Source organism: Oncorhynchus tshawytscha, linkage group LG16, assembly GCF_018296145.1.
Source record: "Oncorhynchus tshawytscha isolate Ot180627B linkage group LG16, Otsh_v2.0, whole genome shotgun sequence".
Lineage (NCBI taxonomy): Eukaryota > Metazoa > Chordata > Actinopteri > Salmoniformes > Salmonidae > Oncorhynchus > Oncorhynchus tshawytscha.
The window spans coordinates 58,037,860-58,160,377 of NC_056444.1; the positions used below are offsets into that span (position 1 = coordinate 58,037,860).

Sequence of the window (122,518 nt, forward strand, 5' to 3'; positions counted from 1 at the left end):
CTTAAAACTTGCTACCCTCTCCACTACTGTTCCATCGATGTGGATGGGGGGGTGTTCCCTCTGCTGTTTCCTGAAGTCCACAATCATCTCCTTAGTTTTGTTGACGTTGAGTGTGAGGTTATTTTCCTGACACCACACTCCGAGGGCCCTCACCTCCTCCCTGTAGGCCGTCTCGTCATTGTTGGTAATCAAGCCTACCACTGTTGTGTCGTCCGCAAACTTGATGATTGAGTTGGAGGCGTGCATGGCCACGCAGTCGTGGGTGAACAGGGAGTACAGGAGAGGGCTCAGAACGCACCCTTGTGGGGCCCCAGTGTTGAGGATCAGCGGGGAGGAGATGTTGTTGCCTACCCTCACCACCTGGGGGCGGCCCGTCAGGAAGTCCAGTCAGTTACGGACAGTTACAGTTTTACAGACTATCTGAATCTCATTGGCCGGCTCTGCGTTGATGGGCTCTGAGTTAATTAAGCAATAAGGCCTGAGGGGTTGTGGTATATGGTAGAAATACCACGGCTAAGGGCTGTCCTTAGCGCGACGCAATGCAGAGTGCCTAATACAGCTCTTTGCCGTGGTATATTGGCCATATACCACAAAACCCGAGGTTCCTTATTGCTATTATAAACTGGTTACCAACATAATAAGAACAGTAAAAAATAAATGTTTGTCATACCCATGGTATACGGTCTGATATACCATGGCTGTCAGCACATCAGCATTCAGGGCTCAAACCAGCCAGTTTCTATTTTAGATTGTATTATTATTTCAAGAATCTGACTAAATTTTGACTAGTATTTTTATCATTAGTTTACATTGTTCTGCTAAAAGAGCAAAGTAAAGTGTACTGCCAAAGATGGTATGGTTGCTGTAACATTGACCTTGACCAAAAAATACTTTAACAGCTGCTGTTTATGGTTGCTGGCTGAACAGCAACAGCATACAGTACTGTGCAGCCAGCCTGTCCTTAACTCACCCCTCTTGCCACTCCCCTCCTTTCCCCTCAGCGCCCTCAACCATTGGTTGCCCTCCTGTGAATCACATACTAGCAGCCAAACAACTGCCAGGGGTAATACTGGCCCAGGTCCTGCATGGCTAAACCTAAATCAGACCTGAACTTGATCCAATGTCGTCCCTCGTCTTTCCCTTATCACAAACTTTGACGGTTTGCATTTTCTCACTCTCTCTTGGTCACACTATTTCAGCCTTTCGCATGGCCTCTCTGTATCTCACTCTCTCTAGGGATGTTTTAATCTTCACTGTGAAAGCAACTCTTCTTTAAGATCCCTCCTTCTTGTATAAACTGACCCAAAGTTGACCTGCCTGCATTCCAATGGCTCCCTCTTTCTGTCACTGTGGAGTTTTCTGTGAAGGTGGAAAGGAGAAGATTATTAAAGAGAGTTTTCAGGAGCCTCAAATATAGGGTCTGTGAAATATGTTTTACAGTGCAACCCTAATCCTGGTCCAGTCTGCCAGTAGCATCACATGCTTTCTCAGATTGTTTACTTGCACTAGTTTAGTCTCTCTCGGTCTAAACTCTCACCCGCCTCCTCCCTGCCTCTATCCCTCCCCTTCTCTCACCCGCCTTTCCTGGTCAGTGTGATTGTTTGTTGGCGATAAGATCCAAGGGTGAGACACAGTGACAGTGCGCCAGAGCAAAGTGAAGAGGGGCTGCTCTTATTTGTCCGTCTTTTTTTCCTAAAGGTCCACTCTCAGGACAACTGTGAGTAGCTGAAGGCTTCCGAACTTCTGGGGTCTAACAGGACTGGCTATTTGGGTCAGGTAGGGGCGGGTGGGGCGGTCATTTAGACCCTTTACTTGGGTCAGGAGCGGCATGCAGAGTTAAGTGAACTCTAACACAGATTCTGCAGACAGACTTCTAGAATACAAAAAAGTTTTCAAATGTGCGACAGGCATGATCATTGGTAACATACCAACTCAGGCTGTTGTGGGAGGGAAAGTGAAAGGGATTGTGTTAATAGCATGCAGTGCTGTATTTGGTAACAAATCATTGTCATCTCTCTCAATGCCTTTTGAGATGATGCATTAGGGCATTGGGGCATATGTGTCAACTCAAGACTCCACAAGTTAAATTTGTAAACATCTCCACAACAGAAGACAGACACAACTCCATATTTGGACATCAATTCACACTGTACTCCTTGATAATAGGTCTGCACAAGATAGTTTCTTTGTGCATTTTATAGAGAACAACACTCAAAAGTTATGTCAAACTCTTTTGCATAAAGGTCTCATGAAGTGGGTAATGTAATGGATGTGTCTGTTTGACAGTCCACCAAACTGTGTGTGGAGGTCATTAAGGACGTGGCGACATGGTTGCTGATGTTGAACAACTGCCAGTTTCCACCATTTTTATTGGCTTCAGTACGTGTGTGCGTGTGTGTGTGTGTGTGTGTGTGTGTGTGTGTGTGTGTGTGTGTGTGTGTGTGTGTGTGTGTGTGTGTGTGTGTGTGTGTGTAAGAGAGAGGGAGGGAGGGAGAGAGAGAGAGTGAGCAACAGTCACCTTGCCATTCATGCTAATAGAGCTTATCTGAATCTGAGAGAGATAGAGAGACCATATTAGACTCTGCAAAACAAACAAATTAGCTTAGGGGTATACTATGATGAAAGCCAGGTCTACACAGGGTGTTCTAAAGCTAGCCAGTTTCAGTTAGCTTCACATTCCAGCTCAGGCTTAATCCGCTCGTCCGCTTGCCGCAAAAGATGCCCACATATTAAGTTTGGTTTGCTCCTGGCAGAACTCAGCTAGGTGAAAGTCAAGCATACTCAAAGAACTTCGCTTGAAAAACACTCTTGAGACGCTGTAGCAACAACATAGCCAGAATTAATCTAAATCTGAAATTAATTGTAACGTTTTTTTGCCTAGGAGGTCTTAGTCACGCAATTTTACATCTAACTTATTGTTTGTTGCAGTATTACTCAAGTGAGAAAAAGTGCATGAAAACTAGTTGTCTTGTTAAATGACAAGAAACACTTAATTGAAGAATCCCATCCATAGTTCCCACTCCTAATAGAAGTAGTACTGTTGACCAATCACTGACGAAGGGGCCTAGACTTCAGCTACCGAATTTCGACTTGCCTCAAGAAAAACTGTTTTGACTGGGAAGCCTGCGAAAGGCTTAACTCTAACAGTCTTGTAACTGCATGTACATGTCACACATGGCTAGTCAAATGCCAAACTCTTCATTGAGACAATGCTGAAACATCAATCCACGGGCGTGTCAGAGCCACATTTTAATTTGTGTTGAAATCAAAATGAAAGAAAAGTTATCTTGCAAATTCAGCAAGCTATGGTGTGAAATAGGCGTTCATAAGCGCTGTCTTTCTTTTATTACATATCGTTAATGCCTTCTTTGTACTTTGATGTGCTCTTAGGGCTCGGACCCTTTTTCAATTTCTTGATACCATTTGAAAGGAAACACTTTGAAGTTTGTGGAAATGTGAAATTAATGTAGGAGAATATAACACATTAGATCTGGTAAAAGACAATACAAACCAAAAAACATCAGTTAAAAAATTGTTTTCGTTCCATAGTCTCAAATACAAGAGAAAGGCCATACATTGAGATTGGATTCAAGTTGTAATTTAGATGTTGTCCACAAGATTGCAGCAGTGTGTGTGCAAAGTGTGCAGACTGATCCAGTAAAGAATTACATCACTACACAATATTTGTGTCAAGCCTGCCAGGAGTTTGCCCAAATGTGCCGACTTGGTCAATTTATAAATTTTCAAGTTCATAACTATAGAGAATATACAAAAATGCTATGGTAATAAAAAAAATTAAGTTTACACACTCTCAGGAATGTCATCTATGATGGATCATTAGCTGCCCTACAGAAAATACACTAACCTTCACACATCTAGATGGCCGGGTGGGGTGGGTGTGGAGCCAGAGACAGCAGTGGGGTGAAACTGAAGAACCCAGTTCCTAAAAATTGATTTGATCAAACAAAACTATGCTACATTTTATTTCTGGGACCCTCATGATGACAAATCAGAGCAAGATTACTGAATGTAAGTACATCATTTACCTTCAGAGGTGAATGTATCAAACCAGTTGCCTTGATAAAAGTGTTTTGTTGGTGTATACTATCCTCAAACAATGGCATGTTTTTTTTTGCTGTAATAGTTGCTGTAAATTGGACACTGTTAGATTAACAATAATTTAAGCTTTCTGCCCATATAAGACATGTCTATGTCCCGGAAAGTTGGCTGTTGTTTACAACGTCATTCTAGTCAAATTATTGCATATTGAGCAACAAACATCACGGTTTAGGGACACCGATTCCGTAGAGGTTAATACACAATAACATTTTTTCCCCCTCTTATGATAAAATCATTTTATTACAAATGTTTTACTGTGCATGAAGTTTAAAATGCATTCTGTCATTACTAAATGTGCAATGTGATAGGTATATATACAGATGAAGAAATTGTTTACAGATTATTTCACTTATAATTTACTGTATCTTTATTCCAGTGGGTCAGAAGTTGACTGTGCCTTCAAACAGCTTGGAAAATTCCAGAAAATTATGTCATGGCTTTAGAAGCTTCTGATAGGCTAATTGACATAATTTGAGTGAATTGGAGGTGTACCTGTGGATGTATTTCAAGGCCTACCTTCAATTCAGTGCCTCTTTGATGCTCTCATTGGTGCAGCTGTATAACTTTTTGAGGATCTGAGGACTCACACCAAATCTTGCTCTGCTTTTGCAAATAGCCTTTGAAGTTCCTATTTCATCAGTAACCATTTTTTTAACGTCATGGTGCAGAGTGGAAGTTTTGGGTTATTGTTAAAATACCTAGTCACCATGAGAGGGAGTCTCCAGAGTTACTGGTCAGTTAAGAGGAGATATATTTTGACGGGGGATAAATCTTGTTCTGTCTCTGTTCCTCACCTGTCTTTCAGATGCTTCACCTGACAACAGGACGTGTGGGGTGCTTGCTTTCCAAGCAAGCGGTGGTGGCACTGACAAGCAGTGGTGCAAGGATGTCAAGCCATGGCCACCACGGTACTATTCTTTGATCAGCTCATTTATTGCATTTACACATTTTCCCATGGTGCAGAGCAAAAAATACACCATTTTATAATGCTATTCTACACATTTTGTCATGAGGCTAAGAGAAAATGTTACCATTTTAAAGGACATTTCCTGCAATTCTACACTTTTTGTCATGGACCAGATGTTTTTTTTCATTGGCGTTTAATAGCTCATATCAACATTTGTCCACATTTTGTCATGAATTTTGCAGCTTTAAAGGTTATTTCCTGCAATTCTACACATTTTGCTATCATATGCTATCTGGAGGCCCTCAGACCTCCAGTGGGGCCAGAACTCCCCCAAAAAAAGGAATATGGGGGCCCCGTGGCACGTGCCTTGCGTGGCTGTTTCGTAATCCGTCCCTGCTTTACCACCCAGTTTTGTCTTCTTCTCTGAGGTCCATTATCTCACGTCAGATAGCATGATGGCCGTCTGCACTTATCTGATTTGGTTGAGGGACAAGCGCCACGTAGGAGTGACACCATCTGACGTAAGACAATGCTCTGAGGTCTATAAACCTCTAAACTAGAGGTCCACTGATTAATCGGAATGGCCGATTAATTAGGGCCGATTTCAAGTTTTCATAACAATCGGAAATCTGTATTTTTGGACACCGATTTTTTTTTTTTTTACACCTTTATTTAATCTTTATTTAACTAGGCAAGTCAGTTAAGAACAACATTCTTGTTTTCAATGACGGCCTAGGAACGGTAGGTTAACTGCCTTGTTCAGGGGCAGAACGACAGATTTTTACCTTGTCAGCTCAGGGGATTCAATCTTGCAACCTTACAGTTAACTAGTACAACACTCTAACCCCCTGATTACATTGCACTCCACGAGGAGACTGCCTGTTACGCGAATGCAGTAAGCCAAGGTAAGTTGTAGCTAGCACATTAAACTTATCTTATAGAAAACAATCAATCAATCATAATCACTAGGTAACTACACATGGTTGATGATATTACTAGTTTATCTAGCATGTCCTGCGTTGCATATAATCGTTGTGGTGCTTATCGTTGCTCCAATGTGTACCTAACCATAAACATCAATGCCTTTCTTAAAATCAATACACAGAAGTATATATTTTTTAAACCTGCATATTTAGCTAAAAGAAATCCAGGTTAGCAGGCAGTATTAACCAGGTGAAATTGTGTCACTTCTCTTGCGTTCATTGCACGCAGAGTCAGTGTATATGCAACAGTTTGGGCTGCCTAATTTGCCAGAATTTTACGTAATTATGACATAACATTGAAGGTTGTGCAATGTAACAGGAATATTTAGACTTGTGGATGCCACCCATTAGAAAAAATACGTAACGGTTCCGTATTTCACTGAAAGAATAAACGTCTTGTTTTCGAGATGATAGTTTCCGGATTCGACCATATTAATGATCTAAGGCTCGTATTTCTGTGTGTTATCATGTTATAACTAAGTCTATTATTTGATAGAACAGTCTGACTGAGCTATGGTAGGCAGCAGCAGGCTCGTAAGCATTCATTCAAACAGCACTTTCTTGTGTTTGCCTGCAGCTGTTTATGACTTCAAGCCTATCAACTCCCAAGATTAGGCTGGCGTAACCAATGTGAAATGGCTAGCTAGTTAGCGGGGTACGCGCTAATAGTGTTTCAAACGTCACTCGCTCTGAGACTTGGAGTGGTTGTTTCCCTTGCTCTACATGGGTAACGCTGCATCGAGGGTGGCTGTTGTCGTTGTGTTCCTGGTTCGAGCCCAGGGAGGAGAGAGGAGAGGGACGAAAAGCTATACTGTTACACTGGCAATACTAAAGTGCCTATAAGAACATCCAATAGTCAAAAGTTAATGAAATACAAATGGTATGGAGAGAAATAGTACTATAATTCCTATAATAACTACAACCTAAAACTTCTTACCTGGGAATATTGAAGACTCATGTTAAAAGGAACCACCAGCTTTCATATGTTCTCATGTTCTCATGTTCTGAGCAAGGAACTTAAACGTTAGCTTTCTTACATGGCACATATTGCACTTTTACTTTCTTCTCCAACACTTTGTTTTTGCATTATTTAAACCAAATTGAACGTTTCATTATTTATTTGAGGCTAAATTGATTTGATTGATTTATTATATTAAGGTAAAATAAGTGTTCATTCAGTATTGTTGTAATTGTCATTATTACAAATCAATTTGTAAAAACATCAGCCGATTAATCGGTAACGGGTTTTTTGTTGGTCCCCCAATAATCGGTATCGGCGTTGAAAAATCATAACCGGTCGACCTCTACTCTAAACCCCACCTTACCACCACTCCCTTTACCTCAACCTCCCCTTCACTTGACTTATCTCGTGTCCTATATCTCATGTACTGTAGAGGTGTCCGACTCAGTGGACATGTCACAGCCAATGTACTGGGATCGTCTGGACACCCCTCTGCCAGACAGACCATGGAAGGATGTCCTCGATTCTACAGATAAGAGCCTGAAACAGAAGGAGAAGGGTCCCTGGACTGCGCTGTCCAAGGACGAGAAAATCGCCTGTAAGCTACTCCCTCTCTCATTCCTTCTCATGTCACAGCCTTCTATTCTTAATATTTCTCCTTCTGTATCCCAGTGTACAGGCTGAAGTTCAACCACACCTATCCTGAGATGAAGAGGCCGTCCCATGAGTGGAAGACTGTGATTGGTGGGATGTTCATCTTCTTTGGCATCACTGGTCTGGTGGTCTTTTGGCAGGGCCACTATGGTAAGATTTCTCATGGTTGATTGCTAAAATTGATTGACTTCCTAAAGCCATTATCACATGGATGGGCGATTGTTCAGTCCTTAAACTTGCTGTTCTTTTTCTCTTGTGTGTCCCACAGTGTACCCACCCCAACCTCATACCTTTGGTGAGGAGTGGCAGGCTAAGCAGATCCAGAGGATGCTGGATATGCGGATCAACCCAATCGAGGGCTTCTCTGCCCAGTGGGACTACAAGAACAAACAATGGAAGTAAAGGAAGGGAATAGACCACTGCCTGAAGGAGGAATGGTTCGCCTTGACACCTTGAGCCTCTGTTCAGCCACCATAACAGCAATCCAGCCATCTGAATCCATTCTCTTACTATTTAATAAATAACTAAAAACTGGTTGTTTCCTTCTCTCTCCATCTGAGAAAACAGTATAATATTATGGGCTGCTTGTCCTCAACCTAATTTCTGCTTTAGTGTTCCTGTGGTAGTGTCTAGTTAGGCCTTAAGTGAGTATTGTGAGATGTGCCATTGCCTTGGTGGTCCTGACACATTCAACACTAACAAAGGAATTTCTACTCCAAAATGGTCCACCGTATTCAATGTATAAAACACAACAAAAAGATTAAATCAATCCTTGTACCTTTGTTTTCACTCCCTAAAATCAGTCCCAAAATTGCAGAGAATATTAGCATTTTCTGTAGAAAACTATTAAAAAGTCTAGGAGTGAAGATGGATGGCAAACAAGTTAAAGATCATGTATGGCCGGACGCTCTGAGCAGCTTTACTACAGGCAAGGGACACTATTAAATTAACATTTATGTGAATGTTCTCCTACAGGAACAAGTCATTAATTTTTTTGAGTTTCTCAATGAATGTCTTCTGGCCTTTCCCCTTATCCCTTCCAAAGCACCAAAATAAAATGTCAGTGTCCTCTCCATGTTCCAAATTGGTCGCTGCATGTAATCTAAGACATTACATTGGAATCGTAAGACATAGAAACAGACTATACACCATGGAGTTCCTTGTTTTTTCTCTAAAATCAAATCACATATTATTGGTCACATAAGAGGATTAGCAGATGTTATTGCAGGTGTAGCAAAATGATTGTGTTTCTTGCTCCAACAGTGCAGTAATAGCTAACAATTTCACAACACATCTAAAGTAAAGGAATTAAGAATACATAAATACTTGGACGAGCAATGTCGGAGCGGCATAGACTAAAATGAAGTAGAATAGAATACAGTATATACACATATGAGTTGAATAATGCAAAATATGTAAACATGTAACACAAAAAAAACCTATTACTTACAAAAACACAATGCAAAGACGAAATTTAAGACCGTTTGAAGAGACTTTACACCAAATATCGTAACATTTTAAAGTAAATGTTACTCAGCAATGATACCATTTTAATTATTATTTAACCGACTTTAACCCAGTTGCAGCCGATAGTATTTTTCAGTTCCAACACGTTTCTGGCGTCCTTCTACCGTTACACAGGTGTTTGCTGTGCGCTAGCTCTCGAAAACCCAGTTAGCTTTGCCCATGGCTGGCTGTGTGAACTCCAATTCCGACACTGTGTTAGAAAAGACAACAATCATCGGTGCAGTTTTGTAATTTACTAAAACAAATCATAGAACAAGAAAATTGCGTTTGAAAAAGGTCAAGTTTTCGCTGTGAGCCAATGGGGTAACCTAGGTAACCACAGGTTGTTTCCCCCACAGGTGAACAGGGTTGCGACATTCTATCTAATACCGACAAGGTCTATAGTACACTGCTCAAAAAAATAAAGGGAACACTAAAATAACACATCCTTGATCTGAATGAATGAAATATTATTATTAAATACTTTTTTCTTTACATAGTTGAATGTGCTGACAACAAAATCACACAAAACAACTATCAATGGAAATCAAATGTTTCAACCCATGAAGGTCTGGATTTGGAGTCACTCAAAATTAAAGTGGAAAACCACACTACAGGCTGATCCAACTTTGATGTAATGTCCTTAAAACAAGTCAAAATGAGGCTCAGTAGGGTGTGTGGCCTCCACGTGCCTGTATGACCTCCCTACAATGCCTGGGCATGCTCCTGATGAGGTGGTGGATGGTCTCCTGAGGGATCTCCTCCCAGACCTGGACTAAGGCATCCGTCAACTCCTGGACAGTCTGTTGTGCAGACTGGATGGATGGATGGGTGGATGGAGCGAGACATGATGTCCCAGATGTGCTCAATTGGATTCAGGTCTGGGGAACGGGCGGGCCAGTCTATAGCATCAATGCCTTCCTCTTGCAGGAACTGCTGAGACACTCCAGCCACATGAGGTCTAGCATTGTCTTGCATTAGGAGGAACCCAGGGCCAACCGCACCAGCATATGGTCTCACAAGGGGTCTGAGGATCTCATCTCGGTACCTAATGGCAGTCAGGCTACCTCTGGTGAGCACATGGAGGGAAGTGTGGCCCCCCAAAGAAATGCCACCCAACACCATGACTGACCCACCGCCAAACCAGTCATGCTGGAGGATGTTGCAGGCAGCAGAACGTTCTCCACGGCGTCTCCAGACTCTGTCACGTCTGTCACATGTGCTCAGTGTGAACCTGCTTTCATCTGTGAAGAGCACAGGGCACCAGTGGCGAATTTGCCAATCTTGGTGTTCTCTGGCAAATGCCAAACGTCCTGCACAGTGTTGGGCTGTAAGCACAACCCCCACCTGTGGACGTCGGGCCCTCATACCACCCTCATGGAGTCTGTTTCTGACCGCTTGAGCAGACACATGCACATTTGTGGCCTGCTGGAGGTCATTTTGCAGGGCTCTGGCAGTGCTCCTCCTGCCCCTCCTTGCACAAAGGCAGAGGTAGCGGTCCTGCTGCTGGGTTGTTGCCCTCCTACGGCCTCCTCCATGTCTCCTGATGTACTGGCCTGTCTCCTGGTAGCGCCTCCATGCTCTGGACACTACGCTGACAGACAGAGCAGCAATGTTTTGGTCATGCATTTTTTATTTATTGGAAAGTAGGACGGGCTTCTAACCAATTGTGCTATTTTATCGACGACATAGATAGTGTAACGACCCTGGGTTTATAAGCGCGGAAATCGACTGCTGTTTGAGCATGCTTTTGCGGCACAGTCGATAGCGCGCCGGACCTCGGGCTCGAAAGTCGAGGTTTCGAGACCTGCTCCCTGCTGTTTCTTTACAATAATATACAGTTGGCTGGTTTTTCCGTGCATCGGCAAGACAGAACAGCTGCCTCCAGTAAGACAAGGGGTGGCAGACTGTGTCTATTTGTCCATTACAGCTGATGCGTGAAATCAAATACTAAGGAAGTCTCAAGGTTTTGCTCACCTGAGGTAGAGTATCTCATGATAAGCTGTAGACTACAATATTTACCAAGAGAATTTTAATCTATATGCTGGCACTAAGACCACACTCAACGAGCTGTATGAAGCCAAAAGCAAACAAAAAAATGCTAGTGACTAGGAACTTTAATGCAGGGAAACTTAAATCCGTTTTATCTCATTTTTACCAGTGTGTTACATGTGCAAAATAGAGAAAAAAAAACTTTAGACCACCTTTACTCCACACGCAGAGACACATACAAAGCTCTCCCTTGCCCTCCATTTGGCAAATCTGACCATAATTATATCTCCCTGATTCCTGCTTACAAGCAAAATCTAAAGCAGGAAGTACCAGTGACTTGCTGAATACGTAAGTGGTCAGATGACACAGATGCTAAGCTACAGGACTGCTTTGCTACCACAGACTGGAATAAGTTCTGGGACTCATCTGATGGCACTGAGGAGTATACCACATCAGTCACCGGCTTCATCAATAAGTCCATCGATGACAAAGTCCCCACAGTGACCATACGTACATACCCCAACCAGAAGCCATGGATCACAGGCAACATCCGCACGGAGCAAAAGGGTACAGCTGCCGCTTTCAAGGAGCAGGACTCTAACCCAGACGCTTATAAGAAATCCCGCTATGCCCTTAGACAAACCATCAAACAGGCAAAGCGTAAATACAGGTCTAAGATTGAATCCTACTACACCGGCGGATGTGGCAGGGCTTGCAAACTATTAAGGACTACAAAGGGAAGCCCAGCCACGAGCTGCCAGTGACACAAGCCTACCAGACGAACTAAATTACTTCCATGCGCGCTTCGATGCAAGCAACACTGAAGCATGCATGAGAGCACCAGCTGTTCCGGATGACTGTGTGATCATGCTCACCATAGCCGATAAACTGGTCAACATTCACAAGGCCGCATGGCCGGATGGATTACCAGGACGTGTACACCGAGCATGCGCTGACCAACTGGCAAGTGTCTGTAATACCTACATGTTTCAAGCAGAACACCATAGTCATTGTGCACAAAAACACCAAGGTAACCTGCCTAAATGACTACAGACCGGTAGCACTCACGTCTGTAGCCATGAAGTGCTTTGAAAGGCTGGTCTTGGCTCACATCAACACCATCATCCCAGAAACCCTAGACCCACTCCAATTTGCATACCTCCCCAACAGATCCACAGATGACACAATCTCTACTGCACTCAACACTGCCCTTTCCCACCTGGACAAAAGGAACACCTACATGAGAATGCTGTTCATTGACTACAGCTCAGTGTTCAACAACATAGTGTCCTCAAAACTCATCACAACGCTAAGGACCCTGGAACTAAACACCTCCCTCTGCAACTGGATCCTGGACTTTCTGACGGGCCACCCCCAGGTGGTAAGAGTAGGCAACAACACATCTGCCACGCTAATCCTCAACACAGGGGTCCCCTCTGGGGTGCGTGCTCAGTCCCCTCCTCCTGTGTTGGAGTCGTGGCCAAACACGACTCCAACACCATCATTAAGTTTGCTGACAACACAACGGTAGTAGACAATCACCGACATCGATAAGCCTATAGGGAGGAGGTCAGAGGCCTGGAAGTGTAGTGCCAGGACAACAACCTCTCCCTCAATGTGATCAAGACAAAGGAGATGATCGTGGACTACAGAAAAAGGAGGGATTAGCACGCCCCCATTCTCATCGACAGGGCTGTAGTGGAGCAGGTTGAGAGCTTAAAGTTCCTTGGTGTCCATATCACCAACAAACTATCATGGTCCAAACACACCAAGAGAGTCGTGAAGAGGGCACGACAACACCTTTTCCCCCTTAGGAGACTGAAAATATTTGTCATGTGTCCTCAGATCTTCAAAAAGTTCTACAGCTGCACCATCGAAAGCATCCTGGTTGCATCACCGCCTGGTATGGCCTCTGTGATGCAGAGGCCATACTGCTCGGCCTCTGAACGCAAGGCGCTACAGAGGGTAGTGTGTACGGCATAGTAAATCACTGGGGCCAAGCTTCCCGCCATCCAGGACCTCTATACCAATGACCCCCCTTTTTTTTTACGCTGCTGCTACTTGATGTTTATTATCTAGGCAAAGTCACTTTACCCCTACCTACATGTACATATTACCTCAACTAACCTCTATCCCTGCACATGTACCCCCTTTATCCCTGTACAGGTACCCCCTTTATATAGCCTCGGCATTGTTATCTTATTGTTGCTCTTTTATTTTTTACTTTTGTTTATTTATGTGACAAATAACATTTTATTTTATTTTACTGTGCGGGACCTTTAATCCACTCAAACATCAGTAATACAAAACACAAACAAAAAACGCTCAGTCCTTCAAAATATACTCAGAGCCCTACTCAGATCTGGTGACATGAGAGGACGGAACTGCTGCTCCAGTCAGCAAGCCATACGTCCTTCATTCCCAAGAAGCGTTCAGCTGCAGATACAATGATTATTGATCTTTCCACTCCTGCAGTGCGGGTTATCGACATAGCAATAAATGCCAAACGATCTACTTTCTTCACGACAAGGGTATCTGGATCCTGTATCTTGTGAACGGCACCCATATCACTGGACTGTGGTGTCTCCAGGACAACCAAACCACTAGAACATCTCTTATCCTAGCCATCTCTGCCTCCTTCACCCTTACAGAACATTCAGAGAAGTCATGTGCATGCTTCCCACCACAATTGCGACATCCAACGTCATCAAATCAAATCAAATCAAATCAAATTTATTTATATAGCCCTTCGTACATCAGCTGATATCTCAAAGTGCTGTACAGAAACCCAGCCTAAAACCCCAAACAGCAAGCAATGCAGGTGTAGAAGCACGGTGGCTAGGAAAAACTCCCTAGAAAGGCAAAAACCTAGGAAGAAACCTAGAGAGGAACCAGGCTATGTGGGGTGGCCAGTCCTCTTCTGGCTGTGCCGGGTGGAGATTATAACAGAACATGGCCAAGATGTTCAAATGTTCATAAATGACCAGCATGGTCGAATAATAATAAGGCAGAACAGTTGAAACTGGAGCAGCAGCACAGTCAGGTGGAAGTTGAAACTGGAGCAGCAGCATGGCCAGGTGGACTGGGGACAGCAAGGAGTCATCATGTCAGGTAGTCCTGGGGCATGGTCCTAGGGCTCAGGTCAGTTGAAACTGGAACAGCAGCATGGCCAGGTGGACTGGGGACAGCAAGGAGTCATCATGTCAGGTAGTCCTGGAGTCATCATCTTCCGCAGGAAAAATAATCAGTCAAGCCATGCTCTCTGCAAACACTTGACACAATGTCATGCCCAAATGGTTTGCAGTTGGAACACTGCAGTAACCTGGGGACAAATGCCCTCACATGGTAAGTCACATATCCCATCTTGACATGTGTAGGGAGCGTCTCCACATCAAAAACTGTAACACAGACATGCTCTTTATCTTCCTTTCATTTAACATATGCGTCAATCGTCAAGCCCCAACTACTTCAGACATTTTCATTCTTCTCAGCCCCAACTTCCACAAATACTCCAGAAATAACACCCTTGATTGGTGCCCTGCTCTGAAAATCGAAAGCAGTCACGTCTTTCTCCTTGATTCTGTGAGGCGCAATACACGCTCCGTTTGTTTTACCAAAGAAATCTACAAAATTCAACTCCTGGTCCCCCTCACAGATTCCACAGAACCCATCACTTTCTTCACCATCTTGGCAACATCAAAGCAGATCTCCCAGGTACATCTTCCCATCCTCAAACTGCACTCCTACTACAAAACTGTTAAGTAGTTGTGACATGAGGAGTGTGCTAACTAGACAGCGTTTAAACTGTGATTTTAGCTCTCTTTATCCATGCTTTAGCAACTGTAGTCCATCCAGTATTTTCAGCACCCTCATTGTCATCTTTGCTAGCGCCATCAAATTCAAAGTCAGTATCCACTTCTGCCGTTCTCTCTCACACTGACAGATCCCAACATCTACCGTTGGAGTCATGAAACCCACAATAATATCTGCTAAATAGGTGTATGTGACCAATAACATTTTATTTTAATTGATTTGAGAAGGGTTAGCCTTGCACAGGTGAGAGTGATTAGTCAATCAGTGCATACTCTATAAACAGGTGTCAGAAGAATTTCTAAATCACTTTCTGAAGGTGAGCGTGTGGGCTGTAACTCAGTAGCCAGTTAGCCCATGGATTTGACTTGTTCTGTGATTGCAAGTTAGTCTTTGAAGTCCCTAAAGAAACTGGGCCATTTCATCTCAACCTTTGTTTTTACGGCATTGCGCAGAGAGGGAAGGTCCAGGTTATTGTTAAAGTACCTGGTCACTTTTGTACTGATCAGTTATGTGGACACATATTTTATTGAAGGATAAATATTGTTCGGTCTCTTCCTCACTTGTCTTTCAGATGCTTCACCTGACAAAAGGATGTGTGGGGTGCTTGCTTTCCAGGCGAGCAGTTTTGGCACTGACCAACAGTGGTGCAAGGATGTCAAGCCATGACCACCACGGTAATCATTGACGTTGAACTGCATGTATAATTGTCTGCTGGAAAGATTTATGTAATATATTTTTTCAAATGTATTCCGTCACTACACAGCCCAGTTCAGGTCTCTCCAAACCTGTTCCTGGAGAGCTACCCTGGTGTACGTTTTCACTCCAACCCCAGTTGTAACAAACCTGATTCAGTTTATCAATCTGCTAATTATTAGAATCAGGTGTGCTCGATTAGGGTTGGTGAGCCCTGGTTTTGTGTAGACCCTTTTATTCAAGCTAGGCACATTTTGAAATGGCATGGCTTGCTGTGCCATTGCATTTACAATCAGCAGATGGTGGTGTTGACTTTCAAGTAGTGAATGGTGCTACTAGCACAAATACCTGAGGTCTTCACCGCAAACTCTCCCGCACGTACTTTATATCAACGATGTGTCCTATCTCCTGTACTGTAGAGGTCTCCAACAACTTGGACATGTCCCAGCCAATGTACTCGGATCGTCTGGACACCCCTCTGCCAGACAGACCATGGAAGGATGTCCTCGACTCTACGGATAAGAGCCTGAAACAGAATGAGAAGGGTCCCTGGACTGCGCTGTCCAAGGAGGAGAAAATCACCTGTAAGCCCCTCATTCCTTCTCATGTCAGAGCCTTTAATCCTGCTATTCTTAATATTTATCCTTCTGTATCCCAGTGTACAGGCTGAAGTTCAACCACACCTATCCTGAGATGAAGAGGCCGTCCCATGAGTGGAAAACTGTGATTGGTGGGATGTTCATCTTATTTGGCATCACTGGTCTCTTGGTCTTTTGGCAGTGCCACTATGGTAAGACTTAATTATAGGGTAACATTTGGCGCATGCTCTCCAGATGCCTCATTCCTTCAACCTTATGCCAAGTCTAAACTATTTTATGCTACTGCATTTCTCATGGTTGACTGCTAAAATTGATTGACTTCCTAAAGCCATTATCACATGGATGGGCGATTGTTCAGTCCTTAAACTTGCTGTTCTTTTTCTCTTGTGTGTACCCACCCCAACCTCATACCTTTGGTGAGGAGTGGCAGGCTAAGCAGATCCAGAGGATGCTGGATATGCGGATCAACCCAATCGAGGGCTTCTCTGCCCAGTGGGACTACAAGAACAAACAATGGAAGTAAAGGAAGGGAATAGACCACTGCCTGAAGGAGGAATGGTTCGCCTTGACACCTTGAGCCTCTGTTCAGCCGCCATAATGGCAATCCATCCATTCTCTTACGGTTTAAGTAATAAATGACTAAACTGGTTTCCTTCGCTCTCCATCTGAGAAAACAGTATATTATGGGCTGCTTGTCCTCAACCTAATTTCTGCTTTAGTGTTCCAGTGGTCGTCTGTCTGGTTTGGCCGTAAGTGAACGTGTCAGGACCAACAACAAAAAAACAGCCTACATTTGTTTTATCCCCTTGCTGAAATGCTCTAGGAATTTCTACACAAATGGTTAACTGTTCACTGTGTACACACTGAATCCTTGTGCCTTTGTTTTCCTTTCCTAATATCAGTTAACATTGTAAAGAATGTTAGTTTTGTAGAAATAAAAATTCAGTGTTCTCCATGTTCCAGATGGGTTTTTATTAGTTTCATGTAATCTACACATTACATTGGAATTGTGACAGACCATTCAACATGTTCACTCCTTTAAGCCATAGGTATCAAATTCATTTGAGGGCTGAGTCTGTGGGTTTTTACACTTCCCTTGTCCTTGATTGAGGACTTAAGATCACTAATTAATGAACTCTGCACACCTGGAGCATAATTGAAAGGAAAATCCTACAGACACTTGACCCGCCATGGAATGAGCTTGACACCCCTGCTTTAAGCTATCAAATGGGGAAATAACTATTTCAGCAGTTAAAACACAAATACAAGGGAAACATTTAAACAGACAGCCCCAATTCAGAACATGTGATTGGGAAAAAATATAAATTAGGCTGCTTGTGTAAACGCAGCCATATACAAAATTGGAATTTCAGGCCATTGGAAGGGACACTATACTTTCCCCTAAATATCTTAAATAACATTTCAAAGTCACTTTTCTTAAATATGTTACTAAGCTATGATACTATTCTAAATCATTGTTTTAAATAACTAGTATACATAGTGTCAATGCGGTTTAGATTCCTTGTACCTCCTGCAAACATTTGCCATAGTCCATTCCACACGCATGCACACAATCTCACATAAGTGGAGGGAACTTCACATAACAAAAAGGTAACATTGGAGCCTGCAAGCCGCTTTTTGTGGGGCACACTAGAAAAATATACTGTATTGGAATGTATCAGATCTGTGATGAAATGGTGTGTTCATGATCAGTTGGGGAACATTTCTAAAAGTAGCATTTAGTCATAGGTAAAGTGAAAACCTTGACCCCAATGTGTTGATGAGCATCAAGACCCTAAGCAGGATGGCATACCTGAACGCAGACTCACCTAAATACACTGTCAGAGGCTTTGTCACTGATATGGAGGTTAATGGCAGGCAGAAATGTTTCCTAATGAAACCAGTTATTCATTGCCTATCTACTTTTAAATCTGTTATGTCACCAATATTTTGCAGGAAATGCATAGAAAACATGGGCTGAATAAACTGAGCTTTGACAAAATACAGCATAGGAAAAACAGTTGCGCCTTCAGTCCAAACATAGCTCTACTACACTTTTCAAATGAAATGTGGGAAAAACACTGCAAGTGTGAGAGCATCAATCCAGCTTTGAAACAGGAAACAGCTGCAAACAGGAGCCTCTGGCTGGTGTGAGTCTGGACTGTGTTTACAACTGTACCTGCTACACAAGAGGACCCCCTCTGTCCCTCGGGCTCCATTCCCTGAAGCAGAGATCGGTTAGAATGTGAGTATAGATGGGTTGCACCCATCTCGCCTCACCTGTCAGCTCAGGAGCGTGACACCATAAAATCGGCAGACGACAAAACACCCTCCTGACAGTGTTTAAATTAAAGATGTTTGGAAACTAAGGAATGGTTTTCCCCTGTCTCTGTCGACTAGGTTTGACAGGAGATGTGCTCTGAACATCAGGTGGGCCTGTGTTGAGTGACGCACGCCCTCAGCTGCGGTGACAGGGAGAACAGAAATGAATGTGCCACATTGTGTGGAAACGAAGGCACGGAGACAGAGGTGGCAGGTTGAATGGGTCCCGCCCTGAAGCTTGCCTGCCAACAGTTTCTCATGTCTCAAGAGCTATATGCACGTTAGAAGTCTAACGGATCTGTTAACCCACTAAATAGCTTTTCTGCTTCATTCATCGATCTTATTAGCGAAACAAATCATTAGGCTGTGTTGCAAGTCGTAAATACTGAACAATCTTTTCCTCCATTATAATAAGAAAACAGCCTTTGTACCAACAGCTACTAGAATAAATACTCCTCTTCATCACTGGCTCTTGGTTTGTTGTGCACCTTGTGTTTTCTGTCTAGACAGGGCGGTGTGTGTGTCAGGTACGCAGTTACCACCATCAGGACAGGAAATTATCACGTGGGTTTTAATGGTTTAAAAAAAAAAAATACACAAACCAATGAACACACATGGAAAGCTATCACCTCATTCATTACAGGCCAATGCGCCTGACATGGCGCACTAGTCAAGATCGAAATCTGTCTCAATCACTTGTTACACTTACAACTTGGAGATGAAAAAAAAAAAAACATTTACAATTAACAGATTGAGCTAGTGAGTGTGATATTGGCTGTCTTTTGGCTAGGTTGTTTGGAGTGCACTGCATCTACAAAGCAGCCATGTCAAAACTACACTGAGGTGGACAGATGATTTTCAGTGCCATTTCCCCCCCCTTCTTTTACAGGTGGCAAGTTTTTTTTGGGGTTAGAGACCATCATCAACAAGACTAACCTCAGAGATGGGGCTAGTAAATCCCCATCAGCACAGACTTGCCTATAGATGGAGCACGTCATGCAAAATGAAAGTAAATTTGTAAAACCAAATGAATACAGCAATTGGAGAAGATACAGGAAAGAGTAAAAAGGAAACTGAGGAACATTTGGTCCAAGACAGTTCTATCCGCCTCCATTTTCTTGTGTTTTAGGGTGTTGCAAGGAGGTGTTTGATGAGGGTAACATTAGTGACCATCACTCTCTTTAATCTCAACAGTCAACGAGACCTCAGTGCATTGTGGGATGTAAGGTTAAACCGTAAACATGTCCTTTCTTGGCAAATAAAGGAGAAATACAAAAGTAAAAAAGTTCCTTCATTTCCCCCCCTACAAGATGGCGTCTGTGCTTGTCGATCTCACAGGCGTTTCTGAGCAATGAGTGACCCTACGATGACTCCTGTAACCAGTGTCATCCCCGCCAGCAACCACTTCTTAAAGCTCTCCTGAGACTTCCTGCTCTCAGCTGCAGCGTCCTTCCCAAAGATCTCTGCAAACCGGTCCTGGAGACAAGAGAGAGGGCGTTACCACAAGAGTTTTAGATTTAGATCCCCCAACAGCCAATGGCTTTAGCTAGTCTGACACAAAAAAAGACAAAAGTACTTTAAAATTTCCATTTAAAAAACAGACTTACATTACTACATATACCTTAACTAGGTCAGATATAACAGGGTAGCAGTGTTGTGCTTTGTTTGAGTAATTTGAGATGGGTTCCATGTGATCATAGCTCAATACAATACTGTGCGTGGCCTTGAATTCATTCTGGATTTGGGGACAGTGAAGAGTCGCCGAGTGGCAAGTCTGGTGGGGTAAGTACACACACAAAAATAAATAAAAAGGAAGTATGTGGACAACCCTTCAAATTAGTGGATTCTGTATACAATTGAGCATACAGCCATGTACTTTCCATAGACAAACATTGGCAGTAGAATGGCCTTACAGAATAGCTGTGACTTTCAATGTGGCACTGTCATAGGATGCCACCTTTCCAACTAGTCAGTTCGTCAAATTTAGTTCAAAGTTTGTGGTAGATCATTAGTAAAAATAGAACAGTGAAGGGCCAAGACCGCTGCCTTGCGGATTACCACACTTTATATTTTACATGAGAGAAGCTTCCATTAGTCACTGGACTTTATTCTGCTAACTGTTCCAAATGTCCAAACTGAATTTGGTAAAAGGGCTTTTATGTACTCTGCGCCATAGTCTTGGAACACCTTACAAAATACTTTTAAACTGGAAGAACTTGTCCCGATTGGTGTTTTTAAATCACTGATGAAGGATTTTGAGGCTGATTCCCTGACCTGTCAATGTTTTTAATTTGCTGTTTTATACTCTTGTGAATTCAATGGTTTTTACTAGATTTTACTTGTAGTTTTTCATGTTGTCTGTCTAAGTTTTTTGTAATGACTTGGTACTGCCTATCTTGGCCAGGGCGCTCTTGAAAAATAGATTTTAATCTCAATGAGCCCTTACTGGTTAAATAAAAAAATAAACTTCTTGGTGACCGGGGGCAGTATTTCCACGTCCGGATGAAATGCATGCCCAAATTCAACTGCCTGCTACTCATCCCCAGAAGATAAGACATGCATATTAATAATAGATTTGGATAGAAAACTCTGAAGTTTCTAAAAAACTGTTTGAATCATGTCTGAGTATAACAGAACTTATTTAGCAGGCAAAACCCTGAGGACAAACCATTCAGATTTTTTTGTTTGTTGAGGTCACTTCAATGGGGTTTGATTGGGAATCCAGATTTAAAGAGACCTTCTTGCAGTTCCTATCGCTTCCACTGAATGTCAAGTCTTTAGAAATTGGTTGAGGTTATTCCTTTGTGTAATGAAGTACGGCCATCTTGAACGAGGGTCACTTGAAGTGTACTGTTAGATAGAGGCGCGTGACCAGAAAGCATGCTTCAGTTTGTTTTCTTCCTGTTTTGAACACAGATCATCCAGTCTTCAATTTTATCGATTATTTACATTAAAATACCTAAAGTTGTATTACAAAAGTAGTTTGAAATGTTTCGGCAAGGTTTACAGGTAACTTTTGAGATATTTTGTAGTCATGTTGAGCAAGTTGGAACTGGTGTTTTTCTGGATCAAACGCGCCAAATAAATTGACATTTTGGATATATGAGTGCCAACAAAAGAAGCTTGTCAAAGGCATGAATTATATTTTTATTTCTGCGTTTTGTGTCGCGCTTGTATGGTTGAAATATGGTTTCTCTGTTTACTGAGGTGCTTTCCTCAGATAATAGCATAGTTTGCTTTTGACGAAAAGCCTTTTTGAAATCTGACATGTTGGCTGGATTCACAACAAGTGTAGCTTTAATTTGCTATCTTGCAGGTGTGATTTAATGAAGTTTAAATTTTATAGTAATAAATAGTAATTTGAATTTGTCTCTCTGCATTTTCCCTGGGTTCTGGCCAGGTGGGACGCTAGATATCCCAGAGAGGTTAAAGAAGACACTGTTCTATTGGACAGAAAGCACTCAACCTATTATATTGCAGAGAATGTAAAGCCATAACACATCCGTTTTTCCAATAACAGATTATTTTCAATAAGATCAAAGGCTGCACTGAAGCATTGGATCTGGTCAAATGATCGATTTGAGTGACAGCTAGCAAGATGCGCAATGATGTGGTGCCCATATGTATCATAGTATGCAATTTTCAGGGACCACTGGCTCCTGAGTGCCATTTCCAGAACTACTACAAAAGTACTGGAGAGTCGCTTTAATAGGTGCATGTCAATAACTGGAAGAAACCTTGTTAATGCATCAAGCGCAGCATCTGAAAGCTCATTAAACACATCAGACCAAATCCTTTAAACATCTTCAACATTGGAGTCACTACAAAACCTCTTGTATGATCTCTTATACACTATTTTGAGACACAGCCTTTGGAACTTTGGCTTTTCTAAATATAGCAACTATACTATGGGTCTGAATACAGCACTAGAAAAAGTTCTGCAGCATTAGTAAAAATGTGATCAATACATGTAGATGATATAGTTCCTGTAGTCTTTGTAAATACACTGGTAGGTTGATTAATAACCTGAACCAGATTACAAGCACTGGCAATCAGTGAGAAGCTTCCTCTTGAGCGGACAGCTTGATGAAAACCAGTCTATATTCAGGTCATGTTAACATATACACTATCAAGCATTACACACATTATCCAGATATTGACTGTTAGCACTTTTTATTTTATTTATTCATTCGTTATTTTACCAGATAAGTTGACTGAGAACACGTTCTCATTTGCAGCAATGACCTGGGGAATAGCTACAGGGAAGAGGGGGATTAATGAGCCAATTGTAAACTGGGGATTATTAAGTGACCGTGATGGTTTGAGGGCCAGATTGGGAATTTAGCCAGGACTCCGGGGTTAACACTCCTACTCTTACGATAAGTGCCATGGGATCTTTAATGACCTCAGAGAGTCAGGACACCGGTTTAACGTCCCAGCCGAAAGACGGCACCCTACACAGGGCAGTGTCAACCACTGCCCTGGGGCATTGGGATATTCCTTCAGAAAAGGAAGAGTAGGAAAGAGTGCCTCCTACTGGCCCTCCAACACCACTTCCAGCAGCATCTGGTCTCCCATCCAAGAACTGACCAGGACCAACCCTGCTTAGCTTCAGAAGCAAGCCAGCGTGGTATGCACTTGGTAGCCTATAGCAAAATAAGAGGCTTTATATGAGGAAAGTGAACTTGCAACCACAACACTAACAGCATTAGACATGAGAGCCTCCCTTAAAATCAACAGAATTAGGTGAAATTACACCCTTTACAATATAATGCAGTAATCTTAAAATCAGAGCCAAATCAGATTAGAAAGTAATCAGAATTAGTTGGCAAAGCTTAATGTGTGCTGAGACAATTTACAACCACACACAAAATCAATCCCCACCCCTCACACCCACAAGTGTCCCTACACCTCCAAGCTACAATAGTAAGGTACTAGCAAGAAGCAATGGGCTGATGAGCGGGTGAAAAAAAGTGTTGACATTTTCATCAATCATCGCTTCGATACGACAGACGAAAATATAAAATGTCACTGGCACTTCCACCATCACAAAACCTCCCCATGCCATTCATTTGAACTGCAGTAACCCCCAAGTGAATAACTTTCCTTGTTGACAATTTCACCACCATCATGTCATCCTTAGCCCACCCCTTCCAGTAATTCATTCGAGAACAACCCAGAACATTGACATAACATTCTGCAGTTCTGGCTACAGCCACAAGAGGGAACAAGCGCACATTGGCTGATTCATCCGCTTGTGTCTGGCACGGATGTAATGGCTGGCTGGGGTGGGTGCTTTAGTGCAGTGAATAGTGGACGGTCTTGACTGGGCAGTAAAATAAACAAAATCATTCTGAAACAAAACGGATTACTATAAATCAAATAGTTGACATAACTGAACATGCATATGGGGACTCAGAAGAGCCCAATCAGACACAGCCTCAAATAAGGCAATTATTGGAGACATTCCAAACATGCTGATTTGATTAAAGATGTGTGGTGTGCGTCTGACACCCTGCTTCCTTCCGCTCTAACAGGGTGATACATCACTCCTCCTCCCTGCTGACTTCAACAATAAAGAAGAAAACTTAACAATGGAATATGGGAAGAGGGAAGCACAGAAACAGCAGGAAAGAGCCAAGACGGCCATGTTTGTGTGTATACATGTGTAGTGGCAGGTAGCCTAGTGATTAAGAATGTTGGGCCAGTAAGCGAAAGGTTGCTGGTTCGAAACCAGAGTCGACAAGGTGAAAACACTGTTGATGTGCCCTTGAGCATGGCACTTAAACCTAATGGCTCCTGTAAGTTGCTCTAGAAAAAAAGTCTACTGTAATGAATGCACGCATGTGTGCGAGTCTGGTAAAGGGCTTCTGAAGAACCGAGAGATTGATTTCTTAGGAGGCCGTTTCTGAGAAAAAGGAGTGGGTGCGGTGACATGTCTTGGGCAGATAACAGCGCAATAGAGATGGAGAATCATTTATCAGGCACAGAGAGTTAACGAAACGCTAAAAATGACCAGTCTTGAGGACCTTCAGCTAGCACTGCCAGACAGAAAATACTGCAGGGCTACAGATACAAACACTCTCTCATGAATACTGTCAATTACACCCAAAGTGTTCACATTCATCACTGCACACTTGACTAATTGATTCCGGTGGAAACACTTGTCAAAAAAACAACCAGGGCCAACCTAAGTTACTGTAGGCGTGTGCGAGTAGATTCTAAAAAGGAATATCAACATGTAACTAGCACAGGAACCAGCAGCACTTCACAAGAGGTGAAGCCATGGAGAGTATCGCTCCCTGTGAGAACTCCTTGAAGAGGTATGGGAGAAATGTTGTGGGTGTAGAGAATAAAGATTGCGGTTTGTGATTACGATTAGGCATGTTAGAGTACAGAGACAATTAGTGACAGGTGGAATCGAACGTAATTTTTTTCATGAAACATACTAGATTTCACTTCACCTCTCCCGAATAGCTACTTGTCCCTTTCTCCCTATTTTTCTACCATACCATCTATGCATCTTTGTTTGTCTTGCACAATGGAGCAATAGTACCACACTGCTCCCTGCGATCCATCATCACGGCAGCAACATACTCAACCCTGTAGTCATCAGTGCTTATCGATCTCTGAAGCGCATTGTACCTGCCCAGGCATGCCTGTAACACACACACACACACACACACAATTGAATCTATATAGGCCTACTGTATAAACACACTTTCCTAGTGAACTGGGTTTTGAAAAGGCCTACATGTTAAATTACAGGCAGTAAATCACACTGACACATTGTAATATTTATGTGTACGTGTTTGACTGGTTCAGTCTCAGTCACTACTGCAAGGTAGCTAAGCCTAAACTTGCTTGCTCTCTCCATAAAGACTTTTCCACCTATTCCCCAGAGATGTGAGGTGCTAAGCAGCAGCCATTCTAAAATGTGTTTTCCAACTTCAGGTTCTCTGTGTTTTTCAACCATTAGCTGAAGAAAGAAAAAGGGGGGGGGGGGAAGAGGGAAAGAGTGAGAAGGGTTTGTGGGACAGAGGAAAAATAAAGTTTCATTTGAATGTTGCCATGGTTACCAGAGAGCAGCTGATCGGTGTGCTCAGATCTGATAGATTGCCCAAGACTAGATTCCTGAGACAGAACATTAAGGCAATCAACACCGGCCCCTGAGTTTGTAATCGGTTACTTCACTGTTGCACCACCATTATGACCTGTAACCATGTCTCCATGGTGAAACACTGTCCACTAGATTAGTCAGAACACTTAAATTGTTTTCATGAAATTGGTTACTTTAGAGACTTGAAGCAATATTTGGAGTCTAAACCAAAGTGTTTCTCTCCATAATAGAGCCCTTAATTCCCCAGAGAAAGGCTGAATTGGCCAGAGCCTCTCAAACAACTCAGCAGCAGCTGATCTGGTCAGGTCTCTTTCAATAGAAGTGTCAGTCTGGCAAGCAGAAGGGATAACCGGCAGCAGGACATGGTTGCTAAAGAATTAAAACAATGCAAAAGGGGAGCGTTCCATTCAAATGCAGAAAGTAACCCAGAATGTTCAACTACTTCTGTGAACTCCAGAATACTGGCATGGCCCTGGGAGGCATCCAAATAGAAAAAGACAGAATAGGCTTTAAACCAGCCCAACGAAAGACAATGGAGGGTTGCAAAACCTATTGGTCACACTGGCCGGATGTCCTGTCAAATGCTGCATTCTTCAGTGATTGGGCTGGAGATCTGAACTGAATCCAATACTTGAGTTATGAGTACATCACCTCATAAGAAGGACATGTTTTGAATTTCCTCTGACCTTTGCCGAGTCATAACGAACGAAGTCTCTCTGTGACCCAGTTGTGTGACCGTAGACAGGGTGCTGGTTACAATCAAGAGCGGAGGGGGGATTTTAACATAAGAGGATGACAGAGTAAAGAAGAAGCCGTCACTAGACTGGCTAAGTCTAGTCCAAAGCGATTCCTGCTCAACTCTTCCTGCTTATTGCAACACACAGGACATGTTGTGCTTCTGGTGCAAAAGTACAATTCCATATCACATCAGAGTTGTTTTTTGAGTAACCGTGGCGTTTTAGGACATTTGAGGTCATCTTGCTGCTGGCCAAATATGGTAAACTGAATATGCTCATATTGACCACAGTTTGACCCTTTATCTGCCATCATGTGATGCTGCATTGATGCATACAGAGAGTGTGAGAGTCGGGCTTTGTGCCAAACCATGGGGCACTGCAGTGTGTGGGGGGGGGTTAATAAACCAGGCAAATCCCCGGGGGTAGGTTCTGTTCTGCCTTTAACTTTGCCTGCTCAAGGAGAACACCATCTAGCTATAAAGACTGTTGTCTGATTAAACACAAGAGTCCACACTAAGCAACTCTGCCATTCATGCCCCTTTAATTAAAACACCCACGCAAGGGTGAAGTTAGAGACAACAATACTTTAGCTAGGATGTGGTCTGGTAAGGAGGTATATAGGGATCAAGGAACTTGATGGTGACATCCCAGGTGGCTGTTACAGTTACTGCAGGTTCTACACATGACAGATCTGGCATTGAGGGTCTGACCCCTTTGTCTTCTTCTAATGGGTTTCTGTATCCGTGTCCCTGCTGATCCATCCGGAGGTGAATCCATGAATTAAAGAGGAGATTAATGAGTCAGGACATTCAGGCTCAGACACCAATCTGTTCCCCTCCTCACTGGGTCTCACCAGCAGCGCAGCTCCCATTCTGTCACCACTGCACTCTGTACAGTCTAGGAAAAAAGGGACCACAGCCGCCACAGAGAAATTTGTCACCAGCAGTGCCACAAACTTGAAACCCCCCCCAAAAAACTCACCCTCACTAACACCCCTTACAAAAAGCAGCAAAGACCTACCATCTGTCAGAGAGAAAAAGAGGGGGAGAAAAGAGAACATGAGTCTATGCCAGAGGAAGAGATTAATGAGATAGTGAGGGGAGCAAGAAGGGCAGGAGCGAAAAGAAAAGAAATAATTCTACAATATGGCTTTGTTGTTATTACCTTGTTATTCAACTGGTTGGCAATGATCATGAGGATAATAGTCAGCTTTATCATCATTACAGTGCTATCAGATTCTGTCATATTTGTTGGGCACCATTATCACCATCTGTCAGTTTCATACATCACAGCTACTACACTAATCCCATAATCTGATATCAGTTATGAGAAGAGCGAGAGAAGAACATGCTAAAGAGAGGGGTTAGATGTAGCCTATACAGTCAAATAAAGCAGCAAATAATTGAAACAGCAAAAGACAGATACTCAGAGGGACAGAGAGAGGCAGATATTCAGAGAAGCAGAGAAAATGAGGGAAGGAGAGAGAATGAGGGAGGGGGGGAGAATTGCTCATGACCTGATTTTCCACACTAAGCCTGCTCAGAACTGGAACAGAGAGCAGCAGCCAAGCAGGCCCAATGTTTCCACCAAGAGTGCACCAAAAAACAGACTACAACTGCTCTAGTTCTATACAACTAACACACAGAAGACATTCATGGTGTCGCTGAGTCATTCTGACCCCATCTCAGGTAGCTAACTAACGCTGCTCAAAAAGTCCTGGTTGTGTGTCTCCAGGGCCCAGCAGTAGCAACAGTAATGCATCTGCTGCTATAGCCCTATTAGCATGACGGTTGTACAGTAGGTTACATGATGCCCCAGACTCCGACTGCCAAATGCAGAAGACCTAGCCACCACCACCCTGCTGCACACTGAGACTGAGCCAGATCAGCACAGCTGGATGTCTGGAGCGCCATGCAGAATCAGATGCATGCAGCCATATTTAGAGCACAGTGATGGCTCATTGCTCAGTGTGGTGATGCTAAGCTTGATGGCGAGCTGCGTTGAAGTACACCAAGTGAGCCAGTAGTGTTGCAGGTCAGTCTTCCACATCGCTGGCTGATAGAAGCTATACATTGCCACCAGAAAGTATTTCTACCCCATGACTTATTCCACATTTTGTTGTGGTACAGCCAGGATTCAAAATTGATTTCTACAATACCCATGATGAAAGATAAATCATGTTTTTAGAAAGTTCGGCAAATGTATTGAAAATGAAATACAGAAATCTTATTTACATAAGTATACACACCCGGAGTCAATACTTTGTAGAAGCACCTTTGGCAGCGATTACAGCTGTGAGTCTTTCTGGGTAAGTCTGTAACAGCTTTCCACACCTGGATTGTGCAACATTTGCTCATTTTTTTCAAAATTCTTCAAGCTATTTCAATTTGGTTGTTGATCATTAATAGACAACCACTTTCAAGTCTTGCCATAGACTTTCAAAAAGATTGAAGTAAAAACTCAGCCACCCAAGAAGATTCAATGTTGTCTTGTTAAGCAACCCCAGTGTAGATTTGGCCTTGTTTTAAGTTATTGTCCTGCTGTCACATGAATTAATCTCCCATTGTCTTATGGAAAGCATACTGAACCAGGTTTAGGATTTTGCCTGTGCTTAGCTCTATTCAGTTTATTTATCCTGAAAAACTCTCCAGACCAGCACGATTACAAACAAGCATACCCATAACATGATGCAGCCACCACTATGCTCCTAAGCGCCAATCGAAGCAACATAATAAAACAAATGACCATCAAAATCCATCAGTTTTAGCTAGAAATCTTTTTTTTTTTGCATGGGCTGCATCTCAAATCCACCGAGGTGGCCGAGCTACAGAGGTGTGTCAGACCATGATAATCCTGAAAAAAAAAAAAAAAGTAGCGTCCAAACGTTCGGGGCTACAAACTAATGACCACTATGGAAAGATGAGACGCTCACAAACACGATGGTGTGTTCCACCAAAAGTGTCACAGGTCGCATCGGAAGTTGGTATCGCTGATGTGCCAACTGTCTGTAGCATTCGAACTGTTTTAACTACAAACTAATATGACCCCACAATAGAAAGGGGAGATTTTCACAAATACAGTGTTCTCCTTTTTGCTCTAAATGGAGGTGTGGAGGTAGTTGCGCCCCCCCCCCAAAAAATGTAATGCATTTTAAATTCAGGCTGGAACAACAAAATGTGGAAAAAGTCAAGGGGTGTGCATACTTTCTAAAAGGCACTGTAAAGTGAGGGGAGTTGCCGCTAAATGGACGGCACAATTAGGCAAGACCTCATTACGCAGACTAACCAACACATACGAAGTCAGACCAGAGATCCACTGTTGTCAACAACAATCTACACGGAATGTATTCAGACCCTTTGACATTTTCCACATTATTACGTTACAGCCTTGTTCTAAAATATTATTTTTCTCATCAATCTACACACAATACCCCATAATGACAAAGTAAAAACAGGTTTTAAAAAATATTTGCAAATTAGTTCAAAATAAAAAACAGAAATACCTTATTTACATAACTATTCAGACCCTTTGCTATTAGACTCGAAATTGAGCTCAGGTGCATCCTGTTTCCATTGATCATCCTTGAGGTTGACAACTTGGAGTCCACCTGCAGTAAATTCAATTGATTGGACATGACTTGCAAAAGGCACATACCTGTCTATATAAAAAGGTCCCACAGTTGACAGTGCATGTCAGAGTAAAAACCAAGCCTTGAGGTCAAAAGGAATTGTCCCTAGAGCTCAGAGACACAAATCTGGGGAAGGGTACCAAAAACATTTCTGCAACATTGAAGGTCCTCAAGAACAGTGGCCTCAAATCATTCTTAAAACGGAGTAAGTTTGGAACCACCAAGACTTTTCCTAGAGCTGGCTGCCCGGCCAAACTGAGCAATCGGGGGAGAAGGACCATGGTCAGGGAGGTGACCTAGAACCCGATGGTCACTCTGACAGAGCTCCAGAGTTCCTCTGTGGAGATGGTAGAACCATCCAGAAGGACAACCATCTTTGCAGCACTCCAATCAGGCCTTTATGGTAGTGGCCAGACCGAAGCCACTCCTCAGTAAAAAAAAAAAGGCACATGATATTGGAATTTGCCAAAAGGTACCTAATGACTCTCAGACCATGAGAAACAAGATTCTCTGGTCTGATGACACCCAGATTTACCGCTTTGGCCTGAATGCCAAGTGTCATGTCTGGAGGAAACCTGGCACCATCCCTACAGTGAAGCATGGTGGTGACAGCATCATGTTATGGGGATGTTTTTCAGTGACAGGTACTGGGAGACTAGTCAGGGTCAAGGGAAAGATATACAGAGCAAAGTACAGAGAAATCATTGATCAAAACCTGCTCCAGAGTGCTCAGGACCTCAGACTGGGGTGAAGATTCACCTTCCAACAGGACAACAACTCTATGCACACAGCCAAGACAACACAGGAGTGGCTTCAGGACAAGTCTCAGAATGACTGAGTTGGCCAGCCAGAGTCTGGACTTGACACCGATCGAAAATCTCTGGAAAGCTGAAAACAGCTGTGCAGCGACGCTCCCCATCCAACGTGACAGCTTGAGAGGCTCTACAGAGAAGAATGGAAAAAAACTCCCCAAATATGGGTGTGCCAAGCTTGTAGCGTCATACCCAAGAAGACTCAAAGCTCTAACCGCTGCCAAAAGGTGCTTCAATAAAGTACTGAGTAAAAGGTCTTGAGTACTTATGTAAATGTGATCAGTTATTGCACACTTATAAAAACCTGCCTTTGCTTTGTCATTATTTGGGTATTGTGTGTAGATTGATGAGGGGAAAAAAAACCAATTTAATACATTTTTAGAATAAGGCTGTAACGTAACAAAATGTGAATGAAAACAAGGGGTCTGAATACTTTCCCAATGCACTGGATCCCTAGACACTGACTAGTTTCTTGTCCCCTGGCTGCATCCTGCAATCCCATCCAGTCTGTAGCATACAGGTGATGGTGGCTGGATCCCCGTCCAACCCCGGAGGAGTGCCCAACCTTCCTTGAAGGTGAGTTGAGTTGAGTTGAGCGGAGCCCCCCCCATCCGCTCCCCTACAATCCCGGTGCAATGGATTGGCCCAGTCTCTCCTCCTCCCCTCAGCATCAAACCTACTGCCTTAGACTGATGGTTCTGTGACAAGGTTGAGGGAGACGGAATCACACCATCTGTTTACTGCTATTTTCACTCAGTCACTGACACACCATCACTCACACTGAACATCAACACAAAATACATGGATGGAAGACTGAACACACAAGGAAACAATTTATACTCAACATAAAACACACAGGCTTGGGAAAAATAAGTGTGTACACAGATAATGGGGGTCGTTTGAGCACACAATACTGTTACCATTGAACAACTGCAAACAAGGCTGTGGGTATTCTGTGCACTGTGGTTAGAGAAAGAGACAAAGTCCAGATCATCCACAATCTATTGATGACAATGACTGCCACTATGCGTTTACATAAGTGCATAGTGACAGTCATTATGACTGCACGTCACGTATTACCTGTGTGTGTGTGGGGGTGGGGGGCTTTATCAGAGGCTTCATCTATCAAGGGAGAGGTGGGGGAGGATACAATCAGTCGTGATTGGTGATCAAGTCAAACGGATCGAAAGAAATGGATGATCAGTAAACAAACAGAAGAACATGATGGTGAGCGGGACATAAGAACACATGACGCTGGCGTGTTGTTGCCTGTCCTCCCTGAAACGTCTGCTAGTGTGTGGTGGTTGGGAAAGGAAGACAAGGGAGGGTTGATAGGTCCCGGGGGTACGATCTCCTTGTCCTTTCGGTCAGTCAGACACTGTGGCAGGGAATAGGCGTGTTGTCTGTATCTGGGTATCCTATGTGCATTGGTAATGCGCACGTGTGTTTTATTTAAAATGCCACTGGAGCAAATATGTGCTGCCTATAAAATGCCCACAGAAGGACAATGGCAAGAGCTCAGCTGTTCCAGAGTATATAAATAGGATATGAATAAAGTCTGATGTAAGAGTAAAATATGGCTTGTATGATGTCATGTGTTAGGTAAAGGCTATGGTTGAGGTAAAGCACTGTCACAGGAGATTCATGAAGACCTCCGAGACAAAGGATAAACGCAGGAAATGGAATAGTTTCTCTATTTGCGTCCTCCCCCTCTTCCCAGTCCCAACTATCATTCTCAGAGCTGCCCTCTCCCACTGACATTCCAAATGAGTTATCCATTACTACATTACAAGTCTGTCAGAGCAAGGTCCGAGCATAGCCCCCCTCCAAACAATATATTATTGTTATTGAATCCTTGGGGCAGAGAAATTTGCAGTTGTATAGATAATCTTGTGCTATTTTACACATTTTGCCATGAGTCAGATACATTTTAGAGCTAATCTACGCATTGTCATAATACATTTCCTGTAATAAAATAAAAAAAAGAATGTGTTCATTTGCTATATGGGGGCCTGTCTTTCAGGTGTAACCCTGCAGGGGGGTGTGCTACGCTAGTGTGGCCAGAACAAAAGCATTTACCGAGCACATCCAGATACTATTCACCCATAATTGGTTATAACCCAAACCCCCTCTGGCATTCGCCCTCCCAACAACCTGCACTTCCCTCCCTCCATTGCCTGCCTACCCCACCACCTCTCCATCCCTCCTGTACAGGCAATATAGCAGTAGGCTACATTACATACACGTGTTTAGCAGATGTTATTGCAGGTGTAGCAAAATGCTTGTGTTTCTAGCTCCAACAGTGCAGTAATATCTAACAATACACACAATCTCAAGTAAAGGAAAGGAATGAAGACTATATAAATATTTGGATGAGCTATGTCAGAGCAGCATAGACTAAGACAGTCAAATAGAATGCAGTATATGAGATGATTAATGCAAAATATGTAACATTATTAAAGTGACTATTGTTCCGTTATTAAAGTGACCAGTGATTTCAAGTCTATGTATATAGGGGAGCAGCCTCTAAGGTGCAGGATTGAGTAACCGGGTGGAAGCCGGCTAGTGATGGCTAGTAAACAGTCCGATGGCCTTGATAGAAGCCGTTTTTCAATCGCTCGGTCCCAGCTTTTGATGTTCTCTTGCTAGAACAAAAGACATACCTGCTGCGTTCCGCCGAGCTTGCTGTTCTACTTGTTGAATCACCCTCCTCGTCAGGGCCGACAACTTGACTGAGCTAATCAGAGCGCACAAACCTCCACGTGAGGGAGCCGACAGGAGTGACAAGTAAGAAAGAGGGCATTTTCCCACCTGCTTTTCATCAGAATTGTTCAAACTAAAACTGAATACCACCCAACCCTACTAGCTAACGCTCGCTAAACAGTTTGCGTCGCCATTTGCGAGTCAGAATATCGCTAGCTGTTCCATTGACTCTCAGCAGCGAAACAGGCAGCGGTTTCATTCAAAATCAAATCATGTTACTAGCTACACTACACAAAAAGTTGACTGCCGACACTCTGGGCAGAGGTGCGAAGTACAGTATCCTTGGTGTGTTTAAGCCTTAACACGCTTCCCTTTCACTCAATGAGGATTCCACCTCACTCCCTGTCCTTATTTCTCAATCTACTGACTCCTTCCATTCACTTTCAAATCCTCTTTCTTTCCTCTTAGTTCCCTTATTATACACAGAATTTTAAATGGGAGTCAGCAGGGACATTTGTGGTAACCGACCTTCTCAAATAGTATTGGAGTACCCCTGGACTAGCTGCTCTCTCTTATGACACAATCAGGTAATAGCTTCTCTATACATCCTACAGCTGCCAACGGCTGTGTGTGTGTGTGTGTGTGTGTGCGCGTCTCTTTGTTCCTGAGGACAGGAACAAAGAGAATGTGTAGGTGGTTCAACAGGTTAGTGTGACAAGAGAAAAACCACATAAGAGAGTTCGATAGAAATAAGTAAATGAGCGGGCATTTGTTATCGGGAAATATAGGGTAATTTTTTCCCCTCCCCCCAGTAGTGCGGGGATGTCCCAGGTGCTACTCACAGAGACGTGTGTGTGTGCGATTGTTCTCTTCATGACATAGAAACCACAGACAAATTCAAATCTCTTAGCTACTTTAGACTTGTGTGCATTTTGTGACCAGTATGGAATGATGAATTGCGACTGTTCCTGTATAAGCGAGATAACATAAAGATAAACAGTATGTTAATGTATGTGCATAGGAGTATGGGTCTGAGGAATGCACGTTGTGATCACTTTGTTTTGCCTTCAAGCCATACAATACTAACTGAAGTTCGGATGCGTGTGTGTCTACCAAACGACACACTTTGAGGAAATTACATCTGACTGAGGTGCTATTCCAACATCACAAGGAGAAGTGAAACCAAACTACTTGACTGAACACACTATTCCATTCAATATTCTGGCCATTCATGTCTTCAGCTCAGGGCAACATTCAACACCTGATGACAGTAAGAACAATGTTCAGATTAATTAAGGTGATTGGGGGAAAAGAGCTCAGGTATAGGAAGGGACATGTGCTTGGGTGTTTTATCAGCATTAAATTGCACAAACATTAATACAGTCTGGACTTTGTTTAAATAGAGACCTTGAAAGTGATGAGTTACTATTCACTTTAAAAGCTTCTTGTGGTTTGAGGTATTTATTCTGGTGCTTCTAGGTGTGATGGCAGAATATGACAGATGCAGAGCTGTGTGTCAGTTATCTGCCTGTTTTAAAATAATTTAAAATCAATTTCAGCTCTGCAAGCAACAGAAGACACCATCCAATCTGATGGCCCCTACCCACACAATGTACCCAATCAAATGCCAGTTTTCATCGTTTGAGACTGTTTCAACATCCCCTTCCCATTCCACACTCAATCATATGTCAGCCCACACAAAGAGAAAGAGCTGACCTTAACAGTGTCCTCCTTCCATCCCATAACACACCCACCCACCAGGAACATGACAACCCCTCTCTCAGCTGACCCAAGAGAAATCACTGCTTTCATCTGCAGGCAGCTGGCTCAGAACAGAGGAGAAAGTGAAAAACAACCAGGGGAAAACAAAGGGCGATCTGTAAAGCCTAGCCTAAGCCTATACTTCATCCCACCCATGAAGACTACGATCTCAGCCATACGAGCTCACTTCGATTCAGCTGCAAACTCAATGAAGCTGATCAATGGCAAACATCTAACCCCCCCAATCTTCTCTCTGGTTCTTTCTCCTTGGGTTATCCTTGCTGACAAAGCAGCCTCTCATATCAGAGGTCAGGCACCAGATACACACAGCTCACACAAACTGACATGATGCAACACACAGAGACAACGGGTGCTAATGTGCACAATCTGATCCTGTTATCAATGACCTCTGAAACTGATGCTTCAAAAACCCAGAGCTAAAATTAACCCCTGCCCTTTCCACAAAACACATCTTTCAGTCATGACTCACCCATCCTCCTTGGCTCTGGATCCAGGGCTGAATGTGGTTGTCCAGGTATACAGTCATCCAGTCTGCAATCCGTCCCACTAGTGGGCTCATCTCCTTCTCCACACACTCTACACAGAGGGCCCCTCCGAAGGCAAACAGGCCCACCACACGTCCCCAGTTCACACCGTCACGGAAAACCTCATCCATCACGTTCTCGAAGCTCTGGTAGGCTGTGGCCGGCGTGATGTGTAGCTGGGAGGACAGGTCACTGAACGCTCTGGCATAACGCAGCTCAAACTCGTTGGCAGAGTCCCGCAATGCCTCTTTCACTGCGTCCAGGCCCATTGTCCGCTGAGGGGACAAGGGGGGAGACTGTCGCGGTGGAGTCCCAGGACTCGTCCCGTTCACTGTGCCATTGGGGTGTGTCGTGACTGCCGCCCCCCCTTCCACCTGTCCCCCCTCATCCCCCTCAGTCCGACTGGGAGCTTCTGTGAGCCCAATGTGGTTGAAGGGGTAGTCTCTCTGTGATAGTTTATAGGTAATATAGTATACCACCAGTTCTCTGTTGTTGTAAGTCATAATTCGTTTCCTTGGGTTTCTTCTTTGCCCCCGGGTCTTGGTTTTACTTGCTAATGACACGCCCCTTCAGATCAGGCCTCTTTTTTCAAATCAGTGTCATTCTTTGTATTCAGAAAATGGATATCTTGAAGACAAAAAAAAACAAGGCTGGTGTAATGGCTCAGACCCTGTGGTAAGAGAACAATGGAGATCTTAATGAACATAATTCATCACAATAAGCATAGGTGGGTTGGGGAGGAGGGGAGCTGTAATGGGCAAATTTAGACCTCGACAGGTGGGGTCAAAGTGCATCACTTTAATTGGGGATGAAACAGATGGCAATGTTTGTCATTAACTGCCTGCCCCCACAGACAACCCCCCTTTTCCCCATGGCTTTGGAACAGTCGTGACAGGGCATGGTGCTCTGACTTCCAACAGACTTTATTTTAAACAGCATTTATTTACCTTTATTTTACCAGGTAGGTTAATACACATTCTTATTTGCAAGAATAGCCAGTAATATATATTAGTATGAACACATAACAGTTAACCTAATGTTACTTAGTAACCTGTAGTCAGATAAGTATTAGCAGTGATTAACTTATTTTCACAAGTAAACCCCAAACTAAGAACAAAAACATTTTTGTTGACAGGGTTGGAGAATAACCGATTACATGAAATCAGGTCCATATAACCTAATTAAAACAAACTAAACAGCTACATTACCAGCAAAACTACTGTATTCAGATAAAAGATACTTCAGAAAAACTAGATTACGTCTTGAATGACTTTAAAATTCAGAAAAGATGTGCGAGAATTCTCTCTCAATTACATTAAATTCAGTACTGAAAAAAGGTGCACATTCAAGTTTGTTCCACCTGAGTGAATCTGACCACAAGTCAGAGACCACTATGATGGCTCCATTGAACACATTTGGTGTCTATTTTTGTTTTCTTCTAAATGCCTCTTATGGGTAAAGCAGGGATTTTTCTGCCAATGAACACCTAAGTGTAATTTTCAAGCTGGAAAGTGCGAACTTGTAATGACTACAACCTGATACAAAGTATGTAGAAAAAATAAATGGACCTATATATATATAAATATATATATTTTTTTAATAATATAATCTTTGAGAACTAACAATCACCCAAATAAAAAGCTGGACAGTCAGGGAGAATTGGAAATTCCCAAAACAATGATTTTGTTATTATTATTATTATTGTTTTTGCATTAGCCAAGCCAAAATGAATAGAATTGCAGAAAATTAGTTTTAAATTTAAAATCTCTCAGCTCCATGGCAAAATTTGTAGAATTTCAGGAAATGGTCTTAAATACTAAGAAATGTCTCTACACGCCAAAATGGGGGACTCTAAAATCAAGCCAGAATGGGCTGCCACATTCACCAACTAAACCCATTTATCCATAAAAATGCCTGGAAAGTAATGCAAAAGTAACTGAAAGCAATCCGATTATTTGACCGAGTTCGGGTAATCTCAAAATTACATTACTGATCATTTTGAGTCAGGTAACTAGTGACTAGAACAGATTACATGTATATTGTAACCTAACCAAGCCTGTTTGTAGATACCCTATTTCTTCATAAAACATTTGTGATTTCGTCATTACTTTCCGCATTCGTGTCAGTAAGACCACTGTTGGTCCTGAACCCTAACCGTTAACCATAAAACCTTAACCATTTTAAAATGTCATTTTCAATAGAGTAGTGACACCAGAAGGATCCCGGATAGCAAGGACCCCTGTTTATAACCCTTCACAAAACAACACGTGGGAGAAACGAGGTGCATCTATCTTCCTCATACACACCTTACCTTTTCTAATTGTAATAATAGTGACATTTTGGACTATCTAGTACGGCTGGAGCGTTAAGTGACTATTTTATAAGTTGGAACTCCAAGCAAAGATTCCTAATCGAAAATAAGAACACTAGAAATGACTAGTTAGTGGGTTACTTTGTTGCATTGACTACTATTGAGCGTAATAACTTTACATAAGCCACCGCTAACCAGCACGTGTTGCTAAATTCTCCGAATTCCATGGAGCGTTTTAATTTAACTTTTATCAAATGACAGCCCGTCCATATAATTGAGGGCAAATAATACTGAAAAATTGACTGACAAAGTAACCTTCCAACTTTATCAAAACATAACTACAGTAATTCGTTTGTATTGAGGTTTCAAAGTGTCAATTTATTTTCGTCTGATTTAGGAAGTGTTGATAAAAAGCCAGCTAACAGTACATAACAGAACGAGCTAATGTTATCATCACGTAGCTAGTCAGACGGTCTACAACGGACATTGTTATCTTACCTACCTACACCAAAAGTGGAATGTCTTCAACGGCAACACTTCACTGAGCTGCTTTTAAAAAAAAAATCCTATTGTACCAGTCCTGCTGTCAAAATCCGAGAAGGGAAATGAACTATTTCGATGTGGTATGAGTATCTATCTGTCTGTCGTGAATCCCCTGCTCTCGTGTGTGCGCCCAGATTTCTCAATCCAACATGTAACTAAGGCTGCGTTTAAACAGGCAGCCCGATTCTGATCTTTTGTTTTCACTAATTGGTTTTTTGAACAATCTAATCTGTGAAAAATATATTTTGTGAAAATATCTGATGTGATTGGTCGAACAAACAATTAGTGGTTTAAAGATCATAATTGTGTAAACGCAGCCGATCCCCATTTTCCACCAATCAACACTTATGTCGGAGACCTTTAACCACTGCACACACCCACACGAATATGGCTTGTTGGGTAACATCGGCTATGGTTTTTACAATTTTAACATAAAAGGTAGTTGGCTACATTTGCAATATGCCGAGGCAACCTCATAATTTTAAATGTCCCAGCTATAATTCGTCGCTAGTCATCTTGTATGACTATTTTGGGCTTGTGACTTGCACCTGAAATGTCTATTTTTGCTACTGAAACGGGTCTAAATTCACAATTTCTTTACATAAGACCTAAGGGAATGTAGCTAGCTAGTTTAGCTAAGCTTGTAACATAAATGTCATATTTCCTCTGACTAGCTAGCTAACGTCTTTCCCATTTAATTTGATGGCTAGCTCGTAGTGCAGTGGTTCTTTAGCTGACGTAAACATTTTCTCATACAATTAGCTAGGAGGTAACGTTAGCTACTAAAAGCCGCACATTCAACCTGATTAGCTAACCAATACGAAACGCTTACTGTAGAAACTTGAATTGTTGGCACAAAGTCCAAAACGAAATCCAAACATCAGCAAATAGGATCATATCCGACATTTCTGCTGGAGCAAGAGGAGCACTCGCAGACTGACTGGCTAGCTAACCAGCAGATCCGTCCCGCTTGCTTACAACTGCACTAGGGTCTGACAGGCTTCCCATGTAGATTAAGAGCCAATTTATGCTTGATCCAAAAATGCGGTTGGAGGCGCTGTATGGATGGTGTGAAGCACTTGCAGAGCCTCCTGAGGCATGCAGAGGCAAAATTGAGCACCATACTGTATCACCCAAATTCTGTAACAATGTGGAGGGTTCCAGTATAGCTCTGCAATGTCATGATTGATTGATGGTAGATGGGGGCAGGAGGTTCTGTATAAACACAAACTCACTTCCTTAACTTCTTTCACAACATCTCTTCTGTGAAGCGCAAGAAGTATGAATGCCCTGACTTGTGCAGATGCTATATCACCGTAAATGCTGCATGGCCAAGGCAGACATCACCGAACTGGCATGAGATATGGCTTGGAAAACGTACCTCAATCCAGGGATGAAAAATGCGTTGTACTCCAAATTATCCCAACTGTCACCCCGAGAAGATTGTACTAGATTAAGACCGTTTTGTCATTCAGAGGAAGACTGTCTGACTCTAGTGCTGCTGTAAGCAAGCAAATCGGATCTGCTGTTCTGGCAAGCTTGCTATCAATTTTTTGTTAACTAACATTACTGTAAAAAGTATTGGGCTAGGTTAGCTGGCTAAAGCTGACATTACTAGATAGCTGTTCCGGCCACAGTCATGAAATTATGCCTACTTCATCCAACTCCACGAAAAGCTGCCTGTGTGGAATAAACTAGCCAGCTGGCGAGCTATAGAGATGTAGGGAGTTTAGGAAGTTAACGTCAGCTAGCTAATGTTAACAGTTAGCTAGCACCCTACCAAAAGAGGGTCAATCCTCTTCGACCTAACATTTTCATAATCAAAAGACAACTCACCGATTCCTAACATACTGGGGGTTTACATGATGAAAATGAATGCACATCTCTTAATTAAAAAACGTTTGAGTCTTTACATAAGTACATAAACATACAGATTTAGCTATACCATAGATTTAGTTAATTTTTCTGTGGCTACACCCCAAACAAAGGATGTTACACATTTCCATGGTAACCTTTGTTACACCCAAATTGCATTCGACACATTCGGACGTTTGGGGGGTTTACAGCGCCACACTGGTGGTCATCTTTAGAAACGCATTGTCAGAAAGCCAGAAAAATCGCTACACTAACCTACAACAGTTGAGATTATTTCACACTTTCCATCCACTGAAACAAGCAACCCAAGTCAAAAGTGCTGCTATAGATCTGAATTCAAGGTTTATTGAATACTTCACCAAATGCTTGGAAGATTACATCACAATATGTATAGCACTTATATGTATAATTATTTTACAGTTTGTATTTCTCCCATATACTGTATATTTATATATAGATCCCCATTCTTTAGGGAAAAGTAGAATTTCATAGTTGGAAGGGGGAGGAATGCTTCTTAAAAATATTTAAATGCACTTCAAATAATTACATACATCCTTGCTTAAAAAAAAATGTAGACAGTATTAAACTACAAATGGTAAAGTGGATAGCTATACACCGACATGTTTAGGAGTAACGTTTGGTTTTGCTTCATTCTTTCTCCTGTCTGGTGTATTTTCACTGACAGGCTGATAAAGTACTGGAAAGTTAATACATGAGAGGGCTCTGTTCACACAGACTCAATAGGTGTAAAACAGAACAGGGAAAATAGAAAAATAGAACAGTTTAATGGGATAATAAAATCTCATCCTTGCTATATATCATGGGCTTTGCCTTGAAGACCTTTACAGGACAACATATTCATTCTAGAAAATAGCAATTAATTAAATTTTGCACTCAGAACATTGGAACCCTCCAAGACTCAGTTTGGGGAGAAAACATAGGACATTTGAAAAAGAACAAGCCCCTCAACAAGCCCCTCAAGTATACTGGCATGTAATAATCACTATAAAATTATTAAAAAATAACAAATGAGTAAAATAGGGAATGTTAAAACAGGCCATAGTGATTCACACAATGTGATTAATGGGGAATGGTGGCAGGGGAACAACCCAACAAGTGCAGCCATAGGGCTTATCCATTAGGACTCACTCTGGAACCCGTGGAGCCCCGAACACAGCAAGCCATTCCCATCAATGCCCATCTCAGAGTGGGACACTCAATACAGGTTGTACTACAATACAAATAACACAGGAGGCCAAAAACCAACCACCAATAACATCAAATGAAGAAGACATTTTACATAACAAAAAGGGACAGTAATAGGGATGAGCCTTGGTATCAGGCCTATCAGTTACAATATTTTTGGATCAGATCAACAAGCGCATCACAATGGGAGATACTGAGGATACTTTACTGTATTATCATTTGCTTATCGACACAGGTTTCCAATGAGCCTCTCTGCCAGTGGACTTTTCAGCATATTCAGTAATTATTCTTTATTTGCTTTAGCATTTAAATATGCATGTTTGTTCAGTCTTATAAACAGAAAGTAATCAAATCAACAAATGGGACAAACAAAATCAGGTACAGGATATATATATATATATACACACACACAGTGCCTTCAGAAAGTATTCAGACCCCTTGACTTTTTCAACATTTTGTTACATTACAGCCTTATTTTATAATGGATTTTTTTTTTTTTTAAAGTTCCATATCAATCTACACACAATACCCCATAATGACAAAGTGAAAACAGGTTAAGGCATTTTTGCATTTATAAAAAAACAAAAACAAAATTGAGCTCAGGTGCATCCTGTTTACATTGATCATCCTTGAGAAGTTTCTACAACTTGGAGTCCACCTGTGGTAAATTCAATTGATTGGACATGATTCAGAAAGGCACACACCTGTCTATATAAAGTCCCAAAGTTGACAGTGCATGTCAGCAAAAACCAAGCCATGAGGTCGAAGGAATTGTCCTTAGAGCTCCGAGACAGGATTGTGTCGAGGCAGATCTGGGGAAGGGTACAAAAACATTTCTGCAGCATTGAAGGTCCCCAAGAACACAGTGGCCTCCATCATTCTTAAATTAAAGAAGTTTGGAACCACCAAGACTCTTCCTAGAGCTGGCCGGCCTGAGCAATCTGGGGAGAAGGGGCTTCGTCAGGGAGGTGACCAAGAACCCGATGGTCACTCTGACAGAGCTCCAGAGTTCTTCTGTGGAGATGGGAGAACCTTCCAGAAGGATAACCATCTCTGTAGCAGTCCACCAATCAGGCCTTTATGGTAGAGTGGCCAGACGGAAGCCATTTCTCAGTAAAAGGCACATGACAGCCCGTTTGGAGTTTGCCAAAAGGCACCTAAAGACTCTCACACCATGAGAAACAAGATTATCTGGTCTGATGAAACCCAGATTTAACTCTTTGGCCTGAATGACAATTGTCACATCTGGAGGAAACCTGGCACCATCACTAAGCATGGTGGTGGCAGCATATTGCTGTGGAGATGTTTTTCAGAGGCAGGGCCTGGGAGACTAGTCAGGCTCGAGGGAAAGATGAACAGAGCAAAGTCCAGAGAGATCCTTGATGAAAACCTGCTCTGGAGTGCTCAGGACCTCAGACTTGGGCAAATTTTCACCTTCCAACCGGACAACAACCCTTAGCACACAGCCAAGACAACGCAGGCGTGGCTTCGGGACAAGTTTCTGAATGTCCTTGAGTGGCCTAGCCACAGCCCGGACTTGAACCCAAGCCGACATCTCTGGAGAGAACTGAAAAATAGCTGTGCAGCAACACTCCTCATCCAACCTGACTGAGTTTGAGAGGATCTGCAGAGAAAAATGGGAGAAACTCCCCAAATACAGGTATGCCACGCTTGTAGCATCATACCCAAGACTCAACAAAGTACTGAGTAAAGGGTCTGAATACTTATGTAAATGTGATTGTTTAAAAAAATATTTTTAATACATTTGCAAAAATTTCTAAAAACCTTTTTGCTATGTCATTATGGGGTATTATTGTGTGTCAATGGATGAGGGGGAAAAACGATGTAATCCATTTTAGAATAACGATGTAACATAAAATGTGGAAAAAGTCAAGGGGTCTGAATACTATCTGAATGCACTGTGTGTGTGTGTGTATATATATATATAAAATAGCATCAATAAATAATTGTAGTTCATTTTCCATTACATTTGACATTTCACATCAGAGTGTTGAGAAACAGTTAGTAGAGAGCTCTGTCCCGTCACAGTGCTTTTCTCCCAGCAGGGGCTCTAGAACTTCTAGGGGGTCAGTAGGGCACCGGAACTTATCACCAACACTCCAAGCCTTTCCTTTGCAGGAGATAAACAGGAACTGATGACTTTCAAAGCATCTGCCCCTGAGGGTAACAATCTTTGCTTCGATCTCTTGCATCACTACACACTCGCCTACTTCTGACAGGGGAGCTCCCATACACCTCAGAGTCCCACCAGTCTCCCCGTTCCATCTCCAGACCCTCCTAGGGTGCCGGGGGCTGTGGCTGGCCCATCTCAGGAGCAGCGATGTGGAAGACGGAGCCGATGCGGAGGAAGAAACGGCGTAGGACGGCGCGGAGCTCTGGGATCAGGTCAAACTGCATCATCTCACACAGGTGCGGGTAGTAACAGGAGGCATGAGGCTTGAACTGAAGAGGGGGGAAAATAAAATTTAGCGTCAAACAGATATGCTAATTAAGCTTTGAGTGGAGTGTGATGTCAGAGTGAATTGTTTGAAATATGGCCAAAGTTGAATGTCAACATTGTTTGTTTAAATACGACCAGGTAAAACACCTGTAGGTGGGATTTGCAAAGGGGAAACATTTGTTAATCAAAGTCAGACTGACCCCTAAAGCTGCATTCTTCCTGTTCGTATCCGATTGATATGCGCACAGAAACTTGTTGGTACCTAAGCTAGTGTCCTTCCTTTTGTTACTCAAATTTACATTTTAGTAATTTAGCAGTCACTCTTATCCAGAGCACTTACAGGAGCAATTAGGGTTAAGTGCCTTGCTCAAAGGCACAGAGATTTTTCACCTAGTCGTCTTGGGGATTCGAACCAGCAACCTTTCGGTTACTGGTCCAACGCTCTTAACTGCAAGGCTACTTGCTGTCCCAAATCAACTTGAATATAATTCAAGAAGTAAGAACAATGCTAAGGTTAACTGAGTGGACACCCTATACAGGAAATCTGCACTGAACCCGAGAGTCTAATTCAGAGATCCTTAATGTAGCCGAGGTACCCCAAGGCCCCGGGGGCAGTCCCTGGTCTGCCTGCACACATCTGATGTCCTCTTTTACATACCCAGGTCATTACACAGACAAACTGTCAAATAATCTGTCTACTTCCTCTATGGAAGTCAAATTCATTGCCTAAGGGGAAAGGAGGCCAATGAAGGGCTGTCCTACAGCTCAATAATCAAACCATTTCCACTATTAGGTTACTCCATTTGGACATCAGGGGAAATGGACAGTCTTCTTTTCATCGCTTTTACTGACTTGGGGTAGATAGTTGAAATGGTGCTTGCAGACAGTCCCTCACAAACAGTCTTCATAGGGTAATATTAACATTTTAAAAAACAGATCAATCTTGTGGGGCAAATATTTCAGTCCATGTGTATGTAGTGTGTGTAACTTGTGAATAAATGTGTGTGTGCCTTGATGTCGGTCAGTCGAAGAGTCCTGGTGAGCAGCAGGAGGAGCAGGCTTGTCCAGGCCTCTCTGTGGCTCTCAGAGGTTAGGCTGATAAAGTAGGCCAGGGCCTCGCTGCACACGCTGAGGACAGGACACACAGGACCAACATTACCACATATCTCACTGCCAGAGGGGGAACACCCCCACAAACCATTGATGAAGAACCTATTACAGATGGGCCAATCAGGAAGACTAAGGATGACATGATGTAATCAAATTTACATTCAAGCTAGTCTTGTTGTTCAAGTAGCACAAGTAACTTTTACGTATTTAACAATAATAATACATGGTCTTTATATAGCACTTCTCAAGGACCCAAAGTCGCTTTACAGTTGTAAAGAGCTTTCACAACATGATCCCTCCCCCTGTCTTTCCCTCTCCAGGACACTCACAGCAGCAGTCGTGTCTGGATGTCAGGCCAGGAGTCCTGGAGCTGCCGGTCACAGTACATACGGAACAGAATACGCAGGCTACAGGCCAGGCTACTGGTCTCCTGCTTTAGCAGATTGGGCTTCGACTTCCCCTTAAATCCTGAGACACAGACAGCCAGACAGACATATGAACGTAGATGGACATACCACAGAGATGTCAAGAGAATCCTGTATCTCACATGACAGATCTGAACACACCAGACACACAGACAGTTGAACGCACCTGCTCTCCAGAGTGCAGTCCTCTGCTCGTTGTTAGAGTTGAAATCTCTGGCGAAGGTGTGTGACTCCAGCAGGCAGTCCAGCAGCTTGAAAAGGTGCTGGGAGGAGAGGTGTCTGTACATGCCTTGCTCCACCTGCCCAGGGTCCCCTTCCTCTGCAGCCTCCTCCAGAGTATCCCTCTGGGAGAGACATAGCACAGAGTCTAGGTCAATCCTTCAACAACATACAGTACACCCAAAACACCCTACTAAGTTGATGCATAAATGCCCTGATTAAACGTGAATAAGGGTCAAGACTTCAGTTTCGAGCCATTGTAGTTTAGCTCCATTATGACAAACCTGTGCAGCAGCCATATTTTCGGCATCTTCCTTCTTGCTGGTTGCCGGGTAGAAGACAATGTTGTCAATGGTCTGGATCAGCTCCAGCTGCACCACACACTTGATGAGCAGTCCAGCAAACAGCTTCTGGTCTGACACTCCTGCCACAGACACAGAGCACAGCGGCATCAGGAAGACAGATAGGAACCCACGAGAGACTGAGGTCAATGTGGAAAAGTGGAACACGACAAGGAGGATGAGGTACGTATAAAGATAGAAATGTGAATTGAGGTGAGAGGGTCAAAAGGTTTCTGTAATTCGTTGCATACTGGCATGGGGTTTACCCTTCCAGGTCTCATCGCTGGCAGTGGACATTTGGCTCTGACCTCCTCTCTCTGACAGGGCTCTGTCATAGCTGCTCTGGGATTGGGTGTCAAAATCTACATCCTGTAGTATGTTTGTGAGAGAAAACAACTCATGACACGAACAAACGGCAAGATATTTATTTTCAAAAGTCAAATCACTGCCATATACTCATGTATGTCTATAGTCAGGCTCAAAAGCTTTAATTTGACTGTCTGAAGCTTCATAAATATTGTTTGCCCACCATATGTTTCCCATCACCAGCCTCCTCTTCCTGACCAGCTGGTCGCCATGTCAACAGGCTGTAGAGAGGAGAAAAAAGAATGTGCACATCATCAGTCATGTGGTCTATTGGAGGAAGGGTTTCCTGTGTCCATGACTTACCATGGCCTGCTGAAAGTTCTGCTCATGACTACATCTGACATCAGACTTGTTCTTGCAATGCAACGCAAATGCAAGATCAGCATTTCTTACTATAACAGTGCGTTTTCTGTTTATGTGTGCAAATAAATATTTAAAAACACATTGAGAATTACTGTTGGATGCCTGTTTATGGTGATGGGTTGCAAAAGTGAAAACAGGCCGGCAGCAGAACTCACGCGTGTGGGCTGGTGGTCTGGAAGATGTCCAGCATACATGAGCAGGTGACGTTCCACACCTCTGGGCTAAACTTCTCCCCATTCAGGATGACCAGGTTCTCTAGGCAGTTAGTCCCTGACCGGGCCAACTGCTCATTATCTGGGGTAGTGGAGAGAAAATAGTGGTGTCATTCACCATTATGTCACCAAACTTCAAACTGGTAAATGTTTCAAAGAATATTACAGTGAATACAGCTTGAATTGAATTAGTTAAGTGTGTGTCTGAGTCAGCTGCTGTTTCTCCCCTCTCTCTGGTGTGTATGTGTGTGTGAGTCAGCTGCTCTCTTTCCCCCCCTCTCTCTGGTGTGGCTGTATGAGTCAGCTGCTCTCTTTCCCCCTCTCTGGTGTGTATGTGTGTGTGAGTCAGCTGCTCTCTTTCCCCCTCTCTCTGGTGTGACTGTATGAGTCAGCTGCTCTCTTTCCCCCTCTCTCTGGTGTGTATGTGTGTGTGAGTCAGCTGCTCTCTTTCCCCCCTCTCTCTGGTGTGACTGTATGAGTCAGCTGCTCTCTTTCCCCCTCTCTCTGGTGTGACTGTATGAGTCAGCTGCTCTCTTTCCCCCTCTCTCTGGTGTGACTGTATGAGTCAGCTGCTCTCTTTCCCCCTCTCTCTGGTGTGACTGTATGAGTCAGCTGCTCTCTTTCCCCCTCTCTCTGGTGTGACTGTATGAGTCAGCTGCTCTCTTTCCCCCTCTCTCTGGTGTGACTGTATGAGTCAGCTGCTCTCTTTCCCCCTCTCTCTGGTGTGACTGTATGAGTCAGCTGCTCTCTTTCCCCCTCTGTCTGGTGTGACTGTATGAGTCAGCTGCTGTTTCTCCCCTCTCTCTGGTGTGACTATGAGTCAGCTGCTCTCTTTCCCCCTCTCTCTGGTGTGACTGTATGAGTCAGCTGCTCTCTTTCCCCCTCTCTCTGGTGTGACTGTATGAGTCAGCTGCTCTCTTTCCCCCTCTCTCTGGTGTGACTGTATGAGTCAGCTGCTCTCTTTCCCCCTCTCTCTGGTGTGACTGTATGAGTCAGCTGCTCTCTTTCCCCCTCTCTCTGGTGTGACTGTATGAGTCAGCTGCTCTCTTTCCCCCTCTGTCTGGTGTGACTGTATGAGTCAGCTGCTGTTTCTCCCCTCTCTCTGGTGTGTGTGTCTGTGTGAGTCAGCTGCTCTCTTTTCCCCCCTCTCTCTGGTGTGTGTGTCTGTGTGAGTCAGCAGCTCTCTTCCCCCCTCTCTGGTGTGTGTGTCTGTGTGAGTCAGCTGCTCCCCCCTCTCTGTGGGGAGTATAGGACCCACCTTGTCTGACACACCACTGCAGCTGAGTGAAGATGTCAGCCAGCAGGACCTCACTGAGAGGCTCATAGAACTGGGTGAAGACATCACAGATGGCGTACAGGGCGTGGTTACAGGTCGTGGTCATCCACTCGTGCTTCTACGATAAATCACAAGACACAAAATACACACAGACGAGCAACACAACAAATCACGAGGTTGAGTGAGTGACTGGTGCAAAAGCCAGTGTTAATTACAGAAATGCCTACTCAAGACAGTCATACAGTGGAACCAATGACAATCCCTACAGCCTCTCACCTCCGTCTGTTGCTCAGGGAGCTTCATATTGTCAAAGATGCGGAAGACGATGCGGAAAAGGTCGTGCCACCAGTGCTTTTCAAAGGTGTGTCCATAGCTCTTCATAATCTCAAACATCACAGTCAGACCCCTGTGACAGAAAGACACACACGTCAAGCGTACATGAATGCCTATTGGGCTCAAAGCATTACATTTGTGGTGCCTCTCCACATGTAGGGTGAGCTACGGGTCAGATTCCTTACCTCGTCCTGATGTCCAGCTTGCAGCGGTTGATGATGCAGGACAGCTCAAAGAGGATGGGGAACCAGCCTCTCACCCACACCCGGTCCCCTGGGGCCACGTTCATGTCATCACTGGTGTACTCCCGCAGAGCCTGGGGACAGACAGGGAAGACCCATTAGAGGAACATTATCATGATGGACTGGCACCATTATGTACTTAACCATGATGCAAATAAAGAATCCACTCCAAAATGCTGTTCGGTTGCAGGCTTGATTAGAAAGCACTTTAGTACTTTGTGATCTAGGTTTGGAATGTGCTTTGGAATTCTGTGGGATGCCTACCTGCGGCCGTTCAGCCACATATTTAGCACAGTGGCGTATGAGCCGGATGGCCTCCATACTGGTGTCAGGGAAGGCAGCGTTGCACACAAACTCAGACAGACACTTCACTGCATCCTGGAAGGAGTCTATGGCTGCTGCAAAGTGCTGCTGAAACGTGATCACTGGAGAAGAGAAAGGAGAATTATTACACAGCAGTCCATTTCTCTACCGGGCTGGCCATGCCCTTTGAGACAAAACGATGGTTGAGCCCCAGTCCTAACGTGTCGGTACTCACTGACTATGTGGCCAGTAGTCTGGAAGGCCAGCTCCACAATGTTCTCGTCGTGATCCGAGGCGGCCTGGTGGAACACAGAGAAGATGTTCTTCCAGCCGGAGCGGATGTTAGCTGCCTGGGAGTTGACCATCTGGGCCACACAGCGGATCACCATGTCCCTGATAGTGGGAGATCTGTGGAGGAAAGAAAGAGTGGGACAAAGAGTCAAGCATTTGTGGCGAGTGTGCAGGCTGGATTTGGTTCTGTGCTGGCAGGGTTTTTCCACATCATATCCCCTAGATTGTTCCACCTCTGCCTCTCCTCCTCCTACTATCTCCCTTCCCCCGGTCCAGTCTCTCTTTACCTGTTCTTCTTCACGATGTGTTCAAATGGCCGGAGGAAGTCCTTCTGGAAGCGGAAGTTAGCCAGCTCTCCTTTCTCCAGGAACTTCATGGACAGCTGCCTCAGAGAGTCCACTGCAAAGATGGCCACGTCCTCGTTGGGGTTGCAGCCCACCTGGTGGAGGAGCAGAGGCATAGATCCACAGTCGGTACATAGCAGGGCACAATACTTTTTGTTTTTGCCACCCTTTTGACATGGCTTTGAAAGTAAAAACGTACTTGTCACATCAGTGTGAGCTGAACATTCATTGCATGGTCACCTCACTCAAGTTCCAAAACGTCCTATTTTTTGGGGTGTCGAAAACCAGTATAGTGCATTCTCCTCATGATTCCTGTAATGAAAGTGTCTGCCCTGCCCCTAGGCCCGTTTCCCTGGGGCCTGCTGCTGTGATGAGCGAGCCACTCTCTCTCCCTCTCCCCCAATGTGGGCTCCAGGATAGAGAAAAAAGGCTTCTGATTGTAGAACTTTTCAAAATTCAACTGCGGGAAAACGCATAGCTTTGGAGGTAACTACTGTTGTTCTCAACTTTCTGTGGATATCATTTGTATTCGTCATCTCTTGAATAGAGTTCAACAGCAACTATTTTACAACCAAGATATTTGATTTGGCTTTAAGATACGAAGTGCGCGTGGGCCAATGCGAGTGCATAAGGTAGCAAGCTACAACTGCAAAGTCTTTTTAGGACATTCATTGGACTTAGACTAATACATGACTATTAGCAGTAGGTATTATATTTAGTGTTCCTGATCTATATAATGTGCTTTGAGTTTTCAGTTCCTCATGTGGTGAATTAGCATATGATATTAGTGCACATAAAGATGAATCTCTATTGATCAACAAAATTCTGGAAATTCTGGAGGCCTATTTTAACAGTAAAATAAAACAATAGCCTATTGTCAACCCACAATTCATGACAGTCACTGGATTAGGTTGCACATCAAAATATCTTGAATCATTCATTCCTGCTTGGACATGTTAGATGAAACAACTTATTTTTTGAATAGCCTACCATCTCAGTAGTCTATTACACAGTCTAAAGCACTGTGAATTACATTATAAGGTGATTTACAAAAATGTATGTTGTGTAACGCCACAGAAAAAAATAAATGGTGTGACCAGACCAAATCATTGGCTGGTGCCACCAACTGAAAAAGATAGTAGCACCATTACAGCCAGTGGAAAATGTTAGTCTGGAGCCCTTGATAGACTAAGTCTCTGCATAATCAGGTTAGATTAATAGATTTAGACGACTGCTGGACTAACAATTCTTAATGGACAATCTCAATTGAAAGTGTTTCTTAGTCCAGGAATATGCTTAATCTGGTTCCAGGACACCTTCCTTACTGAAGATAGGAGCTCACCTTGTTGAAGTGGTCTCCGATGACCTGCCAGATGCGTGACCACTGCAGGCGGATGCGGTTCATGTTGTAGTAGGAGATCTCTACTATCTTCTGCAGACTGAACATCCTCGGCTGGTGAGCAGAGGCCAGTTCATCCATGGAGACAGCACACAACCACCGCACAAAGTCCACTAGGAAAAGGACACAGGACAACATCAGAAACACACACACACGGCGAAACACACACACACACGGCAAAACACACAGATCCACTTACCAACTGCATTTCCATCCAGCCTTGTGGAACCAGTGAAGATCCTGCAAACAAATACAGGTCAGATTTACAAGACATGTACTTCCAGAAAGCACCATCCAGATAGTCACATGGACATAAATGATTAAGAACAGATGTCTGCAGCCATGGATGTACGTTGAACGTGTATCTCTCACCTGTCTACAGCAACCACCACGCTCTGAGAGCTGGTCTCTCCCACAGACTCCTGGATATGAGCCATCTGCCTCCTGTCTGGACCTCCCACCAGGGTCCCTGCAACAGGAAACCCATTTCAGACACACCATTTAACATATTATGCCATTTAGCCAACACTTGAATCCAAAGTGATTTACAGTCAAGCGTGCATATATTTTACACACGGGTGGTCCTGGGAATCGAACCCACTATACTGTCATTGCAAGCTCCATGCTCAAACCAACTAAGCTACAGGAGATAGGGTGTCCAATCAAAAATGCATCTTTGACCAATGGGTAAAATGATATGTTGGGTAGATAATCCTCTAAGAAAACCAATGGTCCAAACCTCACATCTCCATCATAATCCATTCAAAAGTTATTGGAGTTTTTAACCCTTGTATGATGGACAGAATTAGGGTGACTAAATCAATGGAGGCCAGAGAATATAAATTGGCCAAAAATCAGTAAAATTGCATCGCGCCAGCTAGGATGGATTCTGTGCAAGAATTAAGGCCACTGGCTGACTGGCTGGCTCCCTTTCGTCATCTTTATTCTCGAATCCGCAGGATATAAAACAATATAGAGGTAAGAAGGATATCGATTTTGAGACACGAAATATAGCATTTTCATGTTTTAGTAGATACGCTTTATTTTAATTTGAAATTCCAATTCTTTAAAAAGTTCTCCTTTAATGATATGTTAGAGAAAGACCCCACTGAACGATTTAGAACATGAATATTCATACTTGTCTTGGTAAAATGTATTTCTATAACGTAAGGAAGTAAAATTTCACCCACTCTGGGCAGAGTTGGTAGACACCCTTTAGAGGACCACATCTTCACACACACACCATTTACACACTAACTGTCCCTGATTTTCAAAGCCCTGTGTGACCTACCCAGTCCCAGGGGCATGAACTCCTCTCCCCCGATTGGGAAACCCTTGATGCCAGCCTGACTGTCCCGGACCACTCCAGAGATGTAGCGTGTCTTCACCCCTGTGCCAATCAGCTGGGCCAACTCCAGCTGGCTGATACACCGCAGGATCTGCACAGAGAAACACAGGCCAAGGATTAGAGGTCAGCCTCCATGTTCTGTTCATGACGTCTCTACCAAGTCAAGTGCTATGCTCTCTTTCCACTGGATTTGTTTGCATAGAGACAGACAGATAGATGGGGTGGATTTCTGACTCACAGAAGAGGAGATGAGAGGCAGGGTTGGGAAAGCCAAGTTGGCTTCATGGGAGAAGCCCTGACCTACCTCGTGCCAAGAGTTGCCCAGGTAGTTTCCGTCTGTGTGGGCCACAGTGATAAGGGTCTTGATGGTGTCGATGTTCTTCTGCTTCATCTCAGTGATGCTGGAGCTGGCTGTGAGCAGGGTGAACCGAGCCAAGGCTTGGACATACGCATCCCTCTCCAACTGCACAGCGCCGTGAAGACAGACAGACGAGACATTCAAAGAAACAGACAAAACAGGCTAGGAGTTTCAATTTCATGTTGAGCATAGAACCATGTTTGATGTTTGGGGGAAGGGGGGGGGGTTAACAAAATTAATCATAGTCCGTAGATAGTAAAGGTGTTAGGATGATACATTGAATTATTTTGCTGTGGCCTCTGACCAGCATACTGAAGATACAGGTGATCCTGATAGCACAGCGGATCCCCTCCAGACACAGAGAGGCCACCTCCTGGTCATCACAGTCCTGCAGCCCCACGCTGAAGGCTGCCAGGAGAGGGGTCCACGCCAACTGCAACACACACGCAGAGCATTGGTCATACAGCCACCTTCTTGTACACATTCACAAGCATTACCCATCCCAGCCACTGCAGATGGTGGTGCAGTGGTCCTAATGAGGTGATACTATAATCGTATATGCCATTTCATCCACTCTTTTATCCAAAGAAACTTGCAGTCATGCGTGAGAAACTTGCAGTCATGCGCGCATACATTTTACTTATGGGTGGTCCCGGGAATTGAACCCACTATCCGGGTGCTGCAAGCACCATGCTCTACCAACTGAGCTAAAGAGGACATGGTCATTGCGAGGGTGGCTCTGCAGTACCTTAAACATGGGCCGGACGTGTTCCAGGTGGGTGGCGCTGAAGAAGGGAGCCTGGGCGTGGCTCACAGCCTCCATCAGGGCCTTGGCTGTCTTGGCCATCTGTTCCATCTCCACGTTATACAGCAGACGACGCTGCTTCTCAGTGGCTACACCTGATAAGAAAGAGAGTGCCTAGATTATCACATGACCAACACACTCTTCACGGTAACTTGTAGGCTTTACAAGTTCCCACTAAGCTGGGTGGTGTAGGGGTTCAGTTGATGCATAATACATACAGTTTTAGATCATCTGTCACAGAGCCATATATTTAGAGCGTTAGGACATTGATGTTTCTGAATCCTGATGCATTTACATGGCACTACCACATTCTACGGCAGACATGTAGGCTCACCACTCAAATTAATAATACTTAACTTGTAAAGGGCATTTCCCACGCTCAATGATAATAACATTGGGAATATTTAAGCAATGCTTCATCAGTGAACGCCTAAGAGTAAGAACAATATTGCCAATTCTAAAAGTTGTCCCTACTCTAAATACATCTGTCTCTGGCTTGTTATACCCCTGTTATCTCGACTTACTGTGCTTGCTAGTCTTGGGTGTGATCGTGTGCTCCTTCCTGTCCTTCATGGCGATCTTCTTGCCAGCGATCTCATCGTATATGGAGGACAGGTACTCCTCAGGCAGGTCCTTACTGTCGTTGATACCACGGTTCATTTTGATGTACTGCTCCTTGGTCATTTTGTTCTTCACCTGTACAGGTCAAATAACGGTGGGGAACAACAGTGATTACAAATAACTGGACGTGGGTGTATGGATAGATCAACAGGCTAAATAAACCGATTGGTTGGTGTTCTGACCTGTGGACTGTGCAGGTCGGTGGTGAGCATGATGATGGAGTAGGCCAAGACGTAGGCCGTGTCTGCACTGGCAAACTCAGTCTGTCTACAGGGGCAAGAGGTTAAGGCCAGTTGAGGTAACAAGGTGGTGCATCAGTAAACCACTGGGCATTACATAATGAATATTCAAAGTGGCTACACGTCCATGCAGTATCTATAATTGAGGATGTTCTCGACGACATGTTTCCAGAGCGTGTATGCAAACTCAACTCCTCCCCCTGCTGGTAGCAAACAGTCACTGACATGTCTCCCTTACCCCTGGTTACACTCCAGATATCGGGCAGCGAACTTCTCCATGAGCCTGTCAATTTTCTGGGCCTCTCCGGGGAGCCGGAAGCCCTCCAGGAAAGCCCTCAGAGCAGACACAAAGTCCCGGCCACAGAAGTCCAGCTGGTCCACGTAGCTGTACATCACCTCCTTGTTGAAACGCACGTTCTCCCCCAGGTACTCCCCCACCTGGGTCTAGAGAGAAGAGAAAGGAGAAATGGTGAAAAGCTGTGCCAGAGATAGGAAGCTCTAACAAACCCTTTTAGCTATGTATTTTATATAAATATAACCATGTAAGGTAGAACCAATTCTAATTTACAATGACAACCTGGCATTTACAATGAAGATGTGGCATCTACAATGACAACCTGGCATCTACAATGAAGATCTGGCATCAACAGTGACAACCTGGCATCTACAATGAAGATCTGGCATCTACAATGAAGATCTGGCATCTACAATGAAGATCTGGCATCTACAATGAAGATCTGGCATCTACAATGAAGATCTGGCATCTACAATGAAGATCTGGCATCTACAATGAAGATCTGGCATCTACAATGAAGATCTGGCATCTACAATGAAGATCTGGCATCTACAATGAAGATCTGGCATCTACAACGAAGATCTGGCATCTACAACGAAGACCTGGCATCTACAACGAAGACCTGGCATCTACAACGAAGACCTGGCATCTACAACGAAGACCTGGCATCTACAACGAAGACCTGGCATCTACAACGAAGACCTGGCATCTACAACGAAGACCTGGCATCTACAATGACAACCTTTTCTAGTACAAACTCGAGTCCGAACACATCACAATAACTTTCTGTTGTTGCATACTCTCTAGAGAGGCTACTAAATCAAACTCCTTCATGTTTGTACAGTGATACAAGGTTGTGATGAGGTGCTCACTGTGTCCAGGCGCTCCTCTTGGTGTAGAAACTGGGCAATGTCCTCTGCTGTGTTTCCCAGCATGCCTTGGTCTTGTAAGAACTGGACACCTCGCTTGGGCTTTTTGTTGAAACTTTAGAGATGGAGACAAATCATCTATGGCTACTACAGATATACTGTATAACTAGATAGGCAGTGTTCATTTTGGCAGCCATTTTAGATTTAGTCTAATAGTACCTTTTAGGCTTAGTCATATGTTAGTAATTTCATCCTTAGTTTTAGTTATAGCAGTCGACTAGCCAGTGTATTTTTCCCCATGAAATAGTTCATATTTAACTTCCATCATGTCCACATTCAACTAGGCATACTATCATTCATATAGCTGGCACACTGCTATTGTAGTAGATTGTAACCAATGCCAGCCATGATTTACCATATGGACAACAAAGCCAAGGCTACAGATTAAACTATTTAGGCATACAGCGCTCCCCCCCCCCCAATCATAACCTTGCAATGAGGGTAAATAACAGTGATTCCCTTAAAAATGGGAGAATATACGCTTTCCAACAATGTCAGAATTGTTAATGTGATACTGATATTCAGCAAATAGCACTAGCATTTCAAAATGGGGGAAAATACTGCACTGGCACTTGCTGACGTCGAGTGTGGCAAAACAGATGAAAAACAGCACAGACGGAAAAATAGAGCTTATGTGATCAAAGCAAAAATAGCCTATGTGAAAGTAAGAGAGTAAACATAATTGTTTCTAGTTGAGGTAGGTTACAATTGAAGTGTCCATGCTGTCCATCAACTTCAAAAGAGAGCGAGTGACTGAAGTGACCGCCCGGGAGCTGTGTGGGAGTCAGGCAGATCAGTTCAATAAGCCCGCGCAACTTAAACACGTTAAATCTGCCAATAAGAGGATTGCATTAAATATTCCGCATATAATTGGACAATACAGATGAAAAGGAGCTTCATGTCAAATTGAACTTGCATTAGTCTCATGTGGAATTCTCGTCTAGTCACATTTTCACAGTGGTATGAAGTACTTAAGTAAAAACACTTTAAAGTACTACTTAAGTAGTTTTATGGGGGAACTGTACTTTACTATTAATATATTTGACAACTTTTATCTTCACTACATTCCTAAAGAAAATAATGTACTTTTTACTCCACACATTTTCCCAGACACCCAAAAGTACTCTACATTTTGAATGCTTATCAGGACAGGAAAATGATCTAATTCACACACTTATCAAGAGAACATCCCCGGTCATCCCTGCTGCCTCTGATCTGGCAGACTCACTAAAAACATGTTTTGTTTGTAAATTATGTCTGAATGTTGGAGCGTGCCCCTGGCTGTCCGTAAATAAATTAAAACTAGAAAAATGTGGCCGTCTGCTTTGCTTAATATAAGCAATTAAAAATGATGTGTACTTTTACTTTTGATACTTAAGTATATTTAAAACCAAATACTTTTACTCAAGTTGTTTTTTACCAGGTGATTTTCACTTTTACTTGAGTCATTTTCTATTAAGGTATCTTTACACAACTACATTTTTGTCACCTGGAATGAAAACTCATTTGTGACAGTTTTTTTTCATGGCATCTCGTCTCAGTATCATCATTAGCTTTCGTCAGGAAAAATAGGTGGTTGACGAATATTTTTCGTCAGTTATTGTTGACGAAATTAACACTACCTCCCAGACTGATACTGTATATAGACAGAAAAAAACAAAGAAAGCCAAAGGGAAGGACAAAGAGTGTGAGACTCACAGCTCAATGCCGTGCTCAATGACGTCCTTCTGTTGTTTGATGACCTCATACTGTTCTGGGTGGTCAGGCTGGGAGGACTGGACACTAGATGACATGGTGGAGTCCAGAGAACTGACGCTGTCTCTACGAGACGCCAGGTGGTCAGGAAGCTTCAGCTCCGGACCCTCACCATCTGACGGCCGCTCCTGGCCTGGGTCACACACAGCAGGGTCAAGATACACACTGTTTAGGCTGAGAGGTGCAGCTAGACACACACACACACACACACACACACACACACACACACACACACACACCCGCTTCAGCACCATTGTCTAACTCCTTGCGCACTGCTGAGGAAAGGGAGAGCGAGGAGCCTTGGGTACTGTTGACTTTAAAGAGTGGAGGCCTATTGAAAGTAAGATAGTATGCCAATATTAATCTAAACTATTTCTTTAAATATACAAGAGGGATATTTTTTCATTCAGTTGATATATTTTCGTTGGCTAAATTAAGTTTGAACTGTCTGAGTCCTCCGTATTTAATTTGAGATAAGTAGGCCTGTTGTAATATAAATATCATTAGCTTATTGCAGTCATTTTTTGGGTACTGTAGGCACTAGGCTTTCTTGGTAATTGCTGCAATATAGCGTGTTCAAAACTTTGGTGAATGTTTAAACCAGTTTGAAAGTGTTTTGTTTCATTCTGTTGAGTCTTTTTCTTTTAACAAATTAAGTTCATACTGTAATGTTGCATTTGCCGCAATATAATATCCTGCTTGTATTTTCCCTATAAACAACGGCTTGACTTACTCTTGATATGAATCTAATAAAGTTTAGAAACATTTGTGAAGGTGTGATGTGGCTATTAGCCTTTTGTACTGCAGGTCTATGAAGAACTGACTCCGACAGTTGAGGTTGAATGTTTTAAGCCTACCAGAGTAACTCCTATAATCTAACAATATAATGCTTATCTTTATAGCCTATACATGCAATGCCCTTTACAATAGGCTATACATTTTTGCATATGCTACACATCGAAACACAAGGTAGTGTTTTTATTATTTGTTAAAGGCTGTTTTTAAGGACACGTAAAATGTGGCTCATTTGGTCAATATCCCTCGTTAATTGATGGTGCGGACGGATGTCCTGAGTTACGCACCCAATGCCCGATAAATTTAAATCTTCCCAGTCATTTGTCCGGCACAACATTTTCCTAACGGAATCCCTGCCAGACACACACACTGCTTATTACACTCACCGAGGTTGGCCTGCAGGTTGGGGTTGACATACATGTCTCTGCTCCACTCCACCATGCATTTCAGAATGGACACTAAACACTCCAGACCCTTCTTACGCAGACTCAGCTCCTGCAATATGTCTCATGTTAACCAGTCTGTCACATCATTTACAGAGCTCAAAAATACTTCCTACCCCAGAGAAACAGCTAAACGACAGATAAAATCCAAGCATGATGTCAACGTATTTGAGGTAACCTGTAGAGGGGTCATCCCCAGCTCCTGGCCACTCCTCCCCATGGCAATCTTAGATAGATCGTTCACCAGCCGCTCAAAGATGTTTGCAGCGTTCAGGTCACAGTCGTAGTTTACGTAGATATCCACCACACACTGAGCATCTGGGGGTGAAGGGTTTGAAGATGGGGGATAGAAGATAAAAATTTGGTATATGTACATTACCGTTCAAAAGTTTGGGGTCACTTAGAAATGTCCTTGTTTTCCATGAAAACATACATGAAATGAGTTGCAAAATGAATAGGAAATATAGTCAAGACGTTGACAAGGTTATAAATAATAATTGTGTCCTTCAAACTTTGCTTTTGTCAAAGAATCCTCCATTTGCAGAAATTACAGCCCTGCAGACCTTTGGCATTCTAGTTGTCAATTTGTTGAGGTAATCTGAAGAGATTTCACTCCATGCCTCCTGAAGCACCTCCCACAAGTTGGATTGGCTTGATGGGCACTTCTTACGTACCATACAGTCAAGCTGCTCCCACAACAGCTCAATAGGGTTGAGATCCGGTGACTGTGCTGGCCACTCCATTATAGACATAATACCAGCTGACTGCTTCTTCCCTAAATAGTTCTTGCATAGTTTGGAGTTGTGCTTTGGGTCATTGTCCTGTTCTAGGAGGAAATTGGCTCCAATTAAGAGGCGTCCACAGGGTATGGCATGGCGTTGCAAAATGGAGTGATAGCCTTCCTTCTTCAAGATCCCTTTTACCCTGTACAAATCTCCCACTTTACCACCACCAAAGCACCCCCAGACCATCACATTGCCTCCACCATGCTTGACAGATGGCGTCAAGCACTCCTCCAGCATCTTATTTTTTCTTCTGAGTCCCACGAATGTTCTTCTTTGTGATCCGAACATCTCAAACTTAAACACTTTCCTCCAATCTTCCTCTGTCCAGTGTCTGTGTTCTTTTGCCCTTCTTAATATTTTATTTTTATTGGCCAGTCTGAGACATGGCTTTTTCTTTGCAACTCTGCCTAAAACGCCAGCATCCCGGAGTCGCCTCTTCACTGTTGACGTTGAGACTGGTGTTTTGCGGGTACTATTTAATGAAGCTGCCATTTGAGGACTTGTCCGGCATCTGTCTCTCAAACTAGACCCTCTAATGTACTTGTCCTCTTGCTCAGTTGTGCACCGGGGCCTCCCACTTCTCTTTCTATTCTGGTTAGGGCCAGTTTGCTCTGTTCTGTGAAGGGAGTAGTACACAGTGGTGTACATTTTGAGCCTGTAATCTAACCCACAAATGCAGATGCTCCAGATACTCAACTAGTCTAAAGAAGGCCAGTTTTATTGCTTCCTTAATCAGGACAACAGTTTTCAGCTGTGCTAACATAATTGCAAAAAGGGTTTTCTAATGATCAATTAGCCTTTTAAAATGATAAACTTGGATTAGCTAACACAATGTGCCATTGAAACACAGGAGTGATGGTTGCTGATAATGGGCCTCTGTACGCCTATGTAGACATTCCATATCAAATCCGCAATTTCCAGCTACAATAGTCATTTACACCATTAACAATGTCTACACTGTACTTCTGATCAATTTGATGTTATTTTAATGAACAATTTTTTAAATTTTCTTTCAAACTTTTGAACAGTACTGTACATAAACAGCAATGCACACTAAATGTGTCCATCAGGCTTGTGTGTGTTTTACCTGCACATATCCGTGTGAGGGTCTGAATGACCATCCACTTGTGTTCAAAGGAGCTGGACGATGTTTCCAGAATGGTCAGGAAAATCTCCCTGAAAAACACCTGGGAGAGGTAGAGACAGTGAGGGAATTAAAAGTGGTAAGTAGTTTCATCATTCATTTTTATTTTCCATTCTATGTTGCCTATTTTAAATTGAGTATAAAGACTCAAAAATCACAGATAAAATATATAAATCCTGTATCCCGAACCTCGATCTGCATCTTGAGGTGGACTTTAAAGTGGGAGAGAAGGGTGAGGAAGATGGCGAGGGAGAGCTCAAACACCTCGGGCACAGAGGACACTCCGTTTTTGGAGAGGGCCACACACAGGTACTGCTTGATGGCATTGACAAACATCTCGTGGGTACGGAAGACGGGCCCTGCCCCCTGGAGCACAGACAGCAGCAGCTGCAGAGACACCACTTTGGAGCGCAGCTCATGAGACCTGAGGAGAGGGGGAGAGAGTAAGGGGACAGAGAAGGAGTTCGACGGGGAGAAGAGAGACGGGAAAAGGCAATGAAGACGGAAAAGGAGAGACGACAAGGACATGGGAAAGAGCCGAAAAAAAGGGAGATTGTGGGAAGTGTAAATAAATATTCAACAGTTTAGTATATGAATGACTTGTACAGTTTATAGCCATAGTACAATATAGTTATTTAGGTTTAAATTATAGCACGTCACTGTCGAATATGTTTGGATGCAGTGATCAGGCTCAGCTTTCACTTACCTATTCAGTCTCCCAGCCTTAGGGTTTTAGATTACAGCAACTGAAGAAGCCCAGTCACGAATGTAAAACCTCCAGCTAACCTGGGTATACTGATCTTTAAAACGGTCTATATACCAAGTGGAAGCTATTTACAGTGCCTTGAGAAAGTATTCACACCCTTTGACTTGTTCCACATTTTGTCGTTACAGCCTGAATTTAAAATGGATTGAAGTCAAATGTTGTCACTGGCCTACACTCAATACCCCATGATGTCAAAGTGGAATTATGTTTTCAGAATGTTTACAAATGAAAAAAAAAAAAAAATGAAAAAAAAAAAAAAAAGTGTCATAAGCATTCAACCCCTTTGTTGTGGCAAGGCTAAACAAGATCAGGAGTAAAAATGTGCTTAACAAGTCACATAATACATTTCATGGACTCATTCTGTGTGCAATAATAGTGTATAACATGATTTTTGAATGACTACCTCATCTCTGTACCCCAAACATACAATTATCAGTAAGGTCCCTCAGTTGAGCAGTATATTTCAAACACAGATTCAACCACAAAGACCAGGGAGGTTTTCCAATGCCTCGCAAAGAAGGGCACTTATTGGTAAGATCAGTAAAAATAATAAAAGCAGACATTGAATATCCCTTTGAGCATGGTGAAGTTATTAATTACACTTTGGATGGTGTATCAATACACACAGTCACTACAAAGATACAGGCGTTCTTCCTAACTCCGTGGGAGACAAAATCAGGGAGACAAATTCACCTTTTAGCAGGGTTGACATACTTATCTAGTCAAGATAGTGTTATATTTTTTAAATAAATATTTTTCTTCCACTTTGACATGAGTATTTTGTGTCAATCATTGACAAAAAAAAAGACAAATGAATTTGAATCCCACTTTATAACAAAATGTGAAAAATGTCCAGGGGTGTTAATACTTTCTGAAGGCCCTGTATATAGTATTGTGTAGAGAAAGCCAGGAGAAACTTGGACTTGGATTAGGTGATGAGAACAAGGGAGGAGTTGTGCGTTTGAACAGAGGGGAAACTGGGGCTGAAGGACTAGCGGATCATGTCTCACTTTGGGTCAGGGGGTCCGTCGGCCAGGGGCTTCATGGAGAGCTTGCAGAGGGAGCGGAAGACCAAGAAGGCGTCTTTCTGCAGGATGTGGGAGAAACGAGCAGTGTTCTGGCCACCCTGCATAGACTCTGCATCCTAAAGATAGAGAGCAAATGACTAAACAGAACCGGCTTAAACTATACAACGCAATTGTCAATATATAACTAAACTACCAAAACTAATGTATAATGCATAGGGGCAAAAATAATCACAAATCACTGTTTTCTCCCATAAAACCTTTGATGTGACCCATCCTCATTCCACAGATAAGAGCTAACTCACCAGGATGTCTGTAGAAGACACTGAACCACGGTCATCCATAATGCCATTCATTTGGTTCGTATCTGTCCTGGGTCTAGGGGGCACCACCTCTGTCTGCTCAGGGAGATGATCCCCTTCTGTGTGGAGAGGTGGAAAAGTCCAGTCAGATACAGGTGTGTAAATGATAGACCAGGACAAGCCCTGATTAACAAACTCTGTCCAATCACACCACCTATGGTTACAACCAATGCCTAACCTGGTGCGGTCTGGGGCTGTGACTCTGGTTCAGGTGCTGGAGCCACTTCCTCACTCGTTGGTTGCTCTGTTGGCTTTGAATCGACTTCTGGTTTCTCATCCCCTCCTACTTCTGATTTCTCCCCCTGCCCCACCTCATGCCCTTCCTCGACTGGCTGTTTTACGGTTATTGGGGTCTCTGAAACTGGATCTTCAAAAACTATTGATGAGAAAAGAACATGTGTCAAATAAATGAGGATGATGTAGGCTTCAGAAATGTCATGCAATAATAGCACATGATTGACGTTATGTATAAATATACTCAACGCCAATACCTGGAGGTGGTGTCTCCTCCCTTTTCTCCTCTGTAACAGCCACATCCTCCTCAGTCTTGCACTCCTCTGGTTGGCCATTGATGGAGGGTGTGTCTGGGGCCAGGGGCGTGGTATGGAGGTCTGGGGTGCTGGCCGCAGGAGATGGCGTCCCGCTTAAGTCTTGGGTGCGGTCTGACCGGGGAGAACCGCATATCCGCCCAGGGGAAGTGGAAGGGTTCTGATGGGGCAAACACAGTCTATCCTTCTCCTGCTCGTGAGACTCCAGAGCCTGTATAGATGCAGGGAGATGGACAGACAGGTCATGATCAATAAAACTAGTCAGAACACCAAACAGCATGTGAATAACAGCCAATGAACAAGTCAGCTAGTCGGCTAGGAGACAATCAGACAGTTAACACACTGACAAATACACTTATGGAGAAATTATTGGGACACAAGGAAGGTCTCCATTTCCAGTAAATCAAGATTTATTTTCATCTCCATTACTCAATCAGCTTGCTTTAAGAGGATACAGACCAGGGTCTAAGATGGAGTCGAGCGCTTTGTTTGGATGACTGCATGTATGAACAAGTAAATATGAGAGTGAACTGGGCTGGTCTGGACAGTATACTGACCGCCTGTGTCTCCATGCGGGTGAAGATCACATTGAGCATCTGTGTGAGCGTGGCCTTGGCGGTGGTCTGGTTGATGAGGTTGCGGCTGGCCAGGTAGATGTTGTAACAGGTACGCACAGTCAGTAGAACAGTCCCCTCGTGTATCTCAATGTGAGGGGAGGTCACTGCAGTTAGGAGAGCCTGGAGGAGAACAGCAGGGGTCAGAACAGTCAGGGGAAATATAAGAAAATAATGTCTTGCACTACCTTTGTGAATTCTAGATCATTCTAGATCGTTCAAATACGGTAGGAAGACTGGTCAGTCCAATAAAACCTGTTGTCAACAGTGACAATACTGTTGGCTTGTATGAACAAAACAGACTTTGGACCCTCAACTTTGGAGTTCCACTATGTGAAACTGAAATGAACTCTGGTTATGCATCACGCCTACTGTACAGCCATAAAAGACAGATTTGCCACCGGATATACCTGTAGTATCACAGTGGGGAATGGAGGTGGGAAATAATGGGCAGCAATTTGTCCTGAGAGGCAACTAGGCTATATATGGTACATCGGTATAAATATGTAGCTATAAATAAAGCAGAGGTTTAAGATGAATGGAGTCCCTGACAGACTCACCTTAATGATTTGCAGCTGCACCCCCTCGTCTGTCTGTGGGCCCTGGAAACAGTTACAGATGGTCTCCACCAGCCGGTCGATGAGCCTCTTCCCTGGAGCACTACTGTCAGGGGCGTTGCCTGTGATGTGGCCATATGCAATGAGCTTCTGCAACGAGGGGGAAAGGAGAGATGGGAGATTGCGGAGAATGTATGCATCTCTGATATTTAGGGGCACAACTCCGAGGAATTGCACAACAGGGGTAACAACATTTGAACTTCTCCACCCAGTGGCACTTACAAGTAGGGACTTACAATTACCTTCCACCCACAATTGAGTCCCAGCTCCCTCTCACAATTACAAATGTGTGTGTACTTTAATATGTCAACTTGAGGACCTGTAGGGCTGGAAATTGCCAGGGACGATACAATATCATCACGGTACTTATGTCAATACGATATGTATTTTCGATTCTCACGATTCTATATACATTTGGGGACCTGAGTGGCACAGTGGTCTAAGGCACTGCAATTCAGTGCTAAAGGCATCACAACAGACCCTGGTTCGATCCCAGACTGTATCACAACCGGCCGTGATCAGGAGTCCCATAGGGCGGCGCACAGGCCCAGTGTCGTCCGGGATAGGGGAGGGTTTGGCCGTCATTATAAAATAAGAATTTGTTCTGAACTGACTTGTCTAGTTAAATAAAAAAATATATGTATTGCGATTCGATACTGTAGTTTTATTGCGAAACCATGTTAAAACATATTTGATCAGTCATGGAAATAAAAGTGCTGAAAACAAAGTGTCTCCATATTTTAAAAGGAACCAGCTTTGAAGGGATAACACTGCCGTTTTGATGCAGGTACAGCCAACTAGTGCAAAAATAACATTGTGACATTGTCAAAACGATACAATACGATATACAGTGCCTTCAGAGCCCTTGACTTTTCCTACATATTGTTACGTTACAGCCTTACTCTAAAATTGATTAAATAAAAAAACATCCTCAGCAATCTACACATAATACCACACAGGTTTTTGGAAATGTTTTCAAATGTATTAAAATAAATAAAATAAAAAACAGAAATACCGTATTTACATAAGTAATCTGACCCTTTGCTATGAGATTAGAAATTGAGCTCAGGTGCATCCTGTTTCCATTGATCATCATTGAGATGTTTCTACAACTTGATTGGAGTCCACCTGTGATAAATTCAATTGATTGGACATGATTTGGAAAGGCACACACCATGCACAGACAGTGCATATCAGAGTAAAAACCAAGCCTCGAGGTCAAAGGAATTGTCCCTAGAGCTCAGAGACACAGATCTGGGGAAGGGTCCCAAAAACATTTCTGCAACATTGAAGGTCCCCAAGAACACATCATTCTTAAACGGAAGAAGTTTGGAAACAAAGACTCTTCCTAGTGCTGGCCACCCGACCAAACTGAGCAATCGGAGGAGAAGGGTCTTGGTCAGGTGGGTAACCAAGAACCCAATGATCACTGACAGAGCGCTAGAGTTCCTCTGTGGAGATGGGAGAATCTTCCAGAAGGACAACCATCTCCGCAGCGCTACACCAATCAGGCCTTTATGGTAGAGTGGCCAGACTGAAACCACTCCTAAGTAAAAGGCACATGACAGCCCGCTTGGAGTTTGCCAAAAGGCACCTAAAGGACTCTCAGACCATGAGAAACATGATTCTCTGGTCTGATGAAATCAAGATTGAACTTTTTGGCCTGAATGCCAAGCGTCACGTCTGGAGGAAACCTGGCACCATCCCTATGGTGAAGCATGGGCGTGGCAGCATCATACTGTGGGGATGTTTTTCAGCGGCAGGGACTGGGAGACTAGTCAGGATCGAGGCAAAGATGAACGGAGCAAAGTACAGAAATCCTTGATGAAAACCTGCTCGAGCGCTGAGTACCTCAGACCCAGCCAGAGACCGGACTTGAACCCGATCGAACATCTCTGGAGAGACCTGAAAATAGCTGTGCAGCAACGCTCCCCATCCATCCTGACAGAGCTTGAGAGGATGTGCAGAGAAGAATGGGAGAAACTCCCCAAAGACAGGTGTGCTTGGAACTCCCGGGTGGCGCAGTGGTTAAGGGCGCTGTACTCTGTCATACCCGGCCGCGATCGGGAGGTCCGTGGGGCGACGCACAATTGGCCTAGCGTCGTCCGGGTTAGGGAGGGTTTGGCAGGTAGGGATGTCCTTGTCTCATCGCGCACCAGTGACTCCTGTAGCGGGCCGGGCGCAGTGCGCGCTAACCAAGGTTTCCAGGTGCATAGTGTTTCCTCCGACACATTGGTGCGGCTGGCTTCCGGGTTGGATGTGCGCTGTGTTAAGAAGCAGTGTGGCTTGGTTGGGTTGTGTATCGGAGGACGCATGACTTTCAACCTTCGTCTCTCCCGAGCCCGTACGGGAGTTGTAGCGATGAGACAAGATAGTAGCTACTAAAACAATTGGATAGCACGAAATTGGGGAGAAAAGGGGTAAAAAAAAAATTTTTAAAGACAGGGGTGCCAAGCTTGTAGCGTAACAACCAAAAAGACTCGAGGCTGTAATCGCTGCCAAAGGAGCTTCAACAAAGTACTGAGTAAAGGGTCTGAATACTTATGTAAATGTGATATTTCAGTATTTTTAAAAATAAATTAGCACGTCTGAAAACCTGTTTTTGCTTTGTCATTATGGGGTATTGTGTGTAGATTGAGGGAGGGGGGGGAAACTATTATATCAATTTTAGAATAAGCTGTAACCTAACAAGGGATCTGAATACTTTCCGAAGGCACTGTTTCATCCAAAATAATACCCCAATGTAATGTCTTCCCCCATCACTACATACCTGTAAGCAGTCCAACGAGGTGCTGACAATGCGTGGGGACTTAGATTGACAGGCAAGCTCAAAAGGAAGCACATATTTGTCAGCCTCAATGTAGTTTGCTCGGGGCGGGACCACTGTGCCATCTCTGCAGGCCAAAGGAAAAATAAATGACAACAGGAACTAAAGCCTTAATATTTATGCACTTTAAGTTGCTCTGGATAAGAAAGTCTGCAAAATGACTAAAATGTTAATGTAAAACAGATTAAATCATGGAGGCCTCAGGACATTACAAACATAATAAGCACTAATAACAGTGGTGACTGCTTAATAGGTGTATCAAACCAATCGCCTGCCCATGAAATCCAAATACAAAAGAGGAAAAGGGGTTGGAACTTACTTTTGCTTCTCAAGCTCGATTTTAATTTCATCTGTGAAGACAAAAGGAACAAGATTAGTGCTGCCCGAACATTTACCTTAAAAAGTGACAACTCGCCGTTAAACAAAGTGTACACCCTGCTTCAGTTTAAGTAAAATGCTGAGGGATGGGCCTGGAGAAATGTAACCACTCAAATTCATAGACAGAGCTAAATCAGGCTTATATTCTGGCTTCTGGTGGGGTACGACAGTGTATATACACTACCATTTAAAAGTTTGGGGTCACTTAGAAATGTCCTTGTTTTTGAAAAAAATACAAATGTTTTGTTCATTAAAATAACTAAATTGATCAGAAATACAGTATAGACAGTGTTAATGTTGTAAATGACTATTGTAGCTGGAAACGGCAGATTTTTTATGGAATATCTACATAGGCGTACAGAGGCCCATTATCAGTAACCATCCCTCCTGTGTTCCAATGGCACGTTCTGTTAGCTAATACAAGTTTATAATTTTAAAAAGGCTAATTGATCATTAGAAAACCCTTTTGCAATTATGTTAGCACACAGCTTGAACACAGCTCGCGACTCAGTTAGCCATTGTGTCGGGGACCGTGGATTGTCCCGGGCTTGTGGCTGTCTAAACCTCTGCTGTTTGTTGTTGTTTCAATCTTCCCCGTGACCTGCCCTGTCTGGAACTGCAAGGAGTAACAGCTTAACCTACGTTGTTACCATGACAAAGACAATCTGGTGAGAGTACCGTTGAGGACAGTGGTGTCTATCACAGGTGACTAGTTTAATAAAGGTTACACTAAGAGCATAACATTTCTGCACCCTAATTTTCTAATTGTAGTCTAACCAATTCCCAAACGGAGATTCAGTGAAAATAAAAATCTCATTGATTTATCAAGACCAGTCCCAATGCTGTCTCGGAGCAGAGCGAAATGACGCCGAAATCTTATTGCTTCAAATTCTGTTGCTTCTAACTTAAACGCTTTTTAAATAAATAAGACCTACACCACTTTTAACAGCACATTACTCAACACTAGTGAGGCTCATTTCGCCTATGGTAGGCCTACAGTAAATCTACAAATATTTTTTTCAATGACATGACTCTCTGCCAATAATTACATTTAGAGGATTGGAGGTTTCTAAATTAATATCTAAAAGAGGCATCCAATCCTCTAAATAAAATGATTGGCGGCTTTATTTACAAAGTTCAAGAATGACCTTTCACACTCACTCTAGGTTAAATGAAAACGAAATCTCAAATATTGTTACTTTTTAAACAAAGCGATTATGATTATTATTAATTAATTTAGAATATCTAAGAGGCTGTTATATCTACGTTTTTTTATAATTCTAAATGAATTAATAATAATATTTCTTGTTTAAAAAGTAACGATGATTTGGAGATTTCGTTTTCATTTAACATAGAGTGAGCGAGAAAAAGGCAATTCTTGAACATGGGGTGAGACTCTCACTAATTTGTAAATAAAGCCAGTTTGTTATTTCGAATTCTTTATTTCTGGAGAAACCTAACTTGATTATTTAGCAGACATCACTTGCTTATGAAAACGATGTCCATTTCGTCTGTTCTCTGGTCGCAATGTCATTTTTCTTTTAGATAAACATCTCGTTTTTGAATGGTTACTGTGTTAAGGGTGGAGTTTTGGGCGGGGTGAGGCAAGGTGTGACTTTCAGGTTACAATAGGCTATAAGCATACAGCAGAAGGCCGATTGTCCTCACTTTGATTATGCTGTAACAATGTACTGTAGCACCATGACCAGGATCTCTATTCATTTATTAAGTGAGCAGATTAGTGCTTTCAGGAGGAATGGAATATCTACTGGAGACATTTCAAAAATACTGGTAGACTTGGGGATTTTGGTCACGCACAGTGCTTTGCGCAAACACCATCATCAGATGCCCGTTTTATGCCAAACCTGAAAGCACAGGAAAATGAACAGGTAAAGTAGGTGACAATACTGTAAAGTAGGCCTAATAATGCTAAAAATAATGCTTAAATAAATTGACTGCTGGTCTTTACTGTACGCTGCACATTTTTACATTGCATTTCATTTCCATCGACTCACTGATGAATGAAGATGATGATGAGCGATCGGCAAAGGCCATCTGGAATCTGCTGGCATCACAACACAACATCAACATCGCTCTAATTACAGTCAAAAGACAGCTGAAGAAACTTGCGTGGACTTATGGAAAGGCTCGGCAAGAAATGTTTATTTATTTATATATACACTGCTCAAAAAAATAAAGGGAACACTTAAACAACACAATGTAACAAGTCAATCACACTTCTGTGAAATCAAACTGTCCACTTAGGAAGCAACACTGATTGACAATAAATTTCACATGCTGTTGTGCAAATGGAATAGACAACAGGAGGAAATTATAGACAATTAGCAAGACACCCCCAATAAAGGAGTGGTTCTGCAGGTGATAACCACAGACCACTTCTCAGTTCCTATGCTTCCTGGCTGATGTTTTGGTCACTTTTGAATGCTGGCGGTGCTTTCACTCTAGTGGTAGCATGAGACGGAGTCTACAACCCACACAAGTGGCTCAGGTAGTGCAGCTCATCCAGGATGGCACATCAATACGAGCTGTGGCAAGAAGGTTTGCTGTGTCTGTCAGCGTAGTGTCCAGAGCATGGAGGCTCTACCAGGAGACAGGCCAGTACATCAGGAGACGTGGAGGAGGCCGTAGGAAGGCAACAACCCAGCAGCAGGACCGCTACCTCCGCCTTTGTGCAAGGAGGAGCACTGCCAGAGCCCTGCAAAATGACCTCCAGCAGGCCACAAATGTGCATGTGTCTGCTCAAACGGTCAGAAACAGACCCCGTGAGGGTGGTATGAGGGCCCGACGTCCACAGGTGGGGGTTGTGCTTACAGCCCAACACCGTGCAGGACGTTTGGCATTTGCCAGAGAACACCAAGATTGGCAAATTCGCCACTGGCGCCCTGTGCTCTTCACAGATGAAAGCAGGTTCACAATGAGCACGTGACAGATGTGACAGTCTGGAGACGCCGTGGAGAACGTTCTGCTGCCTGCAACATCCTCCAGCATGACCGGTTTGGCGGTGGGTCAGTCATGGTATGGGGTGGCATTTCTTTGGGGGGCCGCACATTTTACCCAAGTTAAACAATTTAAAGGCAATGCTACCAAATACTAATTGAGTGCATGTAAACTTCTGATCCACTATGAATGTGATGAAAGGGGGGGGTATCACACCTAGCTCGGCTATTAGACAATTCTTCAGTAAAGATTGTATAGTCTTTTGTTCAGCTAACAGCCCATCCTAGAAACATTGTTAGCAGAATTCACAACCTGCTACGCTTGTGAAAAACTAATAATAACTTTTTCCCTTTTCCACTTGTTAAAGGCCCCAACCCCAATTAATACATTTGGGCACAGTCGATAGCGTGCTGGACTTCGGGCCAGAATGTTGAGGGTTCGAAACCTGCTCCCTGCTTGTTTCATTACATTACTATGCCGGGTCTCAAAGCAAATAGCCTGGATTCTTACTCCCATCTCATTCCTCGCCCTCTTCCACACGTCATTCTGAGCCTGAATGGCTCGCTTGTGGGCGTGCTGGCAGGATATGGCAGCACCTTCGGTTGTGTGTCAAGAATTCAGCTTAGCAAGTTTGTATAAAGGTCTGGTTATTCAGAGGCAAGTAGTAATATGCTCTAAACCGCTCTGGTGACAAACTTTGCTGCCCTGTTTTCAATCGTCCACAAGGCTGGGAGAACCTCCTCAGATGAATGCAGATAAAGGGAGTTAGATATGCATAGGAAGTGTAATGTACTGTTTTTCCCCTGTACATATGAATTAGAATCCAGCCTTTACTTAAATCATGTTTCTAGTCTAAGTACAAAGAAAGAAAAAAAAACATTTTTTCCTAGCCATCGCTCTGGTTGTAATTCCGATGGTGTCCACAAGATAGCAGCAGTTTATGTGCAAAGTTTCAGACGGATAACTCTAAGTTTGAGCGTTCTCCATGACATTTAGTGTGAAGTCACCCAGGTACATTTGGGAAAATCGTGAAGGAGACCGTTGCATTCATATTACATTTTTCTGCAAGAATATCATCAAATCTGTATACTTGGACTTTGATTTTTAGCTTTTCCAGTATTCGTAGCCATATTATAAGTTCAACATTGGCAAAACAACCAGTTTTCGTGACTTCGTAACTGAATATTCTTATAATTTTTGTCCAAAATGAAAACGCATGCTGCCGTACAAGGTTAGTAGCTACATTTTACGACCGATACATATTTTCCGGATACTCTCGTAAGGCCAAGCTCATTGGCTATCTAGCTAGCTTTATTTGACCCCGATTGGTGCTTATTTGACAAAGGTAGATTCGTTCAAGTGAACACCGCCCGCGTCATTGGCATGCCATGAAGGCGTCGCTCTCTGACCAAACATGGTGTCCTATAGGATATACTACACCCATAATGATATAGTTAAGTCTCATTGCGTTCTAGGATCTCTGAGAAATACATACGAATACGATTTGACTGGTTGAAACAACGTTTAGGTTGAGATTTTCACAGATTCCTTTCTTTGCAGATTGAATGAGTGGAAATACAAAATCGATCATGCGTGCTATATGGACCTTTTTAGGATATGAGAAATGATTTTCTCTAACACCACAACACTTCATGTTAACTCTGGGACCCTTGGATGAGTGAAATGGATGAGTGGAAATCAGAGTGTAAGTACACATTTCACCTTCAGAAACCTATTGCGGTGAAAACTTTTGTTGGGTGCTCTCCTCAAACAATAGCATGGCATTTTTTCACAGTAATAGCTACTATAAATTGGACAGTGCAGTTATATTAACAAGAATTTAAGCTTTCAGCCGATATAAGACAATTCTATGTACCAACATTTGGTGTTTCTCTAAAATCTGCGATCTTGACACAAGGCACTGCATGATTTACAACTGACGGGACGCCGAATCCTCTCAATTGTATTTTTTTTGCTTGACTCGTTATGACGTTATAATTATTTACATTTGCTTCCACAGTAATGTATTTGTCAGACATATTTGCTTAAGAAAGTCACCAGTGACGGGTGGCATAACGTCAAATTCGTCATTGGAACCAATCAATATGATTGGTTATATAAAAACCTTGGGACCCAAAAGCATAATGAGTGCTCTAACTCCACTCTGCTGTGGTCTGGAGCAATGAACCTGTGATGCTGAGTACCTCTAAGTCCTGCGGCGTAAACTCACAACTTTTAAAGGAGGAACCACTGTATGTGTTATGGCTTTTCAACCTCGGCCATATCGTGGGTTCAGAGCTATCTAATAGAACTCAGATGGTTTTCTTTAATGGAAGCTTCTATGTCATACATGTCATTGAAAAAAATATATATACAGTGGGGCAAAAAAAGTATTTAGTCAGCCACCAATTGTGCAAGTTCTCCCACTTAAAAAGATGAGAGAGGCCTGTAATTTTCATCATAGGTACACTTCAACTATGACAGACAAAATGAGAAGAAAAAAATCCAGAAAATCCCATACTAGGATTTTTAATGAATTTATTTGCAAATTATGGTGGAAAATAAGTATTTGGTCACTTACAAACAAGCAAGATTTCTGGCTCTCACAGAAGTGTAACTTCTTATTTGAGAGGCTCCTCTGTCCTCCACTCGTTACCTGTATTAATGGCACCTGTTTGAACTTGTTATCAGTATAAAAGACACCTGTCCACAACCTCAAACAGTCACACTCCAAACTCCACTATGGCCAAGACCAAAGAGCTGTCAAAGGACACCAGAAACAAAATTGTAGACCTGCACCAGGCTGGGAAGACTGAATCTGCAATAGGTAAGCAGCTTGGTTTGAAGAAATCAACTATGGGAGCAATTATTAGGAAATGGAAGACATACAAGACCACTGATAATCTCCCTCGATCTGGGGCTCCACGTAAGATGTCACCCCGTGGGGTCAAAATGATCACAAGAACGGTGAGCAAAAATCCCAGAACCACACGGGGGGACCTAGTGAATGACCTGCAGAGAGCTGGGACCAAAGTAACAAAGCCTACCATCAGTAACACACTATGCCGCCAGGGACTCAAATCCTGCAGTGCCAGACATGTCCCCCTGCTTAAGCCAGTACATGTCCAGGCTCATCTGAAGTTTGCTAGAGAGCATTTGGATGATCCAGAAGAAGATTGGGAGAATGTCATATGGTCAGATAAAACCAAAATATAACTTTTTGGTAAAAACTCAACTCGTCGTGTTTGGAGGACAAAGAATGCTGAGTTGCATCCAAAGTACACCATACCTACTGTGAAGCATGGGGGTGGAAACATCATGCTTTGGGGCTGTTTTTCTGCAAAGGGACCAGTACGACTGATCCGTGTAAAGGAAAGAATGAATGAGACTATGTATCGTGAGATTTTGAGTGAAAACCTCCTTCCATCAGCAAGGGCATTGAAGATGAAACGTGGCTGGGTCTTTCAGCATGACAATGATCCCAAACACACCTCCCGGGCAACGAAGGAGTGGCTTCATAGGAAGCATTTCAAGGTCCTGGAGTGGCCTAGCCAGTCTCCAGATCTCAACCCCATAGAAAATCTTTGGAGGGAGTTGAAAGTCCGTGTTGCCCAGCAACAGCCCCAAAACATCACTGCTCTAGAGGAGATCTGCATGGAGGAATGGGCCAAAGTACAAGCAACAGTGTGTGAAAACCTTGTGAAGACTTACAGAAAACATTTGACCTCTGTCATTGCCAACAAAGGGTATATAACAAAGTATTGAGATAAACTTTGGTTATTGACCAAATACTTATTTTCCACCATAATTTGCAAATAAATTCATTAATAATCCTACAATGTGATTTTCTGGATTTTTTTTCTCATTTTGTCTGTCATAGTTGAAGTATACCTATGATGAAAATTACAGGCATCTCATCTTTTTAAGTGGGAGAACTTGCACAATTGGTGGCTGACTAAATACTTTTTTGCCCCACTGTATATTGATTTAACTAGGCAGGTCAGTTAAGAACAAATTCTTATTTACAATGACGGCCTATCCCAGCCAAACCTGGACGAAGTTGGGCAATTGTGCGCTGCTCTATGGGACTCCCAATCCCGGCCGGATGTGATACAGCCTTGATTCGAACTAGGGACTGTAGTGACACCTCTTGCACTAAGAAGCAGTGCCTTAAACTGCTGCGCCGCTCAGGAGCCCCAGTGTGGTGTACCGTAGGGCAGCTCTCTAGGCCCTCTACTCTTTTCTATTTTTACCAATGACTTGCCATTGGCATTAAACAAAGCATGCATGTCCATGTATGCTGATGATTCAGCCATACACGCGTCGGAAACCACTGCTTATGAAGTCACTGAAACCCTTAACAAAGAGTTGGTCTGTTTTGGAATGGGTGGCCAGTAATAAACTGGTCCCGAACATCTCTAAACCTAGGAGCATTGTATTTGGTAAAAATCCTTCCTTAAGTTCTGGACCTCAGCAGAATCTGGTCATGAATGGTGTGGCTGAAGAACAAGATGAAGACACTAAATTACTTGGTGTTATCGAAGTCTGTTAACTGTCATGGTCAAAATATATAGATTCAATGGTTATAAAGATGGGGAGAGGTCTGTCAGTAATAAAGAGATGCTCTGCTTTTTTGACACCTCACTCCACAAAGCAAATCCAGCAGGCTCTAGTTTATCTTAATTATTGTTCAGTCATATGGTCAAGTGCTGCAAAGAAAGACGTAGTTAAACTGCAGCAGGTCCAGAACAGAGTGGCACATTTTGCTCTTCATTGTAATCAGAGGTCTAATATTAATACCATGCATGCCAGTAGGGTTGCAAAATTCCAGGAACTACCAATAAATTCACTGGTTTTCCAGAAATCCTGGTTGGAGAATTACAGATTTGCTGCTTATTCTGGGAAATCTCCAACTGGGACTTCAGGAAAACAAGGAATTTATTGAAAGTTCCCAGAATTTTGCCACCTTACCTGCCAGTCTCTCTTGGCTAAGAGTTGATAAAAGACTGACTGCGTCACTTCTTGTAACAATGTGTTGGAAATTCCAAATTGTGCCACCCCACAGTTTGCGACCCCACTGCAGTAGAGCACAGTACAGTAAAGAAAAGTAGTATAGTTCAGTAGATTCTGTACAATACAGTACAAGAGTAGAGTGGAATGTAATATACTCTACTGGACTGTACTCAACTTTCCTTGACTGTACTGTGATGTGCAAACTTGTGAAAATTTGATGTCTATGAATGGTACAGATCTTGTTTGGTGGTGGAGCTTATTAGAATAATAGCCAGTGTGTAGAATAATACCCAAACATGTAAAGGAAGATATTACATTGTTCTACCTATTCAGGATACATCACCATGAAGAGAATGACATTCATAAGAATGCATTTATATTAAGTACAGATCAAGGACCCATGATGACATTCTGTTACCGGGGTTTGATCCACTTCTGTTACTGTAGTTCAATAACTAAAATAGATCATATCGTAGCTGACACCACATTCTTTCTGCAGACATATCTACTCCGAATTAAGATTCAAATAAGAGTTTTTGGAGAACATGGTCACATAAAAAACATTGATATTTCTGTTACCAAATTTTCCACCTCCACTGTTCCTCAAGCAAATGTGTTTTAGTAAAATGTTCAGTGGCAATTGTTAAAAGTAGACTTGAGCATGATTTGTTAAACTTTCCAATTAATGGTTTTTGGTTGGCATACATTGAAAAAAGAACAAGTGGGTCCCAGCGTCACTCTTATGGTGGAATTTCCCCCAGCTGACTTGCCTACATGTTCTGAAATACATTTTAACTTTTAGAAAGATAAGCTTGAAATAGGCCTGGTATAATTGACTCAACAACCAAAACACATACTCGTTTGGGTTTCCTAACGAACCAGAAAATCAACAGTTCTTTCTGGTTGTTTTTGTCAAAGTTAGCTAGCCAACTCATTGATCCTGCTTTGTACTATACCCCTCAGAAGTGTCTCCTCTGTGACTCAATTCATTTTAGTAGCATAGAAATGAGTGTCAACATACCCATTTATACAGTTACATTAGCAAAAACAAATCAAACGAACTTCAAACCATTGATATTATGGTGTTAGGAGAACTGAAATTAAAGTAGGCCTACACTCCACCGCAAAACCCATAAACCTTTTAGCTAATGACCAGACACAATCGTATCCCCTTGACATTGATCTGTCCAAAGTTGTGACACAAGGGCCTGTGCTCATAATAGCTCTGTCAAAACAGGCCTAAATGCACCACTCAATGTCACAATTTTGCTTATGTATTAGGCCTACGCATTAGCATACAAGGCCAGATGTGATCAAGGGCTGCATCACACACATCCAGACGACCAACTGCTGCTATACCCAAGGACTCCACATTCTGATATTCTTGGCAACTGCTGACACACAAAAGTTGTTCTCAAGGCAAGGCATACATAACAGCAGAACAGGGAGCATAGACTATGGACTTTGGAAATAGCCTACAGCAGTTGTAGTCTCAACTGCAGCTTGACCCTGTGCTCCTCTCAACTGTGTGGGGGGTCTGAAAACTGCTTAATCTGAAAGGGTAGAAAAAGATGCCCTGAATCTCCCAAGGCTCATCTGGGATCCATAAACATTCCATTATCTGTGGAAGCAGCATTATAATTATTGCACCACTGGACACCTCCAGTCGCTCATCTCCCCTTTAGAATACGTATAATCAGGATATACAACTTGTGCAATAGTCTAAATGTCACAACCTAGAATACATTACAGTGCAGTAAAGTGCAAATGAACAAACTATGGTGCCAGACAGTGTCTCTTGGAAGTGTAACCCCCCCTAGGACATTTAGCCTAATTGCTCGATGGCATGTGTGCATACACAAACTAGGGAGAACCACAGTCCATTGGCCACTCAGTTTGTGAAAAAGAGCGGCTAATATTTGTCAGAGGAGGATAAGGATTCATTGTGGCATTCTTATTATAGCATGTTGTCAGATTAACAATGCTTATTATAAAAAGAACTTCGGCAATGAAGTGTAGCGGTGATAGGCAGGCAGGTTCTCCCACCACCACTCCAAACCAGGATGACCGCAACATCTATGCCAACAACAAGTATGCCATGAATAAACTAGAGTCTAAGTAAACTGTATAGTGTACAGTGTGCCAAATATGATAGTCTATGAATGGGCTGGGTAATGTAAATATGGAGAGATTCATTTAAAGGGAGCAAAGTCAACATTTACCCACCTGGTGAATCTGGAGCTACTTCAGTATGGGGTTACCCGTCTGTGACAATGTGTCGCCTGGAATCTAAGTGGTGAATAGGAAACCATTGCTTGTCTACCTGCCATGAATCATAAATAATGTACAGTGCAGGACCGGGTCAAAGCACAAACTTGTTTGCCTCTTATTTCCATCTCAAAATAAGTGAGGGAGAGACTAGACAATAGGCTTCGAAGTTCCCGGAAGTATGCCATCACTGAACTGGAATTTCTGGTAGCTTAAAACATCTAGCTAGAAATTCTTCTAGATTAGATCAATGATGGGTTTACACACATCACTGGGTTAAACCCTGCTCAAGAACCTCGTGTTTTTTTTTGGACAACAGCAACTATGCCGTTCTGAACTAGCAGTAAAAATGAACATTCAACTACAGTAAAATACATGTGTATTCATTAACAGTAGAAATTTACAGCTGCCATGTCTCCAACATGTTTACCATTTAGCAGTATTGATATATATTTTAAAAAACAGCACAAGAGCAATGCGTGGGAGTGTAAAACTATCCCTCCACTGCTCAGTGGAAAATAGACGTCAGAATATCCTGATTGAAGTAAATTGCCAGCTGACTGAAGGTGACAGTGCTACGTACTGTACAATGATTGGTCCAATGGCTAGGTAGCAAGCTAACTCGTTAGCCAACTAGCTAGCTGTCAAAGTTGACATGGATGATATTGCAATCTGAAGACATAGCATATGACTGAATATAATAGCCTAGTGTTCACATGCAGTCAGATATATGACAAGGCTCCACGATCATTAACTAGTTTTCAAAGACTGGAAGCATTGAACATTATGCTGCGTTGTGTTGGTAGCTATCTAGCCACCAATCTGGCTAATCGAACTGGCTAGCAAGCTTGCTAACTTGACAGGAGGCCATTGAACGCCATAGCTAGCTCGCTAACAAACCAAATTAACTAGTTAGCACGGAAGGGCTAACGTTAGGTAGCTAAAATATTACGTTGAAGAAATAACACTAAGGATGCAACGTTCACCAATAAAAATATTTAACTCACGCACCAAGAGCCACTTGGCATGCTTTACGCAGCTGGCTGTGCTGGCTCCGCTTCACCTCCTTATCCGACAGGATTTTTTCCAGCGCCCTAGACAGAAACATGCTCTTGGTTTTTGTGCTTTCCGTCTGCTTCTGGTGTTGTTGTTGAGCAAGACGTTGTTGCTGTTGCATCTTTTGATAAAACTGCTGCTCTCTCAGGCCGGCATCTCTGGCCTGACCATGCGTAGATGCAGGCGAGAGAAATGCTAACTAAACCAGGCTATCGGTGGATTGAGTTTGTTGGGGCTGCTACCTCAGCACTGAGTCGCCATGTTGTTTACACGTCACGTGATTCTAAACTGATTTTGACGCTTTGGCCCCCTCCACTGGATCGAATGATCCCTTCAGTTTCCCAACAAAACCTTACATGCGTCATGCTGATTAGAGTTTTATACATATTTCTTATAGATAATATTTTAGCCCCGACGTGACTCGTTAGTGTTAAGTTGAATTTATTTGGATTCTTCTGAAAGCAGCAATGTGCCCCAAAAATATCTGGGGTTTTCTAGTTAGGTTTTTAAAAAAAGCATTGTTATAGAAACATGATGGAAAGGGAAAGGCTGATACCTCGTCCTTGGTACAACTGAATGAGTTACCAGCATCTTCACTACTATGTTTCAACTGTGCCCAAGCCAATGGTCCCAAGTCCGGAACATGACAAGATATGATGGGAGCACTTGCACATGATATGATCCTCAGCATTTTGTTATTTTGGCTCATGAAATATTTACATTTTTATTATTACAAAAACCAGCATTTTAAATGAAGGGAAATTAACAAAACATATAGTCAATGATTGCTACATATTAGTTTATTTTTCCAGCTCATGGAATGAATAATTATACATGTGCATCTATTCATACATTTCTTTACTACTTTAAAACATTTTCATTAAATGTGATAAAAATGTACATCATATAGCATTAATAAGAAAATACTGAAAATGTTCAGTACAAATCTATACCTTAGGATTTATCTAGCAAGCAGAAATCCTTGCTCATTATCTTAAAAAAAAAAAAGGAACTGACACAAAACAATATAATTCTTAAGCCTGTTGTGTATTCTCTGAAATACAGGGTTTATCCAGGAATAAAGTAAGTCACAGTATAAACTGCTTGTACAGAAAAACATTTGAATCAAACTACTTTTAATAGGACAAGAAGTACCTACCAGGAATAGATGAGATCATGAACTTCAACCATGAATTAACATAGTGGATCAGTTACACAAATGAAAACATGACTTTTCATTGCTATGCTGAAACATGATTACAAAATAAATAGCTGTGGTTACAATCCCAATGCCCTGTGTAGTTAAAACAAAAATAAATTAAACAGATTTCTAAAATTCAGCCATTCAAAATGTCACTCGTCATGCTTTGACTGTTACAGAACTGTTTGGAATGAGAGAAAGAAAATAGCAACTCGTCAACACCGTGTGTACCATAACAGAGAATTGAGTAGTACCACAGTGTCAATGAGTCAGTATGATAGGGAGTGGAAGTTCAGTTCACATAACCTGCTCTGAGCAGATGTTTGATCACAGATCCAGTGTTTATGTTTCTCAGTAGGTATTTCTACAGGTAAGACAAGACTGCAGTCCAGCTCAATAGAGGGGGTTAGAGGGGAGTAAGGCAACTGTTCCCAGTACATTTCGTTTCCCCTAGCAAAAGTCAAAATCAATGAGAAATGATGCACATCAGTGCCCCATCTGCTCTCAAAGGAGTATGTTAGCTTCTATTACTGTTTACATGTTGAGTACAGCCTTAGTGTTAATTCCCAAATATACTTCACAACAGCTCAATGGTAACTAATCACAGAGAATAAAACTACAATCTATCGGAATGAAGACGTTCTGCAGTACTCGCCTGATAAGTTTCACGGTAAGCATTTGTAGTTTGGTGCATAGCCGCGGGAAGTAGCTTGCGGGCAGGGGTGCTGCAGCACCTTCAGCACCCCAACTTCCCACAGCTATGGTTCGGTGAGAAACTGTCTCGTGTTTTGGGCAAGTCTGTTGGATCGATGCTACCGGCATTCTAAAATCACCTTGCTGGTGTTGACCTTCCTGAACAACCACAGGTACAGACATCAGGTGACAGACATCAGGTGACAGACATGTGACCAGGAACACGTGATAATACGCACTCCCCTCACCTGATCCAAGTTATTCAATGCGTAGCGCTAGACGAACTCCACCTTACTCAAACACAAGGTGCAAACACAGAGACTGGGTCGGGATGTGTGAGAGAGTGTCAACATAGTAACTTCTTCCTGCCGACTTGGTTCTTCAACAGTCCCATCCCTCCTCTCTTGGGGCATTAGTGTCTTAGCTCTAAGTTATGTAACATCAGTCACAGTCCAGTTATTCATGTGCAATCTATACCAGTATTACATTCTTTGAAATAGGGACAAATACTGTATATGAAGTGAGGGCACTGTTCAAACACGAATGAGTCAGGCCACATCGAAGTGAACTTAGAGATGGAAAACTGTAAGAAAGTCCACCCTATCGGTTACATGTACTTCCACCCATACAAAACATGGACAGATGAAAAAAAAGAGAGAACATGAGGAACATACTGAGATGAGTGAAGAGTCATGGTCAGAGAAATCAGAGAATCACATATACAATCACATACTGTCACGCTTTATAGACAAAGTGGGGAAATAGCCCTTGTCATGAGGAAAGAAAAGTTAAATAAAAAATAAAAACAAGAAAGATGGATCTTCCTCACCCCACACAACGACATCCTGAATTATTACCGACGACAGTAATGTAGAGATATGGTCCTTACCCATGGGTCCTTAGAATTCCAATATTGTATGTTGCGGTACACTTATTTTCCACTAAATAAAAAATAAAAAATCATACAGTAAATTATTTGATTGAAATAAAACAGAAAAAAAACAGCATTAAACCTTAAAGATTTTCGAAAGTCCAGTTGCTTCGCATAATTGCTTCTCGTTGGTTTTGAATGATTATCAACATTAAAAGCGTGTGGGAAAAAAACATAGGAATAGTGGTTAACCCTGTTCGGATCCACACAAAGAAGCCCATATTTGTTTTTTCCCATCAGACTAAAATTAGAGTATTATTGCAGACCTCTGCTCTTTGTTGGTTACTATGGTAACAGGTAGGATGGAAGCCATTACTTCAGTTCCCACATGCTGTAATCACCTAGGAGAGGGCTTGTTGTCATTTGCAAAGTGACCAGGCAAAAGCAGATTGTCAAATGTGCTCAAGACAGTCTCCTCTATCTAACAAGCAAGGGTAGAATAGCTAGGGAGAGGTCAGAGCATACATATGTGCATTCATTTGCCCACTTCTTTCATTAAAATCAGTCCTTTCGTACAGTTCACAAAATTGAAAAAAAAAAAAAGAATTAAAAAAAAAAAAGAATACCATCACATTCCTGCCATCAAGAGGAAGAATATAGAAACGGTCTCCCCCTCCCAAAATAGAAACAAGTGCTTTTTGTGGTTTTGAATCAGGAGTTTCCCCTTCCACACAAACACCATGTGTAATTAATGTGTCTGTCGGTCATAGTGTGGGGAGGGCTGTGGCGATACTATGGCACGCATGCGTAGGTCTTGGCGTTTGTCTTCTTTGTGTATGCATGAAGGTATCTGAACGTATGTGCAAGACTATGTTTTTGCATATAAGAGCGAGAGTAAAACTATTTAAGTATGAATGTGTGCGTGCTGTAATTATTGTGCAAGTATGAAGAGTGTATGTGTCTACAGTGTGATGAGTGTGCCGTCCTCCTCAAGGCTCCTTCCTTCTAGGCCCCTGTCGGGCGTGCTGACCGTGCTCAGTGAACCGGTGCTGGAGGCCAGGGCTCCGTTGGCTGTGGAGCGGAGGTTCAGGTGGGGCTCGTAGCGGGGCAGGGAGGGCATGCTGCAGCTGGCCGAGGCTGCCCGTGGGATGGGCAAGGCCTCCCCGTCTGCCTCGATCACCAGGTCCTCCTCATCCTCATCACTTTCTAGCTCCTCTGGGTGGAAGTTCTGGATGATGTGTGCTGGGGTCGTCACTATGGCAGCACCAGGGGTGAAATAGCCGTAGAAACTTGCGCCGCTGTCGGAAGAGCGACCCGAACTCCCGGAAGCCGCCCCACCCCCTCCGCCACTGCTCCGTATGATGTTGTTGCGCTGGTTGGCTGGCTTCACCGTCACAATGAGGTTGTGGCTGTTGGCGATCATCATGTCAGTCACTTGGTCCAGAGACTTGCCTTGAACCTCGATGCCGTTGACCTCAAGCACCTCGTCGTTGACGGCCAGCAGGCCAGTGCTCTCAGCTAGGCCCCCAGGCACCATGCGGGAGATGAAGATCCCAGGAACCTTCTCCAGACCCTGGGGTGTGACCCGGACGCTGGAGCCGTCGCGGATGTAGAAACCCAATGGTTTCTCCTGGCCATGCTTGTAGAGGCGCACCCGGCGGTGTGTCTCAGGGAGGATGTCCACGTCGATGATGGAGGAGACAGGCCTGAAGTCCCTGGGCAGGCTAATGATCACAGGGGGCTTCTTCCGGTTGGCATCAGGCCGCAGTAACACGGCAGCTAGGACAGTCTTCTTAGGACGGGTCAGAGAGTCCGTACCAAACGCAGAGTAGTCTGCTTCCTCTGCAAAAAGAGAGGGGGAAAACATATGTAATAGAACCAACAATATCATATCAGTGCAGACGGGTTCCAATTTCATCCCATATAAATGCTTACTGACAATCATTATCATGGTGGAAGTATAATTCATGACTGACATTATACTGCAGACTTAACTGTAGTTATGCAAAAGAGATTGTGTTTCTCTAAGCCCAATGCTTCCCTTATCTTAGAGCCACTCCCTCCTTTCACTAGACTTGTTTCAGTGCTTTCCTCTGCCCTCCCTTCCCTGGTATTATTCCTCATGTGGAGTAAATGGAAGCATAGACTCCTGTCTCTATTTCATGAAAGGGCTTTCTGAATTCCTTACAGGCTTACTCATGGCGACCGTGCTGCTGTGGGACATACCTGAGCATGGCTCAGAGCAGGGACGGGACTCTATACTAGATCAAAGGTCTGGGAGGACAGAGAGAACCAGGCAATGGCTCTAATGGTTAACTACCAGCACACAGATGCTGAACATTATCATAAACATTAACTCCCTCCTGTGTTGTGTGCCCCAGTCACTCTTTATCGCTCTGTCTTTTCTCTCTCCTGCTGGCTAGATATACATAGTACCAGTCAAAAGTTTGGACACACCTACTCATTCAAGGGTTTTTCTTTATTGTAACTATTTTCTACATTGTAAAATAATAATAATAATAATAATAATAATAACAACAACATATGGAATCACAAAGTAACCAAAAAAATAAAATAAAATTTTTAAAAAAGTGTTAAACAAAATCATTTATTTTATATTTGAGATTTTTCAAAATAGCCACCGTTTGCCTTGATGACAGCCTTGCACTCTTTTCCAACAGTCTTGAAGGAGTTCCCACATATGCTGACCACTTGTTGGCTGCTTTTACGTCACTCCACGGACCAACTCAATGTAGAAAAAAAGTAGGTGTATCCAAACGTTTGACTGGTACTGTATATCCTAGAATGAAAGACATGTTTCCGTACCCCATGGTGATGTAACGTAGTGTACACTGAAGTTAGCTCAGGTGATGTGGATATACTGTATGCATCATCTATAATTGTCCAGGGATAGTTGCGTTGTCACTATAGACTGTGTGGATCTGGGATAGGGTCTAGGCAGGTTGTAGATAAGGATTCCAGAACTCAGATTCTGACAGGTACTCCCTCCTCCCCTCCCCATATCAACAAGAAAAACAAAGGATCAATTGTACAGAGAAGCGGTATCCCATTTCAATTCCCATGAGACATTTATTACCAGGATGAATAACTACAAAACAAATTATAGGTTTAAATATTCACAAAAACACACTGGGTATGTTGAGTTAAAATACTTTAACACACACAATAATCCAGACAATGTTTTTGAAGCATCCAGCTAATACGCTACATGACCAGAAGTATGTGGACACCTGCTTGTTGAACATCTCATTCCAAAATCATCCGTATTATTTTTGGGTCCCCCCTTCGCTGCTACTGTATAAGAGCAGATATGTTCCAATGTTCAAGAGTGGAGCACTCTTCTGGGAAGGCTTTCCACTAAATGTTGGAACATAACTGCGGGGACTTGCTTCCATTCAGCCACAAGAGCGTTAGTGAGGTCGGGCACTGTTGTTGGGCGATTAGGCCTGGCTCGCAGTCGCCATTCCAATTCATTCCAACGGTTGAGATCAGGGCTCTTTGCAGGCCAATCATGTTCTTCCACACTGATCGCGAAAAAACATTTCTGTATGGACGCCGCTTTGTGGACGGGGAAAGGGCCATCCACAAACTGTTGCCGCAAAGTTGGAAGCACAGAATCGTATAGAGTGTAATTGTACGCTGTAGCATTAAGAGTTCCCCTTGACTTGAACTAAGGGGCCTAGCCAGAAACATTAAAAACAGCCACAGACCATTATTGCTCGTCCACCAAACTTTACATTTGGCACTATGCATTTGGGCAGGTAGCGTTCTCCTGGCATCTGCCAAACCCAGATTCGTCTGTCGGACTGCCAAACGGTGAAGCGTGATTCATCACTCCAGAGAACGTGTTTCCACTGCTCCAGAGTTCAATGGCAGCGAGCTTTACACCACTCCAGCAGAAACTTGGCATGATGCATTGTGATCTTAGGCTTGTGTGTGGCTGCTCTGCCATGGAAACCAATTTCATGAAGCTTCCGACGAACAGTTATTATGCTTACGTTACTTCCAGAGGCAGTTTAGAACTCAGTAGTGAGTGTTGCAGAGGACAGACGACTTTATGCCCTACGCGCATTCGGCTGTCCCATTCTGTGAGCTTGTGTAGCCTACCACTTCACGGCTAAGCCGTTGTTGCTCCTAGAAGTTTCCACTTCAACATAATAACAATTACAGTTGACTGGGGCAGCTCTAGCAGGGTGAAAATTTGACTGACTTATTGGAAAGCAGGCATCCTACGACGGTGCCACATTGAAAGTCACTGAACTCTTCAGTAAGGCAATTCTACTGCAATTTTTTGTCTATGGATACTTTATGGCTGTGTGCTCAATTTTATACACCTGTCAGCAACGGGTGTGGGTGAAATAGCCAAATCAACTAATTTGAAGGGGTGTCCACATACTTCTGTATATATAGTGTATGTGTGATGTTCACACAGAGTTGTTTACATCTACACACAGTAGGGCATTTCTAAAGGACAGGCACGCACAGGTCTGGCAGACAGATCCCTACAGTGCAGTCAGGCATACCAGTGAATGTCTACATTTTTCTCCTCTTTCACACAGTCCCCCCCAAATATCAAAGGGAAAGTCTAACAATGGAGGATATAGTGTAGAATAGGAGGCCCATGAGGGCCACTCATACAGCCTCAAAGACAAGCTGTTCGATAAGTCACATAAACAGCCACGCAGACCAACTGCCGCATAACAGGCCACACAACAAACCAGAGCTTACACACAAACACTGACACCCCTCCCCATTTGTTTTGTACACTGCTGCTACTCGCTGTTTATCATCTATACATAGTCACTTCATCCTTACTTTAGTTTATTTGGTAAATATGTTCTTAACTCTTTCATGAACTGCACTGTTGGTTAAGGGCCTGTAAGTTAGTATTTTAAAACGGTAAGGTACACACTTGTTGTATTCCGCATATGTGGCAAATAGTTAGATTTGATTGCTCCATCCCTTGAATGATTCTCTGACTCAACTGATGCCAGTGAAAACCAATCCCTTCTCATATCTCATTAAAGCAGCAAGCACGGCTTTCAGTCTAATTAGACAAACAAACATGACTTTTACACACACACACCCCTAATCGAAGAGTTGACCCCTCCTAAATTCTCTCCAACCCGCCACCTCTGTTTTCCTATGGTCGATAAAGTAAGCGGGTGTAAATAGTCAATACTATGGCGCTAAAGCCACATGGACCCAGACTAATCATCTGTGACGCGCTTGGTGAGAGTCCCTTTGGGGGTCCCCCACTGTCATATGTCCCAGCACATTTCCCTAGGGCCGGGCTGCCGGGGTCACCGTCACACTCAGTGGATTGAGTCAGTTTATGAGTTATCCTCATTATGTACAATGGTTGGAAGTCAGCAGACTAATAATTAAGTAAACAATAAAAATAACACCAGCAGTTTAGATATGAGTTCACCTTTATGCTCCCTAAATGCGTGACTCAAACTTCAGGAATGCAATGTAGTGAGCATAGTTCCTTCAGGAAGAATTCATACCTTGACTTATTCCACATTTTGTTGTGTTACAGCCTGAATACAAAATGGACTCAATTGATTTTTTTCTCCCATCTACACACAATATCTCATAATGACAGTGAAAACATGTTGGCAAATGTTGGCAAATTTACTGAAAATGATAAAAATCTAATTTACATACAATACCAGTCAAAAGTTAGGACACACCTACTCAAAGGTTTTTCTTTATTTTTACTATTTTATACATTGTAGAATAATAGTGAAGACATCACAACTATGAAATAACACATGTGGAATAATGTAGTAACCAAAAAAAGTGTTAGATTTGATATTTTTGAAAGTAGCCACCCTGCGCTCTGAAGCAGGTTTTCATCAAGGATCTCTGTACTTTTCTCTGTTCATCACCATAGGGACGGTATCAGGTTCTCTTGGCATTCAGGCCAAAGAGTTCAATCTTGGTTTCATCACACCAGAGAATCTTGTTTCTCATGGTCTGAGTCTTTTGGTACCTTTTTGGCAAACTCCAAGCGGGCTGTCATGTGCCTTTTACTAAGGAGTGGCTTCTGTCTGGCTTCTCTACCATAAAGGCCTGCTTGGTAGAGTGCTGCAGAGATGGTTGTCCTTCCAGAAGGTTCTCCCATCGCCACAGAGGAACTCTGGAGCTCTGTCAGAGTGACCATCGGGTTCTTGGTCACCTCCCTGACCAAGGCCCTTCTCCCCTGATTGCTCAGTTTGGCCAGGCGGCCAACACTAGGAAGAGTCTTGGTGGTTCCAAACTTCTTCCATTTAAGAATAATGGAGGCCACGGTGTTTTTGCAGACAGTCAATACTGCAGGAATGTTTTGGTACCCTTCCCCATCTGTGCCGCGACACAATCCTGTCTCGGAGCTCTACGGACAATTCCTTCAACCTCATGGCTTGTTTTTTTGCTCTGACCTGCACTGTCAACTGTAGGACCTTACATAGACAGGACATGATTTGGAAAGGCACAGGCCTAACATTTGAATTCACATCAAAGATGATCAATGGAAACAGGATGCACCGGAGCTCAATGTTGGTGTTTCATAGCAAAGGGTCTGAATACTTAAGTAAATAAGGTATGCAGGTTTTTTTTTCCTAACACATTTGCATACATTTCTAAAAACTTGTTTTTGTTACTGCATGTCATTACGAGGTATTGTGTGTAGACTGCTGAGGAATCTTTTTTATTTTTAAGTAATCCATTTTAGAATAAGGTTGTAACAAGGGGTCAGAATACTTTCTGAAGACACCGTAATATCTCATACTTCAGGACAAACAGTGAATTGCTTTTCCACATTATTTGCATTATTACTTTAGTACCTTGTTGCATACAGGATGCATGTTTAGGAATATTTTATATTCTCTATGGGCTTCCTTTTTGCTCTGTCAATTGTGGAGTAACTACAATGTTGATCCATCCTCAGTTTTCTCCTATCACAGCCATTAAATTCTGTAAGTGTTTTAAAGTCACCATCGGCTTCATGGTGAAATCGCTGGGCAGTTTCCTTCCTCTTTGGAAACTGAGTTAGAAAGGACAGCTGTATCTTTGTAGTGACTGGGTGAATTGATACACCATTCAAAGTGCAATTAAAAACTTCACCATGCTCAAAGGGATATTCAATGTCTGTATTTTTTTACCCATCTACCAATGGGTGCCCTTTTTTGCGGGGCATTGGAAAACATCCTGGGTCTGTGGTTGAATCTGCGTTTACAATTCACTGCTCGACAGAGACCTTTGTATGTGACAACAATGTATGGGATACAGAGATGAGGTAATCATTCAAAAAAAAAATATAATTAAACACTAGTATTACACACAAAGTGATTCCATAGAATTGATGTGACTTGTTAAGCACATTTTAACTCCTGTACCTATTTAAACTTGCCATAACAATGGGGTTGAATACTTATTGAGTCAAGACATTTCAGCTTTTCATATTAAATTAATGTGTAAACAATTCAAAAAACATAATTCCACTTTGACATGATCAGTGACACAAAATCTACATTTAATCCATTTTAAATTCAGGCTGTAACACAACAAAATGTGGAGAAAGTCAATGTGTGTGAATACTTAATCAAGGCTGTATGTTGGTAGTTTGAATGTTAAATGAATATTGAACAACATTTCCAGAGAAAACAAAGACCTCTTTTAGCATCCATAGAAAGTGAATTTCTTCGTAGCATCAACGTACAGTACCAGTCAAAAGGCACTGTATATGTGCGAGTTAATAATTAAATCAAACCCATCAGTGGTAACTGTGTAGGAAGTAAATACAAACCCTCAGGAGTTAGGTGAGGGTTCGGTACAAAGCTATTTGGTTTTATTTGTTTTTTTTAAAAGTCTGAATGCGAGTAATTTAGTGGAATCAATAGAGTTGTTAAACACCAGACCTGTGTCGGAGACAGTCGGGGTCAATTCAAATTTCAGGTCATCAATTCTGGAAATACAACGGGGGGAAAAATGGATAATTGATTTTTTTTTTTTTAAATGGCACCCATTTTCAAAAACGTGAAATGACTGCAACCAACCCTGGCATACTGGATAAAATCCAATAGCTAGACCTTTTTCATGGGTCTATACCACTAAGCTATTCAAAATATGCGATGATTATTATGATTTCCGACACACCGTTTAAATAGAGCCATTGGAGAGAGAATGGCAAACACAAGCCAAGATTAAAGAGTAACAGAGCAGTAGAGGGAGACATGATATTCAAACTCTCTCTCTTGCACACAAGTGTGTACTGTGAATGGAATGTGCTAATGCATCTCCAACCCCCACAGGGTCTGTTTAAAGTAGGGACTCTCCTCTCAGTTAAGGAGTTCCACCTCGAGTCACTAATATACCTAAACGATAGTCACATAAACTCACTCGATCTATCTTTGGGGTCAAGGCCCATCTTAGGATAGAAGTGCTGATCTAGAATCAGTTTAGCCTTTTAGATCATAATAAACAACATTATATGGACAGGTGGGACCTTGTCATAGACTAGCACTCCCACTCTGAGGCGCTTGATAAATACAGTGTTTAATCCTTATAAAAAGGTATCGTCATCAGCTCCTGGCTGATGGCTCATCATGGATAGTCTGAGATATTTTGTCTACATCATACCGAAGTTCTATCAACACATTGACTGAAGTACTCGCACTGCGAAAACACTACCAGTGCTACTCCAACTTCCAAGATGCCTACAAGGCCCTCCCCCAAACTCCCGTCGGCAAATCAGATCATGACTCCATTTTGCTCTTCCCTTCCTATTAGGCAGAAAATCAAACAGGAAGTACCCATGCTCAGGTCTATTCAACACTGGTCTGACCAATCGGAATCCATGCTTGCAGCTGGTTTTGATCTCGCGGACTGGGATATGTTCCGGGTAGCCTCTGAGAATAACTTTGACACGGTGACTGAATTCATCACCAACTGTATAGCGGATGTTGTTCCCACTGTGACTATTAAAACCTACCCAAATCAGAAAACATGGATAGATGTCAGCATTTGCGCAAAACTGAAAGTGCAAACCACCACATTAAACCATGGCAAGGTGACTGGGAATATGGTAAAATACAAACAGTGTAGTGATTCCCTCCGTAAGGCAATCAAACAGGAAAAACCTCAGTACAGAGAAAGTGAGGCAATTCAACGGCTCAAACAAGACGTATGTGGCAGGGTCTACAGACAATCATGGATTACAAAGGGAAAACAAGCCACGTCATGGGAAAACAAATGTCTTTCTCCCAGACAAGATAAACACCTTCTTCGCCCACACAGTGCCCCCTGCTCCCAAGGACTGTGGTCTCTCGTTCTCAGTGGCCGACGTGAATAAGACATTCAAAACGGGTTAACCCTCGCAAGGCTGCTGGCCCAAACGGCATCCCTAGGCACGTCCTCAGAGCATGCGCAGACCAGCTGGCTGGTGTGTTTACGGACATATTCAATCTCTCCCTATCCCAGTCTGATGTCCCCACTTGCTTCACAATGTCCACCATTGTTCATGTACCCAAGAAAGCAAAGGTAACTGAACGAAATGACTATCGCCCCACCCCATAGCAGTCACTTCTTTCATCATGAAGTGCTTTGAGAGGCTAGTTACGGACCATATCATCTCTACCTTACCAGACACCCTAGATTCACTTCAATTTGCATACCGCCCCAATAGATCCACAGACGATGCAATCGCCATCACACTGCCCTATCCCATCTGGACAAGAGGAATAACTATGTAAGAATGCTGTTCATGGACTATAGCTCAGCATTCAACACCATAATACCCCCTAAGCTCATCGATAAACTCGAGGCCCTGGGTCTTTTATTTATTTATTTTTTTACCTTTATTTAACTAGGCAAGTCAGTTAAGAACAAATTCTTATTTTCAATGACAGCCTAGGAACAGTGGGTTAACTTCTTGGAAATAGGGGGCGCTCTTTTAATTTATGGATAAAAAAAACGTGCCCGTTTTAAGCGCAATATTTTGTCACGAAGAGATGCTCGACTATGCATATAATTGGCAGCTTTGGAAAGAAAACACTAACGTTTCCAAAACTGCAAAGATATTATCTGTGAGTGCCACAGAACTCATGCTACAGGCGAAACCAAGATGAAACTTCAACCAGGAAATGGGCAGAATTTTTGAAGCTCTGTTTCCCATTGTCTCCTTATATGGCTGTGAATGCGCCGGGAATGAGCCTGCCCTTTCTATCGTTTCTCCAAGGTGTCTGCAGCATTGTGACGTATTTGTAGGCATATCATTGGAAGATTGGCCATAAGAGACTACATTTACCAGGGGTCCGCCCGGTGTCCTTTGTCTAAATTGGTGCGTAATCTACAAGCTGCACGCAGTCATCCAGTGATTGAGAGGAGAGAGGAGGCTTTCAACGAACGATATATCATGAAGAGATATGTGAAAAACACCTTGAGGATTGATTCTAAACAACGTTTACCATGTTTCAGTGGATATTATGGAGTTAATTTGGAAAAAAGTTTGGCGTTTTGAAGACTGAATTTTCGTTTTTTTTTGGTAGCCAAACGTGACGCACCAAATGGAGCAATTTCTCCTAAACAAATAATCTTTCAGGAAAAACTGAGCATTTGCTATCTGAGAGTCTCCTCATTGAAAACATCTGAAGTTCTTCAAAAGGTAATGATTTTATTTGAATGATTCTGGTTTTTGTGAAAATGTTGCCTGCTGATGCTAATGCTAAATGCTACGCTAAATGCTACGCTAGCTGTTACACAAATGCTTGTTTTGCTATGGTTGAGAAGCATATTTTGAAAATCTGAGATGACAGTGTTGTTAACAAAAGGCTAAGCTTGAGAGCTAGCATATTAATTTCATTTGCGATTTTCATGAATAGTTAACGTTGCGTTATGGTAATGAGCTTGAGGCTGTATTCACGATCCCGGATCCGGGATGGCTCGACTCAAGAAGTTAACTGCCTGTTCAGGGGCAGAACGACAGATTTGTACCTTGTCAGCTCGGGGGTTTTGAACTTGCAACCTTCCGGTTACTAGTCCAACGCTCTAACCACTAGGCTACCCTGCCGCACAGGGCGGGGTCTGAACCCCGCCCTGTGCAACTGGGTCCTGGACTTCCTGAAGGGCCACCCCCTGTTGTAGGAGGTAGGAAACAACATCTCCACTTCGCTGATCCTCAACACAGGGGTCTCCTCCTGTACTCCCTGTTCACCCAGACGACACAACAGTTGCAGACGACAACAGTTGTAGGCCTGATTACCAACAATTACAAGACAGCCTACAGAGAGGTGAGGGCCCTGGCGGGGTGGTGACAGGAAAATAACCTCTCCCTCAACAAAACAAAGGACCTGATCGTGGACTTCAGGAAACAGCAGAGGGAGCACGCCCCCATCCACGGGACAGTAGTGGAGAAGGTGAAAAGCTTCAAGTTGAAGCTTCAAGAGGATGAAGAAATTCAGCTTGGCCCCTAAGACCCTCACAAACCTTTACAAATGCACAATTGAGAGCATCCTGTCAGTCTGCTTCACCACCTGGTACGGCAACTGCACTGCACGCAATAAGGCTCTCCAGAAGGTGGTGCGGTCTACCCAACGCATCACTGGGGACACACTGCCTGCCCCCGATGTCTTCGTGGACACCTACAGCACCCGATGTCACAGGAAGGCCAAAAATATCAAGGACATCAACCACCCGAGCCACTGGCTGTTCACCCCACTATCATCCAGAAGGCGAAGTCAGTACAGGTGAATCAAAGCCGGGACCAAGAGACTGAAAAACAGCTTCTATCAAGGCCATCAGAATGTTTAATAGCCATCACTAGCCGGCTAGCACCCGGTTACTCAACCCTGCACCTTAAAGGCTGCTGCCCTATATACACAGACATGCAATCACTGGTCACTTTAAGAACAGAACACAAGTCACTTTAATCATTTTTTACTCACTCAATATGTATACACTGTATTCTATTCTACTGTATTTTAGTCAATGCCACTCCGACATTCCTCGTCCTTATATTCATATATTTCTTAACTCCATTATTTTACTTTAGACTTGTATGTATTGTTAGATATTACTGCACTGTTGGAGCTAAGAACACAATTTCGGTAGACCCGCAATAACATCTGCTAAATATGTGTATGTGACCAATAAAATATGACTTAATTTCCAAAAAGCTACTGCTACAATATCTATATCTGGTGACATGATCCCTGGCAGAGCCTCCGGACATCCTGTCTGTTGTTAGTCACAGACAGAGCAGAGGGCCATGTCAGTGTAATGTGACACCATGCTCAAGGTGACACAATTTCCTTCACAGAGCAACAGGACTGTCAATCACCCATGACCGTGAGAGTACTGCGAGTTAAAGATGAAAACACAATCAGTCATCTAAATACAGATATTGAATTGAGTTTCACTGTACATGTGACCTGAACATGTACAAAATTACATGACTAGGTGTTGAACTCTAGGGAACACTGTTTTGCATCTGTTCTGAATGTTCAAGAAATGTTCAAGAAACAGCCATATGTTAACGACAGGCCCTGATATCCCCAACATGGTGAGTACCATGGTGTTCCAGTCACAGAGCGATTAAAACAAGGAGGGAGTGCATGAGGGGGTGACTGAGGGAGGGGGTGAGTGCAGGAGAGGATAATGAATGATCATTACAGAAAATGGGGGGGCAAAAAAAAACAATCCTGTGGAGTTTCTATTCTGGGTTCAGTGAACTTGCCTGGCTACCCAGACTCCAAACGCTACGCCCACAAACGTTAGTTTCTTCTCCGCAATGAGCCTGGATCCGAAAACATCCCCGACCCTTGACCTAATGCGAAAACATTTGGGGTCCGTCTGATTGGTCCAGAAACAGATGGGTTGATCCAGAGCCAGAACACACGTGGGTAAAGGGTAAAGCAGAGGTTTGAAAATGTGTTACTGGCTTTGATACTCTGATTGGTTACAGACGATCCAAATCGCTGATGACTTTGTTTTGAACAACAGCCCTCATCACCACAGACGACTTCAATGATGGCAGTCTCAGACTAAAGTATGTAGCAAACGACAGAGCAGCAAAAGAATTTGGTGCGAGTCCTCAGGCTAACAGTTAACATACCTCCCTGGCACAGCCGAGATAAAAAGAGCCATGTGCTGATAAGAGACTGGAGAGAAGGAATAGGAGAGAACAGCAGTGGAGACCATGAGAGAGAGGGGGAGGATAAGGAGAAAAGCAATGGGAAGAATAAGGGGGAGAGAGCAAGAGGGGTAAAGCCAGGCCTTTCGTAAAGGGAAGTGGGGAGCAGAGACTAGTGTGTAGGTGTAACTTTTTTTAGCAGTCGATGGGAAAAGAGACTTGACAGATGTAGAAGGGAGGATTGACAAAAATAAAACCCTGACTAAGCTGCATTGCTATCATTATATCATGGTCATACAATAACTAGGGGTTGTGCCGACATGGCCATACTCCTATTCATAATTAGGGTTACAAAGGGTCGAAAACGTTCCTGTAAATTTCAGGAATTTTCCATGAAAAGTTAAGCCAGGGAATTTGTGGAATTTTGCTTAAATTCAAAAAAAAGTTTGCTTGAAACTGTAAAAAAAAAAAAAAAAATTATGGGGGTACGTACACAAGGCAATTTTAGGTCTTGTGGCATGGTTTGATTACACTATCCCCAATTCAATGGAATTGCAACCCTCTGCATGCACAGTGCATTCTTCCATCACATGTACAGCTGAATCAAGATCTTGCACACTAATGAGAAGCTATTGAGCCCACACCACTACACTGTCTGAGCCAAGGACTACATGCTTTTTGGTAAGTATTGATTACAATACTGGGTGGGGGGAATATATATGACATACATGATTTTTTGTTAACTAGTAAATACAGCAAAGTGTGTTTAAATAATTTAACTTAATTTCTGCTAGTTTGTTTTTGCTACCATGTGGGTTTTAGCTTGCTTGAGCCTGCTAACTGAGTGTTAATTCACCTGTTTCCATACATGTTTCAATTTAAAACATTTATCTAACAAAGGAGTTGATTCATCTACCTGCTTAACTACTCACAGTTGAAGTCGGAAGTTTGCATACACCTTGGCCAAATACATTTGAACTCAGTTTCACAATTCCTGACATTTAATCCTAGTACAAATTCCCTGTTTTAGGTAAGTTTGGATCACCGCTTTATTTTAAGAATGTGAAATGTCAGAATAATAGTAGCGAGAATGATTTATTTAAGCTTTTACTTCTTTCATCACATTCCCAGTGGGTCAGAAGTTTACATACACTCAATTAGTATTTGGTAGCATTGCCTGTAAATTGTATAACTTGGGTTATACGTTTCAGGTAGCCTTCCACAAGCTTCCCACAATAAGTTGAATGAACTTTGGCCCATTCCTCCTGCCAGAGCTGGTGTAACAGTCAGGTTTGTAGGCCTCCTTGCTCGCACACGCTTTTCAGTTCTGCCCACAAATGTACTATGGGATTGAGGTCAGAGCTTTGTGATGGCCACTCCAATACCTTGACACCGTTGTCCGTAAGCCATTTTGCCGCAACTTTGGAAGTATGCTTGGGGTCATTGTCCATTTGGAAGACTCATTTGCGACCAAGCTTTAACTTCCTGACTGCTGTCTTGAAATGTTGCTTCAATACATCTACATAATTTACATTACTCAAGATGCCATCTATTTTGTGAAGTGCACCAGTCCGTCCTGCAGCAAAGCACCCCCACAACATGATGCTGCCACCCATGTGTTTCACAGTTGGAATGGTGTTCTTCGGCTAGCAGGCCTCCCCCTTTTTCCTCCAAACATAACGATGGTCATTATGGCCAAACAGTTCTATTTTTGTTTCATCAGACCAGAGGACATTTCTCCAAAAAGTACGATCTCTGTCCCCATGTGCAGTTGAAAACCGTAGTCTGGCTTTTTTTTTAAATGCGGTTTTGGAGCAGTGGCTTCTTCCTTGCTGAGCGGCCTTTCAGGTTATGTCGATATATGACTCACTTTACTGTGGATATAGAGACTTTTGTGCCCGTTTCTTCTAGCATCTTCACAAGGTCCTTTGCTGTTGTTCTGGGATTGATTTGCACTTTTTGCACCAAAGTACGTTTATCTCTAGGAGACAGAACGAGTCTCCTTCGTGGGCTGTATGGCGGCTGCGTGGTCCCATGGTGTTTGTACAGATGAACGTGGTACCGTCAGGCGTTTAGAAATTGCTCCCAAGGATGAACCAGACGTGTGAAGGTCTACATTATTTTTTTCTGAGGTCTTGGCTGATTTCTTGTGATTTTCCTATGTCAAGCAAAGAGGCACCGAGTTTGAAGGTAGACCTTGAAATACATCCACAGGTACACCTCCAAATGACTCAAATTATGTCAATTAGCCTATCAGAAGCTTCTAAAGCCATGACATCATTTTCTGGAATTTTCCAAGCTGTTTGAAGGCACAGTCAACTTTGTGTATATAAACTTCTGACCCACTGGAGTTGTTGATACACTGAATTATAAGTTAAATAATCTGTCTATCAACAACTGTTGTCCTAACCGACTTGCCAAAACTATAGTTTTTTTAACAAGAAATTTGTGGAGTGGTTGAAAACAAGTTTTAATGACTCCAACCTAAGTATGTAAACTTCTGACTTTGTATGTTGTTTTTTACTCCTTTTTTCCCTCATCTTTACAGGAAAATGTCACAGGCACTATCTGATGTGTGGAGACATTTCACTGCAGCTAATGTAGAAAGAAAAGCTGTGTACATTTGCAAATACTGTGCCAAATCATATGTGAAGAATGCAAAGATGCAGAATCATCTGGCCAAGTGCATAAAGCTCCCTCAGCACTCACAACAAGCAACCTGTGACAAAAGTCCCTCTACTTTTATTCGAGATGAAAATGATTTATCAGACACCTTATCGATAGTAACAGCTCATGGTCCTCTTGGAATCAGAAATTATTTTTGACTCAATGGAGGAACGTAGTCATAAATGCTGATGAATGTCTTGCTCAAGCTGTGTATGCAACTGGTTCACCTCTGATGCTCACAGGCAATGTGTATTGGAAGAGATTTCTTAATGTTCTTCGCACAGCATACACCCCTCCAACCAGACATGCTTGATCTACTCATTTGCTGGATGCAGAGTTCAAGTGAAGGACAAGCAAATCATAGGGAAAACTGTATTGCAATCATCTCTGATGGGTGGTCAAATGTTCGTGGGAATCATCTCCACCCCTCTACCAGTATTCGACAAGAGCACAGACACAAGGGACAACAGACACACCAGTCTCTACATTGCAGATGAGCTGAAGGCAGTCATCAATAACCTTGGACCACAGAAGGTATTTGCACTGGTGACAGACAACACTGCGAACATGAAGGTTGCTTGGTCTATTGGCTATGCCGCTCATGTATTGAATCTGCTCCTCAAGGACATCTTGGCAATGAAAATAATGGATACACTCTACAAGAGAGCCAAGGAAATGGTTAGGTATGTGAAGCGTCATCAAGCTATAGCAGCAAACTACCTCACAAAGAAAAGTGAGACGAATAAGAGCACCACATTGAAGCTGCCCAGAAACACCCGTCGGGGTGGTGTTGTCATGTTTGACGGTCTCCTGGAGGGGAAGGTGTATCTCAAAGAAATGGCCATATCACGGTCTCTCGATATGGACAGCCCGATGAAGAGGATCCTCCTGGATGATGTATTTTGGGAGAGTGTGGTAAGCAGCCGGAAACTCCTGAAAGCTATAGCAGTAGCCATTGCATCTTGTCTGATGTTCAGACTCTGCTTGCAGATGTAAGAGAAGAAATCTGTACTGCCCTGCCCACTTCACTGTTGCTCCAAGCAGAGGAAACTGCAGTTCTGAAATGCATCAAAAAGCGTGAAGACCCATACATACTGCAGCGTACGTTGGACCCAAAGTATGCTGGCAAGAGCATCCTGTCTAGTGCAGAGATCAACAAGGCCTATGGTGTCATCACTACGGTGTCTTGCCACCTTGGTCTGGATGAGGGCAAGGTTCCTAGCAGTCTGGTGACGTACACTTCCAAACAAGGGCTTCGGGATGGAGATGCAATATGGCAGTCGTGCCAACATATCTCATCAGCCACCTGGTGGAAGGAACTTTGTAGATCTGAGGCTCTTTCCCCTGTTGCCTCCATCATCCTCCAAATCCCACCAACATCAGCCACCTCATCGCAACTGGTCCTTGTTTGGGAACACACACACCAAAGCATGCACCAGGCTGACCAAGACAAGGATGGAAAAATTGGTGGCCATCCGGGCACATGAGGTTTTTATGCCTGACAACGAGCCATCCTCAACAAGGTTGGAAAGTGACAGTGGAGATGAGGCCTCAGTCTGATGTTCAAGTGGTGGACATTGAAGAGGTCCAGGGAGAAGACATGGAAGCCTGAGAGGAAGACAACCAAAGCTTTAGTTTATAGACTATCATTTTACACATGTATGTTGAAACCGTTGTTGGAAGATGCGATGGATCAGTGGGGATCATTCAATATTCCCTTTCTTTTGTTGTTCAGTGAAATTATCCCACGTGAAGAGTCAACTCATTTAATTAAAGTTCAATTTGTAACTAAATAGTTTTTTTTCTTCTATTGGAATGATTTAATAATTTGCAATTGTCTACTTATGATAAGGTAAAAGGTTTAAGTCTCCATATGATATGGTAAATATATCCAACGCAAAAAAACATCTACATTTTAAAAGGTATTAATATTCTTTCACATATATTCCCACCTCTGAATATTCCCCAAAATGTGCAACCCCATTCGTATCTGTAAATTGACAAGTTGATACTCGTGATCGGGAAAAAAATTAAATATTTTAATATGTCCAAGTACATTTGGCCAAAATCTCTACCTCCCTGCAAGTCTCCAGACCAAACAGGCTGCAGATTAGGAGCCGCGGGGGGGTCTGACCTGTGTCTATGTGTCCTCAACTTGCAGTGGTTGCTATGAGTCAGAATGCACGTTCGCATTTGATATTTTTTCCCTACCCTCACTCTGTTAGATATTAAGACACATTGATTGCTTGATAGCAAACGTCCTGGACATATGATTGCATCTTAGTAGCAGGCTAACAGGAGACAGCAGCAGTCAATGATCAGACCGAATAAGAGAAGTGAAAGTGATTGGGTGAATTTATGAAATAAGTGGACAGAGAAATACAGCTTCACTTTCCAATCAGAGAAGCAAGATACAGCCCGCCCATCTCTTTACAGACAGGCAAACTAGCCAGTTGAGTTTAGACCACGTAGCACCTCACTTGACTGACGTGTGAATTTAATTTAATTTAAACTTGTCAAGTCAAGAAATATGCATTCCGATCACAGATTTGAAAAAAAATAGTTGGATCATAATCGTATCCAGAACATTGCCCATATCCGTTACAATACTAGTTTTGTCCAACTAGTCGGCACACCTCTAACAATAACACACCCAGCATATTGGCCAAAAGTTCAAGCAATTTATCACTCATCAACTGTTTACACTAGGAAATTCTTCAGTCGTGGTGGCAGAGTTCTTCTTGGGGCATACATCTGACTCAGCCTCTCCCTGCCCCTCACAGTCTCTCCTTCTCCCTCCGTCTCTTACATCCACACTGGCTTGGTTCTCTCTATCCTGCCTCTCTCGGTTGTCTGACTGACTTCTGCTGGTGATGCTGGACCATGCCTGTGCTGTATTTCAGTTTCCTGCTGCAGCCTGCTACACGCAGCCTCCATGGCAAGAGGGGTGAGGACAGAGGGGAAGGAGGAGCAGGCACATGGGCTAGTGTGGCTCAGAACACCTTTCTCTCTCTCACACCACATCTTTCGGTCTGATCCTCCTTGGGTTCATCAAAGACAGGGAGCTCGGCTGTCACTTTAATATAGGCTCTGAAGAGGAAATGTTAGTGTATAGTCAGATATACATTGTATAGGGCATTGTCTGTAACTAGAGCTGGGCAATAGAGACAAATTCCCCTGTCACATCATGGATAACAATAGGACTGTGTAAATGAGCATTTATGCATATGAATAAGCCTTAATTATATTGGACATGTTTGGGTGGCACAACAGGCTCCATTTGAGATATTAGCAGCCAAATGAGTGTTACCCTGGGAGGCTGTAGTATGTGGAGAAGCTGTGTAAATATCAAGGAATTATGAAATCCAAAGATATGCATATCTCCAACATTCATATTGTGATCAGGATAACACCCAGCCCCACAAACGGATAGTGTCCGTTTGGAGGAAATATACCTACTCTAAATGCTAGTACAGTACTACAATACATAAAAGCACTGCCCTTTGACCAACATGGCAAACAATACCACCTGTACTTTCCCGCCAATTCAGTCCCTCATCCCTTGCGTCATTTTGTTTATCTCCCTCTCCACTGTCCCGCAGTAGTTAGTACTTGTTCCCTCCCTCCCTAGCGGGGTGGTCCAGCTAACTCCTGTCCCATGGCTCCACTCTTGTGTACGGTATGCTGTCCTGTTCAATCTGCCCAGCAGTGGTGATCAGAGGCTAGCCACATTCCACTCAATGAAGCCCCCTCCTCTTCCAGCTCCCCATCCAAGGCCTCACTCTGCCTCCATCCACACTGCATTCTTCACTCACTAGTTCACTGCTCTTCCTTTTGATCTCTCATTACTTTTCTCTGTCTCCATGCTCTGCCTACTCTGTCACCCTTAAACTCAGTTTTCATGCTTCATTGATTGCTTTACTGTGTGGGTAGACTATCATGTACGCAAACACTATGTAGTGTTCTGAGTCATAGTTAATTACTTTGCCAGTCACTGCTCGAGCAGCACAGTAATTCCACTCGCCCTCATAAAAACCCTTGTGCTTTTATAATTGAAACTATGGCGATGATGACATCAGTTGAACAAAACACACCCATCTTCCCTGAGTAAATGGGTTCCATCAGTATGGAAACCTGGACAGTCTCATGCTGTGAGGACAGGACAGAAGGTGAAGCGAGGGTGGAGTGTTCTGCTCTGTATGACAGACACAGATAAACAATGAATTCTATTACAACAACCCTGTGTTCCACTTGTCTGATAAACCCATTCCAGTGACAACTGATACCAAAGCTTACCTACTGTATTTGAGAGTGGTGTCCCCTACAGAGGTCTGCATTTATTAATGATAATGATGGTGGAGGTAACCACACCGAGGCCAGGAGGTTCAAACAGTTGTGGTCACTGGTGGACACACATTGGGCTCTATATTAACAAACTTAACTCAATGGTACATTTTAGTGCTGGTAATAGCGCTATAGGGCACACTACAATATCTTAGCAATTTTTTACAGTGGGAATTATGGGTGCAATAGCTGGCGGTGGTGTGATAGTGATGTGTTTCGACGAATAAATAAGTTGTAGGTGGGATGAGGGCTTGACCATTCACATGCCTTTATGCATTGCATTTCTACAGAAATAAATAAATACTACTAGGCTCTCCTTAAAAATGTATTGTAGGCGGTGTGCGAGGCACGTTCGCAGTAAGCAAGATATCAATGGATGGGCTATGGCATTATAGGACTGAATCATTTGAATATGTTTGTAGGACCTTTGTTAACTGGACAAGAGGCGCTTTGGAAATTGGTATGGATAAGCTACAAGCAAAATGGAGTATGCAGGTAGGGCCTATGAATTGTGAATAATGCAAAAGCCTCAGAAGACATTTGAGAAACCTTTTATGGATAGGCTACTTGGCTAATACATGGCCTGGATATGCAAGACACCCGACGCATTGCTTTTGAACCAGCTTTCAAGTAGGGGTAACCTACTGAGTGCTTGGTTTTTAATCTAATGAAAAGGAAAACAAGCAATTGTTAAAGGAAAATAACTTCAATGTTTCTAAATACCAGGGTCACCTGCATCATCTCATCTCTCATTCCATGATGTGCATGTAGCCTGCATGAAGGGGGTTTTACACACATCCAAAATAACAGGAACTGGCTAAAATAATGTACACAGATAAAAAGGGGATGTCCGCTCACTGTTTTGCTGTTCCCAAACTTGATCTTTTCATAAAGCTTTGGTGATTAAGATACATTTCAAAGCGGTCTCACGAGCCAACCCTTTTCTTGACAATCTTGGGTACATGGCGAATGCATTGCAAGTTGTTGGGATGAGTCTTGTCCTTGATGCAAAACATAGAGACTAGCTGGGTTTAGCTGCAAAGTCAAAATTCTCTAAATTGTAAAAATGTATGAAAACAAGTGGGGGTTTTTTAGTCTTAATTTTAAAGGTTTAAAAAGTTAGGGTTAGGCATTAGGGTTAGCAATATGGTTAAGGGTAGATTTCAAATCAGATTTTATGACAGTAGCTGTGCAAGCTAGTGACCACTGCAGAGCTGCCTCCAGAACAAGATTAATGATGAAAAACGCTAACCTGCCGGCAAGACCAAAAAACGAAACAAAAAAGCCTTCATTGAGGGGAGGGAACGCAATGCTTTGTTTTTAATCATCAAAAAAAAAAATATATATATATATATATATATTGCACTATGCATCACAGCTTCGCACACAATCGCTTTGCAGAGGTAGAGGTGTGATGGTTTAAACACAATTGGGATCGTTAACGTTAAGTTACTGCTTTACTGAAGTTGAGACTTTGCAAGCCGTCTTTCAGATGGGACGTTAAACGGGCATCCCGAGTCTGTGGTCACTAAAGATCACGTGGCACTTACTATAAGAGTAGGTGTGTTAAAACCTTTTACAACTAGGGGGCAGTATTTTAATTTTTGGATAAAAAACGTTTTAAACAAGATATTTTGTCATGAAAAGATGCTCGACTATGCATATAATTGACAGCTTTGGAAAGAAGACACTGACGTTTTCAAAACTGCAAAGATATTGTCTGTGAGTGCAACAGAACTGATGTTAGAGGCGAAACCCAGATAAAAATCCAATAAGGAAGTGCCGCATTTTTTAAAACCGCCTCATGCCAATGACTCCTTATATGGCTGTGAATGAGCTACGAATGAGCTTACATTTTCTACGTATTCCCCTAGGTGTCTACAGCATTCTGACGTCTTTTTACGCATTTATGTTGAAGAATAGCCGTAAGGGACCACATTTAGCAAGTGGTCACATGATGTCTCCCGCAGAAAATCTTGCGTAAAATACTGAGGTAGCCATTTTTCCAATCGCTTCTTATGAGAAACCAATTGTCTCAACGGATATATTATCGAATAGATATGTTAAAAACACCTTGATGATTGATTCTAAACAATGTTTGCCATGTTTCTGTCGATATTATGGAGCTAATTTGGAAAAATGTTTGGCGTTGTAGTGACCACATTTTCCGGTCGATTTCTCTGCCAAATGTGAAGAACAAGCGCTAGTTTCTGCATGACTGAAATCGGCAACTGCCGTACGTTTTGACACTTGCGCCGCTCTAGCGCCAGCCAAAAAGAGCATATTATCTAAATAGTGTTTAAGTGATGAACAGAGGAGTACAGCTCTCTTTCTCTGGCTGACCACCATAAAAACACTGTTACACTGACCTCAGCAAAAACAGTGTACCTGTATGACATGGCGACGGTAGGGGAAGGCACACTGCTCTCCTGCTGGTCTCGTTCAGTAAAAAGAAAACAATAGGAGTCTGTCAGAACATACTGCACTGAGAACAAATAAAGCAGCTTCACAACTGACCACATTAACTCCAACCAATTTGTCGTGCAGGCCGAAGCAACAGTATGTCATTCATAAACATAACCCTTTAACTTCACACATCACAAGTGACAGAAAAAAAAAAGTATACAAACTGTCATTGTTTGTTGTCTGTGTGGGTATTTCCTCAGCAGGCTTTGCAGCTCCCATCATCCCTAAACAATACCCAGGGCCATTAATACAAATGGTGCACAGGTCTCTTCAGGGCTACCATGGCAACAGGTAAACAGGCATGGGACTGGTTGCACTACAGCCGTCCAGACATTGTGTAAGATTCAGGGCTGGGATTTGCCAGGGACCTCACGATACAATATTATTACGATACTTAGGTATCGATACGATAAGTATTGCGATTCTCACTATTCCATGTGTATCGCGATTTGATACTGTGACAATATGTTCCAACATATTGCTCACCATATGTCTGCTGCAGAGGGACAAAAGAGTTTTGATCAGTCATGGAAATAAACGTGCTGAAAACATGTTGGCTCACCATATAAAAAGATGGAGAACAAGCTACAGTATGAATGAAAAATACTGTCGTTTTGGTGCAAGTACAACCAAATGGCACAAAAATTATTTCTATATTGTCAAAACAATACATTGTCAGAAATTAAATCCCGATAGACAACTCAATTTTTTCCACCATTTCTAGTAAGTGTTTTTTTCTTCTTCTGTGTGTTTATATTAGGATCCTCATTATGTACCAGAAATCCACAAAAGGACAGGAAAACAAGAAGTTCACCTTCATGGGGACATTTCCCAGGTCTCCCACAAGGACAAAGACTTAGGTTAAGGGTTAAACTTAGGTTTAGGAATAATAGGATTTTGATTGGAAAACGTGTGAGTGAAAGAGAATCACTAGGTAATTTCAATCATTAATAGCTTGACATACTGAAATAAATTTGGACACACTCAAATAGGCCTAAAGGCAAGCCAACACTGCCCAAGAATATATCATGTCCAAAAAGTTCACAACCCCCACATCTGAAGCCCACAAACGGCACATACAAAGAACATCTTTCATTCAGATGATTTGAATACCCTGCAAATTTAAAAATGTTTGTTGCCAATACATTAACTCCACACATATTCCACAGAATCCCCATCAACATGTACAATATTCCACATCCACACATCAATACAACGACAACTTTATTCTTAATCTGGATTTAAAGAAAAAAAAAAGTCTGCCACTTGCTTAAAATAGTCTAGTTTACTTCCACAATGACAAGGTCAGCCATGGCTGGAGGGAAAACATTCTGGCTAAACACATACAGCTCTTTTATAACCCCCATGAGTTCTTCTCAAACAAACTTACAGTCTAGAAAGAACTCCCAGACTGCAGAGGGGGAGTAAAGACAGCAACAGGCAGCCAAAGAGCACAACCTGCTCTTTACATCCTAACACAGACTGAGCCCAGAGAAAGAGACAACGCTGATGCAGCCATCGTCATTTGACATTAAGAACCCTACCATTTAGCCTAGCAGTCCAGAAACCATTAGTAAAAGAAGACAATACATAGACCCACGTCCATACAACTTCCGATGGCCATGCAGTAGTGTTGAGTATTAAGTGACATTTTTAAAACAACAAATTGACTAATATAGTTAAATTATTTGAATTCCATTTCGTTCAGCTCAATGACAAATTTCTCTAAAGATTCATCAGATCAATTCCAAACTGTGCGGTGTAACCGTGTCAACAGGCCAAAATTCTACGTAGTGTAAGGGCAGAAAATGTGATAATTAACGACAATGGCCATAATCTATTGCATGCCTACTTATCCAGTCTGTGTTTCTTTCACTCCTGCTATGTTAGGTTAGTGTGGGGCAGACATGGAAAGGGAGAGAAGAGAAAGAATGTGACCGACAGGGATGAAGAGCAGTTGCTTCGCGAGGCATCTCTACCTGTAAATACACGATCTAAGCGATTCATAGTAGGTATTCAGCAGTCATGCTTTATTTACTTTGAAGAACTAGTAAAATAGTGATTTTGTCAGACAGCAGATCTATAGAGATGAGATAATGACTCCAGGTCAAATAAAACAAATACAACTAAAATATTTTATTAAAGTAAAGGAATAAATAATGGTTAATAAGTGATAAGCTGGGAATTGTATTAATTGTTTTATTCTGTGTTACAGCATTCAACCCACGTTAAATGTAAAAACATTCAAATAATAAAAAGCACTAACCGCTCAGCACTACTAGGCAGTCAGAATGAACTGCTTCCTACACTATTGGGTAAAGGCGGTGGGCAAAGATTTCAAGAGTGTGTGTGTGTGTGCGTTTGAGGGGTGAGTTGCTGCAGCCAAAGACGTTAGTGTCTAGCATGTAATTGAAACACAGGGCCCACACAGCGTGACACAGCGACCCCTGTAATCCCCTCCTGACAAAGACGCTTAGCATCTATAGGTCATATGGCACATCGAGACAGCTTAGACTCACCCCCCACAGCCCCAGTCTCTCTGGATTGACCAGATTGCACCGAACACTCAATTATGACAAAAAGGACTAAAGACTGAGTTCAACACCCATACTAAAAACAGCAATTATCACCTCATTGAAAAACTTACTGAATGGACACACACACAACTAGGCCTAATTCATTGTTCAACGACTATCAAAATGTCCAAAATGCTATAGTACCATAGTGAGACAGTAGGCTAAATTAGGGCTGGGCAGTATTCCATATTTGACTATATAATGGTGTTGATGCACGTACCAGTTTGGGTTTTTACTTTATCTTCTATAAACCATCTCAAATGTTAGGCTTGTTAAACACTACTTGAGTCGTCTCGCTCTCACCAAGCCCGCCCCATCATTCAAGGAGCACAGTTGTTGTTCTTGCTCGACCCCAAGGGGCCAGGATCTTATCAAATCCAGCCTTCACAGCCAAAGATATGAAAATGTTATATTCATCTAATGTCGGCCATGTTTTTGGATGACGTGATGTTGTTGCTGCTCTCACTGCTCCCTGTGCGCAATGAGTGCTAGTGAGCATGCAATGTTGGTCCGTATAAACCAGATGCAACCCGGATGTAGACGGCCCATAAATCGGTATTTGCGAACATCAGTAGATAACCTTAAACAGTCAGATATTTTGGACGCAGTCTCCAGTTCTTATTATACCGTTCCCTTTTCAGTCTGCATGATAAATGCAGCAGATGCAACAATATGTTGATGAAGTGGAGAAAGTCAAAGTTGCAGGTCTATTATGATATACTGAGAGAGCAACTTGTCACGTATTAAAAAGTTAATTAAAAATGCCAGACGGGCTCCTTTTTATAACTTGATCACTATTAATAATTTGAGTGCTCTTCTCGACCATTGATGGCCTGATCAAATCCTACCCCTGGAAACCTGTGTGAACTTTCCTCCACATCTAAATGTGATGAGTTTGCGGCATATTTCAGAGATAAGATGGCCAACATTAGGCTGGGTATCAATCAAGCAAGAACTGATGAGAAGTTTGATGATATGTGCCCGAGCCTACCACACAAAGGCACTATGGATTTATTTTCGCTGATTGACAGACATGCTCAGGAAAGAGATATCACAACTTAAGCCTTCTACCTGCCTTATTGATCCTATCCCCTCCACCTACTTCAAAAGTTTATATCTAAAGTGCAAGCCACTGTTAATCACTCTCTGCACTTTCCCCACTGCACTAAAAAGGGTGAAACCACTTCTGAAGAAAAGTCATTTAGATTCTTCAGCTCTTAGCAATTTGACAATCTCCAACCTTCCATTCTTAGGCAAAATTGATGTTCAAATAGCTAAAATATTTAAGTGCCAACTGTATTTAAATTTAAAAATATGTTTTTTGTGCCCACCACAGAGACAGCCGTAGTTAAAGTGGTAAATTACCTTATAGCCAACAAAGATGCCATACAGCTCTTTGTCCTCATACTCTTAGATTTAAGTGCTGCATTTGACACGGTTGACCATGATGTTCTTCTGGACAGACTGGAGAAGTGGGTTGGCCTCTCCAGTCGAGTTCTAAATTGGTTTAGGACCTATTTAACAAGGTGAGAGTTTGTCAACCTTGGTGAACATAATTCACAGAAAATACATATCACATAAGGTGTTCCACAAGGTTCAACTTCAGGTCCGGTACAGTTCAGTTTACCCCTTTGGCAGCGTTATTGGAAAGCACAGCATTGACTTTCACTGATACGCAGACGATACACAACTTTACATTTCTATGTCACCAGAGGATTTTAGCTCCACAGATAAATTCTTATACTAGTGATTTAAATACATGGATGGCTCACAACTTCCGGCAGCTAAATCAAGACGAGACCAAGGTACTTATTGTTGGAGCCAAAGCCGAGAGAGAATCTAGCCGCACATCTGAATTCACAGGCAATAAAGACAAGACACGAGGTAAAAAAAAAAAAACTAGGTGTAATTTTAGATTCTGAACAAAATTTTGGATCACACATTAGGAATGTGACCAAAATAACTTCTTACCACCTGAGGAACATTGCCACGGTTTGGCCGTTTCTCTCTCAGGCTGATACAGAGAGACTCATCCATTACAAGTAGGCTTGACTACTGTAAGGCTCTCCTGTCTGGTCTACCCAAGAAAGCCATTGATCAACTGCAAACCATACAGAATGTTGGACCAAGGGTACTGACCAAGACCAGAAGGAGATCACACATCACACCGGTTTTAAGTTCTCTGCACTGGCTGACGGAGTTGTAGAATTAATTTTAAGATTCTTCTATTGGTTGTTAAATCAATCCAGGATTGTGCACCCCTATACATGTCAGACATGCTTTCAAGTAAGTCCCTCAGCTCCTCTGGCATTGGCCTTTTAACCATACCAAAGCCTAGGCCCAAGAAGCATGGAGAGGGAGCCTTTGAGTTACTATGCACCCAGCCTCTGGAAAAGCCTGCCAGAGAACTTGGGGGCTGAAACTGTTGACTTTAAATTTATTTTTTTAGAGAACTTCAAACATCTTTAGCTTTGCTTTTCCTAAGGGTGATTTTTAAATTGTTCAGTTCGTGTCATTTAGATTTTTTATCTTATGTTTGTTGTGTAGGAAATATTTCAGCTTTTATTTTCAGTTTCTTCATGGAAAGCACATTGCGTTGCATTCCATGTCTGATATGTGCTGTATAAATAAAGCTCGATTTGATGACAACGATGCTGCTTTCCACTTCGCTTCTTAATATAAATCCACACACATTCTATAATTACACTATTAGTTTTTGTATCTTACAGTCTGCAAACAGCTAGTTTGTCTTTTCTTAGCAAGTTGTGGCTAAAATAAATCATATCAACGGCTAATGCTAACCGGTAGTTAGTACATTTATTAGCTAGCTGACTGGCTAGCAAGCTGAGTCCGAGCAAATGTAGCTAGCTAATTCATCCTGATACCAGTGCTGGTGTAGGTCTAAATCAGCATGTTGTTTGGGCAACAGTATCAGAGAGGAATAAGAATAAGCGAAGCATGAATGTGTTAGCTACATGAAGTAAGAGAAAACATTTGTTTTGTCTAGAAGGGTACAGCTTTTCAAAATTGACTTTTTGTAGCAGGTTGAGGAAAACTTAAGCAGGTTATGATAGCTAACATAAAAAGGTTAGGATAATTAAGTTAAGGTTAGAAAAAGGGTTAGCTAAAATGCAACAAAAAAAGCACAGAGATTTAGGAGATGGACGAAAGACTGTGGCATTACACACATGGAATCTAACAAGTCGGAGAAGGAGGCTGACCGATTGTGTTTTTTGTTTGTTTTTAACTTATTTAATTGTTTACATAATGTTGCCTCTACCGTCTATTATGACCGAAAATAACTTCTGGACAACAGGACTGCAACTACTCACCACGGACTGGCAGAATCCTTGTTTTCCCTTAAATGAGTCTGACGAGCCCGATGCGAATGACATACTGCTTTCTCGGGAACAGGCCCAGATCCCTGTGATTTGCATGATGAGTCGGCAGAGAAAAAAGGGGCCAGAGGGCGGGCAGCCTTCTGAAAATGTGTAGGCGTTCGGCTAAACCCTCACTTCCTTCCATTCCGCTAGCAAACGAGCAATCTTTGGAGAATAAAATCGACCTACGTACAAGATTAAACTACCAACGGGACATTCAAAACTGTAATACATATCTCTCTCTCTTATGCTTCACTGAGTAGTGGCTGAACGACGACACAATCAACATACAGCTGGCAGGTTATATACGCTGTACCGGCAGGATAGAACAGTGGCAGCTGGTAAGACAAGGGGCAGCGGAATTGTTATTTTTGTCATTAACAGCTGGTGCACGATATCTAAGGAAGTATTGAGCTATTGCTCACCTGAGGTAGAGTATCTCAAGATAAGCTGTGGAGCACACTATCTACCTAGAGAGTATCTGTATTTTTCATAGCTGTTCACATACCACCACAGACGGAGGCTGGCACTAAAACAGCATTGAATGAGCTGTATTCCGCCATAAGCAAACAAGAAAAGGCTCACCCAGAGGTGCCGCTCCTAGTAGCCGGGGACTTTAAATCAGGGAAACTTAAATCCTTAATACCAAATATCTATCAGGGGGGGGGGAAATACTCTGGGCCACCTTTACTCCACAAACAGAGATGCATACAAAGCTCCCCCTTGCCATCCATTTGGCAAATCTGACCATTATTATATCCTCCTGATTCCTGCTTTCAAGCATAAATTAAAGTAGGAAGCACAAGTGACTAGATCAATAAAAAAAAGTGGTCAGATGAAGCCGATGCTAAGCTACAGGACTGTTTCGCTAGCACAGATGGAACATGTTCCGGGATTCCTCTGATGGCACTGAGGAGTACACCACATCAGTCATTGGCTTCATCAATAAGTGCATCAATGACGTCGTCCCCACAGTGACTGTACGTACATATCCCAACCAGAAGCCATGGATTACAGGCAACATCCGCAGTGAGCTAAGGGCTAGAGCTGCCGTTTTCGGGACTCTAACCCAGAAACTTATAAGAAATCCCACTATGCCCTTCAACGAATCATCAAACAGGCACAGCGTCAATACAGGACTAAGAACGAATCGTACTACACCGGCTCTGACGCTCGTCGGATGTGGCAAGGCTTGCAAACTATTACAGACTACAAAGGGAAGCACAGCCGAGAGCTGCCTAGTGACACAAGCCTACCAGATAACCTAAACTACTTTATGCTCGCGTCGAGGCAAATAACACTGAAACATGCATGAGAGCACCAGCTGTTCCGGAAGACTGTGTGATCCCGCTCTCCGCAGCAGATGTGAGTAAAACCTTAAACAGGTTAACATTCACAAGGCCAGACAGATTACCAGGACGTGTACTGTGAGCATGCGCTGACCAACTGGAAAGTGTCTTCACTGACATTTAACCTCTCCCTGTCAGAGTCTGTAACACCAACAAATTTTAAGCAGCCTGTGCCCAAGAACACTAAGGTAACCTGCCTAAATAACTGCCAACCCATAGCACTCACAACTGTAGCCATGAAGTGCTTTGAAAGGCTGGTCATGGCTCACATCAGCACCATTATCTCAGAAACCCCTAGACCCACTCCAATGACAACAGTGGTAGACCTGATCACCGACAACAATGAGGCAGCCTATAGGGAGGAGGTCAGAGACCTGGCAGTGTGGTGCCAGGACAACAACCATTCCCTCAATGTGATCAAGACAAAGGAGATGTTTGTGGACTATAGGAAAAAGAGGACCAAGCACACCCCCATTCTCATCGACGGGGCTGCAGTGGAGCAGATTGAGAGCTTCAAGTTCCTTGGTGTCCACATCACCAACAAACTAGAATGGTCCAAACACACCAAGACAGTCGTGAAGAGGGCACGACAAAGCCTATTCCCCCTCAGGAAACTAAAAAGATTTGGCATGGGTCCTCAGATCCTCAAAAGGTTCTATAGCTGCACCATCGAGAGCATCCTGACGGGTTGCATCACTGCCTGGTATGGCAACTGCTCGGCCTCCGACCACAAAGCACTACACAGAGGGTAGTGCGAACGGCCCAGTACATCACTGGGGCCAAGCTTCCTGCCATCCAAGACCTCTATACCAGGCAGTGTCAGAGGAAGGCCCTAAAAATGGTCAAAGTCTCCAGCCACCCTAATCATAGACTGCACTCTCTGCTACCGCACGGCAAGCGGTACCGGAGCGCCAAGTCTTGGTCCAAGAGTCTTCTAAACAGCTTCTACCCCCAAGCCACAAGACTCCTAAACAGGTAATCAAATGGCTACCCAAAATATTTGCATTGCCTGCCCCCCCGGCCCGCTGCTACTCTGTTATCAGCTATACATAGTCACTTTAATAACTCAACCTACATATAAATATTACCTCAACTAACCAATACCCCCGCACATTGACACTGTACCAGTACCCCCCCTGTATATAGTCTCGCTAATGTTACTTTACTGCTGCTCTTTAATTACTTGTTACTTTTATTTCTTATCCGTATTTTTTTAAACAGCATTGTTGGTTAGGGGCTCGTAAGTAAGCATTCCACTGTAACCTGTTGTATTCAGCACGTGACTAATAAAATTAGATTTGAATCTCACATGAGCTTTTTTTATTTTTAATATCAAGTAAACAATTTACTACAATCACCATAGAAGAAGTTCAAGTAGCAGTAAAAAGTTACAAAAAAAACATTGAAAAATAATCCTTCCCTCTGCCCCATGATGACCTGCCCCTGGCTCTGTGCGATCCTTCTCTACAGTGTATAGCCAGAAGAGGACTGGCCACCCCTCGGAGCCTGGTTCCTTTCTAGGTTTCTTCCTATGTTCCTACCTTCAAGGCAGTGTTTCGTAGACACTGTGCTCCTGCCCCAGCATTGCTTGCTTTTGGATGTAAAATACATTTGATCCTTTCTTACCTTTCCTCTGCAGGAAGAGCCGTAGCAGCGGGCTAGCCACAGAGATGGCCTTGTGGTAGTTGTCATTGTTGTTTATTGGCAACAGGTCGCCGTGGACGTCGGCGTAACCCACCAGCAGGTCCACGTTGGGTATCCGGTGCACGTGCTGCAGGAGTCCATAGAACTCATCAAATCTGCCCGGCTTCGACCGGTCCAGGGAGAACCGACGGAATTCGGCCCCAAACTGGGACATATAGGAATGTGAACAGACAGAGACAGACCACAGTTAAAATATTGGATAGGAGGAAGGATAATGACCTTGGTGTTTGTAGAAAGAATTTTGCAGCAAACCGTTTTGACAAAGCAGAAAAACATTACACAGTGGTTGGAATAAGTAAAATCTACACTTTACAAAAATATGAGGTCCTGGGCTGGCGTGGTTACATGTGGTCTGCTGTTGTGAGGCCGGTTGGACGCATTATATAAATAAATGAAAATCTAAAATGACATGAGGCGGCTTATGGTAGAGAAATTAACATAAAATTCTGGCAACAGCTCTGGTGGACATTCCTGCAGTCAGCATGCAAATTACACTCTCCCTCAACTTGAGACATCTGTGGCATTGTGTTGTGACAAACTGGACATTTTAGAGTGGCCTTTCGTCCCCCGCACAACATGTACCTGTGTAATAATCATGCAGTTTAAATTGGCTTCTTCATATGCCACACCCATCAGGTCAATGGATTATCTTGGTAAAGGAGAAACGCTCACTACTAGGGGTGTAAACAAATTTGTGCACAGAATGAGAAATAAGCTATTTGTGAGGATGGAAAATTTCTGGAATATCTTATTTCAGCTCATGAAACATGGGACCAACACTTTACATGTTGAGTTCATATTTTTGTTCTGTTTCAGTAACATAAAAAAATCCCCAGCAAAATCGGTCAGTTTAATAAGCACGGCTGCATCTCAATCCACTGCATCCGCTTATATCGACCTTTCGCATCTGCGGTGGAAGGTGGCCGAGCTACAGAGGTGTTTGTCAGACCATGAGACATCCCTAAAAAATGGTGGTGTTCTCTCCACGACTACTACAAGTGTCACAGGACTCATCTAAAGGTAACTTATACAAACGAATGGTAGTACAGTGCTTCAGAAAGTATTCAGACCACTTCAGTTCTTCCACATTACAGCCTTATTCTAATATTCTTTATTCCCTCGTCAAACTACACACAACACCCTATAATTACAAAGCGAAAACAGGTTTAGACATTTTAGCAAATGTAATAAAAATAACACTTTACTTACATAACTATTCAGACCCTTTGCTATGAGACTCGAAATTGAGCTCAGGTGCACCCTGTTTCCATTGATCATCCTTGAGATGTTTCTTCAACTTGATTAGAGTCCACCTGTGATAAATTCAATTGATTGGCCATGATTTGGAAAGGCACACACCGGTCTATAGAAGGTCTCACAGTTGACCGTGCATGTCAGAGCAAAAACCAAGCCATGAGGTCGAAGGAATTGTCCGTAGAGCTCAGAGACAGGATTATGTCGAGGCATAGATGTGGGAAAGGGTACCAAAACATTTCTGCAGCATTTAAGGTCCCTAAGTAGCCTCCATTATTCTTAAATGGAATAAGTTTGGAACCATCAAGGCTCTTCCTAGAGCTGGCTGCCCGGCCAAACTGAGCAATCGGGACAAGGACCTTGGTCAGGGAGGTGACCAAGAACCTGATGGTCACTGACAGAGCTCCAGAGTTCCTCTATGGTAGAGTGACCAGACGGAATCCACTCCTCAGTAAAAAGGCACATGCCAGCCCACTTGGAGTTGGCCAAACATCACCTAAAAACCATCACCATGAGAAACAAGATTCTCTGGTCTGATGATACCAAGATTTAACTTTTTGGTCTGAATGCCAAGCATCACGTCTGGACAAAACCTGGCACCCATCCTACAGTGAATCACGGTGGTTGCAGCATCATGCTGTGGGGATGTTTTTCAGCAGCAGGGACTGGAAGACCAGACCATCGAGGGAAAGATGAACCTGCTCCAGAGTGCTCAGGACCTCAGACTGGGGTGAAGGTTCACCTTCATCAGGACAACGACCCTAAGTATACAGCCAACACATTGCAGGAGTGGCTTCGGGACAAGTCTCTAAATTTCCTGAATTTTCCAGACTTGAACCCGATCAAAACATCTCTGGAGAGACCTGAAAATAGCTGTGTAGACGCTCCCCATCCAACCTGACAGAGCTTGAGAGGATCTGTAGAGAGAAATGGTGTGCCAAGATTGTAGCGTCATACCCAAGAAGACTCGAGGTTGTAATCGCTTCCTAAGGTGCTTCAAAGTACTGAGTAAAGGGTCTGAATAATTATGCAAACATTTCTAAAAACCTGTTTTAGCTTTGTCATTATGGGGTATTGTGTGTAGATTGAGGGAATTTTAAAAATCTATTTTAGAATAAAGCTGTTACGTAACAACGTGGAAAAAGTCAAGGGCTCTGAATACTTTCCGAATGCACTGTATACAGGTAGTTTTGTGCAAACAAACAAAGGGGTTAAATATGTGTCCAAAAAAAACGACAATATTTCCTGAGCTCTTATACCTCACTGATATAGGACAGACACTTCCATACCTTACGATGTATTATTGTTTGCCATTTATGAATGTGTTATTCAATGTGTTTCTATGTTTTAAAAGAGTAAAGACAAAATTCTACCTTTTAACAAATAAATCTAAACCAATTGACTCATGACCACTATGTGATAGGTAGAGTCTTGAAGACCAGAGCATCACTCATTTAGTACAAATTCTGATTATGGGTCTTCGGCTTGTATGTGTGAAAATGAGTACAATCTGTGCATCAATTAAAATGTTCAAAATACAGATGTGGGTGTGATTGTGCCTGTGTATGTCATAGCAGTCTATAATTACAGAAATAGGGACTCACACACCCATCTCTGTAACATCAATAGGAAAAATACTGATCTGAAATCTACCAAATCAATTACACTGGTGACAGTAACTCTTGTTGGTGGTACTCTATTAGTGAGAGCAGTTTACCACAAACATGTTTTGTTCGACATGTTTGGAGCAATGCCTTTTGCCTAAGTGTAACATTGGAGTTGAAAGACAAGGGAAGGACCCTCCCGTCCCTTTTTTGCATTACGAAGGTGCCCCCAGCGACTAGCAGTGTTGTGGTTACTGCTGCACAGTGCGGGGGACTGAGTTTGTACGGTTGATTAGCACCCCATTGTCTAATCAGGCTGAAGACTACAAACACATTGGGAAACTGGGGATTGGTACCACCATCCTTTTCATGAGACTAATGTCTGTAGTCTTGACAACATCTCATAACACGTGCTGATGAAAAAGTTAGTGTTTTGAATGGTTGAAGGGACCCCTGCATTATTATTACCACTACTACTATTAATTTGACATTCCAATAGTGACACTGGATATTACATTTTGGGATGATCCCAATAATGAAAAATGTATCTATTTAGAAGTATGAAATATATACCTAAACTGCGCAATTACTTTGTTTACTATTAGCAATCCTATGCGGAAGGAACCAAGATCCCGTATGCCTTTGGCACCTGCGCACGGCACTATAAACAGCTGAATGACTTGTCAGCGTTTTAGGCCAACAACCTTCATAAACGATTAGCAAACCTAATTAACAACCAGACAGTAGGCGGTGCAATCACATATGTGTCTCAGATGCTTTTGAAGCTTGTTCAGTATGCTTATTTTAGTTAGTTAATTGTAAACAAACATTCACCCAATCAGATCATATAAAATTGTGTAACATTGTCCAAACTCAAACAGCAATATGTGGTTCGTTTACAAGTATTCGCTCATTACGTTGGTAGCTGGATAGTCACAACATTGCCTAATCTCCAAAGCTTTTGACAGGGTTCCGACCACGGCGTAATAATTTAATTCGTACAAATAAGACAATGTGGTAAAACATCCATCCATGCATTGGATAACAACACATATCTTCCTCACACCAATCCACATTTGACACTTGTTCGTTCGCTGGACAGATCACTGGCTGGCCAACTAACACGTTAGCTAGCAAGCAAACTGGTACAGCTAACGTTAGCTGACGCAGACGAGACAATTGAATTACAACATAACTTGCTGACAAGCCACTTAGCAGGCTAATTTTGCCATCGTTTGCAAGTAGCAAGCTATGAGCCTTCAATAACTCATACAATAGTTACATAGTAGCTGTTTTATACTGGCAATTAGCTAGCTAATATTGCAAGCAACGCACCTTGCTCTTCACCTCCACGGAGCTCAGAGTTCGGTTGCTCGGCACTCGGTGGTGCTTGTTCATCTTTCGCTAGCAGGACCGCCACAGCAGCACACACTTGCCCTCGCGGGGCTGCCCTCGTCTCCTTCGCACTCCCCTATATCCCAAATGATATCAACACAGGTATTCCAGTTATGTGTGTGTCCTCATACGACACTTTAACTACCTCGTTTGCGACAACGCCAGCCAACCAACCTGCTGTAATTTATCTTCTCATACTCGCCACACCGCCAGCTAACCACTTCATTGTCTGTCCTGTGTGACGCTTTCACGCACCCAGGAAACTGCACTCGTTCCCAACAGGCGCGTTCCCGCTAGTAAGAATCAAGTACTACTTATCTTGATCACTTTTTACCTGTAAAAATGTATTAGCTTATATGACGTAACCAAAAAGTAAATCAATGTTTGTCTCTTGTCCACATAAAAAAATAATATTGTCTAACTGTTTTTCTGTTTGTCTGCATGTCCTAAATTATGAATAAATGCCTCAAGTGTATTTTATAATGGTAAAGTGTTTTTAGTACAAACAGAGTAGCTCTAAGAACTGCAGGTGATATATTTCTTTCTATAAAGTAAATCAAAGATAAACATTCACAAATTCACCTTGGCCAAGGTGAGTTTGCTCCACTCCTTTCCCAAACTCCTAACTGTTTGTGTCTTATGAAATTGCGATATCTTGTGGTCATCTGGTGTTAGCGCAGACAATTGTCATCAAAAGATTAAATTCAGCTATTTCAATTTTACGTAAAGTATGAAGCATCACATAATATGTATGGTTTATCTATTTGATGTCTTGAAATACTGTGATTTGACATATAATATCACATCTAACTAACATAATGTATTTATTGTTCCCTTCAACCCACTTACTGCAATATGTTTCCATTTACCCCTGTTACAGTATTTAATTGGATTCTCTTTCAAATATGGTGTGCTCCACTGGCCCTGTCCCAAGATTCACAAGAAATTGGACAACTGTCATGATGATGAGACAATCGAGCCATCAATATGAACCCCCTATAAAGATGTTAAACTTAGCTAGAAATGGGAAAACCATGACAGCATTAAAGAGTGACTGCTCCTAAAAAGCAACCTTTTCATTTGAAAACGGCCTGTAACATTGATTATATGAGTCAGAAACATGTATTTTAGTGTCAAAATGTACTTCAATGTGCAAATAGGAACATTTTGGTCATAAAGTAAGTCTCGTCAAAAACGGAGATTTGCCAGATGATAGGAAAAAAATGGAAGGGAAAAAGGGAACAATAACAGTTTTCCTTGGGTTGCGTTTGTGATGCGTTCAAGACAACTGGGAACATAGAAAAACCGAAGTCAAGTCATGACGTCAGTGATCTTCATGTCGGAAAGTCCGAGCTCGAGAAAGAGGCCAGATTTCCCAAATTGGAATTCTGAGTAGATGACGTTCAAAAAGATTTTTCCCAGTCGCAGCCAGTTTTTTTTTTTATTTTTTTTTATTTTTTAAGAGTTCCCAGTTGTCCTGAACTCAAGGAAGTCGGAGATTTCCGAGTTCCCGGTTGTTTTGAACGCGGCATTATTTCAATTCTGCCCACAGCTGGCAGGCAGCACCCAAGTAATCAGCAATTCTGAGCGCAGCTGCACACGACCCAGATCGTAATTCCCTTGGTCATTTGGTTTGACATTTGATATAGTTAGGGACCATCAGTAGCCTAAATTACACAATATGTATGGGCCAATATGAAAAAATGTCAATAGTTCCACATGTCAATGACTTAAAAACCTCAAACCAATTTTAAATTGTAGAAATGCATATACAAATATAGAAAGCATTTAATATTACAACTAAAAGATATACAACATGAAAACATGGATTGATTTTAACATACTTAATTACAATTTTTTGGAAGGAAAATTACACTCTACAAAAATATAAACGCGGCATGCAACAATTTAAAAGATTTTAGTGAGGTACAGTACATATAAAGAAATTAATCAATTGAAATTAATTCATTAGGTCCTAATCTATGGATTTCCAATGACTGGGAATACAGATAACTTTTTTTTAATGTAGTGGCGTGGATCAGAACACCAGTCAGTATTTGGTGTGACCACCATTTGCCTCATGCGGCGTGACACATGTCCTTCGCATAGAGTTAATCAGGCTGTTGATTGGGGCCTGTGGAATGTTGTACATATACGCTGTCTGCCATCTGCCCGGTACAGTTGATCCCGGGATTCATCAGTGAATAGCACACTTCTCCATAGTGCCAGTGGCCATCGAAGGTGAGCGTTTACCCACTGAAGTCAGTTACGACGCCAAACTGCAGTCAGGCCAAGACCCTGGTGAGGACAACGAGCAGGCAGATGAGCCTACTGCCAAATTCTCTAAAACGACATTGGTGGCGGCTTATGGTAGAGAAATGAGCATTCCTAGTGGACATTCCTGCAGTCAACATGTCAATTGCACACTCCCTCAAAACTTGAGACATCTGTAACATTGTGTTGTGTGACAAAACGGCACGTTTCAGAGTGGCCTTTTATTGTCCCCAGCACAAGGCACACCTGTGTAATGATCATGCAGTTTACTTTTGTTGTTGTTGATATGCCACACCTGTCCGGTGGATAGGTTATCTTGGCAAAGGAGAAATGCTCAGTAATTGGGATGTGAAAAAAATCTATACACAAAATTTGAGACAAATAAGCTTTTTGAGCATATGGAAAATGGATCTTTATTTCAGCTCATGAAACATGGGACCAACACTTTACATTGTGTTTTTAATATTTTTGTAAAGTGTATTTAACCCATATTGTAATTAATTATAGGTCAAATTTCATAGTAATCTGGAAAGATTGGACAGTTAACTTTAAAGATCGACATTACTGTTCTAATTACATTAGTAGCCAGTTTATAACAGCATGAAGGCACCCCCAGATGTTTGTGGTATACGGCTAATGGCTGTATCCAGGCACTCCGCGTTGTGCATAAGAATATTTATCATACACCACACATCCTCGGGCCTTATTGCTTAATTATACCAGGTCCTTTAATGCTTGAAAACAAAATATTATGATTAAGATATTTGGCTACAGAAGTGCCATTTCTTACCGATCTCTACAGCTTCCGTCCAAAAACAAATCCTTTGAAATTACATCAAAATATAGTGGAGGAGTTACTGGCAAGTGGCTAGCTTAGCTAACGAACTAGCTAAATCGGGGCAGGAATGACCAGGATGACACATCGATGAACCCCCAGATTTGAAAACTGAGAAAGAGTTGGAGTTGGACTGTTTTTCGTGCCCAAAGTCAACCGTTAAAGCTAATTTCCTGCAATTCTACACATTTTACCATTGTTTATAACGTGTTTTTTATTTTAAATAAATCGACCTGGGGGAATCGACCTCTTCTGGATATTGGTTGTACATGTCCCCCCCATTCCCTGTGGCATTTTTGCCCTAACCTTTAATAACGTCAAAAATACCTCTGCTGACTGTTCCTAACCTTTGGTGCACTTGTCTCAATGCTTGCAGTGCTGTCTACTACAGACATTAGAGACAAAAGCGAGTCTCTAACTCCAGGGGGCGCCAGTCATAGCTCCATTTCCTCACCGCCTCACTCCCTTCCCCTCCCCCTCCCTCCCGTTCTCAGCTCCCCCCTTCACTCCCTTCTCTCACTCTCTTTTTCTCTTTTGCCCCCTTTCCCCTTGCTTCCCTCTCTCTCCCGTTCTCCCCTCCCTCCCTTTCTCTCGGTCTCCCTTTCCGTCTTCATTCCTCACCTTCCTTCTCGCCTGTCTCCTCCCTTTCTCACATCCTTCCCTTCCCCCTCGCCTGCCTGTCTGCCTCCCTTTCTCCCCTCCCCCTTGCTCCCTCCCCCTCTCAGTCTCCCTTCCTCCCCTCTCTCGCTCAGTCTCCCTTCCCCCTCAATCTGCTTAGCACTCCTGCTGCTCACAGCACTGCAGATGAGGCCTCCACGTCCCCCAGTCTGCAAGGCCTCTCTTCCAGCCTCCCCCGCCTCCCTTCAGCCTCCCCCTGCCACTCCCTCCCTCCCTCCCTCCCTCCCTGCTGCTCCTCATACCAGCATAGCAACACTGAGCAAGCCAGCAAGGGAGAGGGTGCTCTCTCTCTTTAGAGGGGCAATTTCACTCCATTTTATATCCTTCCTACCAGGAGGCAAGTGACTGTCAGCCTATCTATGGTATGAAACATAAGCACAATACACCCCGCATTTGTAACATAATGATTTCCTCATATATAAATGATCACGACAACACAATCGAACAAAGGTAGTCAATAGGATTCAGTCATTGTTGTGGTTTGGCACCTGATTGATACACATAGGAGTAGATGGTGCGCCTCAACAATGGGTTAGCCTTATACACGCATTCTCTTCTAAGCCCAACTGTTGACTTATCAACATCTCACCAATGGGTGCAGTTAGTTCAGATACATCATTCTCCAGTCACTTTCACAGACTAGCATAGCTCACATAGCCAACATGTTT

The 122,518-nt window shown here is 42.8% G+C and overlaps 5 protein-coding genes across 10 annotated transcripts; 2 read left to right on the forward strand and 3 right to left on the reverse strand.

Moving 5' to 3' along the window:
* The first annotated feature begins 1,568 nt into the window (after window positions 1-1,568).
* Window positions 1,569-8,158, forward strand: LOC112215998. Its single transcript, XM_024375545.2, has 5 exons — window positions 1,569-1,717; window positions 4,925-5,027; window positions 7,404-7,568; window positions 7,643-7,774; window positions 7,893-8,158. The coding sequence occupies exons 2-5, from the start codon at window positions 4,925-4,927 to the stop codon at window positions 8,024-8,026; spliced, it is 534 nt and encodes a 177-aa protein (XP_024231313.1). The 5' UTR covers window positions 1,569-1,717; the 3' UTR covers window positions 8,027-8,158.
* A 7,141-nt stretch (window positions 8,159-15,299) lies between these two features.
* Window positions 15,300-17,205, forward strand: LOC121839623. The gene is made up of 5 exons (XM_042299411.1): window positions 15,300-15,317; window positions 15,507-15,609; window positions 16,048-16,212; window positions 16,287-16,416; window positions 16,615-17,205. The coding sequence occupies exons 2-5, from the start codon at window positions 15,507-15,509 to the stop codon at window positions 16,748-16,750; spliced, it is 534 nt and encodes a 177-aa protein (XP_042155345.1). The 5' UTR covers window positions 15,300-15,317; the 3' UTR covers window positions 16,751-17,205.
* A 1,892-nt stretch (window positions 17,206-19,097) lies between these two features.
* Window positions 19,098-39,714, reverse strand: LOC112215997 (bcl-2-like protein 1). 4 transcript variants are annotated; one of them, XM_024375540.2, is made up of 3 exons: window positions 39,542-39,714; window positions 35,801-36,525; window positions 19,098-20,025 (listed from the first exon to the last, which is right to left on the reverse strand). In XM_024375540.2, the coding sequence occupies exons 2-3, from the start codon at window positions 36,356-36,358 to the stop codon at window positions 19,882-19,884; spliced, it is 702 nt and encodes a 233-aa protein (XP_024231308.1). In that variant the 5' UTR covers window positions 36,359-36,525; window positions 39,542-39,714; the 3' UTR covers window positions 19,098-19,881. The 4 variants fall into 4 exon arrangements, with proteins under 4 accessions (XP_024231308.1, XP_024231307.1, XP_024231309.1 ...); XM_024375539.2 differs by lacking the exon at window positions 39,542-39,714 and adding an exon at window positions 38,669-39,494; XM_024375541.2 differs by lacking the exon at window positions 39,542-39,714 and adding an exon at window positions 38,665-39,494.
* A 3,929-nt stretch (window positions 39,715-43,643) lies between these two features.
* On the reverse strand, window positions 43,644-79,697 carry LOC112215999 (ADP-ribosylation factor guanine nucleotide-exchange factor 2 (brefeldin A-inhibited)). 2 transcript variants are annotated; one of them, XM_024375547.2, is made up of 39 exons: window positions 79,380-79,697; window positions 68,071-68,101; window positions 67,695-67,818; window positions 64,868-65,014; window positions 64,251-64,430; window positions 63,637-63,904; window positions 63,324-63,521; window positions 63,089-63,204; window positions 62,769-62,902; window positions 61,182-61,416; window positions 60,936-61,035; window positions 59,242-59,381; window positions 59,007-59,115; window positions 57,769-57,958; window positions 56,014-56,125; window positions 55,085-55,290; window positions 54,790-54,874; window positions 54,511-54,682; window positions 53,930-54,081; window positions 53,486-53,614; window positions 53,128-53,286; window positions 52,767-52,914; window positions 51,848-51,944; window positions 51,675-51,715; window positions 51,419-51,588; window positions 50,020-50,171; window positions 49,677-49,849; window positions 49,403-49,563; window positions 49,082-49,212; window positions 48,840-48,969; window positions 48,546-48,681; window positions 47,231-47,369; window positions 46,876-46,933; window positions 46,613-46,715; window positions 46,290-46,429; window positions 45,953-46,130; window positions 45,691-45,829; window positions 45,262-45,379; window positions 43,644-44,253 (listed from the first exon to the last, which is right to left on the reverse strand). In XM_024375547.2, the coding sequence occupies exons 1-39, from the start codon at window positions 79,543-79,545 to the stop codon at window positions 44,089-44,091; spliced, it is 5,532 nt and encodes a 1,843-aa protein (XP_024231315.1). In that variant the 5' UTR covers window positions 79,546-79,697; the 3' UTR covers window positions 43,644-44,088. The 2 variants fall into 2 exon arrangements, with proteins under 2 accessions (XP_024231315.1, XP_024231314.1); XM_024375546.2 differs by having other exon boundaries at window positions 46,598-46,715.
* A 505-nt stretch (window positions 79,698-80,202) lies between these two features.
* pard6b (par-6 partitioning defective 6 homolog beta (C. elegans)) lies at window positions 80,203-118,344 on the reverse strand. 2 transcript variants are annotated; one of them, XM_024375548.2, is made up of 4 exons: window positions 118,238-118,344; window positions 118,004-118,139; window positions 113,733-113,955; window positions 80,203-84,031 (listed from the first exon to the last, which is right to left on the reverse strand). In XM_024375548.2, the coding sequence occupies exons 2-4, from the start codon at window positions 118,064-118,066 to the stop codon at window positions 83,151-83,153; spliced, it is 1,167 nt and encodes a 388-aa protein (XP_024231316.1). In that variant the 5' UTR covers window positions 118,067-118,139; window positions 118,238-118,344; the 3' UTR covers window positions 80,203-83,150. The 2 variants fall into 2 exon arrangements, with proteins under 2 accessions (XP_024231316.1, XP_042155346.1); XM_042299412.1 differs by having other exon boundaries at window positions 118,004-118,331.
* Between the last annotated feature and the right edge of the window lie 4,174 nt (window positions 118,345-122,518).

What these genes read in the sequence shown, in the direction of transcription:
- LOC112215998 (XM_024375545.2), top strand. Translation starts at nt 4,925, where the DNA reads ATGCTTCACCTGACAACAGGACGTGTGGGGTGCTTGCTTTCCAAGCAA. An exon ending in GTCAAGCCATGGCCACCACG is followed by an intron (nt 5,028 to 7,403) that starts GTACTATTCTTT and finishes CATGTACTGTAG; the next exon opens with AGGTGTCCGACTCAGTGGAC. An exon ending in CTTTTGGCAGGGCCACTATG is followed by an intron (nt 7,775 to 7,892) that starts GTAAGATTTCTC and finishes TGTGTCCCACAG; the next exon opens with TGTACCCACCCCAACCTCAT.
- LOC121839623 (XM_042299411.1), top strand. Translation starts at nt 15,507, where the DNA reads ATGCTTCACCTGACAAAAGGATGTGTGGGGTGCTTGCTTTCCAGGCGA. An exon ending in CAAGGAGGAGAAAATCACCT is followed by an intron (nt 16,213 to 16,286) that starts GTAAGCCCCTCA and finishes TCTGTATCCCAG; the next exon opens with TGTACAGGCTGAAGTTCAAC. An exon ending in GTCTTTTGGCAGTGCCACTA is followed by an intron (nt 16,417 to 16,614) that starts TGGTAAGACTTA and finishes CTTTTTCTCTTG; the next exon opens with TGTGTACCCACCCCAACCTC.
- LOC112215999 (XM_024375546.2), bottom strand. Translation starts at nt 79,545, where the DNA reads ATGCAACAGCAACAACGTCTTGCTCAACAACAACACCAGAAGCAGACG. An exon ending in GACGGACCCCCTGACCCAAA is followed by an intron (nt 61,417 to 62,768) that starts GTGAGACATGAT and finishes CCCTCTCCTCAG; the next exon opens with GTCTCATGAGCTGCGCTCCA. An exon ending in GTGGTGGTTGCTGTAGACAG is followed by an intron (nt 51,716 to 51,847) that starts GTGAGAGATACA and finishes ATTTGTTTGCAG; the next exon opens with GATCTTCACTGGTTCCACAA.
- LOC112215997 (XM_024375540.2), bottom strand. Translation starts at nt 36,358, where the DNA reads ATGACTTACAACAACAGAGAACTGGTGGTATACTATATTACCTATAAA. An exon ending in TCCAGAGCCAAGGAGGATGG is followed by an intron (nt 20,026 to 35,800) that starts GTGAGTCATGAC and finishes TCTTGTCTCCAG; the next exon opens with GACCGGTTTGCAGAGATCTT.
- pard6b (XM_024375548.2), bottom strand. Translation starts at nt 118,066, where the DNA reads ATGAACAAGCACCACCGAGTGCCGAGCAACCGAACTCTGAGCTCCGTG. An exon ending in CCGTGGAGGTGAAGAGCAAG is followed by an intron (nt 113,956 to 118,003) that starts GTGCGTTGCTTG and finishes TATATGTCCCAG; the next exon opens with TTTGGGGCCGAATTCCGTCG. An exon ending in GCTCTTCCTGCAGAGGAAAG is followed by an intron (nt 84,032 to 113,732) that starts GTAAGAAAGGAT and finishes CTCTTTTTGCAG; the next exon opens with AGGAAGCAGACTACTCTGCG.